Genomic DNA, 141,548 nt, shown 5'->3' with positions numbered 1-141,548 from the left:
TTACATGGTCAAGGCCTCATTCCTACCTAACCCATGTAACACTCCTCTTTCACTGGTGAGAAAACCTAGGACTAGAAGTATATAGGTTTATCCAGGACCTCGCAGCAATAAACAACAGTGATCTCCTTCAACACTCTGTTGTTCATAACTCTCATACGCAACTAACATCCATTCCTACCAGAAGTAAATTCTTTACTATAATGATTTATTCAGTGCATTATTTATTATTCTAATTGGTGAAGCAAGCCAATATCTTTTTGCCTTTAGAGCCTACTCCTTTAAAAATTACCTATACTTTTTTTTTTTTTTCCAAAATGTTCATTGTAAAAGACAGCAAGTCTTCAGCATGTTATATTTACTATCACCTTATAGATTGACTGAAATAATTGACAATTACTGAATAATGACCAAGCACTAACTTTGCTAGGCACTGGGAATACAGTGGTAAACACAATGCTTAATGAGAAATAAATATATTTTAGAGTAGAAAAATAATGTGCGATCAAAAAGTATAATAGAATCAATAACACAGTGTTCATCTCTTTCTCTGTCTTACATAGGGTGGTACCTTTGGCACAATGTTGTAACTTTTCTTTATCATCCTCCTTACTTTCCTTATGAAATCCTCAAAGACAGATAACACAACGTTTCACAATACCTGTAAATATATTTGATAAATAAAAGTTTATGAATCCCCAGAGTAATTCTGCATTAAGAGTTTTTATGGGGATTGCTGCTGAAGATTAAGCACAAAAGAACAACAAAAAGTCACTAATCAGAGAATAGGTCTCCTAGAAACTCCCACTAAATCCCTGCTCAACAAAATGCCATTTAAAAGCAAAGGGATCGTTATTCCAGTTATGTTAGGAAAGTTGAGATTTGATGGTGTGCATGATGTTGTTGGGTAAATCCTCAGGGCTGCTGAGGCTCTTAGAGGCAACTGTAAAGCAAAGGGAACACAACAGTGTTGGGAGCTGAGTCATGTTAGCTTTCCACTGCAATCGGTCCTTAACTGACTGATTCTCCACTAAGACATAACCCTAGAGATTGCTCCATTTTGTGAGTGATAATGAAACTCAGTTGAAACTTTTAAATAACTGCATGCAGCATGGGGAGAGCATGTTAATCAGCTCTCCTGTTCAAAGAGCTAAATCCCTGTGGACATAGAGAAAACAAGATCATGGTTTTCAGTAGTTCAATTCTGTCATTATAATGAGATCTCTAGGGTCTTGTTTTCCTTCCAACTTGTGTAAAGAGCAGCAGAAGTTGAAAATCACTCTTCCTCTTGCTCTACTTTTAAACAGTACTCATTGACCTTATCATGACCTTAAGAATCCCTTCAGATTCTCTGTAATCATCCAGAGGGAAACACATGAGTGAATGTAGCCATGTTTGAATATTACAGGAAAATAGAAATGGCCTAAGAGAAACTACTTTTCTCAATAGATCCAAACATTTCACATTCTTCAGTTTTTTCAATCTATAATTTCATCTCTTCTTTCTGATCTCCTTTAGAACATAACTGTTAAGACAAATAAGTCACTTATTCAGTGAAATAATTGGCAGGTTATATTTTCTTTTCACCTAGAAGACAAGAAGAAAGTAAATGACTCAAACAAAAGCCTGCATTTCTTCTTGGTTTGGATTTATCAATTTTATGTTCATATAAACAACTGCAAAATATTTAAACATAGAAAACAATGTACTATTACATCTAACCTTTTCCCAAACTTATTCACACTGTTACCTTGAAAAATATCAAGAAGGAAATCAAGCTAATGTGTTTTCTTTTTTAAAAAACCTAGCTATCTATGTAAAAATATTTTTTGTTTACAAGTTCCATTTGAGCTTACAGAATCAAAGTGAAGTTTAATTTACAGGGAAATGAAAGTTTTTAGTGTAATAGATTTTTGGTCTCAGTTCTACAAATCATTTTTCTGCTTTGATTTTGAATATCATATGTTTGCTCTATCTAAATGTCAAACTGAAAGAGCCAAAATTATTTATTTCCTACCAAATTCCTGGGTATTTTGAGGAAATAATGAGGTGATAAATTTAATTATGTGGTTACATTAATGTGGGTCAGAAAACTGGGCAGCGGTAGAGCTCTGGATCAATGTGATTCTGTTTTATAAAGCAAAATCATGGGCTCTATACCACATGTCTGCAACTGCTTGTAATAATTTTTATACTTTAGGGATGTGATGCAAACATTTGTATTCTTTGGGAGGTTACAATTGTTCTAGAGACTAACCTAAATATTAAACTTCAGTCAAATTACTTTTATTCACTTCCAAAATTTTATTTACCCCTTTTAAATGTTAAGGTAACATATATTCATGGTTATATGTTACATTTTTATATGGTTATATTAAGTTTTTTAATTTAGAAGGTTGAAAATCCACTTTCTTCAAACTCTCTAATTATCTTTGCATATTTATGCAAACCATAGAAATGGGAATGCACTATATCTGAAATTTTGAAACTTTGAAAAGTTTATTTTATACTAAAATAATTATAGTTTAATACTTTTATTAATTTAAATATATTGTTTTAAATATAATTTAAATTTAATATAATTTTAGCATGTTCAATATAGTTAATACATATGTTTAAAATATTTAATACAGAATATGCTTAAAATATACTTAAATATTGTCTTCCATATCAATAAAACACATCAGGATTTTTTTTCATGTGTGCTTTTTCTGTTACTTTACAACTCTGCAAACATTTATTTAACCACTATACAGCCAAAAGTCTAGTGGTTTTCTCCACTTTCTTCAATTTCAGTCTGAATTTGGCAATAAGGAGTTCATGATCTGAGCCACAGTCAGCTCCCAGTCTTGTTTTTGATGAGTATAGAGTAGAGCTTCTCCATCTTTGGCTGCAAAGAATATAATCAATCTGATTCAGGTGTTGACCATCTGGTGATGTCCATGTGTAGAGTCTTCTCTTGTGTTGTTGGAAGAGGGTTTTCGTTATGACCAGTGCATTCTCTTGGCAGAACTCCATTAGCCTTTGCCCTGCTTTGTTTTGTACTCCAAGGCCAAATTTGCCTGTTACTCCAGGTGTTTCTTGACTTCCTACTTTTGCATTCCAGTCCCCCATAATGAAGAGGACATCTTTTTGGGGTATTAGTTCTAGAAGGTCTTGTAGGTCTTCATAGAATTGTTCAACTTCAGCTTCTTCAGCATTGCTGGTCGGGACATAGACTTGAATTACTGTGATATTGAATGGTTTGCCTTGGAAACAAACAGAGATCATTCTGTCGTTTTTGAGATTGCATCCAAGTACTGCATTTTGGACTCTTTTGTTGACCATGATGACTACTCCATTTCTTCTAAGGGATTCCTGTCCACAGTAGTAGATATAATGGTCATCTGAGTTAAATTCACCCATTCCAGTCCATCTTAGTTCACTGATTCCTAGAATGTCAGTGTTCACCCTTGTCATCTCCTGTTTGACCACTTCCAATTTGCTTTGATTTATGGACCTAACATTCCAGGTTCCTATGCAATATTGCTCTTTACAGTATCGAACCTTGCTTCTATTACCAGTCCCTTCCACAGCTGGGTATTTTTTTTTGCTTTGGCTCCATCCATCCCTTCACTCTTTCTGGAGTTATTTCTCCACTGATCTCCAATAGCATATTGGGCACCTACCAACCTGGGGAGTTTATCTTTCAGTGTCCTAACTTTTTCCTTTTCATACTGTCCATGGGGTTCTCAAGGTAAGACTACTGAAGTGGTTTGACTTATGACTATACAGTGGAAGTGAGAAATAGATTTAAGGGACTAGATCTGATAGACAGAGTGCCTGATGAACTATGGATGGAGGTTCGTGTGACATTGTACAGGAGACGGGAATCAAGACCATCCCCAAGAAAAAGAAATGTAAAAAAGCAAACTGGTTGTCTGAGGAGGCCTTACAAATAGCTGTGAAAAGAAGGGAAGTGAAAAACAAAGGAGAAAAGGAAAGATACCCATTTGAGTGCAGAGTTCCAAAGAATAGCAAGGAGAGATAAGAAAGCCTTCCTCAGCAATCAGTGCAAAGAAATAGAGGAAAACAATAGAATGGGAAAGACTAGAGATCTCTTCAAGAAAATCAGAGATACCAAGGGAACATTTCATGCAAAGATGGGCTCAATAAAGGACAGAAATGGTAGGGCCCTAACAGAAGCAGAAGATATTAAGAAGAGGTGGCAAGAATAAACAGAAGAACTGTACAAAAAAGATCTTCATGACCCAGATAATCACGATGGTGTGATCACTCACCTAGAGCCAGACATCCTGGAATGTGAAGTCAAGTGGGCCTTAGAAATCATCACTATGAACAAAGCTAGTGGAGGTGATGGAATTCCAACTGAGCTATTTCAAATCCTGAAAGATGGTGCTGTGAAAGTGCTGCACTCAATATGCAAATTTGGAAAACTCAGCAGTGGCCACAGGACTGGAAAAGGTCAATTTTCATTCCAATCCCAAAGAAAGGCAATGCCAAAGAATGCTCAAACTGCAATTGCACTCATCTAACATGCTAGTAAAGTGATGCTCAAAATTCTCCAAGCCAGGCTTCAGCAATATGTGAACCGTGAACTTCCAGATGTTAAGCAGGCTTTAGAAAGGGCAGAGGAAACAGAGATCAAATTGCCAACATCCACTGGATTATTGAAAAAGCAAGAGTTCCAGAAAACCATCTATTTCTGCTTTATTGACTATGCCAAAGTCTTTGACTGTGTGGATCACAATAAACTGTGGAAAATTTTGAAAGAGATGGGAATACCAGACCACCTGACCTGCCTCTTGAGAAACCTATGTGCAGGTCATGAAGCAACAGTTAGAACCGGACATGGAAAAACAGACTGGTTCTAAATAGGAAAATGAGTACATCAAGGCTGTATACTGTTACCCTGCTTTTTTAACTTATATGCAGAGTACATCATGAGAAACACTGGGCTGGAAGAAGCACAAGCTGGAATCAAGATTGCTGGGAGAAAATATCAATAACCTCAGATATGCAGATGACACCACCCTTATGGCAGAAAGTGAAGAAGAATGAAAGAGCCTCTTGATGAAAGTGAAAGCGAGAGTCAAAAAGTTGGCTTAAAGCTCAACATTCAGAAAACGAAGATCATGGCATCTGGTCCCATCACTTCGTGGGAAATAGATGGGGAAACAGTGGAAACAGTGACTGACTTTATTTTTCTGGGCTCCAAAATCACTGCAGATGGTGATTGCAGCCATGAAATTAAAAAACGCTTACTCCTTGGAAGGAAAGTTATGACCTACCTAGACAGCATATTGAAAAGCAGAGACATTACTTTGTCAACAAAGGTCCCTCTAGTCAAGGTTATGGTTTTTCCAGTGGTCATGTTTGGATGTGAAAGTTGGACTATAAAGACAGCTGAGCAAAGAATTGATGCTTTTGAACTGTGGTGTTGGAGAAGACTCTTGAGAGTCCTGTGGACTGCAAGGAGATGCAACCAGTCCATCCTAAAGGAGATCAGTCCTGGGTGTTCATTGGAAGGACTGATGTTGAAGCTGAAACTCCAATACTTTGGCCACCTGATGCAAAGTGCTGACTCATTTGAGAAGACTGATGCTGGGAAAGATTGAAGGCAGGAGGAGAAGGGGACGACAGAGGATGAGATGGTTGGATGGCATCACCGACTCAATGGACATGGGTTTGGGTGGATTCTGGGAGTTGGTGATGGACAGGGAGGCCTGGAGTGCTGAGGTTCATGGTGTTGCAAATAGTCGGACACCACTGAAGGACTGAACTGAACTGATTCAACCAATGGACATTTAGTCTGTTTCCTTTTTTAGCTACAATGTAACTGTGCTACATAGAACTTCATGTATACTTATAAAGGCAGTCCTAATGGTTAATCCCATGAACTGAAATTAATGAATCAAAGACCTGTAATTTGGCAAAATTATCCTCCAAAAATTTAAACCAAATGCAAGATATGAATGCCATTTTTGTTATATCTTCACAAACTCTGAATGTTACCAAGCTGAAAGGTATTTGCAATACAGAGAAAAGTAATATCTCATTGTTTTGATTGTAGTTATTTAAGTATAGAGGTTCCCCTTCATGTATCACTGTCTTGTCATGGCAAAGGGGCTTGCAGAACTCAATGAAGCTATGAGCCATGCTGTGACTAAACCACTGCCACCACCACCAATGAGTGTTAAATAACTTCAGGTTGGGAAAATATGTAAGCTCTAATGCGCCACATCAGTGACTATGATTAGTGCTTATTCTCAGGTTTTGCACCATCCTTAGGGGAATTGTTTAGGTTTTCATTTCACTGATTGTGGAAATGGTGTTATCATTTTGGGGGTTTGGAGTGGGGGGGAGCCACAGTTTTATCTTCTCCAAAAGATAATCAATGTGGTTTCCATGTTTCCTTTGAATACATTTTAAAGAACACCGATTCAACCAAATCTCATATATTTACTCTATATTTACTATATTTCAGTAACTTTACCAATCTAAGTAAAAATAAAAGTTGTAAGTCAAGTGACAAAAAGAAACATAACATGCTTTTTTGTATTATCTTTTTAAAAACTGATTAAAATAGAAAAAAATTAAACTTTCAAATTTTTTCCTTAGACAAAAGACTAAGTCTCATTTCAATTTAAGAATAAAAAGGTTTCCAAAAGCTGTTCATATTTGCACTATGTTGCCAAGCTTGATTTTTTTGCCCCACCGAATACCAGGAATACTTTTCCACAGAAATAAAGGTTAAAATTGTGAGGATATGGACAATTGTGGTCCCAGTCAGAAAGCAAGAAAAAAACCTAATAGTTTTGATTCTCAATCATCTGCTATTATTGCAAGATTATTCCTAAGAATACACTCTATTCCCTTTGACAGCCCAGCTAATTACCCAAAGGAGTGTTCAGTCCCCATGATCTCAATAAGAAAGTATGTTATGCCTGCTTTCAGGCACCATTTTTGATGCTAAGAAATTAGTCCTCTGGTTTTTTTTTTTTTTTTTTTTTTCAATCTCGGTCTACAAGAGTGTCCTCAGCTGCACTGCTTATCTTCTGGGGGCTTTAGCTGACAGCTCCTGAAGGCCTCCTGCAGGCTGGGTATTTGGCCCAAATGGCAGGCAGACAGAAGGAATACTAATGCTATTTTCTGTTTCAATTGCCTCTTTTCTCCATAATTTAACTACCATATGGCACTTATTCCACTTTGCCTTTTCTATGAGGTAGTGATATACCATTACTTCATCACTTTACTCAAATTATAAGAAAAGGAATTCACACAGCCTTTACAGCTCTTACCTTCAGGAAGAAATAAGACTCCAATGCATGGGAGACAATTCGGAGCTCAATTGTCATCCCCTTTCTTGACAAAGTTAAGATCTTTGTAACCACTTCTATATAATTTCTGGTGCATTAGTCTCATATCACCCTATTGTTACTTTCTACCTATATTAACTGTATAATCTCCATAAAATCCCAGATAACAAATCCCAACCAAGGGGAAACAATATTAATATGTGGTTTCCCTAGATCACTTGGGAAAGCTGAAAACAGGTAAGCCTAAATAACTAGGAAAAATTAAAAAAAAAAAAAATTCTTTCTTTCCCTTTGGTATACGGTATTTGGCTGTGGAAAATAAATTTTCTATAATAACTTTGAAGTTGAGAAGATTTCACCAAAAATAAGCTTTTTATTGGAAAATAAAAATATGTGGCTATGATATGTGCTACTCTGCTTTATTTTATCCAAGCCTACTAGTTGTATATATTATTATTAATTGTCTTGATCCCCTAAATCACACAGCAATCTAGATATTTTATAATATTAATTTAATAACTTTACTCTTGTTATTTGTGCCTAAGTTATCAAAGAATCAATAGGACTAAGAGTTCGAGATGTATTTTCTTCTGTGCCCACTGTTCTGCTTTTTTTCACACTTGTCTCCTTTTCATGGAAATCCCTCAGAAATCACCCAACTAAAAATATAAAAAAAAAAAATTCAACATTTCTATTTTCTTAGGTAAGCATATGTTTGATGCCACAGAATAATTAAATTTCTCATTTTATTCTTCTGTGGATACAGTCTTTACAGGAGGAACTCTTTAGATAATATTTTTTAAAAATTTTACCATACTTCCATAACAGAGGGTATATAGTTTTTATGACAATAACACTAGTTAATGGCATTATAAATTGTGGTAGAAAAAAAATTATGGTAGACATAGATTTTGAGTTTTCAGATAGCTGAATTTTAGGAACTCTTAAAATTTTACTTTTAAAAACTAATACAATTATGTAAAGTTTAAAAATAAAATAAAATTAAAAAAAAAGAAATGCATATGATAAAAAAATTTACTTTTAACATTTTTTCTTTTAAACAAAACAAAATTTTATTTTTCTTCATAATCATCAAGGAGAAAATGTGGGCATTTTTAACAAGACATCAGAAGAAAGCAGTTACTTTCATACTTAAAGTAAATATACTCAATTTAAATTTTCTTTCAATTGTAATTGTTTAAGAAAATAATTGTGATATTTAGTTTCATTATTACCCTAATGCTCTTTATTCCAAATAAAAATCTGTCTTTTATGGACTCAATATTCTCTTTATTTTTCTTAGCCATATTAGGGTCAATCTTTTTTTTTTTTTTTTTTTCACTTTTTAAAGTTACTCTTTATGTACTGCACTATCTTTCCTTTTTTCTCCATTCATCCTGATCGCCATGCACTTCTCTTCTGCAAGATAATCATGTTGTTCTGATGTTTCTAAAAGCCTAAGAGATTATACCCAAAGTTGTCATTTTATTACTGGATAGAATGTCCTCTCTGACCCTAGAAATTTAGATTGCAGAATTCTATTTCTTTCAAAGAAATTAATGATAGAGATCTGAGCTGACAGCATTTCATGGGAAGAACTGGGATGTTTAGTAGATACAATAATAATGTAAGTGAAAATGATGACACTATGAAGCAAATACATACTTAAACAACATTAATAAGATTATAATAGTCCAGATCATGGTAGACAGTTTTTTTTGTGTGTGATTTTCAAATCATGTCTTGGATACTGAGATTACTCCTGGTTGTCAGATTTTCAGAAGGTCATTGTCAACATTTAGGATATTTGGAAGACATCTACTAAGGTGATAATATACCTGATAACCTTGTTATAAGACTGTTGAAGGAAACTGAATGCTTTGGTCTAAAGAAAATTTAGGTGTGGTAACTCTTTTAAAATATTTTAATGATGGTCATATTAAGAGATATTAAGATATGATATATGCTAATAAGATTAAAATACTTTGTCTTATGAATAAGGGGAAATTTACTACTTGATAAAAAGTTATTGATTCTCGTTCTGAATTTTCCAACAATGAAATAATCTGCCTATATGTTTGAACAAATGATAAACAAATTATGTGCCTGGGCAGAAGCTATTTAAATATTAAATGGGTTGTGAGACTTGATGTCTTACATGTTCCTTAAAAATCCTGATTTTCAATGGTTTTCAGAAAATAAAGATTAAGAATTCTTTATTTCATTCTTACCAGTTATACAGATGATATGAAAAGAAGGCAATGGAAAAATCCAATGACAGCTCAGAGTACGGTTTTATCTTAGTGGGCTTCTCTGATCGTCCCAAGTTGGAGATGGTGCTCTTCATAGTAAATTTTACTCTGTATTCAGTGGCTGTCCTGGGAAATTCATCCATAATCCTTGTGTGTATATTAGACTCCCGACTTCATACGCCAATGTACTTCTTTTTGGCAAATCTTTCCTTTTTAGATCTCTGCTTCAGTACTAGCTGTGTCCCCCAGATGCTGGTTAACCTCTGGGGCCCTGATAAGACCATCAGCTATGCGGGCTGTGTTGTCCAGCTTTTCTCTTTCCTTTCTGTTGGAGGAGTCGAGTGTCTTCTTCTGGCTGTCATGGCCTATGACCGCTATGCTGCAGTCTGCAGGCCCTTGTATTATACGCTCATTATGCACCCCCAGCTGTGCTTACAACTGGTGGCTGTGGCCTGGGGAAGTGGACTGGTCAATGCCATCGTCATGTCCCCACTGACAATGACTCTCTCCAGATGTGGTCAGCGACGAGTTAACCATTTCCTCTGTGAAATGCCGGCCCTGATCAAGATGGCCTGTGTGGACGCTCGTGCAGTGGAAATGCTGGGCTTCACCTTTGCCATTCTCATTGTTCTACTGCCCCTCACTCTTATTCTTGTCTCCTACGGCTACATCACAGCAGCTGTGCTGAGGATCAAGTCAGCTGCTGGGCGCCGGAAGGCCTTCAATACCTGTAGCTCCCACCTCACTGTGGTCTCCTTGTTCTATGGGAGCATCATCTATATGTATATGCAGCCAGGAAACAGCTCTTCCCAAGACCAAGGCAAGTTTCTCACCCTCTTCTACAACCTGGTGACTCCCATGTTGAATCCACTCATCTACACCTTAAGGAATAAGGAAGTGAAAGGGGCGCTGAAAAAGGTTTTGGGGAGGCAACAATGAAACATAGAGGTATGCTAAGTTATAATGTCCTAGGAAATTTTTTTTTCAAACATTACTGTTTATGTTGTGCTTAAAATAACTTTAGCCAATGTATCAAACATTCTTGGATTTGTTTTTTAAATGTGGATAAATACACCTAAGTATATCCAGAGTCAAGGTGAATCAACCCAAAACCTTAGGTACACACAATATGGATGTAACTTTACTGTGTGAGCCACCAGGGAAGCCCACTATATATCCTAAGTTGTAAAACAGAGTAGATACTTTCAAGCCTCTTAATAAAAACCTTGTAGCTATTTTCATCCTGATTTTTTAAATGGAAAAACTATTCCCTGGTGGCTCAGATGGTAAAGATTCTGCCTGCAATGTGGGAGACCCAGTTGGATCCCTGGGTCAGGAAGATCCCCTAGTGTAGGAAATGGCAACCCGCTCCAGTATTCTTGCTTGGGAAATCCCATGGACAGAAGAGCCTGGAGGACTACAGCCCTGGAGGTCACAAAGAGTTGGACACAACTGAGAGACTAACACTACTACTATGGTCTATAGCTCCCATGTAAATGAGCCTGAGTCACAGAGAAGATAACTGGAATTCAGAAGTGTGTATACATATCTGAACCTTTTCCATTATCCACTAACAATGCCTTTGTGAGAGTGGTGCGTGTGGGGGTGACCTAATAACCAGCCCCAGCCTGTATCCTTTATTTGTACATTCTTTCATCATGCTAATATGCCGTAGACTCCATATGAGCATTCTCACCATTCTCCCTAATGTTTCTTTATTATTAATATGATGACATCACCCCTTCCCACATTGTCCTGTGCAAATGCCCTGTCCAAATCCTTCCTGTGCTTCAGTGGTCAACTCTAATATGATGTGTGTGCTTCTCTAATATGATGTGTGTGCTTCGTGGCTCAATCATATCTGACTCTTTGTGACCCCATGGACTGTAGCCCACCAGCCTCCTCTGTCCATGGAATTCTTCAGGCAAGAACACTGGAATGGGGTTGTCATGCCTTCCTCCAGAGGCTCTTCCCAACCCAGGGATCAAACCCAGGTCTCCCGCATTTGCAGGCAGATTCTTTAATATTTGTAAAGTTATCTGAGACTCCTTGATTTTAAAATGCTCTGTCACTTCTTCTAAACTATTGTATTTTTACATAATGAAATGACCATTCTTCTAGTTAATTTTATTATATTTAAGTTTCTTATCTTTCCTATTAGACTGTAAGTTCCTCGATGATAGGGCTACTTATTTTTTATTCTTTCTTAGCACCATTCCAAGTACTGAGTTGCTAATAAAAATCTTATTTTTGGTGAAAACTTTGAAGTTCTTTCCAGTTTCTTTCCACTGGAGTATTTTATTGTATTAGGAGATCATTTTTTAAAAATTGTTATTCAAAGAAATGACTCTATAATATGACTCTATCCATTATCATTATAAGGCTTATTGAAAATAATATTTATCAACTTGAGGAGGGCACAAAATTCCACAGACATAGCTATTCATATCCATTCTGTGTGAAATTAAATACACAATTAAAATTGATAAGAAAATTTAAATTAAAAGTATGTTTACTTTTTAAACATGAAACGTAACTTGTTTTTTTCTTGTTTCTTGTTTAAAATGGTTTTTTTTCAAGAGGGAGGGAATATATGTACACTTATAGCTGATTGATGTCTTTGTACAGCAGAAACCAACACAACATTGTAAGCAATTATCCTCCAATTAAAAATAAAATTTAAGAAGATAAAATTTAAAAATGCTATTTTTTTCCTTGATGATTATGAAGAAAAATAAAAATTTTGTTTTGCTTTGTATAAGTAATAGTTTCTAAAATTCCAGAATTGATTATCTGAAAAACAAAAATCTGTATCTACCATACTTTTTCCCATCATAATTTGTAATGCTATTAACTGCTGTTATTACCATTCAAACTATTAGTGAAGTATGGCAGCCTTTAAAAATATTATCTCATGAGCTCTTGTAACAGACTGTAGTCACAGAAGAGTAAAATGAGGAATTTACTTATTCTAAGACATCAAACACATGCTTAGCTGAGGAAACAAAAATGTTGAATTCTTTTTAAAAGTTCTAGTCAGATGATTCTTAGGAACTTCACATGGGCATTTTCGTGAAAGTGCTGGATGGTCACCATTCACCAGAGAATGCACCCACTGAGGTCTGCCATTTCCAACAGCTGAAGGAAAGGAGAGTGTCTAATTTTTAAGTTTGAAGGTGCTATAAGGCAAAGTTCCTTCTTAGTCCCCCAGATTGATGCCTGTTATAACTTTTAGTGGTGAAAACAAATTGAACTTTTGTTTTGGGAACAGTTTTCTAACAAACATTGCAATATCAGTATCAATTAAACCAGGGTAATTAATAGGGCTGTTCAGAATATCTGTGGCTTTCCTAATATTTTTCATCTAGCTCTATAAGTTGCTGAGAAAGCAACTGATATACATGTTAAAATCTATTCAGCCATGACTGTGGACTTGTCCATATCTCTCTTTAATTTTGTCAAATTTTGCTAAAAAGAAAAAATGAAACCAGTGATATGTTTATTCTCGTGCATGTGAATAAAAACATTATGACGTATTTCAGCAAAATAAATTGTAAATTTATTAATTCACTTGCCGATGAATGTTGGTTGTAACTGCAAATCATATATGTTTGAAATGTATTATGTATTGGTAGGATCCTGAATCTTTTTTTTTTAATTTAATTTTATTTTTTAACTTTACAATATTGTATTGGTTTTGCCATATATCAAAATGAATCCGCCACAGGTATACATGTGTTCCCCATCCTGAACCCTCCTCCCTCCTCCCTCCCCATACTGTCCCTCTGGGTCATCCCAGTGCACCAGCCCCAAGCATCCAGTATCATGCATCGAATCTGGACTGGCGACTCGTTTCATATATGATATTATACATGTTTCAGTGCCATGAATCTTATGTAAAAAATTACCTCTAACCCTAATTCTTTTCAGATTGACCAAACTTGTTGCATCAAAGGAGTGATTAGCTGTCTATTTGGACACACATATGAAAATTCCTGGTCATGGTGGGCAGAACCCCCTTACGACTATGAATAAACAATATAAAGATTTCATGTTTAGAACATTTTCTGACTTAGAAGTCACATTATGCCCAAAACTTACTTTCAAATCACTGCAAACGATCAGTCCAGATAGTATTAACATTATATTTGATTCAAACATATTAAGATTAAACTATCTAATCCTTAAAAAACATCTCACTTCAATTCTTCATTTGTATGCTGTGACATCCTTTTCATAGGGTGGATGCAGGTTTTCATAAAATTATAAGATACCTCAGATATTATGAAAACTTTTCTGTTTATGGATAGATTTTTCTCATTCATTTCTTATGGTGTATATAATAACTGTTAGCATCCAGATTTAGCCCAGATAATACCCCAGGAGTGGGAAGGGATGGAAGATGAAAGAATGCACTTCAAGGACTTCTGGTTTTCCTTGTTAAATGCAAAAATACCACTGCACTAATTGGTGTAAGAATCTGAAATGATAAAGATAGGTAATTATAAGTAATATTTCAAATCTTACATGAACACATTGCCATATTATTGAATGTCAAGATGATTTAAAAATTTTCCAAGTTTCAATCAATTATCTTGTATTCAATCTATGACTATTTCTGTTTATCCTTTAAGTGCTCCTGGTCACGTAGCTCAAGAGCTGCTGGGTTTTAAAGAAGGGTTACTTACTGTGTTTCTATACAGCATCTGTTTTTTTTAATATCTAGTCATCTGTTTCATCTAGGCAGTATACTGGAACTAGAGCAGTGAAGTCTACTGCGTTATTCAATTGGAGTTAGTGAGTTAGGGATCTTATAATGTTAGAAGTAGAGAAATGAAGAACATGTCTATTTCAAAGTCCCATTTGCCTGATCATACCTGCACTCCTGTAGTTTTATTTTTTTCTTTCTTTATTACTATTTGCCCCACTGCAAAAAAAGTACTACTGCTTGTCTTCCTAATTTTTAAATTTATTTTTCATCAATAATCTTCTCTTTATTTATAATTCATTTACAATTTCCAGTCTCTATTCAAAAACCTTTGGCAGTTTTGTCAACTGTAAGTGTCCTATTTGTACAGAATGAAAACTTGAGGTATATTTAAGAAAAGATAAAATATAAATGTCTACCATATACCTGACACTATGCAAAGTTCTCAGGATTATATGACAAACAATATGTAGATGATCCTTGCCCTCACAGAGCTTATAGTTTAGAGTGGAATGCAAAGAATAATATGGCAACTATAATAATGATATATGGATTTAGATGAGGTACTTACCTAAAACCCAAGGGATGAGGGATGTTTCTTGGAAGAAGTCGAGCTTCCCTGGTGGCACTAGTGGTAAAGAACCTACCTGCCAGTGCAGAAGACCTGTGTTTGATCTCTGGGTGGGGAAGATCCCCTGGAGGAGTAAAGGACAACCCACTCCAGTATTCTTGCCTGGAGAATCCCATGGACAGAGAAACCTGGTAGGCTACAGTCCATGGGGTTGCAAAGAGTCAGACATGACTGACATAGCACAAACGTAGATGAGGTATTTACCTAAAACCCAAGAGACAAGGGACATTTCTTGGAAGAAGTAGTACCCCACACAAGAGCTTTAACATGAGAGGACTAGAGTCAAGTAAAAGAGTGGCACATGGGAGAAGCTGAAATGGCTTGGTATTGTGGAATGTGATGAGGGAATGAAATTCATTCAAACTGGAGAAGTAATAAAGGCTAGTGTATGCATGGTCTTGTAGTTCATGTTAACAAATTCTGTCTTTATGTTAAAAAAGAGAGGAGTGTTAAGTAATTTAAAGTAGTTACATGACTGAATTTGGATTTTAGAACTTATTCTGGCTGCAATGAATTAGAAAAGAGCAATATTGGAAAGTAGGAGACAATCTTGGGATGGCTACAATTATCTAGGTGAAAAATGCTGGTGATCTGTTATTCTGTGAAAGCTGCAAGAAAAAGAAGTGTACACACCACTATCTACAAAATAGATAACTAATAAGGACCTAAGTATAGCACAGGGAACTTTACTCAATGCTCAAAAGTAATGACCTTTATGGGAAAAGAATCTAAAAACAAGAGGATATATGTATATGTATAACTGATTCACTTTGCTGTACACCTGAAACTGATACAACATTGTAAATCAGCTATACTGCCCCCAACTCTGAGAAAAGAAGTGTACAGCTGGACAAGTGATGGAGAGAAAATCCGTAGCACTGGGGGATTTATTAGATGACAGATGACACAGTGGTGAAGCAAGGTCTTCAAGTTTGTCTTGTGGGCTGCACAGATGCTTAATAAAGTAGGAATACAGAATAAAAGGAGTACTTTGAATTAGTGGAAATAACCAATTTAATTTGGGGGCCAAGTAAGTGTAAAGTTTCTACAGAACCTTGTAGTGAAAAGGCCCAAAGGCAGATGGACATCTGCATCCTTCCCAACATATGAAATCACTGTTCACTATATATTTTATGTATATACACATATATATGTATTTATTTATCTGGAAAACAAAAATAATTTTTAGAGACTTAAATCTTTTTAAAAAATTAAGAGACATCCATTCAGGCACAAATTAAGGCAATATGATCCACAGAATATTTTAAAGATTTGGGAAAGTATTTTACTACATGGTTTATTTTTATTTTGCATTTGCTTATGGTTAGAGTCACTGATCTGGAGAAGGCAATGGCACCCCACTCCAGTACTCTTGCCTGGAAAATCCCATGGATGGAGGGGCCTGGTGGGCTGCAGTCCATGGGGTCGCTAAGAGTCAGACACGACTGAGTGACTTCACTTTCACGTTTCACTTTCATGCATTGGAGAAGGAAATGGCAACCCACTCCAGTGTTCTTGCCTGGAGAATCCCAGGGATGGGGGAGCCTGGTGGGCTGCCGTCTATGGGGTCACACAGGGTTGGACACGACTGAAGCGACTTAGCAGCAGCAGCAGCAGAGTCACTGATCACAAAGGTACATGAATTATCAATCTGCTTAAGAAGTTTAGGATTGTTGATTTGTTCTCAAAAGTGAATCTGATGTGAAAAAACAAGTCAGCAGTCCATGCTTAGAGATAAGAATGGTAACATACAATCAAATTAATAGACTACCAGTATCAAAATAAGAACCTCATTCCACTTTAGCTTGAATTAGTGAAATCTTAAACTGATAGAAATTTTATCCAGTGGGATGAATCAGTTATCACTGATAGTTTTTCAAAAGTCTGAAAGATTTTGTCTGTTTATATCAAGTTTCCTTAAAGTATTCTAAACTAAAAACACTTTGAAATATATTTTACCTATATGCTATATCAGTACACGTGGATCTTTGGCAAATAAACTACTAATGTTATCTAAACAATAAAAAACACTGATGATTTTTAGGTTAACTATACATTTCTGATATCATTAACAATAGCTTATAATTGTTATTTGTGAATGTATAGAATTCTTAAAGTTGGGTAAAAGTTCTGTGTTGGAATCCAGGATTCTGAAATTTATCTGGAATTTCATAAGCCTGGATTTTTTTAGTACTTCATTTGTTTACATGAATTCTACTTCTATGATTATATATTATTAGTTACATTAAAAGTTATGTTCCAGTCTAGTAGTTGCTTCCTAATGCAATTCTTCCTATTGCCTCTTTTTTCCTAGATATGTCAAAGAAAAATATAGTCATTATATACCATTAATACCATTAAATATGACTGCCAATTATGTTTTTATGGCTAGGAAACAAGTAGACTAGCATAAGAAAAAAAGTCGTTGTCAAAAATAATTAAATTATTAAAATAGAATTTGCCTTCTCTTAAAGTATCCATGAGGAAATATTGTCAGGATTTACTTCTGTTGTAATTCTTCTTCTCTCACTATTTTTTCCTTTCTTCTGAAAATCGGTGTTAATCCTTGGAAGCTGATTTGTGGTCTCTGTTCTTGAGGATATTTGCCCTTCTGTCACTTTACCTTGAAACTGGCTTCTGAACTTGCACAGATAATTCCTACAAGGAGGCCAGTGTGAGAGAGCAAACACTCACCAAACAAATGTATGGTTTATACCTACAACCTCGGCCTCAGTCCCTTTGACCCTCAACTTGTGCTGGGCACCAGGATCACTTTCCATTTGTGAAGCCCATGGTAGGCTTCAGCATATTGCACACCAGGAATCTGAGATCAGACCTTCAGACTCCTAAAGGACTAGTCTAAAGTAATAAAGACCATTTCTGAGCGACTGAACTGAACTGAACTGAATACTTTAAAATGTTTCTGAACTTCTCAGATTGGAGATCTAAAAATATTTTACTGTCTTCACTGAAGCCTTTGGGAATACATATTCCAGTGAATCAGTTAGACAATTTTGCTCTTCTGTCTAGAAAGGAAAACCAGTGGGACATATGGAAGGTAACTAAAATCTGCACTTCCTTTAGACTTTGAGTATCATAGTGGAAGAAAAGGGGGCACTTGTTTTTATAATGGATAAGAAGTCTATCTCCTTGAAATCATCTTTAAGGCTGAGAAGACTTAGTCAAGCCTGAGACCATTCTAAAAAGAGTGTTCTAAAAGACTTTTTTCTTTTAAGTATTTTTAAAAGTATTTTTTAGCTGTTTGCAATTGCCCCAAGGCATGTGGGATTGTAGTTCCCCGATCAGGGGTCAAACCCTTGTATCCTACACAGCAAGGTGGATCCTTAACCACTGGACCACCAGGGAAATCCCCAGAAGTTTTTTAAAAAAACATTTTGGTTTTGTCATGATTTCAAACTTACAGAAGAGTTGTAATAGTATCTGTTGATGTTTAGTCTCGAATTCATGTCCAATTCCTTTGCAACCCCATGGACTACAGCCCACCAGTTTCCTCTGTTCATGGGATTCTCCAGGCAAGAATAGTGGAGTGGGTTCCTATGCCCTCCTCCCAGGGATCTTCCTGACCCAGAGATCAAACCCAGGCCTCCTGGATTGGCAGGTGGATTCTTTACCACTAAGCCATCTGGGAAGCCCATACTTACAGAAGAGTCATAGTGAAGAGAGTTACTGTGAACCCTTTACCTAGCTTCCCATCATATGAACATTTTATACAACCACATTTCTCTGTCCTTTTGATATGTCCCTGTCATTCTTTGAACACTTCCTTACTTTTTAGCACAAAATATCCAGGTTAATTTTATTAAACTTTTCAACTACATTTCTGGATTCAGCCATTTTTCCAAGGGGCCCTAACACACAGGGATAAGTAGCAATTCGCCTCCACTTTTTAAAGTCAGAATTCTTTGTCCAGTTTCCAGATATGTGCTGGTACTGAGAATCCGAAGAGATCACAGAGCTAAAAAGAGACAGTGTCCACTGAAGAAGGACAGCCAATGTCATGACACTCATAAACTGAGGCTTTGTATTGATCTTTAGTAAAAATTTCCCCAGTTTTTTTCTAAATGGCACCCTAATATTTGCCAGAATAACTGTGTACTGGGAAATGGAAATTCTCAGAGTTTTCAAGGATTATTGGGTAGAAGGGGCCAAGATAACACTGATACCAGAAGACACAAAATACCATCATGGACCCTCTGTTGGAATAGAGCCACACACGAGCCAACTGATGAATGGAGTCCTGGCCTAAGTTCATCTTAAAATTTAGTCCCTATGTAGCTCATATTTTTGACACTATTGCAAATTGTATTTTTATTTCAATTTGAGGATTTAATGTTATTATGTAGAGATATACTTTTTATATTGATTGTTTAACTTCCAACCTTACTAAATCCACCAATTAGTTTTAATAACTTTTTTGGGGGTAGATTCTATAGATGATCATGGATCATCTTATCTATGGATAAGGACAGTTTTACTTCTTCCTTTCCATAGAAGTGCTTTTTATTTTTTTCCCTTATTGCACTAGCTAGAACCCCCAAGACAGTATTGAACTGTAGTGGCCAGAGTTAGAATTTTGCCTTTTTCTTGACAGAGAAAAATAGAGCTGGAGTTTAATGTTTTGGAAGCTGTTTTTCAGTTTGTGATAGTGCCTTTTATTCTTAGTTTACTGAAAGTTTTAATCATAAATGAATGTTGAATTTTTCTGCTTCTATTGAGATGACCATATAGTTTATTGTTTTTTTAGGCAGTTAGTATGTGAAAGTGCTGCACTCAATATGCCAGCAAATTTGGAAAACTCAGCAGTGGCCACAGGACTGGAAAAGGTCAGTGTTCATTCCAATCCCAAAGAAAGGCAATGCCAAAGAATGCTCAAACTACCACACAATTGCACTCATCTCACACGCTAGTAAAGTAATGCTCAAAATTCTCCAAGCCAGGCTTCAGCAATATGTGAACCGCGAACTTCCAGATGTTCAAGCTGGTTTTAGAAAAGGCAGAGGAACCAGAGATCAAATTGCCAACATCTGCTGGATCATGGAAAAAGCAAGAGAGTTCCAGAAAAACATCTATTTCTGCTTTATTGACTATGCCAAAGCCTTTGACTGTGTGGATCACAATCAACTGTGGAAAATTCTGAAAGAGATGGGAGTACCAGACCACCTGATCTGCCTCTTGAGAAATTTGTACTCAGGTCAGGAAGCAACAGTTATAACTGGACATGGAACAACAGACTGATTCCAAATAGGAAAAGGAATTCGTCAAGGCTGTATATTGTCACCCTGTTTATTTAACTTATATGCAGAGTGCATCATGAGAAACGCTGGGCTGGAAGAAGCACAAGCTGGAATCAAGATTGCTGGGAGAAATATCAATAACCTTAGATATGTAGATGACACCACCCTTATGGCAGAAAGTGAAGAGGAACTCAAAAGCTTCTTGATGAAAATGAAAGTGGAGAGTGAAAAAGTTGGCTTAAAGCTCAACATTCAGAAAACTAAGATCATGGCATCCAGTTCCATCACTTCCTGGGAAATAGATGGGGAAACAGTGGAAACAGTGTCAGACTTTATTTTTCTGGGCTGCAAAATCACTACAGATGGTGACTGCAGCCATGAAATTAAAAGACGCTTACTCCTTGGAAGGAAAGTTATGACCAACCTAGATAGCATATTCAAAAGCAGAGACATTACTTTGCCAACAAAGGTCCGTCTATTCAAGGCTATGGTTTTTCCTGTGGTCATATATGGATGTGAGAGTTGGACTGTGAAGAAGGCTGAGTGCCGAAGAATTGATGCTTTTGAACTGTGATGTTGGAGAAGACTCTTGAGAGTCCCTTGGACTGCAAGGAGATCTAACCAGTCCATTCTGAAGGAGATCAGCCCTGGGATTTCTTTGGAAGGAATGATGCTAAAGCTGAAACTCCAGTACTTTGGCCACCTTATGCGAAGAGTTGACTCATTGGAAAAGACTCTGATGCTGGGAGGGATTGTGGGCAGGAGGAGAAGGGGACGACAGAGAATGAGATGGCTGGATGGCATCACTGACTCGATGGACGTGAGTCTGAGTGAACTCTGGGAGTTGGTGATGGACAGGGAGGCCTGGCGTGCTGCGATTCATGGGGTCACAAAGAGTTGGACACGACTGAGCGACTGATTTGATTTGATCTGGAAGTGAAAGTTGGACTGTGAGGAAAGCTGAGCCCTGATGAATTGATGCTTTTGAACTGTGGTGTTGGAGAAGACTCTTGAGAGTCCCTTGGACTGCAAGGAGATCCAACCAGTCCGTCCTAAAGGAGATCAGTCCTGGGTGTTTATTGGAAGGATTGATGCTGAAGCTGAAACTCCAATACTTTGGCCACCTCATGGGAAGAGTTGACTCATTGGAAAAGACCCTGATGCTGGGAGGGATTGGGAGCAGGAGGAGAAGGGGACAACAGAGGATGAGATGGCTGGATTGCATCACCATCTTGATGCACATGAGTTTGGGTGAGCTCCAGGAGTTGGTGATGGACAGGGAGGCCTGGTGTGCTGTGATTCATGGGTCGAGAACAGTCAGACTCGACTGAGTGACTGAACTGAACTGAACTGAATATGGCTCAGAAGAATAAAGAGAGCCCTGGATTCATAAAAGACAGATTTTCATTTGGAATAAAGAGCATTAGAGTATAAATGAAACTAAATATCACAATTATTTTTTAAACCACTACAATTGAAAGAAAATTTAAATAAAGTGTATATTTACTGTAAGTGTGAAAGTAACTTCTTTCTTCTGATTTCTTGTTAAACTTGCCTACATTTTCTTCTTGATGATTCTGAAGAAAAATAAAATTTTGTTTTGTTTAAAAAAAGAATAAACTGTTAAAAGCAAAATTTTAAGAGTTCCTAAAATTCCAGAATTGATCAGCTAACTGAAAACTCAAAATCTACATCTGCCATAATTTTCTTTCTACCACAATTTATAATTCCATTAACTAGTGTTATTGTCATAAAAACTATATACTCTGTCTTGGGGAAGTATGGTAACCTTTTTAAAAAAGATTATATAAAGAGTTCCTCCTGTAAAGACTGTATCCATAGAAGAATAAAATGAGGAATTTAATTATTCTGTGACATTAAACACTTGCTCACCTAAGAAAATAGAAATGTTGAATTTTTTTTTTTAAATCTTTAGTTGGGTGATTTCTTAGGGATTTCCATGAAAAGGAGACAAGCGTGAAAAAAAGCATAACAGTGGGCACAGAAGAAAACACACCTCGAACTCTTAGTACTGTTGATTTTTTGATAACTTAGGCATAAATAACAAGAGTAAAATTATTAAATGAATATTATAAAATATCTAGATTGCTGTGTGATTTAGGGGATCAAGAATTGTTTCAATTAATATATTATTATTAATATATTAATAAGTAAGTTTGGAAAAAGATAAAACAGAGTAGCGCATATCATAGCCACATATTTTGGTTTTCTAATAAAAAGCTTATTTTTGGTGAAAACTTCTCAACTTCAAAGTTTTTATAGCAAATTTATTTTCCACAGCCAAATACAGTATACCAAAGGGAAAGAAAGAAAATTTTCTTGATTTTTCCTAGTTATTTAGGCTTACCTGTTTTCATCTTTCCCAAGCGATCTAGGGAAACCACGTATTAATATTTTTTTCCCCTGGTTGGGATTTGTTATCTGGGATTTTATGGAGATTATGCAGTTAATATAGGTAGAAAGTAACAACAGGGTGATATGAGACTAATGCACCAGAAATTATACAGAAGTGGTTACAAAGATCTTAACTTTGTCAAGAAAGGGGATGCCAAACTGTCTCCCATGCATTAGAGTCTAGTTTCTTCCTGAAGATAAGAATTGTAAAGGCTGTGTGAACTCCTTTTGTTATAATTTGAGTAAAGTGATGGAGTAATGGTATATCACTACCTCATAGAAAAGGCAAAGTGGAATAAGTGCCATATGGTAGTTAAATTATGGAGAAAAGAGGCAATTGAAACAGAAAATAGCATTAGTATTCCTTCTGTCTGCCTGCCATTTGGGCCAAATACCCAGCCTGCAGGAGGCCTTCAGGAGCTGTCAGCTAAAGCCCCCAGAAGATAAGCAGTGCAGCTGAGGACACTCTTGTAGATCCAGATTGGAGAAAACCAAAAACAAACCAACCAGAGAACTAATCTTTCAGCATCAAAAATGGTGCCTGAAAGCAGGCATAACATACTTTCTTACTGAGATCATGGGGACTGAACACTCTTTTGGGTAATTAGCTGGGCCGCCAAAGGGAATAGAATATATTCTTAGGGGAAATCTTGCAATAACATCAAATGATTGAGAATCAAAACTCTTAGGTTCTTTTCTTGCTTTCTGACTGGGGCCACAATTGTCCGTATCCTCACAATTTGAACTTTTATTTCTGTGGGAAAGTATTCCTGGTATTTGGTGGGGCAAAAAAATCAAGCTTGGCAACATAGTGCAAATATGAACAGGTTTTGAAAACCTTTTATTCTTAAATTGAAATGAGAGTCTTTTGTCTAAGGAAAAAGTTTGAAAGTCTAATTTTTTCTATTTTAATCAGTTTTTCAAAAGAATAATACAAAAAAGCATGTTATGTTTCTTTTTCTCACTTGATTTATAATTTTTATTTTTACTTAGATTGGTAAAGTTACTGGAATATAGTAAATATAGAATAAATATATGGGATTTGGTTGATTGGTGTTCTTTTTTTTTTTTTTTTGATTGGTGTTCTTTAAATTGCATTCAAATGAAACATGGAAACCACATTGATTATCTTTTGGAGAAGATAAAATTGAAGCTTCCCCCACCCCAAACCTTCAAAATGATAACATCATTTCCACAACCAGTGAAATCAAAGTCTAAACAGTTGCTCTAAGGGTGGTGCAAAACCTGAGAATAAGCACTAATCATAGTCACTGATGTGACCCATTAGAGCTTACATATTTTCCCAACCTGAAGCTATTTAAAACTCATTGGTGGTGGCGGCGGTGGTTTCATCACTAAGTCGTGTCCAACTCTTGTGACCCCCATGGACTGGGGCCTGCCAGGCTCCCTATCTGTGGGATTTTCCTGGCAAGAATACTGGAGCAGGTTGCCATTTCCTGTTCCAGGGTATCTTCCCAACTCAGGGATCCAACCTGCATCTCTCGCACCTCCTGCATTGGCAGGCAGATTCTTTATCTCGTGGAAAAGCACCACCTGGAAAGCTCAGATGAACAAGTTGCAATGGCTCTTTTAGTTCTCAGATAAGGTCTGCTAATAGTTTATGTAAAACAGAGAAAAATATTTACAACATATAAATGAAAAAAAGAGCCAAAATTTTTAACTATCAAAGGATTTTTCCAAAAGATAAACTTTTTGAAATAAATAAAATTTATACTTGTCTGGACAAGACAAATAGGCAAAGAATAATGAGGCAAATTTTACTAAAATAGTAATACAGATAATTCCCAAATAAATAAAATTGCTTTAGTCTCTGTAATTGTTGTTATTGTTCAGTCACCCAGTTGTGTCCGACTCTTTGTGACCCCAAGGACTGCAGCATGCCAGGCCTCCTTGTCCCTCACCATCTCCCAAAGTTTGCCCAAGTTCATGTCCATTACATTGGTGATGCCATCCAGCCATCTCATCCTCTAATGTCCTCTTCTCTTTCTGCCCTCAGTCTTTCCAGCATCAGGGACTTTTCCAATGAGTTTGCTGTTGGTATCAAATGACCAAAATACTGGATCTTCAACTTCAGCATCAGTCCTTCCAACAAGTATTCAGGGTTGATTTCCCTTAAGATTGACTGGTTTTATCTTCTTGCTGTCCAAAGGACTTTCAGGAGTCTTCTCCAGCACCACAGATAAAAGGTATCTATTCTTTGGTGTTCTGCCTTCTTTATGGTCCAGCTCTCACAACCATACATGACTACTGGGAAGACCATAGCCTTGATTACACAGACCTTTGTTGGCAGAGTGATGGCTCTGCTTTTCAACACACTGCCTAGGGTCTGCATAGATTTCCTGCCAAGAAGCAATTGTCTTTTGATTTCATGGCTGCAGTCTCCATCCGCAGTGATTTTAGAGCCCAAGAAGAGGAAATCTGTCACTACCACATTTCCCCCTTCTATTTGCCATAAAGTAATGGGGTCAGATTAAAAAGCAGAGACATTACTTTGTCCACAAAGGTCCATCTAGTCAAGGCTATGGTTTTTCCAGTAGTCATGTATGGATGTGAGAGTTGGACTGTGAAGAAAGCTGAGCACTGAAGAATTGATGCTTTTGAACTGTGGTGTTGGAGAAGACTCTTGAGAGTCCCTTGGACGGCAAGGAGATCCAACCAGTCCATCCTAAATGAGATCAGTCCTGGGTGTTCATTGGAAGGACTGATGCTGAAGCTGAAACTCCAATACTTTGGCCACCTGATGCGAAGAGCTGACTCATTTGTAAAGACCCTGATGCTGGAAAAGTTTGAGGGCAGGAGGAGAAGGGGCCAACAGAGGATGAGATGGTTGGATGGCATCACTGACTCAATGGACATGAGTTTTGGTAGACTCCGGCAGTTGGTGATGGAAAAGGAGGCCTGGCATGCTGCAGTTCATGGGGTCGCGAAGAGTCGGATATGACTGAGCGACTGAACTGAACTGAATGGGGTCAGATGCCATGATCTTAGTTTTTTTAATATTCAGTTTTAAGCTGGCTCTTTCACTCTCCTCCTTCACCCTCATCGAGAAGCTCTTTAGTTCCTCTTTGTTTTCTGCCATTAGAGTGGTATCATCCACATATCTGAGGTTGTTGATGTTTCTCCTGCCTGTCTTGATTCCAGCTTATAACTCATCCCAGCCTGTCATTTCTCATGATGTGCTCAGTGTATAGGTTAAGCAAACAGGGTGACAGCAGACAGCACTGTTGTACTCCTTTCTCAATATTGAACCAATCAATTGTTCCATACAGAGTTCTAACTGTTGCTTCTTGACCCACATACAGGTTTCTCAGGAGACAGATAAGATGGCCTGGTATTCCCATCTTTTTAAGAGCTTTCCACAGTTTATTATGCTCAGCACAGTCAAACACTTTAGTGTAGTCAATGAAGCAGAGGTAGATGTTTTTTTGGAATTCTCTAGCTTTCTCTATGATCCAGCGAATGTTGGCGATTTGATCTGGTTCCTCTTCCTTTTCTAAACGTAGCTTGGACTTCTGGGAGTTCTTGGTTCACATATGCGTAAGCCTAGCATGCAAGATTTTAGGCATGACCTTACTATCACGGGAGATGAGTGCAGTTGTCCTGCGGTTAGCACATTCTTTAGTACTAACCTTCTTGGGAATTGGGATGAGGATTGACCTTTTCCAGCCCTGTGGCCACTAATGGGTCTTCCAGATTTGCTGATGTATTTAATACAACACCTTGATGGTATTATCCTTTAGGGTTTTGAATCGTTCTACTGGAATTCCATCATAACCACTAGCTTTATTAGTGCTTCCTAAGGCCCACTTCACTTCACTGTCCAGAATGTCTGGCTCTGGATGAGTGAGCATACCATCATTGTAATCTGGTTCATTAAAATGTTTTTTTCTACAGTTCTTCCATGTATTCTTTCCATCTCTTCTTGATCTTTTCAGCATCTACTAGGTCTTTATTGTTTCTGTCTTTTATTGTGCCCATCTGTGGGTGAAACATTCCCTTGATATCTTCAACGAGGAGATCTCTATTCTTTCTCTTTCTTTTGTTTCCTTCTAGTTTTATGCACGGTTCATTGAAGAAGTCCTTCTTGTCTTTCCATGCTGTTCTTTGGAACTCTGCATTTAGTTGGATATACCTTTCCCTTTCTCCTTTGCTTTTTGCTTCTCTTCCTTCTTTAGCTATTTATAAGGCTTCCTCAGATAACCACTTTGCATTCTTGCTTTTCTCTTTCTTTGAGATGGTTTTGTTCACAGCCTCCTGTACAATATTATGGCCCTCCAACCATAGTTCTTCAGGCAACTGTTTACTATATCTAATCCCTTGAAACTATTTGTTACCTCCACTGCATATTCACAGGGATTTGATTTAAGTCATACCTGGCTGACCTAGTGGTTTTCTCTTCTTTATTTAGTTTAAGCCTGAATTTATCTATGAGAAGCTGATGATCTGAGCCACAGTCAGTCCAGATCTCGTTTTTGCTGACTGTATACAGCTTCTCCATCTTAAGCTACAAAGAATGTAATCAGTTTGATTTCGATATTGACCATTTGATGATGTCCATGTGTAAAGTCGTCTCCTGTGTTGTTGAAAAAGGGTATTTGCTATGACCAGTGCATTCTCTTGGCAGAATTCAGTTAGCCTTTGCCCTGCTTCATTTTGTTCTCCAAGATCAAACTTGCCTATTACTCCAGATATCTCTTGACTTCGAACTTTTGCAATCCAGTCCCCTGTGATGAATAGAACATCTTTTTTTTTGGTGTTAGTTCTAGCAGGTCTTCTAGATCTTCATAGGATTGATCAACTTCAGCTTCTTTCAGCATCAGTGGTTGGGGCAAAGTCTTGAATTTCTGTGATGTTGAATGGCTTGCCTTGGAAATGAACAGAGATCATTCTGTCATTTTTGAGGTTGCACCCAAGTACTGCATTTAGGACTCTTCTGTTGATTATGAGGGCTACTCCATTTCTTCTATGGGACTCTTGCCCACAGTAGTAGATATAATGGTCATCTGAATAAACTTCACCCATTCCCATCCATTTTAGTTCACTGATTCCTGAGGTGTCGATGTTTTTTCTTGCCATCTCCTGCTTGACCATGTCCAATTTACCTTGATTCATTTCATGCAATACTTTTTGCAGCATCAGATTTTTCTTTCATCACCAGACACATCCACAACTGAACGTCATTTCTGCTTTGGCCCAGCCACTTCATTCTTTCTGGGGCTATTAGTAGCTCCCCTCTGCTCTTCCCCAGTAGCATATTGGAACCCTTCAGACCTGGGGGACTCTTCTTTCAGTGTCATAACTTTTTATCCTTTTATGTGGTTCACAAGGCTCTCATGGCAAGTATACTGGGATGGTTTGCCATTCCCTCCTCCAGTGGATCTCATTTTGTCAGACCTCTGTGCTATGACCAGTCCATTTTGGGTGGCCCTAAACAGCATGGCTCAAAGCTTTATTGAGTTCTGCAAGCCCCTTTGCCACAACAAGGCAGTGATCCATGAAGGGGAATCTCTACACTTAAATAACTACAATCAAAACAATGAGATTATTTTTCTCCGATTATATTGCAAATACCTTTCAGCTTGGTAACATTCAAAGTTTGTAAAGATATTAGAAAATGGCACTCATACCTTGTATGTGGTTTAAAGTTTTGGAGGATGATTGTGCCAAATAACAGGTCTTTGACTCATTAATTTCACCTCATGGGATTAACTATTAGGATTACTTTTATAAGTATACATAAAGTTCTATGTAGCACAGTTACATTGTAGCTAAAAAAGGAAACAGACTAAAGGTTCATTGGCTGCATAGTGGTTAAATAAATGTTTGCAGAGTTGTAAAGTAACAGAAAAAAATCACAAAAAAACCCCTGTTGTGGTTTATTGATATGGAAGACAAAATAAAATATTTAAGTATATTTTAAGTATATTCTATATTAAATATTTAAGCATATGTATTAACTATATTGAACATACTAAAATTATATTAATTTTAAATTATATTTAAAACAATATATTTACATTAATAAATGTATTAAAATATAATTATGTTAAGTATATAAAATAAACATTTCAAAATTTCAGATATAGTGCATTCCAATTTCTATGGTTTACATAAATATGCAAAGATAATTAGAGAGTTTGAAGGAAGAGGATTTTCAAGTTTTGGTCTTCTAAATTAAAAAAAAGGTTAACATAGCCATATAAAAATGTAACATATAACCATGAGTATATGTTACCTTAACATTTGAAAGAGTTAAATAAAATTTTGGAAGCGAATAAAGTAGTTTGGCTAAAGTTTAATATTTAGGTTAGTCTCTAGAACAGTTGTAACCTCCCAAAGAATACAAATGTTTGCATCACATCCATAAAACATAAAAATTATTACAAGTAGTTACACACATGTGGTATAGAGCCCATGATTTTGCCTTTTAAAACAAGATCACATTGATCCAGAGCTCTACAGCTACCCAGATGTCTGACCCACATTAATGTAACCACATAATTAAATTCATCACCTCATTATTTCCTCAAAATACCCGGGAATTTGGTAGGAAATAAATAATTTTGGCTCTTTCACAGTTTGATATTTAAATAGAGAAAACATATGATGTTCAAAATCAAAGCAGAAAAATGATTTGTAGAACTGAGACCAAAAATCTATTACACTAAAAACTTTCATTTCCCTGTAAATTAAACTTCACTTTGATTCCATATGCTCAAATGGAACTTGTAAACAAAAAATATTTTTACATAGATAGCTAGGTTTTTTAAAAAAGAAAACACATTAGCTTGATTTCCTTCTTGGTATTTTTCAAGGTAAGAATGTGAACAAGTTTGGGAAAAGGTTAGATGTAATAGTACATTGTTTTCTATGATTAAATATTTTGCAGTTGTTTATATGAACATAAAATTGATAAATCCAAACTAAGAAGAAATGCAGGCTTTTGTTTGAGTCATTTGCTTTCTTCTTGTCTTCTAAGTGAAAAGAAAATATAACCTGCCAATTATTTCACTGAATAAGTGACTTATTTGTCTTAACAGTTATGTTCTACAGGAGATCAGAAAGAAGAGATGAAATTATAGATTGAAAAAACTGAAGAATGTGAAATGTTTGGATCTATTGAGAAAAGTAGTTTCTCTTAGGCCATTTCTATTTTCCTGTAATATTCAAACATGGCTACATTCACTCATGTGTTTCCCTCTGGATGATTACAGAGAATCTGAAGGGATTCTTAAGGTCATGATGAGGTCAATGAGTACTGTTTAAAACTAGAGCAAGAGGGAGAGTGATTTTCAACTTCTGCTGCTCTTTACACAAGTTGGAAGGAAAACAAGACCCTAGAGATCTCATTATAATGACAGAATTGAACTACTGAAAACCATGATCTTGTTTTCTCTATGTCCACAGGGATTTAGCTCTTTGAACAGGAGAGCTGATTAACATGCTTTCCCCATGCTGCATGCAGTTATTAAAAAGTTTCAACTGAGTTTCATTATCACTCACAAAATGGAGCAATCTCTAGGGTTACGTCTTAGTGGAGAATCAGTCAGTTAAGGACCGATAGCAGTGGAAAGCTAACATGACTCAGCTCCCATCACTGTTGTGTTCCCTTTGCTTTACAGTTGCCTCTAAGAGCTACTCAGCAGCCCTGAGGATTTACCCAACAACATCATGCACACCATCAAATCTCAACTTTCCCAGCATAATGGGAATAACGATCCCTTTGCTTTTAAATGGCATTTTGTTAAGAAAGGATTTAGTTGGAGTTTCTAGGAGACCTATTCCCTGATTAGTGACTTTTTGTTGTTCTTTTGTGCTTAATCTTCAGCAGCAATCTCTATAAAAACTCCTAATGCAGAATTACTCTGGGGATTCATAAACTTTTATTTATCAAAATATATTTACAGGCATTGTGAAACGTAGTGTTATCTGTCTTTGAGGATTTCATAAGGAAAGTAAGGAGGATGATAAAGAAAAGTTACAACATTGTGCCAAAAGTACCACCCTATGTAAGACAGAGAAAGAGATGAACATTGTGTTATTGACTCTATTGTATTTTTTAATTGCACATTATTTCAAAACTCCACCCCTAGTCCTAGGTTTTCTCACCAGTAAAATAGGAGTGTTACCTGGGTTAGTGTAGGAATGAGGCTTGACCTTGTAATCTTCTGTTATGGGCTTTATGACTTGAAGGACCTTTTAACTTATAGGATATTGACTAATTCTAGGAAGAGGTATGAAGGTATGAATCTTGATGGGAGGTGTGCTATGAATTCTGCCAACATCAGTTGGAGATTTTTCCCATAAAGAAGGTAGTAGCTGATTTCATTCGGGACAAATGAACAGTGCTTCCAAAATCAGTTCCAATCCTGTCAGAGACCAACAAATAAAAGATGTCTAACAAGCATTTAATTCACCTGATTGATTACTTTGATGACAAGTATCCATTTCTAGAACTGTTTTCCCCTTTTGAGAAAAAGAAATGTGGGCATGATACTTCTCTTAGAAATCTCAGCCTAATAAATGGATAGGGTGGAGGTAAGAGTCTGTATCTCTTTATAGGCCTAAGCTAAAGGAAATAAGTTCAGAGATAGGAATCTCTTGGGGTTCATTGGAGATCCCTACTGTGTGAAATTTTTCAGTTCTCTCAGTCAGGGGCTGTTTTATTGTAGTGAGGCTGAGCACCCAGAGTGTGACTCCAGAACAATTAGGACTAGAAGAGATTCATCCTCAATCAGGAATAATGTTTCTCTAAGATAATGTTTAAGGGGACTTCCCTGGTGGCTCAATCGGTAAAGATTCTGCCTGCAATGCAGGAGACACGAGTTCGATACCTGAATTAAGACGGTCCCATGGAGAAGGAAATGGCAACCCACTCCAGTATTCTTGCTTGGGAAATCCCATGGACAGATGAGCCTGGTGGGCTACATCCATGGGGTCACAAGAGTTGGACATGACTTCGTGACTAAAGGATTGGGAAGAGCATCTCAAGTTCCTCAGAACACTGTCTTTGAGAACTGGGAGGACTTTGGAAAGGTGGGTAGAGGTCTAAAGTTTGCAACAGTATTGAATAGCAGAAAGTAGGAGGGTTTAGTTTCACTTAGGAGGCGTAGTTTACTGTAATTAAGAATTTTGCTCATCTTCCTTATAGTTGACTCATCTAGAGTGTGAAAAAGCTGCTTTGCCAGATTAACTAAATCTGGATTGGACACAGTTTCTTACTCTATCCTGGTCCCCTTTTTCACAAGACGGAAAAGTCCCAGTTCAGCCTATTAATAAACACAGAGTTAAGAGCTTCCTGAGCAGAATGAACATCTGAAGGAATATCAGAATTTTCAATAAAAATGATTTGAAGACCATTATAATATTCATGACCACGTTCATGAGATTTTTGTGTGCAAACCTGCTTCCATCAACAATATTGAAAAAGCCAATCATTTGATGAAGCTGCCTAGCATTTGCCCAAGCCTGAGTATATAAATTAGTGGACTGGTCTCCCAGTTGTAATTCTAGAAACCTTTTGGAATTTTCCCAATTAGTGAGTTTTCATTCAGTGCTAGGCCTGGCCTTCACTGCATAAAAACTAACTGATACTAAGTCAGAGAACTCAGATTGAAATGACTTTATTAAATTCCTCAGCAAATCTGTGAGAATATTTGGTTTCTTTGGGAAAATCCTTGACTTCAGCTCAAATTTGAGGTCTAGTCCTTGGAATATAGGAAACTGTTTAGCTTCTGGATCCTCAGAAGGCTTACGTTTAAAGGGACAGGTTCTGATAATTCAGAGGAAAGGGGAGTGGGGAGAGTTTCCAAGAGAAGGGGAAGTTTTGGTGAGAGAATTATTGTGGGGAACTTGAGGATATAGTAAAGGAACAGGTATCATAAAAGGAAAAGAAGAAAATGATGTCAAAAGTGGAGCTTGAGACAAAGAAGCCAAGCAAGAACAGCCTGAGCCTTCAGGAGCCATTTTATCTTTCCTTAATCATTTCTTTGCCTTGGTTAATTTTAAAATCTTATTTTGCAAAGGGGCAATTTTAGACTGCAGATTTGAGGGAAGCGTCAAAATATCAATTAAAATAACTATTTCATTCAGTTCTGGAAATTTACTGTGCTATCATAGCCCAATTCAGTTTTGAGGAAACTAAGTTTAGGGATTTCAAAAGTCCCCCATAATGACCATTGATATTCCAAATTGCCTTTGTTCATGTCTGTCCATTTAGCTACAAATGTGAAGAAGGAAAGGCCATAGTTGGGCCAGAGTTCCTGCTCAGTTGAATTCAGTCACTCAGTCGTGTCTGACTCTGTGATCCCCATGGACTATACCACACCAGGCTTTCCTGTCCATCACCAACTCCCAGAGCTTGCTCAAACTCATGTACATTTTCAGTGATGCCATCCAACGATCTCATCCTCTGTTTCTCTCTTCTCCTCCCACCTTCAATCTTTCCCAGTATCAGGGTCTTTTCAAATGAGTCTGTTCTTCACATCAGGTGACCAAAGTACTGGAGTTTCAGCTTCAGCATCAGTCCTTCCAATGAATATTCAGGACTGATTTTCTTTAGGATGGATTGGTTGATCTCCTTGCAGTTCAAGGGACTCTCAAGAGTCTTCTCCAACACCATAGTTCAAAAGCATCAATTCTTTGCCACTCAGCCTTCCTTATAGTCCAGCTCTCACATCAATAATGACTACTGGAAAAACTGTAGCTTTGACTAGATGAGCATTTGTCAGCAAAGTAATGTCTCTGCTTTTTAATACGCTGCCTAGGTTTGTCATAGCTTTTCTTCCAAGGAGCAGGCATCTTTTAATTTCATGGATGCAGTCATCATCTGCAGTGATTTTGGAGCTCAAGAAAATAGTCTCTACTGTTTCCATTGTTTCCCCATCTACTTGCCATGAAGTGATAGGAGTGGATGCCATGATCTTAGTTTTTCACATGTAGAGTTTTAAGCCAGCTTTTCATTTTCCTCTTTCACTTTCATCAAGGGGCTTGTTAGTTCTTCTTCACTTACTGCCATAAGGGTGGTGTCATCTGCCTATTGGAGATTACTGATATTTCTCAAGGCAATCTTGATTCCAGCTTGTGCTTCATCCAGCCCAGCATTTTGCATAATATACTCTGCATATAAGTTAAATACGCTGGGTGACAATATGCTGCCTTGACATACTCCTTTCCCAATTTGGAACCAGTCCATTGTTCCATGTCCAGTTCTAACTGTTGCTTCTTGACCTGCATACAGATTTCTCAGGAGGCACGTCAGGTGGTCTGGTATTCCCATATTTTTCAGAATTTTCCACAGTTTGTTGTCATCCACACAATCAAAGGCTTTGGCATGGTCAATAAAGCAGAAGTAAATGGTTTTCTGGAACTCTCTTACTTTTTCCATGATCCAACAGATGTTGGCAATTTGATCTCTGGTTCCTCTGCCTTTTCTAAATCCAGCTTGAACATCTGGAAGTTCACGGTTCACATACTGTTGAAGCCTGGCTTGGAGAATTTTGAGGATTATTTTACTAGTGTGTGAGATAAGTGCAATTGTGCAGTAGTTTGAGCATTCTTTGGCATTGCCTTTCTTTGGGATTGGAATGAAAACTGACCTTTTCCAGTCCTGTGGCCACTGCTGAGTTTTCCAAATTTGCTGGTGTATTGAGTGCAGCACTTTCACAGCATCATCTTTTAGGATTTGAAATAACTCAACTGGAATTCCATCACCTCCACTAACTTTGTTCATAGCGATGCTTCCTAAGGCCCACTTGACTTGGCATTCCAGGATGTCTGGCTCCAGGTGAGTGAGTGATCATATCATCATGATTATCTGGGTTGTGAAGATCTTTTTTGTATAGTTCTTCTGTGTATTCTTGCCACCTCTTCTTAATATCTTCTGCTTCTGTTAGGTCCATATGATTTCTGTCCTTTATTGTGCCCATCTTTGCATGAAATGTTTTCTTAGTGTCTCTAGTTTTCTTGAAGAGATCTCTAGTCTTTCCAATTATATTGTTTTCCTCTATTTCTTTGCACTGATCACTGAGGAAGGCTTTCTTATCTCTCCTTGCTCTTCTTTGGAACTCTGCATTCAAATGGGTATATCTTTCCTTTTCTCCTATGCCTTTCACTATCTTCTTTTCTCAGCTATTTGTAAGGCTTCCTCAGACAGCCATTTTGCTTTGTTGCATTTCTTTTTCTTGGGGATGCTCTTGATCCCTGTTTCCTGTACAATGTCATGAACCTCCATCCATAGTTCTTCAGGCACTCTATCAGATCTAATCCCTTGAATCTATCTGTCACTTCCACTGTATAATCATGCTGCTGCTGCTAAGTTGCTTCAGTCGTGTCCGACTCTGTGCAACCCCATAGACAGCAGCCCACCAGGCTCCCCCGTTCCTGGGATTCTCCAGGCAAGAATATTGGAGTGGGTTGCGATTTCCTTCTCCAATGAATGAAAGTGAAAAGTGAAAGTGAAGTCTCGCAGTCATGTACGACTCTTAGCGACCCCATGGACTGCAGCCTACCAGGCTCCTCTGTCCATGGGATTTTCCAGGCAAAAGTACTGGAGTGGGGTGCCATTGCCTTCTCTGTATAATCATGAGGGATTTGATTTAGGTCATACATGAATGGTCTAGTGGTTTCCCCTACTTTCTTCAATTTAAGTCTGAATTTGGCAATAAGGAGTTCATGATCTGAGACACAGTCAATTCCTGGTCTTGTTTTTCTGACTGTATAGAGCTTCTCCATTTTTTGGCTGCAAAGAATATAATCAATCTGATTTCAGTATTGACCATCTGGTGACGTCCATGTGTAGAGTCTTCTCTTGTGTTGTTGGAAGAGGGTGTTTGCTATGACCAGTGCATTCTCTTGGCAAAACTCTATTAGCCTTTGCCCTGTTTCATTCTGTAGTCCAAGGCCAAACTTGTCTGTTACTCCAGGTGTTTCTTGACTTCCTACTTTTGCATTTCAGTCCCCTATTATGAAAAGGACATCTTTTGGGGGTGTTAGTTTGGATGTTAGTAAATCATCTCTAGGCTACTGGCACCCCACTCCAGTACTCTTGCCTGGAAAATCCCATGGACCAAGGAGCCTGGTGGGCTGCAGTCCATGGGGTCGCTAAGAGTTGGACACGACTGAGCGACTTCACTTTCACTTTTTACTTTCCTGCATTGGAGAAGGAAATGGCAGCCCACTCCAGTGTTCTTGCCTGGAGAATCCCAGGGACGGGGAGCCTGGTGGGCTGCCGTCTCTGGGGTCGCACAGAGTCGGACACAACTGAAGCAACTTAGCAGTAGCAGCAGGCTACTTCTATTTTCCCAGGTGGTGCTAGTAAACAACATGCCTGCCAATGCAGGAGACATAAGAGATGCACTTTCAATCCCTGGGTCAGGAAAATCCCCTGGAAAAGGACATGGCAACCCACTCCAATATTCTTGCCTGGAGAATCCCATGGACCCAGGGAAGTCTGGTGTGCTGCAGCCCACAGGGTCACAGAGTCAGACACGACTGAACTGACTTAGCTCACATGCATTAGGTTATTTATAAGACCTAATATAATGCACATACTATATGAATAGTTGGGCAGCAAATTTAAGTTTACTTCTTGGAATTTTATATAATTTTTTTCCAAATATTTTCCATCCTCAGATGCAGAACCAACAGATAAGAAGGAGCAATTGTATAAGCCAAAGTTACCAGTACAAATTTTATTCATCCCAAAATTGTCTACCTTGTTAACACTACCTTAAATTATTTTACTACTATTTTGTTGATATAATGATGTGAATTTAATGATAGGAATGTAAGTTTTGAATTATTATTCAATATGTATTTTAACTTTGCTCCCTTATTCTACAGCTCTCAGGACATGTTAATGAAAGCTTTTGCTATGCCCGTTGCTATACAAATGTCAATAAAATGAGGTCTGAGATACAGATATAAATATCAATGTGAAAAAAATGCTCAAATCTTCAAGAGAAAAGACAAGTTTCTTAACATCTATTTAGCATGCTTCCATGTGTTTACATAATCCAATATAATAGTCCATTGTCAGTATTCATGTGTACAAAAATTACCTAGAAGAATACAGAGGCATTAAAGTTGTAACTCTGCAGAATAGGAAAGGGGAGAGTGTAAATCAGACTTTAATATTTAACTTTACTCCTGCTCATTGTATTTTTAATAAAGTATTATAATACCTATCTTAATAAAAATTTTTATGTATTATATAGTAACTTTAAATGTCTTACTTGTACTCTGCTTTTTTACTCTGTTTTTTACTATAAGGATCAGTATTTCTTTAGACTTTAATACCATAAGAAAACAAACCTGATATAAATATAGTCTTTATCTCTTAGTAGATCCTTGGTTAACGATCTGGATTACGGTTCTACACGGAGATTTTCTAAAGTCTGGAGTATGGGAGTGTTGGGCACCTGTTGGTAAAGTTTTAAAAAGTTGCCTGATTATAAGAATTTTGAAAATCAAGACCAATGTGTACCTAAGGATATTTCAATTTATGCTGCTGCTGCTGCTGCTAAGTCGCATCAGTCGTGTCCGACTCTGTGCGACCCCATAGATGGCAGCCCACCAGGCTCCTCTGTCCCTGAGATTCTCCAGGCAAGAATACTGGAGTGGGTTGCCATTTCCTTCTCCAGTGCATGAAAGTGAAAAGTGAAAGTGAAGTCGCTCAGTTGTGTCTGACTCTTCACCACCCCATGGACTGTAGCCTACCAGGCTTTTCCGTCCATGGGATTTCTCAGGCAAGAGTACTGGAGTGGGGTGCCATTGCCTTCTCCATTTCAATTTATACTGCCTAGTTAAATATAAACCATTATCACCTGCTTTCCTGTACACCAGTGACATTGCAACTACTTCATGACTGAGATTCAAGAATTCATAATGGGGAGGTTCAACAAAGTCTTAAAAATTTTTAAAGCTTTTGCTATGGAAAGAGTTTCCAGATAAGAAAGACAAAGGTTGTAATCCCCATCTTGCCACTAAGTCACAACTGGGCAAGATAACAGCTTTGGAAAGCAATTTAATCTTCTGAAACATTGGAATTTACATTCCAAAACTGCTTTCCATTTATATTTCATTTCATTTACATTTATGTTTCTCAAGAAATTACCATGCCTCTGTGAATGTATAAAGTTCTAAATACTTCTTGCTGGAGCGTAAGAATACATAATAATTTATTATTCAGTTATTAAATAATTTTTTCATACAACATTGTAAGTTAGCTTAGACCAGAGAGAGAAGTTTTGTTTGCATTTCACGAGAGATTAATTTGGGCAGAAATTTGAATTAGAAAGCTCAGAGAGGTCATTTTCTCAAGTTAGTACATACATAAAATCACTACAGATGGTGATTGCAACCATGAAATTAAAAGACTCTTACTCCTTGGAAGGAAAGTTATGACCAACCTAGACAGCATATACAAAAGCAGAGACATTACTTTACCAGCAAAGGTCCATCTAGTCAAGACTATGGTTTTTCCAGTGGTCATGTATGCAAGTGAGAGTTGGACTGTGAAGAAAGCTGAGCACAGAAGAATTGATGCTTTTGAACTGTGGTGTTGCAGAAGACTCTTGAGAGTCCCTTGGACTGCAAGGAGATCTAATCAGTCCATCCTAAAGGCGATCAGTCCTGGGTGTTCATTGGAAGGACTGATGCTAAAGCTGAAACTCCAATACTTTGGCCACCTCATGCAAAGAGTTGACTTATTGGAAAGGACCCTCATGCTGGAAGGGATTGGGGCCAGGAAGAGAAGGGGATGACAGAGGATGAGATGGCTGGATGGCGTCACTGACTCGATGGACTTGAGTTTGGGTAAACTCCGGGAGTGGGTGATGGACAGGGAGGCCTGGCGTGCTGAAGTTCATGGGGTCACTAAGAGTCGGACACGACTGAGAGACTGAATTGAACTGAACTGAACAGACTGAAGATTAGAATGCAAGACTGTTCTACTCTAAAATTTTAATTTTCAGTAGAGTTAACAAATATATGCAAAGTAGTGTTATAAACAAATAATGAAATTAAGAGGTTGAGTCAAATTTTTCTAAAATATAATGCTAAAACACTTCATAAGCTGAGCACTCAGACTATCCAAATTTCAATGTGTTTTACAGAATCATTTTTAGAAAAGTGTTCTACATACCTTCATTTTAAGCACTGGCAATAGGATGATTTGTGTGTCTATATGTGTCCAAGAACCTTTGAATTCTAATAGCACTAATTAGAAGCATGTGGGGTTAACAGCCTCTTCACAAGCTATTCAGTTATAAAATGGTTATGATTAAGTTTGTTCAATCCTTTGTTGCAGTCTTTAAGTGGCAAATTATGAGCTCTCCATTCTGGATTAACTCAGAAAATAGAAGAATAGGAATAAAATCTTGCAGTCAATCAGAATAGATTTTTCCAGCATTTCATTCCAAAGTATTATGGTAGTAACTGCTATTTTCAGAATTTTCCTCACCAGATTTGCAAAATAAATGAGGATAGGAAACTTTCTCTGTTAATGTTGGTGTGTGCTCTGGCTTAAGGGAAAGCAGCAATTCTCCTGTGTTTAGTGGTAATTGACCATGATATCCAATGGGAGGAGACAGGGAGGAGCTAGCTCTCCATGAAGCGGCATTTCGTTTTTAGCTTAGATTTACTCCACAATACCCTTTCTCTAGAGACTGTCTCAACTTTTTCCAAGACAAAAAAGAATGATGATAAAGATTAAAATGCTTTATCAAATGTTTGGATTTTGTGCTATCAAATTGGGAGTTAGTTTTGTTTTTTTTTTTTGTAAGCTAAGTTAGTGAAGTCACATAGAAAAGAAAACTGAAATTCTATCTGAGGTCAATTTCTATATAGTAAACCATAGAAATATTTTTATTACCTAGATTTACATAAAGAAGTTTTATTTATTATATCCAAATGTTTCTATCATTTTTTTTCATAGATTCTTATTTAGTATCTGGCATTTCTAGGCTTAGTTAAGAAGCTCTCTTTGGTTTAATCTAGTTTCCTAGATTTGGGGTCAGGGCAACATTTTAAAAATGATTCATATTTTTCTAAAGTCTCTTCTATCCAGGATTTATTCTTATATATTGTGCTATGAGGTTCCAAAAGAATTTTTCGTATGAGTAGACACATGAAAAACATATCTGTAATTATAAGAAAAGCTAGTATCTACAATACAAAAAGTTTTTACAATGTCTAAGAAAAAATACAAATAACACAGTCGAAAAATGTCAAATAATATGAATATACAACTCAGAATAGCAAATCTGTATGAGATTTTATATTTCCAAATAATCAGAGAAATATATTAAAGTAATTATGATGATCACTTACTAGATTGAAAAAAAAATGTAACCAGCAGTAACTCCCAGTCTTAACTTTGCTGAAGGAAAACGGCTACTCTCAGAAATTCTGGGTAGAAATTCAAAGTGTCACTAGATTTTTAGAAATAAATAGGACAGTTAATATCCATCAACATATCTATCGCATTCACGAAAATTTATCCTATGGATTAAATTATCAGTATATAAAGACAGAGGATGAGATGGCTGGATGGCATCGCTGACTCGATGGACGTGAGTCTGAGTGAACTCCGGGAGGTGGTAATGGACAGGGAGGCCTGGCGTGCTGCGATTCATGGGGTCGCAAAGAGTCGGACACGACTGAGTGACTGAACTGAACTGAACTGAAAGACACAGAAACAAGGAGTTTTATTGTAACAATGTTTGAAACAGCCAAAGACAGAGAAAAACTTACTCCCTAGAAGAAGAATTGACCGAATAATAATCGACACCAGTGATTTGCCAGCAATATTACTGAGTAAGAAAATAAACATGCAAGAAAGATTAGATGACATAATCTTTCAAAAAGAAAAGTTATTTTGGCTGTGCCGGTCTTTGTTGCTGCCACAAGCTTTTCTCTAGTTGGGGAGAACAGGGGCTACTCTTTTGCGGTGCACGGGCTTCTAACTACGGTGACTTCTCTTGTTGTAGAGCACGGGTTCTAGAGCACAGACTTCACTAGTTGTGGTAGGGTGGACTCAGGAGTTGCAGCTCCGGGGCTCTAGAGTAGAGGCTCGATAGTTGTGGTGCATGGGCTTAGTGGCTCTGCAGCATGTGGGATCCTCCTGGATCAGGGATCCAACCCATGTCTCCTGAATTGGCAGGAGATTTCTTTACCACTGAGCCTCCAGGCAAGTCCTCAGCATAATCTTAAGTATATAAAAAATGACTGAAATGCTCTAAATACGATTTTAGATATTATATGCCTATATAGGATTATATGCGGAGAAGGCAATGGCACCCCACTCCAGTACTCTTGCCTGGAAAATCCCATGGATTTAGGAGCCTGGTAGGCTGCAGTCCATGGGGTTACAAAGAGTCAGACACGACTGAGCAACTTCACTTTCACTTTTCACTTTCATGCCTTGGAGAAGGAAATGGCAACCCACTCCAGTGTTCTTGCCTGGAGAATCCCAGGGATGGGGGAGCCTGGTGGGCTTCTGTCTATGGGGTCACACAGAGTTGGACACGACTGAAGCAACTTAGCAGCAGCTGCAGCAGCAGCAGCATAGGATTATATGAGAATGAAGAAAATAAGGAGGGACACTTATTAGATGCTTAACATGGACAATCCATAGGGAATAGAGGCTGATATCTGTGGAAGAAGGAAAGCTCATCAAGTAAAACAAGAAAAGGAAAATAATTAAGATTTAATCCCCCCCAAAATGAATAATAACTCAGGACTTCACAAACCAGTAACAGAGCTCACATCTGAGTGGGCATGAAGGTGAGATTAGTCAGGGGAAAAATGCTCCTTTTAGTGTAGAAATTCCTTTTTTGTTTTCACAAGTTCTTATAATGAGTAATTTAAAGGAAATAGTAGTTTAAAAAGAAAATAGAAGACCAAACAAATTAGAAAATATGAATATAGACAAGTCTTTAGTTTGCTGAACAGATGAAGATAAACCAAAAAATGTCAGTAGTCTTTAAAGTAAAAAAATTAAAAATAATGCCCAGCTAACAAGGACCTGGAAATGGGAAAGAATCTGCAGAGTTTAATAATAATAGCAATAACATCTCATTGGTGCTCACTAACCTCAACAACACCCTTTAAAATAGCCACACTTTTATCTTCATTTTGTTGATGTGGAAACTGAGACATAGAGAAGTTAAAACTTTTTAAAATTCACAGAGTATTATAGAAAACTGGAGATATACTATGAAATGGGTATTGAATTTTATCAAATGATTTGACTGAATGTATAGGTTTTCTTTCCAATTTTAAAAAAATTGACATATATCACTGATTTTCAAATGTTATATCACTCTATTCCTGTGATAAACCCTACATGTTGACAATATTTCATACTTTCTATGTAACACTAGATTAAATTTGCTAATGACTGTTTAGGATTTTTGTATGTGTTTTCATGAGCCATCTATCTGTAATTTTCCTTTCTTGTAATGTCTTTGTCAGATTTGTTACCCAAATTATGGTGACCTTATAAAATGAGTCATAAAATTGTATCAGTTATCTATTTTCAGAATTACTGTGTAAGAAATAACCACAAAATCCCAGGGCATACAAAAATAACAAGATGAAAAGTGATCTGATAATCTGATTAATAAGCATTTATTGAGTTGTCTTCTCATGGCTTTTAATTTAAAATCACAGTGAGCATAAACATGTATATATATATACACACACATACACAAGCATATGTATAATATTTATTTCTCTTGGAGAAAGTTTAAGCACCATAGCTAAGAGAAAAACAATTGTGCACAGTGAGTGAATCTTGATGTTCATTCCTACTTGCTCTATGTAAAAGATCAGTCTATGGAGAAGACTCTTGAGAGTCCCTTGGACTGCAAGGAGATCCAACCAGTCCATTCTGAAGGAGATCAGCCCTGGGATTTCTTTGGAAGGAATGATGCTAAAGCTGAAACTCCAGTACTTTGGCCACCTCATGCGAAGAGTTGACTCATTGGAGAAGACTCTGATGCTGGCAGGGATTGGGGGCAGGGGGAGAAGGGGACGACAGAGGATGAGATGGCTGGATGGCATCGCTGACTCGATGGACGTGAGTCTGAGTGAACTCCGGGAGTTGATGATGGACAGGGAGGCCTGGCATGCTGCGATTCATGGGGTCGCAAAGAGTCGGACATGACTGAGCGACTGATCTGATCTGATGAAGATGAAGCACATTTTAGTGAAAGGAAGAATCTATAGAGGATGAAAATGAAACATTTCTATTTTTATTACAGAGAATATTCTGTTATTCCTAGGAGATAGCAGAACAATTAGAATACAGTTGATTATTCCTACTTCATATGTAAATAAGTAAACTAAGTAAACTTTTATTTATTTTTTTAATTTTATTTTATTTGTAAACTTTACATAATTGTATTAGTTTTGCCAAATATCAAAATGAATCTGCCACAGGTATACATGTGTTCCCCATCCTGAACCCTCCTCCCTCCTCCCTCCCCATACCATCCCTCTGGGTCGTCCCAGTGCACCAGCCCCAAGCATCCAGTATCGTGCATCGAACCTGGACTGGCAACTCATTTCATACATGATATTTTACATGTTTCAATGCCATTCTCCCAAATCATCCCACCCTCTCCCTCTCCCACAGAGTCCATAAGACTGTTCTATACATCAGTGTCTCTTTTGCTGTCTCGTACACAGGGTTATTGTTACCATCTTTCTAAATTCCATATATATGCGTTAGTATACTGTATTGGTATTTTTCTTTCTGGCTTACTTCACTCTGTATAATAGGCTCCAGTTTCATCCACCTCATTAGAACGGATTCAAATGCATTCTTTTTAATGGCTGAGTAATACTCCATTGTGTATATGTACCACTGCTTTCTTATCCATTCATCTGCTGATGGACATCTAGGTTGCTTCCATGTCCTGGCTATTATAAACAGTGCTGCGATGAACATTGGGGTACATGTGTCTCTTTCCCTTCTGGTTTCCTCAGTGTGTATGCCCAGCAGTGGGATTGCTGGATCATAAGGCAGTTCTATTTCCAGTTTTTTAAGGAATCTCCACACTGTTCTCCATAGTGGCTGTACTAGTTTGCATTCCCACCAACAGTGTAAGAGGGTTCCCTTTTCTCCACACCCTCTCCAGCATTTATTACTTGTAGACTTTTGGATCGCAGCCATTCTGACTGGTGTGAAATGGTACCTCATAGTGGTTTTGATTTGCATTTCTCTGATAATGAGTGATGTTGAGCATCTTTTCATGTGTTTGTTAGCCATCTGTATGTCTTCTTTGGAGAAATGTCTATTTAGTTCTTTGGCCCATTTTTTGATTGGGTCATTTATTTTTCTGGAGTTGAGCTGTAGGAGTTGCTTGTATATTCTCGAGATTAGTTGTTTGTCAGTTGCTTCATTTGCTATTATCTTCTCCCATTCTGAAGGCTGTCTTTTCACCCTGCTAATAGTTTCCTTTGATGTGCAGAAGCTTTTAAGGTTAATTAAGTCCCATTTGTTTATTTTTGCTTTTATTTCCAATATTCTGGGAGGTGGGTCATAGAGGATCCTGCTGTGATATATGTCAGAGAGTGTTTTGCCTATGTTCTTCTCTAAGAGTTTTATAGTTTCTGGTCTTACGTTTAGATCTTTAATCCATTTTGAGTTTATTTTTGTGTATGGTGTTAGAAAGTGTTCTAGTTTCATTCTTTTACAAGTGGTTGACCAGATTTCCCAGCACCACTTGTTTAAGAGATTGTCTTTAATCCATTGTATATTCTTGCCTCCTTTGTCAAAGATAAGGTGTCCATATGTGCGTGGATTTATCTCTGGGCTTTCAATTTTGTTCCATTGATCTATATTTCTGTCTTTGTGCCAGTACCATACTGTCTTGATAACTGTGGCTTTGTAGTAGAGCCTGAAGTCAGGTAGGTTGATTCCTCCAGTTCCATTCTTCTTTCTCAAGATTGCTTTGGCTATTCGAGGTTTTTTTGTATTTCCATACAAACTGTGAAATTATTTGTTCTAGCTCTGTGAAGAATACTGTTGGTAGCTTGATAGGGATTGCATTGAATCTATAAATTGCTTTGGGTAGTATACTCATTTTCACTATATTGCTTCTTCCAATCCATGAACATGGTATATTTCTCCATCTGTTAGTGTCCTCTTTGATTTCTTTCACCAGTGTTTTATAGTTTTCTATATATAGGTCTTTAGATTCTTTAGGTAGATATATTCCTAAGTATTTTATTCTTTCCGTTGCAATGGTGAATGGAATTGTTTCCTTAATTTCTCTTTCTGTTTTCTCATTATTAGTGTATAGGAATGCAAGGGATTTCTGTGTGTTGATTTTATATCCTGCAACTTTACTATAGTCATTGATTAGTTCTAGTTATTTTCTGGTGGAGTCTTTAGGGTTTTCTATGTAGAGGATCATGTCATCTGCAAATAGTGAGAGTTTTACTTCTTCTTTTCCAATTTGGATTCCTTTTATTTCTTTTTCTGCTCTGATTGCTGTGGCCAAAACTTCCAAAACTATGTTGAATAGTAATGGTGAAAGTGGGCACCCTTGTCTTGTTCCTGACTTTAGAGGAAATGCTTTCAATTTTTCACCATTGAGGATACTGTTTGCTGTGGGTTTGTCATATATAGCTTTTATTATGTTGAGGTATGTTCCTTCTATTCCTGCTTTCTGGAGAGTTTTGATCATAAATGGATGTTGAATTTTGTCAAAGGCTTTCTCTGCATCTATTGAGATAATCATATGGTTTTTATTTTTCAATTTGTTAATGTGGTGTATTACATTGATTGATTTGCAGATATTGAAGAATCCTTGCATCCCTGGGATAAAGCGCACTTGGTCATGGTGTATGATCTTTTTATTGTGTTGTTGGATTCTGATTACTAGAATTTTGTTAAGGATTTTTGCATCTATGTTCATCAGTGATATTGGCCTGTAGTTTTCTTTTTTTGTGGGATCTTTGTCAGGTTTTGGTATTAGGGTGATGGTGGCCTCATAGAATGAGTTTGGAAGTTTACCATCCTCTGCAATTTTCTGGAAGAGTTTGAGCAGGATAGGTGTTAGCTCTTCTCTAAATTTTTGGTAGAATTCAGCTGTGAAGCCGTCTGGACCTGGGCTTTTGTTTGCTGGAAGATTTCTGATTACAGTTTCAATTTCCGTGCTTGTGATGGGTCCTAAGTAAACTTTTAAAACTACATTATAAATTAAGTAAAAGGTGACTCTGGACCATCATAATGTAATTAAGGACACAGTGAAGTTTTCCCTTTGAGATATGACACTCAATATTCCTTATAATCTATAATAGTGATTCTAAATTTTCTTGAGAAGAGTGCTGTGAAAATTGTTCCTTGTGGGGGAAAAAAGGGAAAATTTGAAAAGTGTTAGGTGAGAATTCCATAGGGAGCTTCCAAAATTGATATATTCATAGAGATTTGTACTCTGTATCTTGATTTCTTGCCTCCACTTCAAGATATTATTGACTCTAGAGTAATGCATATCTAAATAGTGTAGAGATGAGATAAAAAATTAATTTTTATCATTGTTCAATAGGGAATGATTCTAAAAGGACATTTCATCTATATCCCTGAGTCATGAAGATCTCCTGGAGAAGGGTATGGCAACCCACTCCTGTATTCTTGCCTGGAGAATCCCATGGACAGAGGAGCCTGGCAGGCTGCAGTACATTGGGTTGCACAGAGATGGACATGACTGAAGTGACATAGCATGCACATAACATATTGTAGATTTTCATGGCAATAGGACACATACTATAAGTTGTTTTCAGTGAAAGACATGAGAAATGCTAAACCAGGAATATTTATATTCAGTACATGGGCAGCATTAATAATGTCCTTAGTAAACATCATCATGGCTTAGTTTCACCTTTCACTTAGTTTATAAATTAGGAAGAATCAATTATATTCTAATTTTTCTACCCTCTTATGGGAATAATAAAAATGAAACCTAAAACTCATTTTTATAGGCCATAATTAATCTAAAATAAAAACTAATCTATTTGGACAAAGTGTAAGAGTTAGTGCTCAAAATAGGAAAATATTCACTTTATGTATAAAAATGATATGCTTTGAGAAAAATTTATTAGCTATTTGATATTTTTCTAGGGCCTCTAGGTTAATCTAAGTTTTCTTAAATATTTTTGGGTGGGTTTAAATGTGAACTTGTTAAACCCATGCTTTATCCAGTTCCCAGTTATAACACTGACCATGCTCCCAAATTTTGGAACCCTATTCACTTGTCATGAAATTCTAACATCATATATGTTTTCCTAGGTTATGAGATGGGATTTATCTGATTGACAACATTTCAAGTCTGAAGAAACATGCTTGCCTTTAAGGGTCAAATATATTTTCCTTACAACTGGTGAGATACTGCAATTATTAATGTAAATGTGAAACATTCAGCATCCAGAAAACACCCAATCATAAATATCCCAGCAGTTCCCCAGAGTTCATCTTATTGTGGCATTTGGCACTATAAAAGCACATTTGAATTTTTCTTCACTAACTCTAAGTTCATTCTTTTCACATATATTGAGGACCTGAAAGTGAAAATGAAGTCACTCTGTTGTCCAACTCTTTGCTACCCTATGGTCTGTAGCCCGCCAGGCTCCTCCGCCCTTGGAAGCAGGAATACTGGAGTTGGTTGCTATTTTTTTCTCCAGAGGATCTTCCCAACCCAGGGATTGAACCCAGGTCTCCTGCACTGCAGGCAGACTCTTTACCATCTGAGCCACAAGGAAATCCCATACTGAAGACTTATTCAGTACAGATCATTGTGTTGGAAGCTGGAATAGGTACAAAAATGCCTGGTGTCTACATTCATGGATAGTATTTTGTAAGCATAGGTCACTGTCTGATCCTGTATTGGAGACCTCCTTTTGATGAATTCTTGACTTAGAAGGACTTGAGAGGAATACAAGTGATGGTCAGCTCAGGAATTTGCACTTTCTCAACCGAGCTAAACCATTGAATTCCCGCATCTCATTAAGTCCTTTCTCAGTCTGTAATGTCAGAACACTCCTTTATTTGCTAGGTCTAACAGTATATATAGAAGGTGGATCAAAAGACAGTCCCCAGATTTGATGACTTTTTACTCTACTTCTGCCTCCCCTTTCCCTAGTACCTTCTTCATGGCCTCTTTAACATCTTTGTTTCTCAGTGTGTAGATTAGAGGGTTAACACTGGAAGTGACTATTGTGTAGAAAAGAGTAAGGAACTTGCCCTGGTCCTGGGAATAAGTGTTTGCTGGCTGGAGGTACATGTATATAATCGTACCATAGAAGAGAGGGACAACAATGAGGTGGGAGCTACAGGTGTTGAAGGCTTTCTTTCACCTGGCAGCTGACTTGATCCTTAGCACGGCTCATGCACTATAACCATAAGAGAGGAAGATGAGGCTGAGTGGTGCCAGGATGATAAAGATTGCCAAGGCAAATGCCAGTGCCTCAAGGGTCATGGTATCTTCACAGGCCATGCCAATTAGTGCTGGCATCTCACAGAGAAAGTGGTCCACCCGCCGGTGCCCACAGCGAGGTAGCATCAACGTCTGGGGTGCCATTATGAGAGAATTGCCAAAGACACTCAAGTATGCCACTGAAGCCAGCTGCCCACAGAGACGTGGGTGCATGATAACAGTGTAGTGCAGGGGTTTGCAGACTGCAGCGTAGCGGTCATATGCCATGACAGCCAGGAGAACACACTCCACCCCTCCCAGAGCCAAGACGAAGTAGAGCTGGATGGCACAGCCCAGATAGCTGATGGTCTTATCTGCACCCCGAAGGTTGTAGAGCATCTGAGGGATGGAACCTGTGGTGAAGCACATGTCTAGGAATGAGAGGTTGGCCAGAAAGAAATACATGGGTGTGTGCAGCTGGGAATCCACAACTGAAAGCAAGATGATGGTCATGTTTCCAAGAAGAGTCAGCAGATAAAAAGTGAGGACAACCACAAAGAGGATCAGCTCTAGGTGGGGGATGATCCGAGGAGCCCACCAGGATAAAGCCTTCAAAAGTACTTGTGTTGTACTTGTATTGTCCAAAATGGAAGTGAGAGTCAATTCCTAGGTAGGTTGATAAGAAAAGTCCGGCATCCCGGAGGAGGAGAGAGGGATCTAGAATTCTCAAGGAGGAGGAAAGGACAGAGCTGATGATTGCACAACAAAACAACTCATCTTTCTCAAAGATATGCTTTTCCTTAAACTCAGTACCAATGATTATATAACAACAATGTATCCTGTTTGAGGACATGTTTCTCCTTCTTGAGAACCTTCTAACTAATCTTGTCATTTAAAAATGTATGTTGTGGGAGTGGGTCTGGTGAGACCTTTCTACTGTTAGTTCTAATCTTGTTAATTTTAAGATTTATGTTGTGGGAATGGGTCTGGTAAAAATATATAAGGCCTTGATAAGACTAGCGAGTGGGGCACTCTCCGTCCACCTTTTGATGTCTATGTCAGAAGCTTTCTCTGTCTGTTTTTCACTTTAATAAAACTCTGCTACACAAAAGTTCTTGAGTGATCAAGCCTGGTCCCTGGTCCTGAAGCTAAATCTTCAGAGATCGCAAATCTGACATCGTTCACTGTAAGCTATCAGAAGTATAGCCAAATATAACAACGAGTAATAAGAGAGTTTTCCAGGAAGAATATTTTAACTAAGCCTTTATTATTTTAGTACTATTTTTGTTGTTGTTCAGTCAGTAAGTCATGTCTGACTGTTTGCAACTCCATGAACAGGCTTCTCTGCATGCCAGGCTTCTCTGTCCTTCACTATCTCAAGGAATTTGTTCAAACTCATGTCCATTGAGTCAGTGATGCCATCCAATCATCTCATCTTCTGTCGCCTCCTTCTCCTCTTGCCCTCAAACTTTCCCAGCATCAGGGTTTTTCCAATGGGTCAGCTCTTTGCATCAGGTGGCCAAAGTATTGGAGCTTCAGCTTCAGCACCAGTCCTTCCAATGAATATTCAGGGTTGATTTCCTTTAAGATTGACTGGTTAGATCTTCTTGCTGTCCAAGGAACTCTCAAGAGTCTTCTCCAGCACCACAGTTCAAAAGCATTAATTCTTCTGTGCTCAGCCTTCTTCATAGTCCAACTCTCACATCTATACATGACTACTGAAGAAACCACAGCTTTGACTATATGGACCTTTATCAGTGAAGTGATGTCTCTACTTTTTAATACAATATCTAGGTTTGTCATAGCTACTCTTCCAAGGAGCAAACATCTTTTAATTTCATGGCTGCGGTCACTGTCTGCAGTGATTTTGGAGCCCAACAAAATGAAATCTGACACTGTTTCCACATATTCCCCTTCTATTTGTCATGAAGTGATAGAACCAGATGCCAAGAATTTAGTTTTTTGAATGTTGAGTTTTAAGCCAGCTTGTTCATTCTCCTCTTTCACCTTCATCAAGAGGCTCTTTAATTCATCTTTCCTTTTTGCCATTAAAGTGATACCATCTGCATATCTGAGGTTGTTGATGTTTCTCCCAGCAATCTTGATTCCATCTTGTGATTCATCAAGCCCAGCATTTTTCATGATGTATCCTGCATATAAGTTAAATAAGCAAGCTGAAAATATACAGCCTTGACGTAATCCTTTCCCAATTTTGAGGAATATTGGGAATTTGTATTAGTTACCCTTTGAAGCACTAACTTAAGGTTTTCTACTTTCTATTTTCCTCAGTTGTTCATTCCTTTCCAAAGATGGTACAGGGAGGGCTATGCATGGCTTGGGGAGGGGGAGGGAGAGGGGTTGAGTAAAGATGGCAGGTAAGGCTGAGTTCTAAGCTGTTCTAAGCTGCTCCAGAGATTGCACTGTACTGGTTGTGCACCACATGACTCATTTTATTTGAACACTGCAAAACAGTCTTTCAAGTTTCACATGAGCAATACCAACTTTTTGAAAAAGTTGTTTGTATTCATTTGTGTTCTGGATTCTCTTTTAATTGCCTGAAAAGATATTCCTTCATTAGTCAGAATCCTTACAATGATTATGTATTCATTTTAAGACTTGAACAGCTGTGTAATAACTATCCACAGTCCACATACTTCAGATGATTGGCATCATCAGACATCTCTACATCCTGGCCCTGTACCTTATATCATGGTCCTGCTAAGTTAGCAGAGTCAGAAATCAGATCATTCCTAAAAGCGATTAGAATCAGAGCATTCCTATACCAGAAGGGCTAACAACTACTAACCTACACATAGAAAATGACTGTGAACTTCGTAACTGTATCTCTAAAACAACTTTCTCTTAGTCAGTTGACAAAAATTCTTACAGCTACTTTATTACCAGTTGACATAAGAATTATGATGGTGGAATTGGAGTTAGTGGTTTTAACTAATTATGGATATTTTTTTTGTCTTGGTTTGTTTTTTGTTTTTACAAATTTTTCAAACACAGGTATTTATGTGAACATTGCTAGGATCCTTCCTTCCCAGAGTCTTAGAAGAGGCCCACAGAAATGATGGTCTGAAGATTAAGCTCAATCAGTTGCATGGTAAATCCACCTCTGACATTGCCCATGAAGCCACCCACATCAGGAAAATCTGTGCTGTTAATTACAAACTTAGCTCATATCTGCATCAAGAATTCTGTTTATGGAATTTAGAAAGATGGTAACAATAACCCTGTGTACGAGACAGCAAAAGAGACACTGATGTATAGAACAGTCTTATGGACTCTGAGAGAGAGGGAGAGGGTGGGAAGATTTGGGAGAATGGCATTGAAACATGTAAAATATCATGTATGAAACGAGTTGCCAGTCCAGGTTCAACGCACAATACTGGATGCTTGGGGCTGGTGCACTGGGATGACCCAGAGGGATGGTGTGGGGAGGGAGGAGGGTTCAGGATGGGGAACACATGTATACCTGTGGCAGATTCATTTTGATATTTGGCAAAACTAATACAATTATGTAAAGTTTAAAAAATAAAATTAAATTAAAAAAAAAAAAGAATTCTGTTTCCAGGCAAGATAGAATTGCTTTCAGAAGTCTTCAAAAACTAGAAAAGGCATAATAAAAAAGAAAATCATTTCTGTTAAAATACCAGGGAGCCACAGGAACAACAAAGATAAAAAATATTGGTTCAATTAATGTTCAATAGTGAAGAACTTGTGAAAAAGTGAGCTGAAGTTGCTTTTTCCCTGAAGTTACTGATTCTGTATGCAAATAAGATGATACCTTTAGCTGGTAAAGGACTATTAGAAGAGAATAGAGGGAGAAAAACTCAGAAATTTGTTGTTCGTGTACAACAAAGTGACAAAAATGAATTGACAGCCTGAACTACAAGGCAATGTTCCCCTATAGGTATTTGAAAAACCTTTATGTAGGGAGGGAAATTTAAAAACTATGTCAAAATCTCTCAAAAGAGTGAGAGATCAATTGAATTGGTACTGAGGAGTTAAAGTTTAGGATTAATTTATAAGCATAATATAGGTCTGTTGACATTGTTGTGATAGCAGAATTTCATTCTTTTTTATGCTGAATTTTATTCATATATATATATACATATATATATGTATGTTAATATCTGAAGGAAATCAAAACACTAACTGGAAAAAATACATGAACTCCAGTGTTTATAGCAGCATTATTTACAATAGCCAAGATATGGAAGCAATCTAAGTGTTCATCAACAAATGAATGGATAAAGAAGATGTGTACTAATATGTGTTTTTTTTTGAGAAGGAAATGGCAACCCACTCCAGTATTCTTGTCTGGAAAATCCCATAGACGGAGGAGCCTGGTAGGCTACAGTCCATGGGGTCGCAAAGAGTCAGACACGATTGAGCGATTTCACTTTCACTTTTGGCCAAATGCATTTAGGCAAGGAAATCGCTGTGATGACTGTCTTTATTTGGAGCAAGCTTCAGCATTCCCTTTTATTTCTTGGAATACTACCACTCTCTTGGGACTCTACTGCTAAAATTTCATTTTATTTATTCATCTTTTAGCTGTGTCAGGTAGCATGCAGGATCTTAGTTCCCTGACCAGGGATCAGACATTTCCCCTCTGCCTTGGAAACACAGAGTTTTAACCACTGGACCACCAGAGAAGACGCTAAAGGCTTATTTTAAACTTTAGTAGAGTTTGAATATATCTCTACCCTCATTGCCTCCTAGGCATGCCATTATCTCCAGCCTTTTGCAACATTTCTCTTACAGAAAACACAGCAATGCTTACCTTTCTACTGCAGACTTTCGTTCCCTGCCTACCTTAACATTGCAGGCTTTTGTTCCAATATGCAATACATTTCCCATTTTTTAAAAAGTCAGATAGTCAAAGAGTAACATACCAAATAAGCTTCTTCTAGAGCTTCTTTCCAAGCAAAAGAAGAGAGCTACACTAATTAAATTGATCTCTTAAAAATGAGTCTTGGTGGTAATGAAACAGAGCAGGACTCTATGCTCTTTGTCTACTGTGTCCTCTGCCTGCCTTTTGTCTGTGGAAAAACTTCAGCCAAAGAATAAATTTATTCAGAGAAGTGAGAACACACAGAAAGGAAGGAAAACAAAGGAGACCAAGTAATGGTTTAGTCATTAAGCATAGTCAAAGACCTTTAGCTCCTTCTTAAGGGCTATAGACAATATTCTGAACCATATCCTGGGAGCTATCTTATAGATACTGAAACTCCCACCAGGTAGAGAGTTCACTGCATGTTGTAGCCATGACAGAAGCTGCCACAATTCCTCAAGAAGTGGAAACAAACATACCCTGGAATTGAAGATTAATGGTATTTTAAAAAGTCAAGATGATGCTGGTCAGACCACTGATGACCCATTACAAGATGGCTGTGCAGTTTCTGCATGTAGGCCCTTCCTTAGCCTATAGAAGTTCTTGCCCACTGATTGTCAGTGAGGTTGACCTTTGGACAGGAGTCTGCCCACTCTTTGCCCTGCACTGGTTGCCAATATCTAAAATAAAACAGACTTCCCTTTCCACCACCTGGCCTCCTTATTGGCTTTTTGAGTATTGGAGCAGCCAGATCCTGCTTTTACTTACAGTAAGAAGGGAAGCATATAACTCTTTGGTAGCAGTGCCAGAGGTTAAAAAAAGTAAAAGAATAGAAGTTGGACTTCCACTTATGTAACCAATTTCCTAACACATTTTATTTTAACCAGTCTAAGCCTCTATTTCTATATCTATGTATCTTTGGAAATAATGGATGACTGTCTCACAGGGCACTTATGAGGACCTAGTGAAATAATCCTTTCAAAGCACTCAGCACTGGTGTCTGGATAATAATAATAACCTCAGTAGAGCCTTCCCTATTTCCAAGATCTTGGATAAGTGTGCATTACTTGATACTTTCTAAATTGAAAGAATTCTGAAACAATTTCAGTTTGTATATACTTGGTCCGTTCTGCAGAATAGGTATTTACCTTTATTCATATTTTATTTAGTCCTTTCTTTACTGTATTCTTAAACTGTGATTTTTGTTCACTGAAATGCAATCTGTTAAAACACACACACACACACACAAAACTATAAATACAATTCATACCCTAGTTCAATTTGTCCCCTAACTATCCTCAACCTTACTCCTACTCTTGTGTAGAGAAGTAACCAGTGTTATTAATTTTAAAAACTTTTAAATATACACAAAGTCTCAATTTGTTTCTTTTCTAGCTTTACTTCATGCCCCATCTTCCTCTAGATATTACCTTCTGCCCCTTTCCAGATTATTCAAGCTACTGTTAATTACATAATAATATTAATTAAGAATTAGTCATTCTTATGCCAAAGCCTTTGACTGTGTGGATCACAATAAACTGTGGAAAATTCTGAAAGAGATGGGAATACCAGACCACCTGATCTGCCTCTTGAGAAACCTGTATGCAGGTCAGGAAGCAACAGTTAGAACTGGACATGGAAAAACAGACTGGTTCCAAATAGGAAAAGGAGTACATCAAGGCTGTATATTGTCACCCTGCTTATTTAACTTCTATGCAGAGTACATCATGAGAAACGCTGGGCTGGAAGAAGCACAAGCTGGAATCAAGATTGCCGGGAGAAATATCAATAACCTCAGATATGCAGATGACACCACCCTTATGGCAGATAGTGAAGAGGAACTCAAAAGCCTCTTGATGAAAGTGAAAGTGGAGAGTGAAAAAGTTGGCTTAAAGCTCAACATTCAGAAAACTAAGATTATGGCATCCGGTCCCATCACTTCATGGGAAATAGATGGGGAAACAGGGGAAACAGTGGCTGACTTTATTTTTGGGGGCTCCAAAATCACTGCAGATGGTGACTGCAGCCATGAAATTAAAAGACACTTACTCCTTGGAAGGAAGGTTATGACCAATCTAGATAGCATATTCAAAAGCAGAGACATTACTTTGCCAACAAAGGTCCGTCTAGTCAAGGCTATGGTTTTTCCTGTGGTCATGTATGGATGTGAGAGTTGGACTGTGAAGAAGGCTGAGTGCCAAAGAATTGATGCTTTTGAACTGTGGTGTTGGAGAAGACTTGAGAGTCCCTTGGACTGCAAGGAGATCCAACCAGTCCATTCTGAAGGAGATCAGCCCTGGGATTTCTTTGGAAGGAATGATGCTAAAGCTGAAACTCCAGTACTTTGGCCACCTCATGTGAAGAGTTGACTCATTGGAAAAGACTCTGATGGTGGGAGGGATTGAGGGCAGGAGGAGAAGGGGACGACAGAGGATGAGATGGCTGGATGGCATCACTGACTCGATGGACATGAGTTTGGGTAAACTCCAGGAGTTGGTGATGGACAGGGAGGCCTGGCGTGCTGTGATTCATGGGGTCGCAAAGAGTCGGACACGACTGAGCGACTGAACTGAACTGAACTGAACTGAGTAATTCTTATTATCCTTAAAAAACTAGATATTTTCTCATCTAATCTCATACAGACACACAAACATAATAAAATCATATTTCATTGTCTTAATTTATTGTTTTATAAAAGTAGGACCATGTTATGTATTTATTTCAGCATTTTTTATTTCCTCATTTAGCAAAACCCAAGAAAACATCTCCAAGACATGTGTTAGTGCTATAATTCCTTGTTTCAGATGAATGAATGCTTTCCATTCTGTGAATATATTAATTATCTAGTAAATTTCTTATCAAAGGACCCTATATTTTTCTTCATCATTGGTCATTAAAACAATTCTGCATTAAACATTATTGTTCATTTGTCCTTTTTAGGGGAATGATTCCTGGAAATAACAGCACTAGATTGAGAGTTTATATAGTTGTTAGAAACCATTGCCATATTTTCCCCAGGAAAACTTGTGACACTTTGAATTTCCACCAGTAATCTGTGAGTAGCACTTTTCCTTCATTCTCATTGGCAATAAAATTCAATTCTTCTTTTGCTTCCAGTCTGGTGAATATGAAGAGCTTTATCACCATCATTTTAATATCTCTTTCTCTATTTGAGAATTTGGGCACACTTTCTTACATGTCTTGTTTATTTGGATTTGCTATACTAAATGGCAAAGAGTCGGATACGACTTGGTGACTGAACAACAACAACAAATTATCTATTCATAAAATTGCTTTCCTATTGGGATTTTTATGGGTTTTCCCCATGTTTGTTAAAATCATAATCCTTTTTTCTGAATTATAAATATATGTCTTCTAAATCTACTCATCTGGAAAAGAAATTGAAAATAACTTGAATAATTAAAATAAAAATATAATATTTTAGCCAGAATAAATACTATAATATAAAACATTTAAATCTTACAAGACAATCTATATAATCATGAGTTGAAGAAGAACTTGGTTACTAAACCTGGAAATTTTAAAACTCTATAAAAAATATAGAATATATTGGTTCTACATAAATTCTTTAAAACTGCTTTATGTAAAATGTGTTATAAACCAAGTTAAGCAATTTTCTTAAGATAAAATAAATTGAGGTCTATTTTCTGATACACAAATCAAAGGTTTGGTAGCATAACCTCAGATGGGTTCTCAGCAAATTTACATACAGAATAAAAATTTCTTTCTGAGAGAAATAAGTAAGTCACTTTAGACTGGAAAATGAATTCCAATTCAATAGCAGAAAGTCCAAACTGTCTTTGAAAGATATTTTAGTCCCCACTGTCATTTTGTTAGACAAAGTTGAGGATTAAGTCCCTGGAGAAAAGGTTTGCTGAGCAAATCAAAGATGAAAGAGGAATGTCTCTCCGTAAAGCTCTCCTCCTTCTCTCTTCCCACTGGGTATGTGGTTAATTGCTATAAACTATGGGGGATGACTTTTGCAATTCAGTGTTTGAGATTTCTGCCAGAGACCAAAACAAATACCAATATTGATCATCCATTTTGAAAAACTAGTTGGAAAACAAAATCTGAAAATAGCAGTTCGTGCACTAATTACAAGTGATGCCAGAACACCATTCAGATCATCTGTAATACTTCATTATTATCTTCCAGTTAACTCTGAATGGGGACATCATGACTTGCTACATTTTGAGTGTAACTAAAAGAAGCTGAATGAAATTCATCAAATCAGTTATACAACTAAATAGCATATGAAGATGACAGTTTATCTGTGCACTTTAAACTAGCCCTATTTCAAACTCAAGTCTTTGTGGACATAAAATTGATCTATCGCCAATGTTTAAGATGGAGGTAAGTAGAATATATTTCAAAAAATTACTAAATAAAATGACATGAAAATTTGAGTATTCTAAGCATGCATTTCATGGACTGTTTATATTTCAGATCTCAGCAAAGACCAACAACTTATCTGTTAGGAAAAATCTGATTTTATCCAGCTTCAGCTTCTAAAAACTTTTTTATATATTACGTGTAAGTATATATTTTATATGTGATATAGTTTATATTTTATATCATTATATATTTTAAGTATAAATTACATATGTACATACAAATTATATTATATATTATGTACAAATATGTTCAAATGTTTTTTATACAAATATATTTTGAACATATCCATAAAATCTATGGGAAATAAGAACTTTAGAGCAGGTCGGCTTTAGGTTCTAATCTTTAGTCTGTTATTTACTAGCTCCAGGACCTGAGGAAAGAATTTCTCTAAAAATATAAATTCAGTTTCTGCCTTAAAGTTTAATCTTTAATAAAATGGAAAAATTTTTTGGCAAACTTCCTCGTATTGATGAGCCAATTTACAGTGTATTTGCCGTGTGAAAAATTACTCCTATCATTCATCCTTTTGGGCTTCTCTGGTGGCTCAGACAGTAAAGAATCCACCTATAGTGTGGGAGACCTGGGTTTGAGCCCTGAGTTGGGAAGATCCCCTGGAGGAGGGCATGGCAACCCACTCCAGTATACTTGCCTGGAGAATCCTCATGGACAAAGGAGCCTGGTGGGCTACAGTCCATGGGTGGCAGAGTTGGACAGGACTGAAGTGACTGGGCAAAGTGCTTCGAGTTCCCACATGTCTATCATACTTTGACTAACATAAGCACAGTCATCTTTTTACTCCTGGAAGAATATGGTATCTATGTGGTATTTGGAAGCCTACCTCATAGGGATATGAAATAATTTGAGAAAATGTAATAGTAAACAGTTTTTGTGCTAAAAGGAAAATATCATGCCCATAGTCTTACTGAAGGTAAAACTGATATCCAAAGCTATTTAATAACTTGCTCAGTTATACAATGATTTACTGGCTATTTGGGGACTAAAATTCTTGTTACTTCTATCGTCTCAAGGCTCCTTCCATAGTGTAGCTTAAAATGATGCTTCCAAGACTCTGTTGAACTTTACCTTTTTGAATGTTCAAAGTCAGATATGGGATAAGAGAATTCAGTAGAGAGATGATAGATATAAGATTAATACATCACAAGATAAAATTTATTAATATCTCATCAGCAGCTTTCTAAACTTCTCTCCTTCTATCAACTTCCAATAACATCTCTATTAACCCAGTTATACTCCCTTTCTAATCTCCTTGATATCTCTCATAATTCAAATGTTTTCTTCTGCTGCCCTCTTGAATGCTACTCAAAATGAGATAAACAGTATCCATTCTGGCAATGTATGTTTACTCAAAAGCGGAGGAATCTTCTCAGTGGCCTTTCAGGAATTAGCCACAATTGCAAGCAATTAGTACTCTTGCCTGGAAAATCCCATGGAAGGAGGAGCCTGGTAGGCTGCAGTCCAGGGGTTGCGAAAAGTCAGACACGACTGAGCGACTTCACTTTCACTTTTCACTTTCATGCATTGGAGAAGGAAATGGCAACCCACTCCAGTGTTCTTGCCTGGAGAATCCCAGGGACGGGGGAGCCTGTTGGGCTGCCGTCTTTGGGGTCGCACAGAGTTGGACACGACTGAAGCGACTTAGCAGCAGCAGCAGCAGAGAGGTGTCCACAGGTAATACTCAGGAGCCTGTCTGATATAATTTCAGAGAAGCAGATAAGGACTTCCTAGGTTTTTGTTCTTTTGTTTTGTTAATAAACACTTCAGTCCTAACACTGGGGATATGAATCAGAATTCAAATTACTTAAAACTTCTAAAATGCAAAAATGATAGCCCAACTACTTAGTCTAAAGATATACTTTCAAGAATGGATAAATATTTGAGGTTACTGTGTGCTTGAAAGACAGGTGAATGTACAAAAAAAAAAAAAGAGTAAAGCAGAATATAAGAATTCAGTGCTCTGAAACCTCCTGTTTTCTCTCCTCATTACTTTCTGGCTCCATCATCTTTATATCTTATTCTGCTCCAGTGCTTTCTGCTGGAGTGATAAATATTTTCCCCCTTATCGTGCCCTCATTACAGAACATGAGAGGATATTACATATGACAAGATATGTGAACTAATATATCATATTGATGCAGAAACAGTTTATCATGTTTGTACGTAGCGAATCTCAGAGGGAGAGGGGTCAGTTGATTAAAATAAAATTAACTGATTCCCTCTACCGTAATCTTCCATAGAGAGGACTTCCTTGACTGAGTTTCAGGAAGTAACATCCTATCTAGGATCAGTCAGGAAAGGACATTGTTCATGTGAGAGGAGAAAATACATGCAATGTCTTCCATGATGAGATACCTTCTGAGCAATAATATAAGAATTGTGTCACTCTTCAGTATTACATTTAGAGAGATACTATACCTTATCCAAACAGGAATACTGAGAATGAAAGTGGTTCTATTACCAAACTGTAAGCACAGTAGGAGACAACTCAACAGTCCTGGGTAGACTGGGGAGTGTCATTCACCCGTTACATGGACTAGAGGGGATCTGTTCAACACTTGTGCAATTCAAGGAAATTATGGATTGTGTGAAATCTCTCTACTGATGCCATTTATCCTGTTTTACCTGATTCCTCCATTCCTTGGCAACATTTTTTTTTTTTTTTTTGCCAAGAAAATACAAAATGCCCCCACACAATCCATCCCTTAGAAAAAAATCCTTGCAGATTCGGACATAATTTTTGAAAAACATGAAGAGTTTAAAAAATTAATTTTCTTGCAAAGATCTGCACCCTGATGGGGATCAAAGTATTAAACCAAAGCAATGCTGCTGAGAGTTAAATACAGCGAGTAAATTAGTGTGTGTGTGTGTGTGTGTGCCCTCAGTGCCTCACTTGTGTCCAACTTTTTGTGGCCCCATGGACTGTAGACCACCAGATTCTCCTGCCTGTGGAATTTTAAGTGAGGATTTTTTTTTAATGTTAAAAGAATAATATCTGCTTTTTAAAAATTAGAACAAAAAACAGGTAAATTTATAAATAATTCTGCTTACTCTCCACCATCCCCCTTTCTTAGGAGTGACACTTTCTTCTGTATTTTTCAAGGTAATTTTTAATTTATGTATTAGTATTTTTATGTATGTATGTATAAAATACGATTTTTAAAATGGATAGTATCATCATTTTTAAAATGTTCAGTCACTACTTTTTTTCATTTAGAGATATATTTGAACATCATTTTGTGTCTATATCTATAACTATGTTTCTCAAAGTTTTTGTCAAATGAGAGCAAGGCAATTTTTAGGGGACTAGTAGTCCAAGAATAAGAACAAAATTAAAACACACATTGCTAACATTCAAATGAACCTGAATAATCATGAAAAATTTATATTCTGATATTGATAAAATAATAAAATAATTTAGAGTGTCCTGTTAAGATTTCTTCAGGATGAATACATGTTTAGCAGGTGGAACTGACATATCAGCAGTTTTAGGAAATTCAGGGCCCTGAATAGCTTTTGCTTAAAGCATCTCAGGAGGGCTTCCTGTGTGGCTCAGAGGTAAAGAATCCGCCTGCAATTCAGGAGACACAGGAGATGCAGATTTGTTCCCTGGGTTGGGAAGATCCCCTGGAGGAGGGCATGGCAACCCACTCTGGTATTGTTGCCTGGAGAATTCTATGGACAGAGGAGCCTGGCAGGCTTACAGCCCATGGGATCGCAGAGTCAGACATGACTGAAGTGACTGGGCAAAGTGTCTCAGAGTTCCCACATCACTATCATACTTTGACTAACATAACCATGTTTCTATGTGCCAGGCACTATGCCAGCCAATTTTTACTGAAAAATCACATTTATACTTCACAGCAGGTGGTTACTAGGATCCTTACTTTGAGGGTTGATAGTTTGGGGGCTAAGGAGGAAAAAGGAAGGTGAGTTTTCAACTGGCATGGCCATCTTTCATTGGTAACCTTAGAAAATTTATAGTTTTATAAACCATAAGTAACTCCTCTCTGAGCAACCTCAGAGACTTTGAAACACTCTAACTTCTTTCATCCACACTGCTCTGTTTCTAAGGGCCAGGTCTAGACTAAACAATGTGTGTATATGTTTCATATCAAGACAAGGTAAAAAAGCAGGATTACCTTCACAAGTGAGAACTTGAAGATCAGAGGATAAGAAACATTCCCAGTGTAATGTAACTAATTAGGCAAGGTGGCCTATGAGCCTCAGAGAAGGCAATGGCAAGCTACTCCAGTACTCTTGCCTAGAAAATACCATGGATGGAGGAGCCTGGTAGGCTGCAGTCCATGGGGTCTCCAAGAGTCAGACACGACTGAGCGACTTCATTTTCACTTTTCACTTTCACACATTGGAGAAGGAAATGGCAACCCACTCCAGTGTTCTTGCCTGGAGAATCCCAGGGACGGGGAAGCCTGGTGGGCTGCCGTCTATGGGGTCGCACAGAGTCGGACATGACTGAAGCAACTTAGCAGCAGCAGCCTATGAGCCTAAGTCCAGTTCTGTATCATTAAATAATCTTATATGAATTCTGAGCTTCTAAAATAAAAAAAATATATGTCCTCACTTGTATCCATTATTAGATACTTTCTACATGTTCTTTTTTTTTTTTTTTTGGAGGGGGTGAGATTTACACAATTTTAATTTATTGTAATTTACACAGTTTTTACACAGGGAATCTCATTGGCATTAGGAGAAAATAGATGGCATTAGGAGTAAAGAGTTCACCTGCCAAAGGAGATGCAGCAGATGTGGGTTCAAGCCCTGGATTGGGAAGATCCCCTGGAGGAGGGCATGGGAACCCACTCCAGTATTCTTGCCTGGACAATCCCAAGGACAGAGGAGCCTGGCAGGCTACAATCCATAGGGTCGCAAAGAGCTGGACACGACTGAAGTGACTTAGCACACTCTCACAGAATGATTTCAAATGGCAGGAACTGTGTCTATATATATCTAATAGAAGGTACCCAGGGTAGAAAGAAGTGAGAACAATGAATTTACAGAATAACAAAAGATCAAATTTTGATATTTTATATAAAATAAATTCTATGAATATGGAAACATGTTACTTTAAATTTTTTGAAATTTATTTTACTAATATATTTAAATAAGAATAGAAACTCTTGAAATACTTGGAAAGATAAATATGTATATTTTTGTCAATATATTTTCACATTATTAATAGCATCAGTCTGTAAGTTTATACAAATTGTTAGCAAAATGCTTAAAACTGACAGTAAGTAAATGTGCTTGTTAACCTACTTTTTATATTCCAGAGAACCAAGAGCTGACCATTTAACATGAATAGGATCAATGAGAGTGTCCCCCAAGAGTTCATCCTCTTAGGTTTCTCAGATCGACCATGGCTGGAGCTTCCACTCTTTGTGGTGTTCCTGATTTCCTACATCTTGACCATCCTGGGCAATCTAGCAATAATTATTGTGTCCCGTCTGGATTCCAAGCTCCATACCCCCATGTATTTTTTTCTTACCAATCTCTCACTCTTGGACCTTTGCTACACCACAAGTATAGTTCCACAAATGCTGGTAAACATATGCAGCATCAGGAAGGTGATTAGTTATGGTGGCTGTGTGGCACAACTTTTCATTTCCCTGGCTTTGGGTTCCACTGAATGTCTCCTCCTGGCTGTCATGTCCTTTGATAGGTTTGCAGCTATTTGTCGGCCTCTCCACTACTCCGTCATCATGCACCAAAGGCTCTGCCTCCAGCTGGCAGCTGCATCCTGGATTAGTGGCTTCAGCAACTCAGTACTGCAGTCCACCTTGACCCTGCAGATGCCACTCTGTGGCCACAACGAAGTGGATCACTTCTTCTGTGAAGTCCCTGCTCTGCTCAGGTTGTCATGTGTAGACACAACAGCAAATGAAGCTGAACTATTCTTTATCAGTGTGCTATTCCTTCTAATACCTGTGACACTCATTCTGATATCATATGCTTTTATTGTCCAAGCAGTGTTGAGAATACAATCAGTGGAAGGTCGGCGAAAGGCATTTGGAACATGTGGCTCCCATTTGATAGTGGTGTCTCTTTTTTATGGCACTGCTATCTATATGTACCTGCAACCACCATCCCCTGCCTCCAAGGACAGGGGAAAGATGGTATCCCTTTTCTATGGAATCATCACACCCATGTTGAACCCCCTTATATACACACTTAGGAACAAAGATGTAAAGGGTGCATTTAAGAGGCTGATTGCAAAGATTTTCTTAATCAAGAAATAGGAATACCCAAATAATAGGCCTTGTTAAAACCTGAAGTTTACTTATTTTAATAATTTAATAAATTAAATTATTTAACTTAATAATTAATTAATATTATTATTAATTATATTAATAATTTTAATTTAATTTAATTTAATCCACCCAAGTTGCTTTAGTCTACTCTTAGAACTGTTATGCCGACCTTCTTCAAATAAAATGTCACTGACAAAAAACTGCACTTATTTCCTACTGTCTACCTATAGTCATTGCACAAGTCCTGAGAACTGGTGCATTATGATCCTCTAAAATACTGTAAGCTTGAAATATTTAAAGTCTCAGGCTTTATAGCACTAGTTTGTATACTTGGTAAAGAGTCTTAAACTTCTGTGAGTCTAAAATAAAAGCTTAGGAAACATAACATTTTTATACACATTCAAATGTGCTTACACATCACAAATATTTTCTTAATTACAGGAGATACAACAGAAGTCCATAAAGCCATACAAAGCCCCCCTCCCTTATACATATAAAGTTAATGATAATAGCTTAAATTTTAACACTATTCCCACATTAAAACAATATTTGGGTTGCACAATGATCTTTCCCCCACAATTTTACCTGGATCTCCTCTCATGTCTATACTTTCCATTTATCCTAAATTGAAGTATCTTATCCTATTTCATCTACCAAATAAATTTGTATTTATTTATTTATCTGAATCACACACTCTTTATTGGAATTTTTTTCATGACTCAATTACCATCTATGTTATCTGTCTCCTTTTAAGCCCTAAAGCGATTAGAATCTAAATCATAAAACTAGCACAGTATATAACAATATTCATTGCTCGTTTAATGCACTTCCTTTGTTCAAGAAGAAAAGCTTATTATGTTAGCTCCCTTAGGTAGCATAGATTATAATGTATACTTCTTCCACATGGCCTTCAGAGCTCATCAAAGTGCTGAGAAAAATATTTGCACACTGTGAGTCAGTTTTTGGCTGATTTAATGAATAGCTGGCATACTGCAGTCCATGGGGTCACAGGTGGACACGACTGAGAGACTGAACTGAACTGATGAATAGTTGCACTGTAGTAATTTTAACTGCTTCTTTTTCTAATTACTTCTTCTACTAAATACAAAAACAGAAAGTTCAATAACTAAGAAATACAATTAGCATGTTTCCTTTGAATACCGGTATTCAAAATGTACCAACAAGGTACATTTCTGCCTCAGTCTAATTTTCTGACACATCATGGTGGATCTTAAAACTTCAACCTGCATCAAGACCACCTGGAGGGCTTTTAAAATCCAAGATCCCTGGGAGTCAACCCATCTACACTCCCAGAGTTTCTAAAGTAGGAAGTCTGGAGAGAGGGCCAAGAATTGCATTTCTAATTAATTCTCAGGTTGTGCAGATCAGGGACCGCACTTTAAGGACTGCTGTGCTAATGGTTAAAATGAATAAAGAGATCTTGCTAGTACTGGGGCTCGGGGTGGGCCACCTCCTAAAATATCACAATGGCATTATTTTGAGTTGAAGTTGCTTGAGAAGCAGCAGATACAAGAAGGAAACTCTGACCATCCTCTATGCCCTGGAAAACAGAGAACAAATCTCTCATGTGAAAAGTACACTCCCCACATTTGGAGGTAGGAGCACATCCTGATCACCACAGATAGGGAATTCGAGCTAAGAAGCCAGTATAAACCAACTGTTTTTAATTAAACATACAAATCACTGACCAGTTCTAGGATTCACATTTCAGTTCAGTTCAGTTCAGTTGCTCAGTTGTGTCCGACTCTTTGGGACCCCATGAACTGCAGCATGCCAGGCCTCCCTGTTCATCACCAACTCCCAGAGTTTACACAGACTCATGCCAATTGAGTCGATGCCATCCAACCATCTCATCCTCTGTTTTCCCCTTCTCCTCTTGCCCTCAACCTTTCCCTGCCTCAGGGTCTTTTCCAGTGAGTTGCCTGCTTGCATCATGTGGCTAAAGTATTGGAGCTTCAGCTTCAGCATCAGTGCTTCCAGTAAAAATTCAGGGTTGATTTCCCTTAGGATAGACTGATTTGATCTCCTTGCAGTCCAAGGGACTCTCAAAAGTCTTCTCCAGCACCACAGTTCTTAGTAGTCTGGCTTGTTGAAAGAGGAAAAGTAAACTCAACCTCACTGTTGGAGGTCTTTTCTGGGACCTTTTCTGCAGTCTTGATCCAGGTGAATGGAAATTCAGGGTTTTTTTTTGTCCAGAGGGCTCAACAGGCAGCCGAGAAGTACTCTGCCGAATGTGTTGTGAGGAATTCTACCGAGGTGCGCTGCTACTGCTGGCTGTGGGCAGGCTCCTGCAGGATCACGGCTCTGCCCTGCTTCTGAGCAAGTCATCTTCTCTCCTCCTTTCTGAGTGATTCATCCAGGAGCCAGGGTCCAAAGCCTCAAAGTCTGACAATGAATTGTCAGTTGGAGATTATATTTGTAATCTAAATTTAAATTTTAAGGAGAAAAAAAATTATCTTTTGAAAAGTCAAAAGACATTGTCAAATGTCAAAAGCAAACACAAAAAAAGACAAGCTCAAACCAAATCGATACCCAGGAAGTAGTTATGGCACAGTATCAATTCCAAACACTGAGCAGGTGACTTGATCACCTGGGAGGTGAATTTCCAGTCATTTGGAGTGGAGTACTTTTATCTTTTTTAAAAGACATTTTTCTGCATCCAATATGTTACATAAAAAAATTAACACATCTCCCCCCCCCACAGAAAAAAGAAAGGAAAGGTACAAAAGAGCAAAGAAAGTATATGATCCATGTTCTCAAACTATGTTTTCTAAGAAACAAGTACATTTAACTGCATGAGAAAGAAAATGCAAGCAATAAAAAATTCTTCTTCTAAAAGTTTTAAATTTACCAATATATGAAATGTAAAACCCTGTGCAGAAAAAGCTGCACTGATATAATCACCAAAGAGGATGCTGTTGGGGGCTCTCTGATTCAAAACAGAATACACACTCAGATTCTATTGACTTCAAAGACAAACAAAATCCTTACAAACACACTTTCATATACGAAAGTTCTTCAGTGTCCCTCAGATTGATCTCACCTCCTCTGTGAAGAATCTACCCTTGCTCACATGAGGGTATCCCACAGTCCTTTAGAACTATCATAAATTACTGCATTGCATTCTTAAGCAGAACTTCCCAGGTGTCTCTTTGTCCTAACACTTAAAGTTACTTGAAATTTGGGACTTTTTTTTCCTTCATCATTCATTTTGTCACTCCTCGGTACCTGGTATCAGGCTTCAGACACTCTGGGTTTCCATAAAGTTGAATGGTAATTATATATTTTATATTTATAAGGTATAGATATTCCTATATTCAATTCCTGATTTCATTCATTATCATCTGAGTGATGAGGAGCTAACCCTAATCTCTCCGCTCCCTCAACTAAACACTGGGACAAGAATCCTGGCCTTGGAGGTTCTTTTACAGGTACTCAGGGAAGGAAGTAGTGGCATGTAACAGAAATGATCTCAACAGATGGTCTGATTTTGTGAATTTTCATAATGCTTTCAAAACCCTTCAATATACATTACCTGCTAAAAAGAAATACCCATTGCCACTGGATCAATTCCCTTCTCCAGGTCTCAATATCTCCTCCTGTAAATGAAGGACATTAGGCTAGATTTAATTCAACCCTTAGTGAGCCTTCTTTCTGAGAAATTTGTTCTCAGGTGCCACTGAGGAATAGTCCAAAGTGGCATTACTCTTTTCTCTGACCGGCTTGTAGCTAGAGGACTAGCATAGTCACCTAGCATAGGGACCCAAAACTGCAGGTGAGATACAAAGGCCACCCTCATGCTCACCCCACAGAATTCCCATACTCGAAAGCAAAATGGCTGTCTGAGGAGGACTTACAAATAGCTGTGAAAAGAAGAGAAGCGAAAAGCAAAGGAGAAAAGGAAAGGTATAAGCATCTGAAAGCAGAGTTCCAAAGAATACCAAGAAGAGATAAGCCTTCCTCAGTGATCAATGCAAAGAAATAGAGGAAAACAACAGAATGGGAAAGACTAGAGATCTCTTCAAGAAAATTAGAGTTGATACCAAGGGAACATTTCATGCAAAGATGGGCTCAATAAAGGACAGAAATGGTATGGACCTAACAGAAGCAGAAGATATTAAGAAGAGGTGGCAAGAATACACAGAAGAACTATACAAAAAAGATCTTCATGACCAAGATAATCACAATAGTGTGATCACTGACCTAGAGCCAGACATCCTGGAATGTGAAGTCAAGTGGACCTTAGAAAGCAGCACTACGACCAAAGCTAGTGGAGGTGATGGAATTCCAGTTGAGCTATTTCAAATCCTGAAAGATAATGCTGTGAAAGTGCTGTACTCAATATGCCAGCAAATTTGGAAAACTCAGCAGTGGCCACAGGACTGGAAAAGGGCAGTTTTCATTCCAATCCCAAAGAAAAGCAATGCCAAAGAATGCTCAAACTACTGCACAATTGTACTCATCTCACACGCTAGTAAAGTAATGCTCAAAATTCTCCAAGCCAGGCTTCAGCAATATGTGAACCATGAACTTCGAGATGTTCAAGCTGGTTTTAGAAAAGGCAGAGGAACCAGAGATCAAATTGCCAACATCCGCTGGATCATGGAAAAAGCAAGAGAGTTCCAGAAAAACATCTATTTCTGCTTTATTGACTATGCCAAAGCCTTTGACTGTGTGGCTCACAATAAACTGTGGAAAATTCTTCAAGAGATGGGAATACCAGACCACCTGATCTGCCTCTTGAGAAACCTATATGCAGGTCAGGAAGCAACAGTTAGAACTGGACATGGAATAACAGACTGGTTCCAAATAGGATAAGGAGTACATCAAGGCTGTATAGTGTCACCCTGCTTATTTAACTTATATGCAGAGTACATCATAAGAAACGCTGGGCTGGAGGAAGCACAAGCTCGAATCAAGACTGCCAGGAGAAATATCAATAACCTCAGATATGCAGATGACACCACCCTTATGGCAGAAAGTGAAGAGGAACTCAAAAGCCTCTTGATGAAAGTGAAAGAGGAGAGTGAAAAAGTTGGCTTAAAGCTCAACATTCAGAAAACGAAGATCATAGCATCCTGTAGCATCACTTCATGGGAAATAGATGGGGGAACAGTGCAAACAGTGTCAGACTTTATTTTGGGGGGCTCCAAAATCACTGCAGGTGGTGATTGCAGCCATGAAATTAAAAGACGCTTACTCCTTGGAAGGAAAGCTATGACCAACCTAGATAGCATATTCAAAAGCAGAGACATTACTTTGCAAACAAAGGTCCGTCTAGTCAAGGCTATGGTTTTTCCTGTGGTCATGTATGGATGTGAGAGTTGGACTGTGAAGAAAGCTGAGCGCCAAAGAATTGATGCTTTTGAGCTGTGGTGTTGGAGAAGACTCTTGAGAGTCCCTTGGACTGCAAGGAGATCCAACCAGTCCATTCTGAAGGAGATCAGCCCTGGGATTTCCTTGGAAGGAATGATGCTAAAGCTGAAACTCCAGTACTTTGGCCACCTCATGCGAAGAGTTGACTCATTGGAAAAGACTTTGATGCTGGGAGGGACTGTGGGCAGGAGGAGAAGGGGACGACAGAGGATGAGATGGCTGGATGGCACCACTGACTCGATGGATGTAAGTCTCAGTGAACTCCGGGAGTTGGTGATGGACAGGGAGGCCTGGCGTGCTGCGATTCATGGCCTCACGAAGAGTCGTACACGACTGAGCGACTGAACTGAACTGAACTTTCCTGATGTGGCTCTGTCCCTCCTGCCTCTTCAAATCCACCTTCAGAAGAACGTTGCTTTGACGAGCCAACAGTCATTCTAAAGAACTTAAAAGCCCAGAGAATCGTTGCTGCAACGGTCAGAGCAGGAGAATTTACTTTGACGAGTCAGGGCGTGCTGGGAGCAGGTTGGGGGCGAAAGGGTCCCTTCCATCCTCGCTGTGAGACAAGACTTTGTCCACCACGCTGGCTCTGGTTCAGCCTCAGTTTTGTTCCTATTTGTTCTCCGACCCATGTGACACTGGTAGGTCTCTCCTGGTGCTTCTGATTGGCTGCCCGCCTGACTCAGTTCCTCGATCCTCTCACGTCCATCCTTGGACGAATCATCCTTCCTTGTTTCCCTACCCACGCTCTACTTGGTAACATCCTGCTGGTGGAGCCTGGTACTGACATCCACTTCTTTCACCTGCATTCAGACATCAACTTCTTATTGATAGATATGTGTTAACTTGTCCGTGCTCTTTATGTTTAATTCCTCTATTGGTTAAATTACTACAGATTTATAAGAAACCTTACTATCAATCAAGACCAACTTTTTCTTTCTTATCAAAATTATATGGTTCTTTTCTTGGCTCTTGACATTTCCCTAGGAAGTGGTTCAGAGAATGCTTTCCCCAAAATACACCATGCTGGCATAAGGATTATTTTGAGCTGAAAGCAATGGAGAAGAAGCAGACAGAAAAATTCTCTCCTCTCCCATGCAAACAGGAAGGGCAGGAGGATTCCTACTGGCCAGAGACAAACCTAGACTTCTCAGCCCAGAGAAGGCTTAGAGTTTGATCCCACCACCATATAAAGGTTTTGTCACCCTAAAAATTTCCCCATGTCATCCCTTGCAATAACCCTTGAGTCATGGCCTCTTACAAGATTTAAACAGACTGTTATCTTTTAAAGAGTCTGTGGTGACCCAAGGATGGAAGAGCAGATAAAACCAAAGAGGGTCTTGGAATGCAGGAACAGAAAAACCAGACCTTTATCATCCTTCCCTTCCCCATGTTGTAACTATTAACAGATTTCAGGTCCTGCTAAGCAGTATAACTTGTCTCCCCTCCTACCCTATGGGGAGAAGGTTTTTACCTTACTCCACCTCCACCCAGTATACGTGCCTCATCCAATCAGCAAGTGACCCACAGAATCTGTATCCTACTCCTTGTACCCTGGGTATAAAAGTGGACAAAGATCCCTCCCTGTTCAACGTCAGTTCTCCCTTGAGCTTCCCCGGTGTTCTGACAGTGTCTCCTACTCTAATAAACTTTATTCTCCTCTCATTCTGCCTCATATCTGGAAATTCTTTTCCAACCCACACACGGACCAGGACTGAGTTGTCTTGGTGCTGGGAGAATGTTGCTTTTTATGGTTGAGCAGGCTTGGTGATGTTTAACTCAGGTACACAATGCACAATGGAGGGAAGAGGGGAGGCCAAAGGGTGGAGAAATTTTTTTATGATTAATTTTTTCTTCTCTTGTCATAAAATATGAATTTTGTTGCACATTACTACGTTTAGATTTTTTGGTTTTTGATAGCCTAACACTTGAGACATTTGCAGAGCTTACGGTCAGAGCGCTAGCCCTACTTTTGTCCTTGTACTATTATCCCTACAGGCTCAAAATAGTGCCACTCATGCCAAAGTCCATGATACTAAACCTAGACTGTAATTTCTGAATTAACTGCTGCTTCAACTTTCCCCAGGAATCTTATTCAACCAGCTTGGAATTTTCTGGTCCGCACTAAGGAGATGATCTTGTCTCTTGGGTCCTCTCTGTTCCTCCCCTTCTCTAGAGAAAATCTGCATGATAAAGACCCCCTGCTGTTCTCTTCCCCTCCCCTACCCCCCAATAGGGTGTGTCCTGGTCCAAGATAACACTTTCTTTTCTTTTGCTAATGACTGTGCCTCTCCTCAATTCTAGAGGAAATCAGTCCCAAATATTCTTTGGAAGGACTAATGCTGAAGCTGAAGCTTCAATACTTTGCCCACCTGATGTGAAGAACTGACTCATAGGAGAAGACCCTGATGCTGGGAAAGACTGAAGGCAGAAGGACAAGGGGACAACAGAGGATGAGATGGTTGGATGGCATCACCGACTCAATGGACCTGAGTTTGAGCAAACTCCAGGAGATGGTGATGGACAGAGAGGCCTGGTGTGCAGCAGTCCATGGGGTTGCAAAGAGTCAGACATGACTGAGCAACTGAACTGAACTGTGTTTGCTGGAAAACCTCCCCTAACTAGCCTCCCTCCCACAACACCTTTCGTCTTCAGCTGGTGAAGGTATTTGAAGTGGTAGCTTTGAGTCATTTCAGAGTTACTTGGTTTTCCTGAGTATTTCCCATGTACATAGGAGGTATACATTTTGTCAAACTACTCTTTGTTTTTCTCCTGTTAATCTGTTCTTTTTATTACAGGGGTGTCTAAGCCAAGAATTTAGAAAGGTAGAGGAAATATTACATATCTGAAGTAGGGTCCTGGAGCAACACCCCATGGTGTGTGGCAGACAGAGGGCAGGACATGAAAGTATCCTTCATTCTCAGGGGACAAGGGAGATTACCAGTTTACCCAGATATAGGAGGAAATGACGTCAGGTTGGCTTATCTGTTGCCAGGGAAAACAGCTGAGGAGCACCGCCCTCACCATCCTTTTGATAAACAACAGAGTAGATGGAGCTAGGGCAAGTACATAGGCACTTACTGATTAGGATCTATGATTACGAGGGAAAGTCAGTTCTGTGAGTAAGGTGTAGGTGAAGCAGGCACTGGTGGAGCAGGGGATGTAGGTACAAAGAGGAAAGGAACAGCCATCTTGGGCGGCCTAATCATACAATATGTGGATACGAGTGTAAGGCAGGCATGTGTGGCCTTTGGCATGATTTTAAGGAATATAGGTTGATCTACACCTAGTTATACATTAGCTCCCAGCCACCCCCACCCCTAATCTAAGCTGAACCCCCAGAGTGAGGCCTTTTTAAAGGAGAGGCTGCAGCTTCTGAAGAAGGTAGGGGCAGGAATGAAAAAATGAGAAGTATGGTGAGATGGCACTTAAGACCACTTTCCAGGTTAAAAGACACTTGGAAACTATGAGAGGATACACTGACTGAAACTGACCACTCTGCAGGCACCATAGCAACTGTTTGCAGGAATTATTTTACAACAGGAGGTCAGGACCTCCTTATACAGAATTAACAAGCCACCACCAACCAGAGGTATTCAGAAAGGTCAAAGGAGATGCCATGTGTCCCACCACCTCCCAGAATCTTTCTTGCTGGCATCCATCTTGGCTGAGCAATGTGTGAGCCACAAGGAAGTACCCTGAGTCAGAATGATTGTGTTGGGGCCAGTGTGAGGAAAGCAGGAGAGACTCCATCTTGAAGCCTGTCACCCATCTTAAAGACAGGATGTGAACTGGGCTTGAACCCTGCCCAAGAGTGAGGAAACTGTTGCTAGTGAAAACCAGGTCTCCTGGAGACTTCCTTCCCTACAGATGACAAATGGAGATTGTAGTTGAGGTCAGGATGCCCCTGATAGATTAACCATGGAGACATCCCCCCTTGATGTATAATCATTGTCCCCCCTCCCTTTAACCTTAATTCTTCGTTCTCCTAGCACCAAAATCATATACAAGAAAGAGGTTGCTAACATATAACCAGTCACAAACGTAATGGGGGGCATAAAACTGGGCCTCTCAGAAACAGGGTCCTTGTTGGTAACTGATTCCCCCTGGACCTGCTGGCATAATATACTGTACTCCACTGTCTTGCGTGTCCTTCGAGGTGTGTCTCCAGATTCCACAATTGGACAGAGACAACCCAGAAACTAATCCCATCACCATAAACCAGAGATTGGCAGAACAGCTCTCCTGGGTTCCCTTACCCTCCTGCTCTCCACCGCAAGACCCCTTCCCAATAGTCTCTTGCTTTGTCAGCACCTGTGCCTCCTCCGATAATTCATTTCAGAGCGTCATACAAGAGTTCCCTTTCAGGCCCTGGAAGGGGTTCTTCCAGGAACAGACGGACAAATCAGGGACTGTCATCCTAAGCCCCAAACTGAATTCCAGTGTGTGTATGTGCACAGGCTTTTAAGGAGTTTATACAAATCTTACAGGAATGTGTGTACCCACATGGTAAGAATCTCCCACCCTAGACTTTTAGGAAAGATAGGAGAAGGCAATGGCACCCCACTCCAGTACTCTTGCCTGGAAAATCCCATGGACGGAGGAACCTGGTAGGCTACAGTCCATGAGGTTGCTAAGAGTCGGACACGACTGAGCGACTTCACTTTCACTTTTCACTTTCATGCATTGGAGAAGGAAATGGCAACCCACTCCAGTATTCTTGCCTGGAGAATCCCAGGGATGGCGGAGCTTGGTGGGCTGCGGTCTCTGGCGTCGCAGAGTCAGACACGACTGAAGTGACTTAGCAGCAGCAGCAGTCAGAAACAGCAGACCAGCACCCATGGCTTTGAGCAATGGAGAGCTTCTTAAAGAGTTTAACTTGTGAATTTAGTCCTTTTGTTTGTGCTGAGTTCACAGAATTTTCCTAAAACGGGAAGGAACTGTCAGGGAAATGTATGCCTCAAAGGAAAATTATAGCACACCGTTTAGTATCATCTGATTCTGATTCAATGAGAGGTATTTTACAATTCTGTAAATTTTTGATAACTGGCAGCAATAGAAAATAATTCCTGTCTTGTTCAGTGGCTAAGTAGTGTCTGTATGCAATCCCATGGACTGCTGCACTCCAGGCTCTTCTGTCTTCCACTGTTTCCCTGGAGTTAGCTCAGTTTCATGTCCATTGAGCCCGTCATGCTATCTGTCTCTTCCTCTGCTGCCCCCTTCTCCTTTTGCCTTTACTCTTTCCCAGCATCAGGGTCTTCTTCAATGAGTTGGCTCTTTGCATCAGGTAGCCAAAGTTCTGGAGCATCAGCTTTAGCATCGGTCCTTCTACTGAGTATTCAGGGTTGATTTCCTTTAGGATTGACTGTTTTTATATACTTCCAGTCCAACGGACTCTCAAGAGTCTTCTCCAGCATCACAATTTGAAAGCATCAATTCTTCCTGGCTTAGCCTTTTTTATGGTCCAATTGCTGTCCATAGACATGCAAATTAATTCTATCTTCTGAGGGCACAATTTTTCCCTCCCCAGTCCACCTTCCTCACCAATCCTCAGCAGTATAAAAGCCAGTTTGGACTTTATTTAGACTTTACTTTTAATATTCCTGATCTATAAATGGCGTCCACTCTTTGAATTCTCCTTTTAACTGGGAGAAGGCAATGGCACCCCACTCCAGTACTCTTGCCTGGCAAATCCCATGGACGGAGGAGCCTGGTAGGCTGCAGTCCATGGGGTCGCTAAGAGTCGGACACGACTGAGCGACTTCACTTTCACTTTTCACTTTTATGCATTGGAGAAGGAAATGGCAACCCACTCCAGTATTCTTGCCTGGAGAATCCCAGGGACTGGGGAGCCTGGTGGGCTGCTGTCTATGGGGTCGCACAGAGTCGGACACGACTGAAGCGACTTAGCAGCAGCAGCAGCAACACCTCACCAGTTATCCCATTAAAGAGGTAAAATCTTTTCAAAGGGGTTCACTTTTACACTTGTATGAGAGTCACGATTGTATATTTTGGGGGAAAATTAAACTTTAAGTAGGCTTCCCAGGTGGGTGGTAAAGAACCAGTCTGCCAATGCCGGAGACGCAAGAGATGCAAGTTAGATCCCAGAGTTGGGAAGATCCCCTGGAGAAGGAAATGGCAACCCACTCCAGTATTCTTGCCTGGAAAATCAGAGGAGCCTGGTGGGCTACAGTTCATGGGGTGGCAAAGAGTCAGACATGACTGAGCTGCACACACAATCACTCTTTAATTAGACTTTTATTCTATTTGACTGGAAGGAGTTTCTAGTGCCATTTTCATTACCATAGCAACCGGAACCTAAGGTAAATCCACAGAATTCCTAAAACCCCCACTGCCTCTCCTTTGGGGTGACCAGAAGGGAACAGCACTAGGCTCCTTTCTCTCCCCTTTCCCTCTCATTCCTCTCCATCTTCCTCCTTTTGCTCTGACATGCTTCCCTTCCTCTTCTCAGATTCGCTTCCTCCTGGATCTCCCCTTCGTCCCCATTTTCTCCTTCCTTCCTGCCTTCGTCCCCCTTTTCTCCTCTTTCCCTATCTTCCAGAACCCGCCCGGACATGGAGCTCCTCCATACACACACACAGTTTCCCCCACCTCTCAAGGTGGGAAGGGGGCTACCCTCCGCTGGGGCACGCCCAGGACTGGGTCATTCACACCCAGACCAGCCTCCGGTGTTGCAGAGGGACGCTCTTAACTTGCAGTGGAAAGGAGGGTTTCCTAAAAAGAAGGGAAGAGGGAACATTACAAGGTTCTATTCAGTAAAACCAAAAAATTAAACCTAATATATAGTTTCGATGTAGCGAGTTTTTAAAATAAATAAATAAATAAAAGCCATTTAGAAAATGAGCAAAGGCCGATAGCACAAGCATTGGTGGTTCAGTGGTAGAATTCTCGCCTGCCACGCGGGAGGCCCGGGTTCGATTCCCGGCCAATGCAAGAGTGTTTGTTTTTTTCCTTAACTTTCTAATTTTGAAAATGCTCTGGCTTTGAGTTCGGAAATGTTCTATTTTCGAATTTTGACTTACTCATATATTTTGTAACTGTAAGATCCGCAATCACTTCTGCTAGGTGAAAGGGGCAGACTGGTTGGCGACCGGTTGTTTTCCTAACAGAAACATCCAATTTTCTGCTCTCAGAATATATAAAATCAATCTGTTTTGGATTCATTCTTTTGTTTGTAGCATGAGTAACATCAATGAATGGGCTTTGAAAGAAAAGTTTCCCCAGTTTCTAAAAACAGCCCTTTACGTAAGATGTAATAAAGGAATAACTTTGAACACTTTGCATCGCGTTGAGCAGAGTGGCGCAGCGGAAGCGTGCTGGGCCCATAACCCAGAGGTCGATGGATCGAAACCATCCTCTGCTAGCTGTTTTGTATTTTTCCTAAGGGAGCTGTTTTGTATTTTTCCTGAGGGGGGCGCGAAGGGGGCGCGAGGGGGCGCGGTGGTTAGAGGAAATGAAGGACTGTAGTCTTAGCAACCCTGTTGCCCGTCTTTCTATACCTAATGAAAACGTGGGTAATCCAGGAGTAAATTTTTATTCCAAGAAAATTTTGAGACGAAAATAAGTCACAAATCAGAAAGGCTTTAATGTCAGGTGCCGTATCTCAGACAGCAGAGAATTAGTGTTAACCCATCTTTTCCTACTATCGTATTGTAAACAAGAATTTAGAATTAAATAAAACCATATATAGCTAATTTCAGTTTCAGAAATTTGGTTAAAGGGAGTTGGAATTTATTTAAAATAACAATTCTCAAAAATCTCTCCCCGCTGCTCTGTTTTCCTTAACACATCACTATGTAGTATAAAAGTATATTTTATTTTTATTCCTTAAGTATTTTGTCCCCCTGTGACTGCTGTAGTATCTAGACCATGGCCTGTCACATCTTAGGCACTGCTTGTTTGTTAAGTACATGAAAAGCTACAATTTCAAATACACCAAACAACACTATTAATTGTTTTTTTCACCTTTAAAAAAATTACAAGGGTACAAAAATGACCACACAAAATCCATCTACTGTTTAACATTATGATATATATTCACTACAAATTTCTTTTATATTTATGGAAAACAACAACACATAAAATTGAAGTACCCTTCAGCTGCACCCCCAGCCCTAACATCCCTTTTCTTAGGGTAACTCTATCGTGAATTTGATATGCATATGTCCCGTTCCCCTAACCTCCCTTTTTTTCTTTGGATGAATAATTTTTATTTACCTAGAGCCTGAGAACAAGTCATATTATGACGTTTTTATTTAAATAACACAATGCTTATTCAAAAGGGTTGACAAAGTATCTACATGAAAGGCTTTTCTTTATAATACCATTGATTAAGTCTATTTCTATGCAACAATATATAACCAAACATGAGACTACCTAATATCTATCTACATAAATGTCTGGAATGGAAGGCCAAAGGGTCATATCTGATTTTCACTTGGTTCTAAAGTGAATTCCTTGGTGGTCCAGTGGCTAAGTCAACATGCTCCCAAAACAGAGCGCCAGGCTTCCATCCCTGATTAAGGGGCTAGATCCCACACGCTGCAACAAAGATCGAAGATACTGGGGGCCTCAGCTAAGACCTGGTACAGCCAAATAAATTAATTAACTAATAATAAAATATAAAGGCAACTTCTTTGTCAACCTGGCAATGGAGTCTTTAGAAATCCTTTCATTAAAACCCTTTTATCAACTGTATTTTTTTCCACATTAAAGTCCTATAACTGTATAGAATCACTATATGCAGTTCAGGTGCCAGGTGAAATCTCACTTCATTTTCAATCTGCTTACACTGATGCCCATGGCAAATACAATTTCCATCGAGGTGGTTCTTAAAGTACTATCCTCAGTAGCAAGTTTTCTAATCTCACAGATCACCAGAGGCACATGTGATTAATCCAAAGGAAAACATTTGTCAAGAAAGATGAAACAATTCACTATTTTCTTCTGGGTTCTATTTAAGAATAAATTTTAAGACTGTTCTTGGATATTGTAACCATAGATTGAGCATCTTCTCAAAGTGTAAAATTCATGCTCCCTCCCAGCAAAAATAAGGATTTTGTCAGGTGTTTAGATTTACAGAAAATATTCAAATATTTATCGTTTGAGGACCAGAACTAGTGTGTCCATGACCCTCTTGTTTTATTTATTTTAGGGTGCAGAATGTTTGATTTTTGACTTTTTATTTGGACAGCTCTGACCAGACCACAAAACAATAGCTCTCTCCCTCTCTCTCATGCCCACAAGTGATTTCTAGGGACGCTAACTTAAATCCAGTGATTAAACAGAGACAGAAATTATCACTTTACTTATTCCAATTTACTGTCAGTAAAAAGTTGAAGCATTTCAATTGGATCTGGAAAACCTAAGGCCTTTGACCTGTCCTTCTGTTTCCTTGACACAAGGTGGCAGAAGAGGGCAATACTTATATCACCCACTGACGGTAATTATTCCTCAGATCTCTTAACAGTGGAAGGAAAAAAATCTCAGAAAGAGCAAATAATAGAGGTGATGAATAAGAAGTCGGTGTGTTCAGGATGAAATTAGGGGACTGCTCTTGCCAGCTTCCAAGACCTAATGACAGGGGCGCAGGTACCGGAAAAAGAGGAGTGAATGACAAACCCTGTATATTTTGCAGGACTCATTGACATGTTGGCATAACTTCCAGGAAGCTTGTTGCCTGTGACAGGGACAAAACTGTGCATCTGAGATAGGTCCATATCCCCAACTTTAAGGGAAGTAACAAAGAGAAAGACACTAAATGTTGCAGTCTTAAGTGGGGATATGAGCGTAGGGGCTTATTTTACTGTTAATGGGGAGAAAAAAAAGAACTGCAAAAGCAATCATTTGTTGGTGAAAGGGGATGCCAGGGTAGCGAAAGATGTTAATGATTCCAACTGAAAATTTAGGCACTACTGAAAAATGCAGAGGAATGGGGAATTGAAGGACTTTCGATCATGCCTTGAGAAATTCCATTTCCTAATAATCCTAACTAGCCCATGCGTTAAATAAATATGCTCTTCTCTTTAACACCGAGTTCTCCGATTTCTTTCGCGGGATTTTTAATTGTGGACTCAAGACACTACCAGAAAACTGTTTCCCCGGCCAAATGAGTCCTGGATGTCTCCCTTCCGTTGCATCCTGATTAAACACTGGAAGAACGCGGCTTTCCCAAGCTGCTGGGTTTCTTGTTCAACATTTTCTCTTTAAGTACCGTCCCGGACCTTTAATATTCCCATAGCACTATGGCATAAATCATTCCAACTCACCCTAAGGTCTTCGTAGACAGGGCTAATGTTGCAGTACCTATTCTGTAGAGGATGGGAAATAGAAACAGGCAGTTTCGCCCAGGATCCGACTGCAGAACACAGAACCGTTAATTTTCAGTATTTATGGCTCTAGGCTTCTGAGCCTTGTGCATTCCCAAAGACAAAGGTAGTAATTTACTTTCGAGAAAATCTCTACAAAATGCGCAAAACTGTTGGTAGAGTAGCAGGCCAATTGCAACCCACGGCGGGCTTTTCAAATAGTACTGCTGCCCAATCAGAGGCGGGGGGCGTTACTCGCTTTGAAAAAAAGAAATTTCGGTTGCTGTGCTGCTGCTGCTGCTGCTAAGTCACTTCAGTCGTGTCCGACTCTGTGCGACCCCACGGACGGCAGCTCACCAGGCTCCCCCGTCCCTGGGATTCTCCAGGCAAGAACACTGGTGTGGGTTGCCATTTCCTTCTCCAATGCATGAAAGTGAAAAGTGAAAGTGAAGTCGCTCAGTCGTGTCCGACCCTCAGCGACCCCATGAACTGCAGCCTTCCAGGCTCCTCCGTCCATGGGATTTTCCAGGCAAGAGTACTGGAGTGGGGTGCCGTAGCTGAGGGCAAAACTGAAAATCCATTTCAGTGGGCGCCAAATAACCCATACTAAATTTGTATGGCAAGTTTTGCGCTCAGTTGCAGAGCCATGATCGACTGAGGCCCCATAGCCTGCCAGGCTCCTCTGTCCATGGAATTTTCCAGGCAAAAATACACTGCCTAAATGCTTATCCAAGACTGCTTGCGGAGAGCTTTAAAAAAACTTACCTTTTCCGCCGTCAAACCAGCCGCGTGATCTGAGTGAAATTAGACTACAAGCAAGTGCACCAGCTATTTCTCTGAAAGTGTAGGTGGCTCTGAAAAGAGCCTTTGGGTTTTGTAGGGCTGCGAGCCGGCTCACTTGGAGCTGGTGTACTTGGTGACGGCCTTGGTGCCCTCAGACACGGCGTGCTTGGCCAGCTCCCCTGGCAGCAGCAGGCGCACAGCCGTCTGTATCTCCCTGGATGTGATGGTCGAGCGCTTGTTGTAATGCGCCAGGCGCGACGCCTCGCCCGCGATGCGCTCGAAGATGTCGTTGACGAAGGAGTTCATGATGCCCATGGCCTTGGACGAGATGCCGGTGTCCGGGTGGACCTGCTTCAGCACCTTGTACACGTACACGGAGTAGCTCTCCTTGCGGCCGCGCTTGCGCTTCTTGCCGTCCTTCTTCTGCGCCTTGGTCACTGCCTTCTTGGAGCCCTTCTTCGGGGCCGGAGCGGACTTAGCTGGCTCAGGCATGCTGACAGAATTTACAAACTCTCCGAGAAACAAAGGGAGGACAGAGTCCCTTTTATAGTCACAACTCCATATGCAAATGAGTCTTAGTAAACTTCTCTATCTGATTGGTGAATACTAGTGATGACGTTTATGCCAACATTGTCCAATAAGAGCACGCATTGTAAGAAATTGTGTTTGTCTCGTTTAAAATAGTAAGGCAACTTTGGCCAATGGAACCGCTGCTTTTTCGCGCGCACTGTGGCTATAAATTGTGAGCTACTTTGCTTTAGTTATTTCTGGTGTAGCTTCTGAGTACTGCACTATGTCTGGACGTGGCAAACAAGGCGGCAAAGCTCGCGCCAAGGCCAAGACTCGCTCTTCGCGGGCCGGGCTCCAGTTCCCCGTGGGCCGAGTGCACCGCCTGCTCCGCAAGGGTAACTACGCTGAGCGGGTCGGGGCCGGGGCCCCGGTGTACCTGGCGGCGGTACTGGAATACCTGACAGCCGAGATCCTGGAGCTGGCGGGCAACGCGGCCCGGGACAACAAGAAGACGCGCATCATCCCGCGTCACCTGCAGCTGGCTATCCGCAACGACGAGGAGCTCAACAAGCTGCTGGGCAAAGTCACCATCGCTCAGGGTGGTGTCCTGCCCAACATCCAGGCGGTGCTGCTGCCCAAGAAGACTGAGAGCCATCACAAAGCTAAAGGCAAATAAGGTCTGAATTCATACTCCAACCTCTAAGAACAAAGGCTCTTTTCAGAGCCACCCATAACTTCTGTGGAAGAACTGAGCACTCTTGAAACCTGTCATGCCTGGCTAAAGTTACAGTACTGTGCATGAAATATGTAGCCCCCTATTGACTGAACATGCATTCAGTTCAGTTCAGTCACTCAGTCGTGTCCGATTCTTTGCGACCCCATGAATTGCAGCACGCCAGGCCTCCCTGTCCATCACCAACTCCCGGAGTTCGCTCAGACTCACGTCCATCGAGTCGGTGATGCCATCCAGCCATCTCATTGTCTGTCGTCCCCATCTCCTGCCCCCAATCCCACCCAGCATCAGTCTTTTCCAATGAGTCAACTCTTCACATGAGGTGTCCAAAGTACTGGAGTTTCAGCTTCAGCATCATTCCTTCCAAAGAACACCCAGGGCTGATCTCTAGAATGGACTGGTTGGGTCTTGCAGTCCAAGGGACTCCCAAGAGTCCCTCCAACACCACAGTTCAAAAGCATCAATTCATCTAACATCTGGTAAAGAAAGACAAATTCTCAGTTTACTCCACTGTAAAACCATGACACTGCGAACCAAGAAACATTTCTGACGATTGTTTTGTTCCAGCATTAAACCAATTTTGATTCTGGGTCTTTATCATTAGAACCCAATGGTCCAATAGTTAAAACTTCTCAAATGTTTTTTTCAGGGCTACCTCTGTTTACAAAACAACACCTAATCACTTGATCAGTGTAAACCTAGCATCACTGCAGGCCTTCTAGTCAGTACGCAGTTCACATTTTGAAGTCCAACCATTTGAATCAAAATTAAGTTAGATGACCACTTACTAGTATTCAAGCACACAGCAATCCCCCGCCCCACCTTCCCTACACCACGCTGGGCAAATCTAAAGTTCTGTCTTCATAGGACCAGTGTGCCAGTCTATTTTGAAACTTCATTTTAGATCTTGACACAAACATTAAATGCAGATCTTGATTCAGTTATGAAGTGTAACTAATTTTTTAGAGATAGCAAATACATTACTTTGCTGTAATTTCCCCCCATATTATCTGAAAAGGGAAAAAGACCCCAGTGAAAATGAATTTCTTTTAGAACAACTTAGTCCCTGACTTACAAAAATTCTGGACCAAATTCCTTTTTTATTGGTGAAATCAATATTTCAGTCGAAAACCAAAAACTCAGACAAGATACAGTGCGGCCATAATTCTTCCCTACAAAAATACAAAACACAAGTTTTGCTTTTTTTTTTTTTTTTTAAACACAAGTTTAAGAAGGACAGAAAACAAAACCTTTTCAGGGTTGGTAAGATTCAAATGAAAATCGGTTTTTAACCAATCAGGTTACTCCAGCAAAGTCTGGCCAATCAGGATCGGATCATCTGTATAAAGTCTCGTCCTGGACCCAGTCGTTCAGTTGCTTCTTCCGCGACACAACTCTTCACGCTATGGCTCGTACAAAGCAGACAGCTCGCAAGTCCACCGGCGGCAAGGCCCCGCGCAAACAGCTCGCCACCAAGGCGGCTCGCAAGAGTGCGCCGGCCACCGGCGGCGTGAAGAAGCCGCACCGCTACCGGCCCGGCACGGTAGCTCTGCGCGAGATTCGCCGTTACCAGAAGTCCACGGAGCTGCTGATCCGCAAGCTGCCGTTCCAGCGGCTGGTGCGCGAGATCGCACAGGACTTCAAGACCGACCTGCGTTTCCAGAGCTCGGCCGTGATGGCGCTGCAGGAGGCGTGCGAGGCCTATCTGGTGGGGCTCTTCGAAGACACCAACCTGTGTGCCATCCACGCCAAGCGCGTTACCATCATGCCCAAGGATATCCAGCTTGCTCGCCGCATCCGCGGGGAGAGGGCATAAACTGTCGTTTACTGGCTTGGGGGCATTAGCTTCCTCCCAAAGGCTCTTTTAAGAGCCACTTCCGTTTTCACTGAGAACAGCTGTTACACAAGGATAGGTCTTCCTAAAGCTGAGAAATTTTATCCAGGGACTACATAATCTTAGTCACAATACAGATATGAAGCGTACTTGTCAAGGCTGAACACGCCGTGATAATTTTGTAAGCTGTTAAAAGCTTACTGATGACTGCTATAATAGGGGTAAGAGTGTCTCCACACCACCTGGGCCCTGTCTGAGTTGTCCAGTGTAAAGTCTGTAGGGAGGAATCAGTTAACACAGAACTCTACCTACCTAAGTTAAAGAACAGAGTAAGTTCCTAGCCCAGTTAGAGTAGCCTCAGGATGCAGAACTCTAGTTGACTGTCCTGCTGTGTATGTGCAGTGCTTGGAAGGGCAAGTATCTTATAAGTTCTAGTCAGTTACTGATTAAATTGTCCAGGGTCCAAGGAGGGGCAGAGTATATCTAGGTTAAGTCAAGCAATGTGGCCCAGGATCTAGCAATACTGGGCAGACCTCTAACGTAACTGACAATCAGTTTGTTTTATACAACTCCAAAAAATAATGAATCCGGTTGAAGCTGGCTACAGGGTGTTGAACGAAGCCCTTTTGCGAACTGTATTTCTGTTTAGCGGTAGCCCTGGTAACCCTGCAGGATCAAGTTCTGAGCTGTTTATTCTTCACCCCCATTCTAAGATTTGATATTGGGAAATTAACAAATCAGTCCTCTGGCTTTTATTTGCCAGCTTTCAGCAACCTCCGAACACAGACAAGCACAAGGAGCAATCCACAGGCATCAGTGTTCAGTCGCTCAGTCTTGTCCGACTCTACGACCCCCGTGAACTGCAGCACACCAGGCTTCCCTGTCCTTCATCTCCCCAAGCTTGCTCAAACTTACGTCCATTGATTCGGTGATGCCATCCAACCATTTTGTCCTCTGTGGTCCCCTTCCCCTCCTGCCTTCAATCTTTCCCAGCATCGGGGTCTTTTCTAATGAGTTGGCAAGAGCATCATGTGGCGAAAGTTTTGGAGCTTCAGCTTCAACATCAGTCCTTGCAATGAATACTCATGACAGGCGTCATGCATGCCATCAACATCTGGTGACTTTCTAGAGGTAGAAGCCACAGTGAGCCTGTTTGAGGCAGTAATGCCTTCCACACCACTTGTGGGCTTATCCCATACCTGACATCACACTCACACCTATGAAATTCTAGGACCAGGAGAGTATTCTCCTAAGTCTGTGTGAACCTGTTTTATTTTTGTAACTTTTAATTTTATACTGAAGTATAGCTGATTATATAGCCAAATGTTGCGATAGTTTCAGGTAGATAGCAAAGGGACTCAACCATTCATATACACATATCCATTCTCCCCCAAATTCCCCTATCATCCAAGCTGCCACAAAAATATTGAGCAGAATTTCCTGTACTATAAAGTAGGTAGGTCCTAGTTGGTTATCTATTAATATCTTAATAGATATTAGCATTAATATCTTAATTAGATAATAGCAGCGTGTACATGTCGATTCCAAACTCCCTTTCTATCCTTTCCCCCTGGTTCATTCTCTAAGCTTGTGAGTCTGTTTCTCTTTCGTAAATAAGTTCACTTTTATCATTTCTTTTTTAGATTCTGCATATAAGGGATGTCATACAATATTTCTCCTACTCTGTGTGAAACTTTTAAATGTAAAATTTTGCCCCTTTTCTCTCACCATATACATATCATAAGGCCAAAAAAAAAAAAATCACGCTATTCACTGATGGTTCTCCAGAATAGAAAAAGCCTGACACAGGCAGGTGCTCATCAAACTCTATTTGAATGAATGTAATGCTGATTTGTAACACTAAAGTGAAGAGGAACTGAAAAGCCTCTTGATGAAAGTGAAAGAGGAGAATGAAAAAGTTGGCTTAAAGCTCAACATTCAGAAAACTAAGATCATGGCATCCGGGCTCATCACTTCATGACAAATAGATGGGGAAACAGTGGAAACAGTGTCAGGCTTTATTTTGGGGGGCTCCAAAATCACTGCAGATGGTGACTGCAGCCATGAAATTAAAAGACGCTTACTCCTTGGAAGGAAAGTTACGACCAACCTGGATAGCATATTGAAAAGCAGAGTCATTACTTTGCCAACAAAGGTCCGTCTAGTCAAGGCTATGGTTTTTCCTGTGGTCATGTAAGGATGTGAGAGTTGGACTGTGAAGAAAGCTGAGCACAGAAGAATTGATGCTTTTGAACTGTGGTGTTGGAGAAGACTCTTGAGAGTCCCTTGGACTGCAAGGAGATCCAACCAGTCCATCCTAAAGGCGATCAGTCCTGGGTGTTCTTTGGAAGGAATGATGCTAAAGCTGAAACTCCAGTACTTTGGTCACCTCATGAGAAGAGTTGACTCATTGGAAAAGACCCTGATGCTGGGAGGGATTGTGGGCAGGAGAAGAAGGGGACAACAGAGGATGAGATGGCTGGATGGCATCACCGACTCGATGGACGTGAGTCTGAGTGAACTCAGGAGTTGGTGATGGACAGGGAGGCCTGGTGTGCTGCAATTCATGGGGTCTCAAAGAGTCGGACATGACTGAGCAACTGAACTGAACTGAACTGAGACACAAGATAGCCTCAGGTAATTACTGAGTGCTTCCCACCTCCTGCTTTTCGCACTTCATCCAAGATACTTCTTGAATTCTATGGGGAGTAGGTATAATACTGATGACAAGGATTATATAAAACTTTATAGTTTCCAAAGTATTTTCACATGTGTTTTCATTTGTGAGCTTGGTGATAGTTCCCCGGATTTAGAGAATATACATATTAATCCTTTACTAGCTCTAGAAAAGTCTGTCTTTTCTGAAGGTAGCCAAGTGCTGGGAAGACAAAGCCAATAGATCTCAGTTTGGGATTCTTTGAACAAACCCTCAAAGGAAATGAGGAGATCTGTATAAGCCTCCCAAGGCTGTAGGAAAATAAAGTAAGAGTAACTGTTTAAGAAAAAGAAAAAATAGAACCGGGTAGAAAAGCCTGTTTTCCTTTAAGTGGAAAGGCAGAAGTTAGGCTGTTTTAACATTTTGCAGTTTCTCAGTAAGGACATCTGGGATTTGGATGCTGATTGAGATCTGAAGTTAAGAAGTGTACTATGGCTCAGTGAGGACATGCTCTATTAGAAGCCTAAGGTTGGCTGTAGAAAAGGTGGTTTTAGGAAATATCCAAAAATTCTTAAAAAGAAAGAAAGAAAGAAATTAGAATAACCACTAAAATCAAAGGCACCAACCCTGAGTACTTTTTAAAAACATGACTTGCAGAAAACGAGTGTCTTGGCCTGCTCAGGCTGCTGTATCAGAATACTACAGACTAGGTGGCTTATAAATTATAGAAATGTATTTCTCACAGCTCTGCAGGCTGGGGAGTCCAAGATCAAGGCGCTGTCAGATTTAGTGTCTGGTAAGAGCCCTCTTCCTAACTCATAGATGGCTATTTTCTCCATGCGTGGAAGAGTCAATGGGGTCTCTTTTATAGAGGCATGAATACTACTGATGAGGGCCCTGTACTTAAAACCTAAGCCCTTCCCCAAAACCCTACCTTCCAAATACCCTCACGTTAGAGATTAGATTTCAACATATGAATTTTGGGGAAATAGAAACAGTCTATAGAAACCAGTCTGCTTTTAAAGATTAGAAGCTTAGGAACTGTGTCTGTAGCCTCTGACCCTATTGAAACCCAAGGGAGCAAGACAGCAGGGGGCTCCTGCTCCACGGACCCCAATCTTTATCTTGATTTTTATTTTCTCAATATCCATCCAACCCTGGTGGTGCTAGTAAGGTGAAGTGAATGAAAGGGAATCAGAGTTTCTGGCAGCTATTATCTGATATATTTAGGCATGAAAACTGACTAAATTAGGAGATAGAAGGGACTATGAAGACTATCATTGGTCACATTGTATTACAGAATTTTGGAAACAAGGTTAGGCAAAACAAGGAGATAGTGTTAGGCATGAACAGTTGTGTATATTAGAGAATACATTTAGGTCTTGAGAAAGCCTCAGGAGAAGGTAAGGGGTTTCTTAAAGGGTTTTGCAATTCTGGCTTCAAGTCATGAGCAGACAAGAGTAAGGCAGAGTGGGGACTTCACTGGTAGCCCTGTGGTTAGGATTCCGTGCTTTCACTGCTGTGGCTCAGGTTTGATCCCTGCTCAGGCAAATATGATCCCAAAAGATGCAGGGCAAAAAATAAATAATAGAAGGCATAATAAGATGAAGGGACCAGTAAATTCTACATCCTCAAATTTCTTTAAGTGAAATAGTACATGGAGGCATAGACGGTTGAGGAACCTTTGAGAATGAAAGCAAGGATAGTGATTGCTCTGGGGTAGGACCAAGGAAGAAGGAAAATTTTGTGCTTGCCTGTCTCATATTTAAGATTCTGACTTGGTAAAAGGCCAATCTGTGTTGAGAAGTAAGATTCTATGGAATGGAAGAAAAGATTTGAGAAGTTAAGCTCATGGAGTGGAAAACACTCCAAAGGGCTAGTTTTGGATTAGTGTATGTCTGTGTGTGTCTTTGTGTGTTTATGTGTAAATATATATGTGTTTGGAGGACAGGAGAAATGAGAATTAGGAAAGGCACTAATTACTAGTAAATAAACTAACTTTGAATGAAGAACAATGCAAGAACAATAACGATAGCTTATGGTGAACAATCTTGGATTTGTGATCTCTGAAGAATTAGCTTCAGGACCAGGGACCAGGCTTGATCACTCACAGCTTTTGTGTAGCAGAAGCTTTATTACAGTGAAAAAGGACAGAGAAAGATTCTGACATAGACATCAGAAGGGGGACAGAGAGTGCCCCACTTGCTAGTCTTATCAAGGCCTTATATACTTTTACCAGACCCACTCCCACAACATACATCTTAAATCAACAAGATTAATCAGAAGGTTCTTGTTAAGAAGGAGAAACATGTCCTTGAGCAACATACATTGTTGTTATATAATCATATGGCAGAAGTCCTCTAGGAGGAGGTCACCATTAACCCCGCCATAGAGCCAGAAGTTACACAAGACTGGGGAAACAGACTCTTGGAGGGCACAAACAAAATGCTGTGCGCACCAGGACTCAGGAGAAAGGAGCAGTGACCCCAAAAGAGATTGACCCAAACTTACCTGTGAGTGTCCAAGAGTCTGGCAGAGGCATGGGTTGATGGTGGCCTGCTGCAGGGTTGGGGGCACTGAGTGCAGCAGTGTGTGCATGGGACCTTTTGAAGGAGGTCTCCATTATCTTCATTACCTGTACCATAGTTTGGCCTCAGGTCAAACAACAGGGAGTGAACACAGCCCTGCTATCAACAGAAAATTGGATTAAAGATTTACTGAGCATGGCCCCACCCATCAGAACAAAATCCAGTTTCCCCCTCAGTCAGTCTCTCCCATCAGGAAGCTTCCATAAGCCTCTTATCCTTATCTATCAGAGGGCTAGTTCAGTTCAGTTTAGTCGCTCAGTTGTGTCTAACTTTTTGCGACCCCATGAATCACAGCACGCCAGGCCTCCCTGTCCATCACCAACTCCCGGAGTTCACTCAGACTCACATCCATCGAGTCAGTGATGCCATCCAGCCATCTCATCCTCTCTTGTCCCCTTTTCCTCCTGCCCCCAATCCCTCCCAGCATCAGAGTCTTTTCCAATGAGTCAACTCTTCGCATGAGATGGCCAAAGTACTGGAGTTTCAGCTTTAGCATCATTCCTTCCAAAGAAATCCCAGGGCTGATCTCCTTCAGAATGGACTAGTTGGATCTCCTTGCAGTCCAAGGGACTCTCAAGAGTCTTCTCCAACACCACAGTTCAAAAGCATCAATTCTTCGGCACTCAGCCTTCTTCACAGTCCAACTCTCACATCCATACATGACCTCAGGAAAAACCATAGCCTTGACTAGACGGACCTTTGTTGGCAAAGTAATGTCTCTGCTTTTGAATATGCTATCCAGGTTGGTTGTAACTTTCCTTCCAAGGAGTAAGCGCCTTTTAATTTCACGGCTGCAATCACCATCTGCAGTGATTTTGGAGCCCAGAAAAATAAAGTCTCACACTGTTTCCCCATCTATTTGTCATGAAATGATGAGCCCAGATGCCATGATCTTAGTTTTCTGAAGGTTGAGCTTTAAGCCAACTTTTTTACTCTCCTCTTTCACTTTCATCAGGAGGCTTTTTAGTTCCTCTTCACTTTCTGCCATAAGGGTGGTGTCATCTGCATATCAGAGGAATGACAGAATGAAAAAACCACAATCACAGAAGACTGACCAATCTGATCACAAGGACCACAGCCTTGTCTAACTGCATGAAACTATGAGCCATGCCATGTAGAGCCACCCAAGATGGACAAGTCATGTTGGAGAGTTCTGAAGGGAAAGGCAAGCTGCTTCAGTATTCTTGCCTTGAGAACCTCATGAACAGTATGAAAAGGCAAAAAAATAGGACACTGAAAGATGAATTCCCCAGATCGGTAGGTGTCCAATATGCTACTGGAGATCAGTGGAGAAATACTCCAGGAAGAATGAAGAGACGGAGCCAATGCAAAAACAACACCCGGTTGTGGATGTGACTGGTGATGGAAGTAACGTCCGATGTTGTAAAGAGCAATATTGCATAGGAATCTGGAATGTTAAGTCCATGAATCAAGGCAAATTGGAAGTGGTCAAACAGGAAATGGCAAGAGTGAATGTAGACATTTTAGGAATCAGTGAACTAAAATGGACTGGAATGGGTGAATTTAACTCAGATGACCATTATGTCTACTATTGTGGGCAAGAATCCCTTAGAAGAAATGGAGTAGCCATCAGAGTCAACAAAAGAGTCCAAAATGCAGTACTTGGATGCAATCTGAAAAATGACAGAATGATATCTGTCCATTTCCAAGGAAAACCATTCAATATCACAATAATTCAAGTCTATGCCCCTACCAGTAATGCTGAAGAAGCTGAAGTTGAACAGTTCTATGAAGACCTACAAGACCTTCTAGAACTTACACCCAAAAAAGATGTCCTTTTCATTACAGGGGACTGGAATGTGAAAGTAGGAAGTCAAGAGATACCTGGAGTAACAGGCAAATTTGGCCTTGGAGTACAAAACAAAGCAGGTCAGAGGCTAACAGAATTTTGCCAAGATAATGCTCTGGTCATAGCAAACACCCTTTTCAACAATTGCTAGGTAACAAGGCAGAAAGCTGTCTGGTTTTTCTATAGTTGCAAGGGAAGAGGATTGTTGAGATTACCCGCCCAATAACATCTTTAAGGTTAAGCACTCCGATTCCATTACTAAACAGGAGAAGGAAGAAGAAAGCCAGACAAGTAACTCAATAAGAAATGGATTAACTAATAGAAGATGGGCATGCAGTCATTTGCACATATAGTATTTACAGACATTATAAAGTAAACTTGGAGAATACTATTAGGTATTTGTTCAAGTAGTAAATAATCAACCACACACATTTGAAAGAGAAAGGGTAAACATTTCTGAAGCTCGGAAAAAGAGAAAAAGTAAATGTGTTATTCGTTAGAGAAGGCATTTTCTCGGAGAAATAAAATCTGCTACCTAGCAGACACGCCAGGGCCCGAAAGGTCATTTCAAATAGCCAGAAGTCAAGGAAACATTTGAAAGTTTTTTATTTTTTAAATTCCTGGAATAAAATTGTTCCTGGTCTTTACATTCAGCATTTTATTAAAGACACTATTAAAGGCACAGATCTTTGGGGTGCACTTGATTTCTCAATTCAAGAAAGGAGAGAAAAGGAACGTGGTGATGGTGGGGGCGGGGAGGGGATAGGGGGAGAAGGGCAGGAAAGGAGTCGAGAGCATTTTCACTTGTTCATGGACTCGCCAGAGGAAACGGCGGTAAAAGCTGAGCTTCCTCAATTTCCTGAAGTGTTTCTAAGTGAAACGAAGAACATTTGAAAAAACCAGTTCTACCAGCAAAAATGTGGCAGCGAGTGAGGGAAGAGAAAGGAAGATGATAGGATGAGTACAAGATAAGGAAAAGGGGAGACCACTGCTGAGAACGATGAGGAAGCCCACCCTGAAGCTATCTATAAGCAGGCTCTCAGCCACGAGGTTTCACAAAAACCCCCAAAAGACTAAAATCACGGCTCTCGAGATGGGCCATTCATTCCGGAAGCCACAACTCGCTAGTACGATCAATGCCTAGGAGAGAGCAAAAAAAGAGAAAAGGACAGCAAGGTCTAACCCAAACAAAGGAACGGTTTTCCAGTTGTGGGCAAGGGCAACACAGTGTATTGCAGAAGCTGAACGGAGGGATTTTATTAGGCCCTTTTTTTGACTCTGTATTTTAAGCACCTCTCCATTTTGCTTAAAATGTGGGCGGGGCTTCGGGTCCGGAAACTCCCAGAGGCGTCACGGCTGGCCTGAGCGGTTCCCAATCAGGTCCGAAACATCACTATATAAAACACTGCCTTGGCAAGCTACGGCGCTGTAACGAGTGTGGTTGCAGGTATGTCTGGTCGTGGCAAGGGCGGTAAGGGCCTTGGGAAAGGGGGTGCTAAGCGCCACCGCAAGGTTCTTCGTGACAACATCCAGGGCATCACCAAACCCGCCATTCGTCGTCTGGCTCGTCGTGGTGGCGTGAAGCGGATCTCCGGTCTCATCTATGAGGAGACTCGTGGGGTGCTGAAGGTGTTCCTGGAAAATGTGATTCGGGACGCGGTTACATACACCGAGCACGCCAAGCGCAAAACTGTTACCGCCATGGATGTGGTGTACGCGCTGAAGCGCCAGGGACGTACCCTTTACGGCTTCGGCGGTTAAAGGTGCATTTAATTACCCTACCTTAAAGGCCCTTCTCAGGGCCACCCACTGACTCAGGTAAAGAGCTGTAGGCGCTAAAGTCGTTAGGTTGTGTGGGGAAGATTAAGGTCTGAAAAATAATTTGAGTATGGTCAAAGCTCCAGTCCTCCGTCAGTATTTCCGTCAACAACTGGCAGATTTTCGTTTGACGTCGTTTCTTATAACCCAGGCAAAATAACCTTGTGTTGACTGCTCGCACTTAAAGGGCAAATAGCTCACGAAGCAGTATGGCTAGCAATAACACATGAAGTTCAAGGAAAAAGGTAACCAAGCTCCGTTTTACTAAGCTATAAGAGTTGTGCAACAGAACGTAGTGGCTGGGTTGACTCAACTTCATGGCCTCCACTTAACTCCTTTCAAGTTATTCAAGCTTGTCAAATCATGACATCTTACATCTAAAATGCAAGACACTTTCAGGTTCTCTAGGCCAGCTGTCCGCAACCTTTTAGGCGGCAGCGACCGATTTTGAAGACAGTTTTCCCACGCGCCTGGGTGGGAGGATGGTTTCGGGATGATTTAAGCACATTAGAAGCTCCGATAGTTTGGCTGCGTCATGCGAAGAGCCCACTCATCGGAAAAGATCCTGATGCTGAGAAAGATGGAGGGCAGGAGGTGAAGGGGGGCGACAGAAGATGAGATGGTTGGATGATATCACTGATTCGGACATGAATTTGAGCAGACTCCAAGGGATAGTGAAGAACAGTGAAGCCTGGCATGCTGTAGTCCATGGGGTCACAAAGAGCAGGGACACGGCTGAGCAACTGACCAGCGACTATTTATTGTGCACTTTATTTCTCTGGAGTAGGAAACGGCAAACCACTTGAGTATTCTTGCCTGGAAAATCCCATGGACAGAGGAGGCTGGTAGCCTACAGTCCATGGCATCACAGATTCGGACACTCCGGGGAGACTAGCACACTTTATTCTTACTTTTATTTCATCAGTTCCACCTCAGATCACCAGACATTTAGATCCCGGAGGTTGGGGACCCCTGCTCTAGACGACAAATTTAAGAATTTGGATACATCCTGCAGGGTTTTTTTTTTTTGAAAGCCAACAAGATATTTCCTCCCTCACCACGTAATCCTAGTGTCCGAAGTAGAGGCGAGACAATGCTTCCTAAACACAGAAAGAATGGGCGTGGAAGGGCGGGGTAGGCGAGAGAGCAGCAGCCTATTGTCCAATCAAGACGCGAGGTTCGCTATATATTTTGGGACGGCCGAGCGCTCACATCAGTGTTAGGCAGTTGGCACTACTTACCAAATGGCTCGCACTAAGCAGACGGCTCGGAAGTCCACCGGCGGCAAGGCGCCGCGCAAACAGCTCGCCACCAAGGCGGCTCGCAAGAGTGCGCCGGCCACCGGCGGCGTGAAGAAGCCGCACCGCTACCGGCCCGGCACGGTAGCTCTGCGCGAGATTCGCCGCTACCAGAAGTCCACGGAGCTGCTGATCCGCAAGCTGCCGTTCCAGCGGCTGGTGCGCGAGATCGCGCAGGATTTCAAGACCGACCTGCGCTTCCAGAGCTCGGCCGTGATGGCGCTGCAGGAGGCGTGCGAGGCCTATCTGGTGGGGCTCTTCGAAGACACCAACCTGTGTGCCATCCACGCCAAGCGCGTCACCATCATGCCCAAGGACATCCAGCTTGCCCGCCGCATCCGCGGGGAGAGAGCATAAGCTTTGTGGCTCCTCCAGCTAACACATACCTACCCCCAAAGGCTCTTTTAAGAGCCCCTCAATTGTCACCAAAAAGGAGCTGTTCATTGTCGAGTATACATATTACCAGCAAATGAAAAACGCCATGGATTTTAAATGAAACGTTTCGTGGACCCAAATATTATTGTACCACGTCAATACTATGTAGAAGTGGCTGTATCCTGGGCTCCTAGTCAAACTGTTACTAGGAGAAGCATTTTATTAGGACGATAATTTTTAATCCCTGGCTAAAGGAAGTGACTGAAGAAGTGGCCCATTCCTTGTTAACTAGTGCTTTGTGCGGACAGTTCTGTAATGACAAATGAGGCGCTTTCCCCCCACCTTTTGCCAAGTAGTACCATATAACTTCAGATAATGTCTCCTGTCTCCCTGTTGCAGGAAGAAATAGTGGTCGAGGTTCGAGCTTCACAGCAGTCAATTGCCCAATTACTCAGCTTCTTTCGGACCCACCTACAACAGTTGTAAAATGTGGCAAGTGAATTAGTTTGTAGGCCATACTAAGACTATAAATGCTCAATGAATGTTAGCTACATTGTGCCCCCTTCCTTTTGTAAAGCAGATACCCCCCCACCGCCAGCGTTCCTAAGTTTTCTGAAAGTTTCGTGATTGAAACAGTGGGAAATGCTTGATTGAATCATTTTCTTAAGATCTTTTCTTTAGATCTGGGTTTTCATAATTCTGAAAAAGGCAGACCTGTAAGAATAACATGAATTATCTGAGGAGGAATTCAAGACCGTGAAAGCCACAAAGTAAATATTTTAGGTTTTGCAGGTAACATATGGTCTCTGTTACATCTTTAAAATATTCTTCAAATATAGAGAAACTCTTAGCTTGGCCATACAAAAATAAGCCACTGTCTAGATTTGGCTATAGTAGGCTATAGTTTCAACTCCAGGAACCCCTGAAGACATGAAGCATGTCAGCCTACAGGTTTTCACAAGAACTGACTGTTGAATGCATGAGAGACCCTAATCATCATTGCATCCAGGGACAAAATCCTCTCCAAGCTTCCCCCTCCCAATAAATAACAAACATCACCCTCCATTTCACCTCACAGTCACTGCCTCAGGTCCCTTGGATGTTAATGTTTTCCTGAATTCTCTTAAACTTCTATAACCTCCACTCACTCCCTTACTATCCAATCCACACTTGTAGTCAGGAGGCCAATTATTTCACTGAAAGATACAGGTCTATCTTCATTAAATATGCAGAAATATCCACACTGAGGTCCTACAAAAGAAGGTGTTCCTGACCATTCAATTTGTTAAATGTTGGTGGAGATGGAGTTTGAGGGAGAGCAGTGGAAAGTGCTGAAGCTCCAAAGGAGGAAAACAGCTTCTGAAAGACGGAGAGAGACCCATGTCATCTAAACAGCCTTTCCGGTGTTGCTGGAAGCCCTTGAATAATTTTTAGCAGATTTCAGTTTTTTCCTAAAATACATCTCTGGGTTAAGACATTTTCTTTCTTCTTATTTTAATGGATTTGCTTACAAATTAAAGGGAGAAAGCTTCTCAATCAAAAACATACTAAATTTGTTTGAATTTGAAGACAGGTCATTGGATTCTGAAGCCAAAGCAATTTCTATTCCTCATGGAAGAAGTCACTTTGACCACAGAACTAGACCGAGCTGCGAAATCCCATTCTCTAAAGATACTGGCACCTGTAAACTCCTTGGAAGGCAAAACCGGTTTTTAAAGTAAAATCTATGTGCTTAATTTGTGGCTGTAGGCAACTGGCCGTCCTGCACCTGTGTTACTTGCTGCCGTTCGAAGCAAAGTTAAAGCAAAATCAAGGAACCTAGTATCTTTCCTCTTGCAAAAATCGAAGGCTGAGCTTGGCGACAAAGCCTTTTAAAAAACATTCACTTGATACTTACTAAAACTTTATTGCAATATGCAACTACGTAGCTCGATGCCTTAGGTCCGGTGAATCTATAGGAAAAGCTGAAGGGATTTTTAAAAATATCTTTCATTAACTGCGCGTAAGTCATAAAAACACAAACAAGTATGTGAAATTGGAGGCTGTTTTCCTCCTTTGAACCTTCAAAGAGTCAAATTATGTACCACTGTTTTTAACATTTAATCAAATTTTGGGGACTAACAAACACAGTTTGGGAGTCCAACCACGACAAGCGGCTGCCTGAGGGCGGTGGATCGGACGCTCCACCAATCACAGGGCAGCACCGACTTATATAAGCCCGGGCCGGAGCAAGACGGCATTGCAAAACTTGCTCTTTGGAATTTGAGTCTCTCTCCTTCTAGCAGGTTCTCCCTTCGCCATGTCGGAAACCGCTCCTGCTGAGACGGCAGCCCCGGCGCCGGTGGAGAAGTCTCCTGCCAAGAAGAAAGCAACCAAGAAGACCGCGAGCGGTGGAGCGGCGAAGCGCAAGGCTACCGGGCCCCCAGTTTCTGAGCTGATCACTAAGGCTGTCGCCGCCTCCAAAGAGCGCAATGGCCTTTCTTTGGCTGCGCTCAAGAAGGCGCTAGCAGCCGGCGGCTACGATGTGGAGAAGAACAATAGCCGCATCAAGCTGGGTCTCAAGAGCCTGGTGAGCAAGGGCACCCTGGTGCAGACCAAGGGCACCGGGGCTTCCGGCTCTTTCAAGCTCAACAAGAAGGCGGCTGCCGGGGAAGCCAAGCCCAAAGCCAAGAAGGCGGGGGCTGCTAAAGCGAAGAAACCCGCAGGGGCCACCCCTAAGAAACCCAAGAAGGCTGCGGGAGCAAAGAAAGCCGTTAAGAAGACGCCTAAGAAGGCGAAAAAGCCCGCGGCCTCTGGTGTCAAAAAAGTGGCCAAGAGCCCCAAGAAGGCCAAAACTGCGGCAAAGCCAAAGAAGGCTGCTAAGAGCCCCGCGAAGCCCAAGGCAGTGAAGCCAAAAGCGGCGAAACCCAAAACCTCCAAGCCTAAAGCAGCAAAACCCAAAGCTGCAAAGGCGAAGAAGGCGGCTCCTAAGAAGAAGTAGAAAGTTGGCGCTTGAGAAGCAAACCCCAAAGGCTCTTTTCAGAGCCACCCAGAGATCTCTGGAAACAGCTGTGCACTTAGATCTATTCCCACTCTCCAAGAAAATATTTCTTCTGTAAAAATTCCCATTTTCTTGCTACCAAGTGGTAGACCCTGTGTATATATGAGGTAATCTGTACTTGCATAAGCGAGCGAGAAAACTAGCACTGACAGCACGAAAACTAGCGTCTTGCCTGGACGGAAGAACCTGATGCACTGCAGTACATGGCAACCGAGAGAATCCCAGGGACAGGACAGCCTGGTAAGGATGCTGTTTATGGGGTCGCAGAGTCAGACACTACTTAGACTTAAGGTTAATACTACTGTCTCAGCTCCTCAACAGAAAACGTAGGTGGCTCTGAAAAGAGCCTTTGGTTTGGAATGCGTGGCTCTTGACGCCTTACTTGCCCTTGGCCTTGTGGTGGCTCTCGGTCTTCTTGGGCAGCAGCACCGCCTGGATGTTGGGCAGGACACCACCCTGAGCGATGGTGACTTTGCCCAGCAGCTTGTTGAGCTCCTCGTCGTTGCGGATGGCCAGCTGCAGGTGACGCGGGATGATGCGCGTCTTCTTGTTGTCCCGGGCCGCGTTGCCCGCCAGCTCCAGGATCTCGGCTGTCAGGTATTCCAGTACCGCCGCCAGGTACACCGGGGCCCCGGCCCCGACCCGCTCGGCGTAGTTGCCTTTGCGGAGCAACCGGTGCACTCGGCCCACGGGGAATTGGAGCCCGGCCCGCGAAGAGCGGGTCTTGGCCTTGGCGCGAGCTTTGCCGCCCTGCTTACCACGTCCAGACATACTACAACTCTTCAAGACTACAGCCGAAGAGACTAAAGTGAAAGAAAACTGCACATTTTATAGCTGCAGTTGGGCGCGAAAAATAAGCTATTCCATTGGGTAAAGTTGCAGTTAAAGTTGCAGAGTAATGTGTAGGTCCTTAAAGTGAGCGTTTTCATTGGACAAAATTGAATGTGATGTCACAACGAGTATTCGCCAATCAGACATAGAACGTTACAAAATCTAATTTGCATATTGCATTATAAAATGGACGTACTGGGAGATCCTTCTTTTTCCTGACATCTTGTGATTATTGTCAGTCATGCCTGAGCCAGCCAAGTCGGCTCCGGCCCCGAAGAAGGGCTCCAAGAAGGCGGTGACCAAGGCGCAGAAGAAGGACGGCAAGAAGCGCAAGCGCAGCCGCAAGGAGAGCTACTCCGTGTACGTGTACAAGGTGCTGAAGCAGGTCCACCCGGACACCGGTATCTCGTCCAAGGCCATGGGCATCATGAATTCGTTCGTGAACGATATTTTCGAGCGCATCGCGGGCGAGGCGTCGCGCCTGGCTCACTACAACAAGCGCTCGACCATCACATCCAGGGAGATCCAGACGGCCGTGCGCCTGCTGCTGCCCGGAGAACTGGCCAAGCACGCCGTGTCTGAGGGCACCAAGGCCGTCACCAAGTATACCAGCTCCAAGTGAGCCACTGGCTGCTTGATCAGACTCCAGCACTTCCAAAGGCTCTTTTCAGAGCCATCCACGGTTTCCAAAGAGAACTGGCACTTAGTTTATGTAACTTTAGAAGTAGATAAAAGCAGTATTGGGCTTCCCCGGTGGCTTAGAGGCGAAGAATCTACCTGTAATGCAGGAGCCGCAGGGAGATGCCTTGGTCGGAAAGATCCGCTGGAGAAGGGCATGGCACCCCACTCCAGTATTGTTTCCTGGAGAATCCTATGGATAGAGGAGTCTGGCGGCCTACAGTCCATGGGGGTCGCAAAGAGTTGGACACGACTTATTGACTGAGCACGCATAGAAGCAGGTTGTCCTACCTTTAGATTTTTCATGTAGTTTGGTGCTGCTGCACGTTCTTAAGTTTAAATGTTTCACCCCTTTTGGTAATGGCACTACTGTTCACTTTTTTACATGGTCAGATTCTATAAGGGGAAAATCTAGGACATGTCAGTTTCTTCTTTGAGTCAGCTCCACAGTTCATTTCACTCATTTCTTTACCTTTTCTCCCCTTTGTAATAAGTGAGAAATTCTAAATGAAAAGGCAGTCTTTGAGACCTGGCAGGATGGCATTTTTTCTCCCAGTTCAGTTCAGTTCAGTCGCTCAGTCTTGTCTGACTCTTTGAGACCCCATGAACCACAGCACGCCAGGCCTCCCTGTCCATCACCAACTGCCGGAGTCTACCCAAACCCATGTCCATTGAATTGGTGATGCCATCCAACCATCTCATCCTCTGTCCTCCCCTTCTCCTCCTGCCCTCAATCTTTCCCAGCATCAGGGTCTTTTCAAATGAGTCAGCTCTTTGCATCAGGTGGCCAAAGTATTGGAATTTCAGCTTCAACATCTGTCCTTCCAATGACCATCCAGGACTGATATCCTTGCAGTCCAAGGAACTCTCAAGAGTCTTATCTAACACCACACTTCAAAAGCATCAATTCTTTGGCACTCAGCTTCCTTTATAGGCCAGGTCTCACATCCATACACAACTACTGGAAAAACCATAGCCTTGACTAGACCGGACCCTTGTGGACAAAGTAATGTCTGCTTTTTAATATGCTGTCTAAGTTGGTCATAACTTTCCTTCCAAGGAGTAAGTGTTTTTTAATTTCATGACTGCAATCACCATCTGCAGTGATTTTGGAGCCCCCCAAAATGAAGTCAGCTACTGTTTCCACTCTTTCTCCCAGAGGGAGGTTCAATCTCCCAGTGGTTGCCTGTTAGTCGCTAAGTTGTTTCCCACTCTTTTGTGACCAAACAGACTGTAGGCCGCCAGGATTCTCTGTCCATAGGATTTTCCAGGCAAGAACACAAGTGGGTTGCCATTTCCTTCTTAGGGAAATCTTCCTGACCCAGGATTCAGACCAGCATTTCCTGCAATGCAGGCCAATTCCACTTAGCCACCAGGGAAGCCCATATATGTTATTCAACTTCAGTTATATGCTATTTACTGCCTGCTAGTTTGGCTTCCCAGGTAGTGCAGTGGTAAGAATTCAGATTCAAGGTTGGATCCCTGGTTCAGGAATATCTCCTGGAGGAGGAAATGGCAACTCACTCCATTATTCTTGCCTGGAAAATTGCATGGACAGAGGAGCCTGGTGGCCTACAATTTATAGCGTTGCAAAGAGTCAGCTGTGATTGAACAAGAGCATGCACTTTGAGCCTGAAAATTGTTCTTTGTTATGACATTGAAAAATCAGGGAAGGGAGCAAGGATTAATATGTGTTAGGCCTTCAAGACCTACCAGCACCAAATTAACACGTCCCCAGTTACTTAATCAGTAAGACTTAAAGAGTAGAAAACAGAATGATATTTTCACTCTCTGTTTCAACATTTTAAATACCAAAGTCCGCATACTACTTACAATAAATTTCCATGCTCCCAATGGTACTTAGTACAGCTGTGAAAAAAAATACTAGTTAACTAATGTACTATTCAATTAAGACACTATATGTCTAACAACAGAATGGGAAAGACTAGGGATCTCTTCAAGAAAATCAGAGATACCAAAGGAACATTTCATGCAAAGATGAGCTAATAAAGGACAGAAATGGTATGGACTTAACAGAAGCAGAAGATATTAAGAAGAGATGGCAAGAATACACAGAAGAACTGTACAAAAAAGATCTTCACGACCAAGATAATCACGATGGTGTGATCACTGACCTAGAGCTAGACATCCTGGAATGTGAAGTCAAGTGGGCCTTAGAAAGCATCACTACGAACAAAGCTAGAGGAGGTGATGGAATTCCAGTTGAGCTATTGCAAATCCTGAAAGATGATGCTGTGAAAGTGCTGCACTCACTATGCCAGCAAATTTGGAAAACTCAGCAGTGGCCACAGGACTGGAAAAGGTCAGTTTTCATTCCAATCCCAAAGAAAGGCAATGCCAAAGAATGCTCAAACTACCACACAACTGCTCTCATCTCACACGCCAGTAAAGTAATGCTCAAAATTCTCCAAGCCAGGCTTCAGCAATATGTGAACCGTGAACTTCCTGATGTTCAAGCTGGCTTTAGAAAAGGCAGAGGAACCAGAGATCAAATTGCCAACATCCACTGGATCATAGAAAAAGCAAGAGATTTCCAGAAAAACATCTATTTCTGCTTTATTGACTATGCCAAAGCCCTTGACTGTGTGGATCACAATAAACTGGAAAATTCTGAAAGAGATGGGAATACCAGACCACCTGATCTGCCTCTTGAGAAATTTGTATGCCGGTCAGGAAGCAACAGTTAGAACTGGACATGGAACAACAGACTGGTTCTAAATAGGAAAAGGAGTTCGTCAAGGCTCTGTATTGTCACGCTGTTTATTTAACTTATATGCAGAGTACATCATGAGAAACGCTGGACTGGAAGAAACATAAGCTGGAATCAAGATTGCCGGGAGAAATATCAATAACCTCAGATATGCAGATGACACCACCCTTATGGCAGAAAGTGAAGAGGAACTCAAAAGCCTCCTGATGAAAGAGGAGAGTGAAAAAGTTGGCTTAAAGCTCAACATTCAGAAAACAAAGATCATGGCACCCGGTCCCACCACTTCACGGGAAATAGATGGGGAAACAGTGGAAACAGTGTCAGACTTTATTTTTCTGGGCTCCAAAATCACTGCAGATGGTGACTGCAGCCATGAAATTAAAAGACGCTTACTCCTTGGAAGGAAAGTTATGGCCAACCTAGACAGCATATTGAAAAGCAGAGACATGACTTTGCCAACAAAGGTTCGTCTAGTCAAGGCTATGGTTTTTCCTGTGGTCATGTATGGATGTGAGAGTTGGACTGTGAAGAAGGCTGAGTGCCGAAGAATTGATGCTTTTGAACTGTGGTGTTGGAGAAGACTCTTGAGAGTCCCTTGGACTGCAAGGAGATCCAACCAGTCCATTCTGAAGGAGATCAGCCCTGGGATTTCTTTGGAAGGAATGATGCTAAAGCTGAAACTCCAGTACTTTGGCCATCTCATGCGAAGAGTTGACTCATTGGAAAAGACTCTGATGCTGGGAGGGATTGGGGGCAGGAGGAGAAGGGGACGACAGAGGATGAGATGGCTGGATGGCATCACCGACTCGATGGACGTGAGTCTGAGTGAACTCTGGGAGTTGGTGATGGACAGGGAGGCCTGGCGTACTGCAATTCATGGGGTCACAAAGAGTCAGACACGACTGAGCGACTGATCTGATCTGATGTCTAACTCAGAAAATATAAATCTGTATGACCTAGAGAAGATCACTCTGTGGTGAAACATTTATTATACTTTTAATTCTTAAATTAAATAATTACTTATTTTGTTGAAAGGAAAAAAAATCTATGTAATGTCTCTTTCATAGTAACATTTGTGGACGTCATCCGGCTTCCAAGAACACACTTGGAAGCAGTGAATATCATCTCATAAAGTCCTAAGAAAACTGGGGCTGCATTATTATCTCCATTTTACAGGAGAATCATGGTGTTAGGCTATACTCTGTAGCCCTGCAAGTCCTATAATCCCCCAACCTTGAGACCAAAGAAAATATCTGGAGACAGCAACAGAGACATCAACAGTTTATTGGCTAGAGTATCTTACAGGTCTGAAGCAGAGTTCTAGAGTGACTCCCCACTGTACCAACAGCAGACAGGACAAGGCAGCAGTCTTCATGGGGGTAGGGTGGCAAGGTGTACCAATTACAGTGGGAATGGATGTCATGTGAGCTCATCAACTACCAGGGAAAATAACAGATGATCTCCTTCACAGTTCCTTTGGTTAACAACCATCAAGGGTTCTCTTTATTAACCCAGCATGCTAAAGCTATTCTGTTCTAAGAATACAACAATTACTTGTTGGAACAGGGGGCAAGCACTTAAGAAGTTTAATTTCTATGATTAGGAAAAAAGGTCAGTCCTATGAGTGGGATGATGGAAAGCAGGGGCTGTTCAAGCAAGGAATGTACAGAGAGCAAGAGAACAGCCATCTTGTGTGGCCTGATCATACACATGGGTTCACTAAAGTAAAATCCAACATATCCAGCTAGCAAGTATTGGCATAACTTTAGTCTCAAATGGTTTTCTGGGGCCTATGCTACTTCTACCTGTTTAGGTTGCTTTCAGGTATACTCTTATTAGTTCAGAATATCAAAATGACCTGCTTTGGTAATCTATTCAGTTTTTCCATCTTTAGCATTTTATTCTCATATATTTCATTTATCTCCTTATACATCTGGATGTTTTTTATTTAACTTGCTCTAATAGTTTGTCATTTACGGGATGACTGAATGTCAGCGTTTATATTATGGCTCTTTACTCAAAGATCTGCCCTCAAGGAGTAAATTATATGGCATTTACATCTTGCTTTTGGCATATAGGGGGGAAAAAGTCACATTAGTTATTGGCTGCCATGTGTTAAGTGTATATTATCTTTAGATACTGTGCATTATTTAATTTTTCTTCTTTATTTTTTTTTTTATTTTTTCAATCTAAGGAGGTAAATGCTAATAGTATCTTTGGTCTACAGGTAAAGAGACAGAGGATTAGGATTGTAGCATTATATTTATGTTACTGGCTGCTATGTTACTGTTACTGACAGATTTCCTGGTGGCTGAGACGTTGAAGCGTCTGCCTACATTGCGGAAGACACGGGTTCAATCCCTGGGTAGGGAAGATCTCCTGGAGAAGGAAATTGCAACCCACTCCCATTTGCTTGCCTAGAAAATCCCTTGGACGGAGGAGCCTGGTAGGCTACAGTCCAACGGGTCCAAAGAATTGGACACGACTGAGCAACTTCACTTTTGCCTTCACCACTGGCATTAACAAGGTATTCCTGTCTGGGTGTCTGGGTGGTTGAAAAAACAGAAAATTGTTTTCTCACTCTTCTGGAATCTAGAAGTCTGAGATCAAAGTGCCAGAAGGGTTACTTCCTTCTGAGGGCCATGAGGGAAGGATGGGTTCTAGGCCCTCTCCTTAGCATAGATGGCCATGTTTCCCCCTCTGTCTTCACATATGTTCCCTCTATGCCTGTCTGTGTCCAAATTTCCTTTTTTAAGAGAAGACTGGTCATACTGGATCAGGACCCAATCACTCTCCAGTGACCTCATTTTAATTTCATTACCTATTTAAAGACTCTATCCCTAAATATGGTTACATTTTGATAGGGGGGAAGATTTTTCCCCATTAAAGCTGCCTTCCTTTAAGTAGAACAGGCCATAGAAATCAGGACCTCATGATTCCCTTCCCTGGACTAGGCCTAGTTTTGGTCCTTTGGAATGAGGACAAAAGAAACTAAGAAAAAGAATAGGTTAATGTTTAGCATCCATTGCAAATAAACAGCATTCAGGTTTCATCCAGAGTGAAAGTTTAAGCCTTTCACTTGGGGAAATCTGAATTGCTGACCCTCTAGGAAAATGAAAATAAAGGGTCTTCCCAGCTGGGCTGCTGCTTCAGGGAGGGACCTCTTGTCAATTGCATTACCGCTTTCAAGGCAGAAATGATGGTCAGATAAGAGATATAATTCCATGTCTCACACAGCAGTTTCAGTGGGCAGGTTTCTCTCTGCTCCTTGGTAGCATGATTTAACAGCAAATTGGCACACATTTCCAACAGATGAAATACAGTCTGTGTACAAGCACTATGTGAATTTAAGTTGTAATTTTCAAACACTGTCTTTTGGAAAAGTTAGAAACAGGTGTCAGTTTTGTTTTTTTAATTTCAGTATTATAATCAACAGGCAGACTTTGCTATACATGCTTGTTTCCCACAGGAAAGGCAAAAGTTATTAATTGAATGATGATAGGAGTAGGGCTACAGGACCCTCTAAAGAGAGCTGGACCAGTGTTTGCCAAGAAAAAAATAATAAACTGCCCTTTTTTTTCTTTTCTGTTCTTGGGGACAAGAAGGACAAACTTTTTTTTTCCCCCCCAAATAAAGAATGGCAACTTTTTCCACTATTAAAACAAATACAAATGGCCCATCTCCATTTATTTATTTGTTTTGAAAGAAGACCACAAAATACATCATTTTTATAGTGATGGCCACTACCATGAGGCTTAAAATCTGACTCTGTCATTGATCCTCTAGCTATTTAGACAAAATACTCCCTGTCTCTGTGCATCTAGAAAATAGATATGGAATGAGAGTGGCCTTAAAGGACTATTGCAAGCTTTCACCTTCCTACATAGGATAGACTGAAGTCTGAAACATCAGAGCAGCAGCACATGGTACGGATAAATGGCATATATTCTTCAATTATATTTCTTAACTCCATCAAATTACAACTGAAAAACTATTCAAAGTCATGGTTTGTGGCTTTTAGAAGTCTATGTCCCACAGTATGGCCACTGCCAAAATTTAACACTAGGTTTGAAGGAAGCAACAGCTACAGTCTCATGTAGCCTAAAGAGATAAGCATTCCACCTTAAGAAGTCAGGATAGTGTTCAGGGATTTTCCTCCACCAAGATTTTGGATCCAATGAAAATGTATCGGAGGACTGTCAGGATGACAGACGTGAAGAATCCATAGTGGACGTTGTTCTGAGTACTCTGATGAGTTTAATTGCACTGATGGCTTCAGCAGGATCACGAAGTGATGGATGTAGTTCTGGAAAACAAGGCATAAGTCAAAGTTTCAGGGAAAAATATGTGATTACAGAGGTGATAGCTTTGATAAAAATGTCCTTGATAGTGAGGTGAAGGTGTTTGATGTTAAGTGTTAAGCTCTTTGGTGTGAACTCTGCAAAAATATAGAGCCAGATGAAATGCCTAACGTTCAAAAGATTTGACTCAAATACAGCACACACTTCTTTGAGATATATCCAATTTCCATGACTGAAGTGACTGAGCACGCATGCACAGTGTTGGGGATGGCTATGGTAGAAGCTGATACACAGGCTAATTTAAGACTGCCTTGGGAATTAAGAGTTTGGATGGATTTCCAAGAATGGAAATCATTAAAATGCAATTTGCTCTCCTGAAATGAAATTTTAGTGAACAAAGCATCAGTGAGATTCTCAGGAAGATCTTTTTTGAGACTTGATCCTATAGCATCACAGGAGGTTAAGTTTCCCCTAATGTAAGTACAATAAAACCTTAAGAATGCAAGGCCAGGCACCTTCAGGTGAAGAAGACAACTCATCTCCATGACATAGGGCACAAAGACTTGGGAAAATATGAATAGTGTGACACATCATGTAAACTTCTTATTCAGCTCATTATATAGTATTTGCTCCAATTGCTTATTATCATGGATTCATGGCTTTTTATATACCAAACTATTCCAGTGGATGACTATAAAACTGTTCTGTTTAAATCTCAAGTTAGCACTACTTTCAGGTTTTCTTGCCTCTCTTAACTCTATTGTTACTCCAGACATGGGAGACCATCCTTGTGTTGAATCAGCATACATGTTTTACACCCGTCAGGATTTCCTTTGTCTCAAACTTGTAATTAGTTCCTCTTCAAGGACTTTAGATTCCTGAGTAGAGGTGGAAATCTCCAGACCAACGTTTATGTTAGACTGCTTTGTGTGATGCCCGGCTGCCTTAGAGAACTTAGAACACTGCGATAACAAACTTAAAAAAATGTATTTTCAAAGGCTAAGGGCCTGTTACTCTTTTCACTGAAAGTTCTTAATCTTTCCCCAAAATAAAATTTTTTCAAATCAGACTCTCTTTTTCTTGAGCTGATAACTTCACTCTTCTCTGCCATGTAACATGTCACCTCACATTCTCAAAACACTGTTCCACAAGAACTAACTAGTAAAAGACACTGATATATTTGACCTATATTTTAGATGAAACTCCAGATTCACATCACATATACATATTCCTAGTATTAAGGTGTAACTTTATAGTGAACATTGTCATTTTATGCATGAACAGGCCATGCCTATACTCTCAATTTTGTATTCTGCATTATTTTCACAATTAAAGCAGACAGGATATAAAGTCATTTTTAAAGAATTAAAACATATTAAAAAAGATCTTTAATTAATGGATATTTTTCTTCATTCTAAGCACATGAGGAAACCCTCTGGGAAATATTTTGTCTGTGTTTTAATAAAACACACATTAAAATTATTATTAAATTATTAAATTAAAATTAAAATTATTCTTTTTAATATGCCTAATATAAAAAGTCAGAAAGTTGAAATTATAAGTCACCTAGTGGGAAAAAAAATAATAGTTTCCAAAGATGTAGGTTATACCTATTAATTCTGAATGTGAGGTCTTAAGCAAAGATTTAGAGTAGTTTTCCACATAGTAAGACTTTAGTCTTAAGAAACTTTTCATGGCTACTCATTTATGTCTTGGCATATTGCAAATTAAATGTTAGGTCACCTATACGTTTTCATATGCAGTATGAACAAATGGTCATTTTTGTATCAAGTGGTCACTTGATAGAATAACATGCTGTTAGGGGGAAGCATTGCCACCTTGATTCCGGGTAAATACCAAAATAGTTTTAAATATGCCATCCCTAAGGGCCTAAAATGAAGAGATGGAATTTTATCTTCTTTTGAGGATGGGAGAACAGTCCTCTATTTTTAAAAAATTTATTCCAATTAATACAGCAAAAGTAAATCCCAGAGACATGCTGGAAAGAGAAAGAAACCAGGGTTTGGAGAAAATGGCAGAGTTTTTCCCATAAAGCCGCTTGGCTTAGAACTCTCCCGTTAGGATGGAGTCACAAGCGACATTGTTAGTAAATTTCAAACTGCGCGCGCAGCGTCTGGATTGGCTATCGACGAAATGTGGCGCCCGCCTGATCTGTAATTAGATTCTCACTTCCATTTGTTTTGCTTCTGCCTTTTTAACTTAATACTTGACAAATTTAAACTCAGGGAAAGGGGAAGAAAGCCAGCAGCGCTCCACAAGGAAAACATAAGTGAATAATGCGATTTGTAACTTTCCTACTGTGTTCCAAGGAACTCATTACTCAGGCACACACACGTTAAAATTAAGGATGCAGGGGACAAGCCATGGTCAACGAAATCTTTTGTCAACTTCAGACGTAAAGGAGAGCTGATTTTGCTTTGGGACAAACGGTATTTTGTTTTCTTTACTACATTTGTCTGATAATGAACTTGACCTTTCTCGACATAAACACAAAAAAACACCTCCAGTGTTGCTGCAGCACCATCTACATTACAGAGAAAGCAATTTCTAACAAGATCAAAGGAAATGTGAACAGAAAGAATACCTAGTGAAGACAGAAAAGATGGCCACCTGGAAGCCCGAGAAGCCTATGAAGAAACTACCTCTATTAACAGCAGTCTCGGGCTTCTGCCTTCCAGAACTGTGACAAATAAATTTCTCTTGTTTAAGGGAAAACAAAAAACCGGAACTTATTACTTAATAGCATATAAGAAACACCTACTGAATAAAGTTAGTGCCAGTTCTCTTTAGAAGATTGAGTGGCTCTAAAAAGAGCCTTTGGGGTGTAGGCCAAGCCTTACCGATCACTCCGTGGCGGGCCGGCTCACTTAGAGCTGGTGTACTTGGTGACGGCCTTGGTGCCCTCAGACACGGCGTGCTTGGCCAGCTCCCCGGGCAGCAGCAGGCGCACGGCCGTCTGGATCTCCCTGGATGTGATGGTCGAGCGCTTGTTGTAATGCGCCAGGCGCGACGCCTCGCCCGCGATGCGCTCGAAAATATCGTTCACGAACGAATTCATGATGCCCATGGCCTTGGACGAGATACCGGTGTCCGGGTGGACCTGCTTCAGCACCTTGTACACGTACACGGAGTAGCTCTCCTTGCGGCTGCGCTTGCGCTTCTTGCCGTCCTTCTTCTGCGCCTTGGTCACCGCCTTCTTGGAGCCCTTCTTCGGGGCCGGAGCGGATTTGGAGGGTTCAGGCATGGCCGGGAGTTTACTGCCAAACAGCCCAAAAGCAACAGGAAGAAAAGAGAAGCGGTAAGAACGCGCTTCCTTCCCAGCTTCTTAAAGGAGGCAGTGAGTAATGCCAGGCGTCTGATTGGTGGTGAATGCTGGAAACGTCACATAATAGTTTTGTCCAATTAAAATAAGCGTATTTCAAACTCACGGTTTCATTGGGTTAGGTGAAACTGCAGCTTTAGCCAATGGTCCACCGTTATTTTCGCGCCCAGTAAAGACTATAAATAAGATAGGTCTGGTTGTATACACTCATATTTTATATTGGTGAGTTTATACGTTAATCATGTCTGGTCGTGGCAAGCAAGGAGGCAAAGCTCGTGCAAAGGCCAAGACCCGTTCCTCGCGGGCCGGGCTCCAGTTCCCCGTGGGCCGAGTGCACCGCCTGCTCCGCAAGGGTAACTACTCCGAGCGGGTTGGGGCCGGGGCCCCGGTGTACTTGGCGGCGGTGCTGGAGTACCTGACGGCCGAGATCTTAGAGCTGGCGGGCAACGCGGCCCGGGACAACAAGAAGACGCGCATCATCCCGCGTCACCTGCAGCTGGCCATCCGCAACGACGAGGAGCTCAACAAGCTGCTGGGCAAAGTCACCATCGCTCAGGGTGGTGTCCTGCCCAACATCCAGGCGGTGCTGCTGCCCAAGAAGACCGAGAGCCACCACAAGGCCAAGGGCAAGTAGAAGCCTGGCATTGCTTGCAACACAAACCTGTTCAAACCAAAAGGCTCTTTTCAGAGCCACCCACTTTATCAGCAAAACGAGCTGTACTTTCAAATTCACATTGTTTCGGATAGCAAGGTGTGAGGGCAGAATTAACGTCCTTTTGTGATTCCTTTACAGGGTAAAATGGCTATCTGAAACAAAACCTTAGGACCATATGACGGGCCTAGCTCCCTTCCTAATTCAGTTGAATCTTAGGGCGCACCACTCACCCTCCTAAATGAGAATAAACCCAACAAGGTAAAATACTTGCTTCAAGTAGTTTCAGGCAAAGAATACACCTTATAGTGGGCTGTTTACATCAATGCTGGTCAAGTAAAAGACATGAACTATTCATCCATTAGGAAGATGTGCCTTAACAAATAGACAAGGTAGACATTGTAAATCACATTTATAAGATAAATAAATCAGCAAACCAGGTTCTTACAGTCCTAATGCTGTCTTTGATTCTTGTTCCCCTTTTTCCCCACTATCATCACTCACCCTGCTCTCAGATCAAGTCATACTAACTATACTATAGTAACTATACTAACTAAAGAGGGCCTCAATTCTCCACACCAGGTAATCTAGTTTTCATAATGAATACATTTTAATGAAAGGAATTACTATCTCATTCCTAGTCCTCTGGAATAAGTTTTCTGAGTCTCTTGAAATATTTTTATTTCCTATATTTAAATTTCAACTGCAATCACATGTAAATAATATTCTTTGAAATAACAGTGACCACAACAAACAATCGGGAGGTTTCCTTTTTCTTTTTAATTTAAATTTATTTGATGTTGGAAGACTCGAATCCTGATTTCAGTGAATCTAATTATTCAGTTTTTTCCTCTTAAAAACTCATGTGCATTATTTGAGTCTGTAATTTTAAACAGCTATATCTCAGAACTAGAACTCTCAAGAATAAATGCTACAGCTCCAAGGAAGGCCTATGAGATCTTCATGTTTTAATAATAAAATATGCTATGGTTATAGTTATTGATGTTGATCATGCAAGAAGTAACCCTTCCTTGCATCATTTCTATTCCCCACAACAAGGACCATCACACTGTTAAAATATTGCCTTTATTATTAATGTTAATTAATGAACCTGTAATCAAATAGTTGATAAATGAATATAAATTGTGTTTTAAATAAAATATTCAAGTGTGATATGTCATTACTTATAATTCCACATATTAACTGAACTTTTAAAATTGGGCTTCCCTTGTGGCTCAGCCGGTAAAGAATCCACCTGCTTTATGGGAGAACCTGGCTTCCATCCCTGTGTTAGGAAGAGTCTGATCCGTGGGTTGGGAAGATCCTCTGGAGAAGGGAACAGCTACCCACTCCAGTATTTTGGTCTGGAGAATTCTATGGACTGTAATGGACTATTAATCCAATTTCATTGGATGAAGCACTTACTGTTCTTTACTATCTACACAATCAGAAAGAAAATAAAACTTGTATTTGAAAATGGAGATAACACAACTTTCCAAAAATCTTGCCAAAATAATTTAGATATTTCTTTCAATTAGATCCTGAAGAATTCCATAATTTATGCTGCAAAGCCTTCATAAGAGGTACAATTCAGTTTGAGTGGCAGAAGATTTATGAAAGTATTAGTTAAACTTTGTTCTTGAAATTGGTCTTCACGTTAATTTCCCTCTCTGCAGACTGGACTACTATGCAAGCATTGGGCAGTATCTTCCCATATTAGATTTTTTTGTGTATTATTGGGGAGAAAGAATTTTCCTCTACCCTTCCGAGGTTCTTTTACAGGTCTAATAATCAAATTGACATGATGAGATAGATTAACAGAAGCAAGATCAAATTGAATTTCATACATATGGAAACCCCACACACGCGGGAAGTTCAAAAAAAGAATGTAAAATGAAGTTTATATGCCATTCTGAGCTCAGGAATTAGATAACAGCTTCCAAGTACAACAGGGTAATTCACAGAACAATAAGAGAAAAAGCAAATACTGGATAATTAGTTTGCCCTACCATGTAATTGAGTGACTCAAAATTTTTCTCTGGTAATAATTCTGGGAAAGTAAAAGTTTCAATTGCTCAGTCATGTCTGATTCTTTGTGACCCCATGGACTGCATCCCACAAGGTTCCTCTTGTCTATGGGATTTTCCATCCCATAGAGTTCTTTGAGCAAGAATACTGGAGTGGGTAGCCATTTCCTTTTCCAGGAGACATTTCTGACCCAGGGATGGAACCCAGGTCTCCTGCATTGAAGGCAGATTCTTTACCATCTGAACCACCAGGGATGCCTGGAAAGACTTCCATTTTGAATTCTTCTAGATAGTTAAGAGAGGAGAAGAGTTTGTCTTGAGATTACAGGGTCTCAATTTACATTTACATTTAAAGTCACTCAGTCGTGTCCAAATCTTTGCGACCCCATTGACTATACATGGACATGAAATTAAAAGATGCTTGCTCCTCGGAAGAAAAGCTATGGCCAGCCTAGACAGCATATGAAGAAGCAGATATTACTTTGCCGACAAAGGTCCATCTAGACACAGCTATGGTTTTACCAGTATGATATGAGAGTTTTACCAGTATGATATGAGAGTTGGACTATAAAGAAAGCTGAGTGCCGAAATGAGAGTTGGACTATAAAGAAAGCTGAGTGCCGAAGGATTGATGCTTTTGAACTGTGGTGTTGGAGAAGACTCTTGAGAGTCCCTTGAAATGCAAGGAGATCCAAACAGTCCATCCTAAACAAAATCAGTCCTGAATATTCATTGGAAGGACTGATGCTGAAGCTGAAACTCCAATACTTTAGCCACCTGATGTGAAGAACTGACTCATTGGAAAAGACCCTGATGCTGGGAAAGATTGAAGGTGGGAGGAGAAGGGGACAACAGAGGATGAGATGATTGTATGGCATCACTGACTCAATGGACATGAGGTTATGGGGTCACAAAGAGCCTGACACAACTGAGCAACTGAACTGATTGACTTATTGAACTGGACCATACAGTCCATGGAATTCACCAGGCCGAATACTGGAGTGGGTAGCCTTTCCCTTCTCCAGGGGATCATACAAACCCAGGTCTCCTGTATTGCGGGCAAATTCTTTACCAGCTGAGCCATAAGGGAAGCCCAAGAATACTGGGATAGGTCTCCTATCCCTTCTTTATGAGATCTTCCTGACCCAGGAATCGAACCAGGGTCTCTGGCATTGCAGGGGGATTCTTCACGAACTGACCTATCAGGGAAACCAAAAATCTGACACTTGTAGTTTGTTTCCTCCTGTCTCTCAGTCAGTCATTTCAGTTGAAATGACTCCTCCCACCTTCAATCTTTCCCAGCATCAGAGTCTTTTTCAATAAGTCACTTATTCACATCATGTGGCCAAAGTGTTGGAGCTTCAACTTCAGCAGCCCTCCTTCCAATGAATATTCAGGATTGATGAATATTAATTACATGGTGGAATAATAAAGAGATTGAGAGATTTGGGGGATTAGTAATTTGGTCTTCGCTGGTGGCTCAGTGTTAAAGAATCAGCTTGCCAATGTAGGAAACATAGGTTCGATCCCTGGGTCAGAAAGATCTCCTACAGAAGGAAATGGCAACGAACTCCAGTATTCTTGTCTGGGAAATCTCAGAGACAGAGAAGCCTGGCTGGCTATAGTCCATGGAGTCACAATAATGTTCGGCACAATTGAGCGACTAAATAGCAACAATTTGGAAGAAGGCAGGGACTCTGGACAGGGGCCAGCATTAAGGACAGAGAATTATGGAGCCCTCAATGATACAAACGGAGAAGGCAATGGCACCCCACTCCAGTACTCTTGCCTGGGAAATCCCATGGATGGAGGAGCCTGGTAGGCTATAGTCCATGGGGCCGCTAAGAGTCGGACACAACAGAGCGACTTCACTTTCACTTTTCACTTTCCACTTTCACACATTGGAGAAGGAAATGGCAACCCACTCCAGTGTTCTTGCCTGGATAATCCCAGGGACAGAGGAGCCTGATGGGCTTCCATCTATGGGGCCGCACAGAGTCGGACACGACTGATACGACTTAGCAGCAGCAGTAGCAATGATACAAATTTCTGAGGTTCTCAGAAAATGTCTTTCCCCAAAGTTGTTTTTCTGGTTTTTAAAAACATCTCCACTCCCAGACCTTTATCTATGCTATTTCAATTGTTTATATGAATATATTAGTTTCACTCATTCTGTGACTGAGAGCTTCCTGTAATAAGAAACAGATTTACATGAGAAAAACAAGTTTAATACCATGTATGTCTGATGTATACATAGAATACACAGAGGGGAACTGAGTAAAACTCCCAGAAGTGGCTTGAACCACTACTTTAAATATCATCTTCATCTAAATACAAAATATGTTGGAGATAGTGGCATTTATAGGGATTGAGCAGGAAACACAGAGTAAACCAGGTGTGGCAGATTTAAGTCCTGCACCTTCCTCAGGTAAGTTTATTGTGAGTTATTAATATCTTTCTCTTTCTGGCTCAAAGAAGGAGATACTCTTACAAATGGAGATTTCTCATATAAATGTAAATTTCCCTTATGGTATGTGTTAGCTGCTCAGTTGTGTCCGACTCTTAGTGATCCCATGGACTGTAACCTGCCAGGCTCCTCTATCCATGGAAGTCTCTAGTCAAGAATACTGGAGTGGGTAGCCATTCCCTTTTTCAGGGGATCTTTTTAACCCATGGATCCAACCCAGGTCTCCTGTATTGCAGAAAGATTCTTAACCATCTGAGCGACCAGGGAAGGCCTCGGTATTAAATTCTGATTTTATAGCTTCTCCTGTGTCTGCTTTTTCTCAAAACCATCAGCTCATTATAATTCTTATGCTTAAGAAGGATATTTGGGAGTGACATATTCTGGTACACTTTGTTAGAAATGGCAGTATAGTATACCCAACCCAAGTACAGTGAAGAAGTAAATTTTTACTAAATGGAAAAAAATATATTTTTCAAAAACACTGATTACTAGGGAGTTTGTTAAAACTATTAAAGAGAATTCATAAACTTAACAAGCAGGCGTTAAAAATACATTTTCTCTTTAAATAAGGGAAATTGACGAAAATGTAAACAATGCAAGGAATTTCCAAAATGCCATTTATGGCATTGCATACATTTTCTTTGAAAGAGTATGTGCTTTTATCTGTTCACCAAAATACCAAATAGCTACTAGCAGTGATCTGTGAATTATTATTTTATTACCTGCCTTTTCTGTATATTTTACACAACATTCGTGTTTTGTGCTCGCATTCAAAAGCAATTGCTAAAGTTTTAAAACAAGGTAACAGAGTCACCACAGAACAAAGGAACAGAGAAGGCCTCTTTTTTTTTTTTTTTTTTTGGTCCAATTCCCCTCCCCCACTTAAGGCGTGATTTCCCGCCTCCTTCTTTCTTCAGGTTCTCAGTTCGGTCCGCCAACAGACGTATAAAGTTGCATCGCGAGGCTTGCAAGTCGGGCTTTTTCGAGTTTCTGGGATTTCGCCATGTCTGGTCGCGGCAAAGGCGGAAAGGGTCTGGGCAAAGGAGGCGCCAAGCGCCACCGCAAAGTCCTTCGTGATAACATCCAGGGCATTACCAAGCCTGCTATTCGGCGCCTGGCTCGTCGTGGTGGTGTGAAGCGCATCTCTGGGCTCATCTACGAGGAGACCCGCGGGGTGCTGAAGGTGTTCCTGGAGAACGTGATCCGCGACGCGGTCACCTATACCGAGCACGCCAAGCGCAAGACTGTCACCGCCATGGACGTGGTCTACGCGCTCAAGCGACAGGGCCGCACCCTCTACGGCTTCGGCGGCTGAGTGTCCGCGTTCTCCGGTATTCAACAAAAGGTCCTTTTAAGGGCCCCCACTTTTTCACTTGAGGAGCCGTGATGCTTCTTTGCTTTTGGGTTTTATTCTTCCTGTTCTGTACATTCCTTTAAACTGCTTAGGAGTACTATTTCCACCCTTTGAGTGTTCAGTTACATTTTACACTTCCAGGAAATGTTTTGAACATAGTTTTGTATTTTACTTTGTAACCTACTCAGTGGAATGTTTGGTCTAATAGCCTGCTGCTAAGTCGCTTCAGTGGTGTCCGACTGTGCGACCCACAGACAGCAGCCCACCAGGCTCCCCCGTCCCAGAGATTCTCCAGGCAAGAACACTAGAGTGGGTTGCCATTTCCTTCTCCAATGCATGAAAGTGAAAAGCGAAAGTGAAGTCGCTCAGTCGTGTCCGATCCTCAGCGACCCCATGGACTGCAGCCTTCCAGGCTTCTCTGTCCATGGGATTTTCCAGGCAAGAGTACTGGAGTGGGGTGCCATTACCTTCTCCGGGTCTAATAGCCTAGACATAAATGAAAGCAAATATGTCACCCAAATACATGTGGCTTAAGATTCAACCAGATTGGTATTTCTCTTGGAACACAAGCTAATACCTACCAAAGGAGAGAGAAAGGCACTTTCGTAGCGAGTTTAGACATGAAGTCTTACGGTTCGATCACAGTGATAGCTCCATGAGTCCTCATGAAATAAACCTATGACTGTTCAATAGGCGTTAACACTAGTGTGGAAGGATGATAAAGTACAGGCTCACTGTAATATCCGGCAGAACAGTTGGTGAGGGTGGGATGCAATTAAAAAGGATTTCAACAAAAACAAAGTCATATTACAGAAATATTCTCTACAATGAAAAAATACATGGCAGCTTTATAAACCAGAACAATGAATTTAAAATTTAAAAGATCCTTGGTACAAAATTGGAAAGGAATAAGGAATAAGATTGGGATTGGAATTGGAATAAATTGAAAAGGAATAAGATTAGGAAATCCAGACCTAAACTCTGAAGGAGGTCTTAGCATTTTCCTAGAATCTTAGAAGCTATAGAAAGAAACCCAAGGTCAAGGGGGAAACCTTGACTAATGTAGACACATTCCAAAGAGCGATTGCCACAGTTCAGTTCAGTCGCTCAGTCGTGTCTGACTACTTGCGACCCTATGGACTGCAGTACACCAGGCCTCCCTGTCCATCACCAACTCACAGAGCCTACTCAAACTCACGTCCATTGTTTGGTGATCCCATCCAACCAACTCATCCTCTGTCGTCTTCTTCTGCCCTCAATCTTTCCCAGCATCAGGGTCTTTTCCAATGAGTCAGTTCTTCGCATCAGGTGGCCAAAGTATTGGAGTTTCAGCTTCAGCATCAGTCCTTTCAATGAATATTCAGGACTGATTTCCTTTAGGATGGACTGGTTGGATCTCCTTGCAGTCCAAGGGACTCTCAAGTCTTCTCCAACAACACAGTTCAAAAGCATCAAGTCTTCGGTGCTCAGCTTTCTTTATAGTCCAACTCTTACATCCATACATGACTACTGGAAAAAGCATAGCCTTGACTAGATGGATCTTTGTTGGTAAAGTAATATCTCTGTGTTTTAATATGCTGTGTAGGTTGGCCATAGCTTTTCTTCCAAGGAGTAAGCATCTTTTAATTTCATGGCTGTAGTCATCATCAGCAGTGATTTTGGAGCGCTCAGAAATAAAGTCTGTCAATGTTTCCATTGTTTCCCCATCTATTTGCCATGAAGTGATGGGACCAGATGCCATGATCTTAGTTTTCTGAATGTTGAGTCTTAAGCCAACTTTTTCACTCTTCTCTTCCACTTTCATCAGGAGGCTCTTTAGTTCTTTGCTTTCTGCCATAGGATGGTGTCATCTGCATATCTGAGGTTATTGATATTTCTCCCAGCAGTCTTGATTCCAGCTTGTGCTTCATCCAGTCCAGCATTTCTCATGATGTACACTGCATATAAGTTAAATAAGCAGGGTGACCATATACAGCATTGATGTACTTCTTTCCCGATTTGGAACTAGTCTGTTGTTATATATCCAGTTCTGACTATTGCTTCTTGTCCTGTATACAGATTTCTCAGAGGGCAGGTCAGGTAGTCTGGTATTCCCATTTCTTTAAGAATTTTCCACAGTTTGCTATGATCCACACAGTCAAAGGCTTTGGAATGATCAATAAAGCAGAAGTAGATATTTTTCTGGAACTCTCGCTTTTTAGATGCTCCAGTGGATATTGGCAATTTGATCTCTGGTTCCTCTGCCTTTTCTAAACCAGCCTGAATATCTGGAAGTTCATGGTTCATATACTGTTGAAGCCTGGCTCAGAGAATTTTTAGCATTACATTGCTAGCCTGAGAGATGAGTGCAATTGTGCAGTAGTTTGAGCATTCTTTGGCATTGACTTTCTTTGGGATTGGAATGAAAACTGACTTTTCCAGTCCTGTGACCACTGATGAGTTTTCCACATTTGCTGACATATTGAGTGCAGCACTTTCTTAGCATCCTCTTTTAGGATTTGAAATAGCTCAACTGGAATTCCATCACCTCCACTAATGTTGTTCATAGTGATGCTTCCTCAGGTTCACTTGACTTTGCATTCCAAGATGTCTGGCTCTAGGTGAGTGATCACACCATCATGTTTATCTGGGTCGTGAAGATCTTTTCTGTATAGTTCTTTGTATTCTTGCCATCTCTTCTTAATATCTTCTGCTTCTGTTAGGTCCATACCATTTATGTCCTTTATTGTGCTCATCTTTGCATGAAATGTTCTCTTGATATCTCTAATTTTCTTGAAGAGATCTCTAGTCTTTCCATTCTATTGTTTTCCTCTATTTCTTTGCATTGATCACTAAGGAAGGGTAGCAATTGCCTACATGTAAAAAAAAATGACAAAATGACTAGGTTTACGTATTTTTGTATCTGAAGCTAAAAATTCCCTTGTCTTATCAATATTTAATTTTTGTAAAATCAAATGCTAAATATTCATCTAGCCAGTCTCCCAACTCAGGAATATTTTTTCAACAACCCTAGCCCCATCTCTGAAACACTGTCAAAGACTTTAACAGGATCTCTGTTTCCCAGAAAGAGAGGGGCCTAACTTCCATTATTACAAGATTACAAATTGCCATGTCTACTAATTTTTGAGTGAATTGTATCCATCTAGCTGTATAAAAGAGAGCCATTTCTCTCCTTGCTTTGCAATCCCTTTAGCAAAAGTGCCTGTGATGTGCTTCATATTCTGGTTTAATGCTTATCCAGTAATAAAGCTTTTCTGTTTTTACTCCCTTTGTGCAGAGGTTTTTCTGAATTGGGAGCTATTACTTTTAGCTATATTCCCACATTTTCTGAGGATCTATTACTATTCTGTGGCTTTCCATTGACATCTTGAATAATTCTGACAGAAGCCTCTCGGTTCTTAAAAACAAACAAAAAACCCCACAGAAAAAAAAATCCTTCAATATTCAGTACATAATTTAATGCTGTCTTATATGTAGTGTTTGAGTATTTGTCTTTAGAAATCTATTGTTATATTTATAGCCTGATTTCTTTTTGCTATTACCTTCTCTAAACCTAGACCACCAAATTTTGAATAATGAAGCCATTAAGGTATTACCTATTTAATACTTAAGGTTTGTTCTCTCGTTTACATTTGTAATTAGGCTTATATAATTGTGACAATTGTTCTGTTGTATATATTGTGCAATATTTGAAAAAAGAGGACAAATCAAAAACAGAAACTATACATCCCTAAATTAACCAGGTCAAATGTTATCATGTAAATGTTTAACAGTTATACTTTTTAAGTTGGGTGGACCATACTTGCATGCATATAAAGGACATATTGCCAACAGATTTGGTTCCTAAGCATAAATACCTTCTCACTGGGAAGCAACAGTAGCAAATACTTACAGTATATATCAAAGGGGAAATGTCAATATCCTCATTATTTATAATACCATAACTGTGTTGGGGATTCTATCCCACTCCATACTGATAATATTCATTACTATTATACATTGACCTGACTGATGATTGCTGTTTTTCTTTACAGTTGTCTCTCAGGCCCCTGCTACAAAATATTGGGCTTCCCTTGTGACTCAGCTGAGAAAGAATCTGCCTGCTATGTGGGAGACCTGGGTTCAATCACTGGGTTGGGAAGATCCCCTGGGGAAGGGAAAGGCTACCCACTTCATTATCCTGACCTGGAGAATTCCATGGACTATAGTCTGTGGGGTCGCAAAGAGTTGGACACAACCGAGTGACTTTCACAAAATATAGATCTGAAATTGAGGTTTTCAGAAGAAGCATCAAAAGAACTTTAACAAATAACTGTACCTGATACTGTCAAGCTCTACTACAGGATTTCTTTAAGATTTTCCAAGCCATATCAGAAGCAGGGGGCTTAATCCAAAACCAACAAAGCAAGAATTAATCACACTGGGCTGAATGAACCAATTTGATTATGGCTAAAAGTCCTTTACTAAAACTTTCTTAAAAAAAAAAAAAAAAAAAAAAAACACCAAACATTTTTATACTTTTGCTACCTTTTTCTAACTGATTCCTCAAATTTTAGAAAAATATTTAAGTAACTGAACTTTTGATAAACTGTCAGGAATACTAACAATGCTTTTGAAAATATAAAATACACATTGCTAGGCCGTGTTTACAAAACAATACAGAAGAGTGATTGGATTTTGTTAAAACTCCTTTTTCATAGGAATGTGATTATTAACACAGGCTTAAAACTAAGCATGAAAGTGTTTATCGCTCAGTCGTGTCTGACTCTTTGCGACCCCATAGACAGTACCCTGCCAGGCTCCTCGGTCCATGGGATTTTCCAGGCAAGAATACTGGAGTGAGTAGCCATTCCCTTCTCCAGGGGATCTTCCTGACCCAGGAATTCAACCCAAATCTCTGTGTCTCCTCCATAAACAAGAAGGCCTTCATCCCTTTTCACAAACTGTGTCATATGAACAGACCAACTTGTTGGTTCAGTGGTTAAGAATCCACCTGTGCTCTAGAAATCCAAGAGCCACAACTACTGAGCCCATGTGCAGCAACTACTGAAGACCACGAGCCCTAGAACCCATGCTCCACAACAAGAGGAGGCCCAGCTCTCTGCAAGTGGAGAAAGTAGCCTGCATCCAGTAACAAAGACTCAGCACAGCCAGTAATAAATAAAAATAAATATTTTTTTAAAAGATACAAATTTAAATGTTCTATTATATACCTATCTAAGAGTCTGGTCATGTTTGATCAAATTCTTGATCTTGGCTTCCCAAACATTTTGAAATATGTACTTCTTATACTATTTGCAGAGTTGTAATTCTGCTGCAGAGAAGCAAGTGAAACTCAAAAGATGCATTAAGTATTTTACATGATTCAGCTGTCGTACATCTCCTTGAACCCTTATTTTCTTGAACCCCATGTCTTTCTCCTTGTCTCAAGCGGTATGTTTAAATTTATTTTTTAAAAATCAGGCATCTCTAGCATTTTAATTTGATTTGAGTCTTTTTATGCCCTGGGAGAACTTGCCTCACAGTTTTGTTGGAGGCTCCCAGGGCATCAAGTTAATTTCCCATAGGTTGGTGGGGGATCAAATATGGAAACAGGGAAAACACTAAGGATATTAAAGCAAGTAACCTAGGAGAGAGAAGATAGTCCTCCCACCAAGGTGGGAGCATGGTGGTACTGAGAATTGATGTTTCCATATATATTTTGAAGGCAAAACCAGGAAGATTTCTAGAAGAATTGAATGGAGAAGAATGAAGTCATTATCAATTAAATTAGGGAGTGATTTAATGAAAGATTAGGAGGAGGGAATACCAAAGATTCTAGTTTGGGCATGTTAATTTTAGGATGTCAAACATCCATGTGAAGAAAGCAATTAGGGGATAGGGGGAATTTCCTGGCAGTCCGGTAGTTACAATTCAGCACTTTCACTGCTGATGCCCTGGTCAGGGAACAAAGATAGCACAAGTCACTTGGCCAAAAAAAAAAAAGAGAGAGAGAGAGAAAAGAAAGAAAGTAATTGAGGTTATGTCTGTCTGGAGTTTAGGAGAGAAGCCTGAGTTGGCAATATAAAGTTAGAAGTCATTGATATACAGATGGTATTTAAAGTCTGAGCTTGGTCAGATCTTCAAGGGGGTCAGTATAGAGCAAGAAGCAGTAAAAACTTAGGCCTGTATCCCCCAACATTAAGGGTCTGTGGAGAAGAGATGAACTAACAAAAGATACAGAGCCTCTGATAAAATAGAACCAAATGAAAAAAGCATATCAAAGAGAAATTATAGGATCAATTATGTCAGTGTTTCCAATAGATTAAGTAAAATGAAGACTAACTATTGGCCATTGGATGTATCAATAGGAAAATGATTTTGATGATTTTATACTAGTTTACTTTCTGTCTTTTCCCTAATAGAAAAAAAGTGGGGACTTTTCCCCCTGGTGATATCACCAGTGCCAAGTACAATGTCTGAAATCTAGCAGTTATTCAATAATTAATAAATAAATGAATTAGTTAACTAACATTCCTGCTGCTATCGACGGAGAGCTCTTCTTACTGACTGTCCTACAGTGTACTCACTAGGGTAGAGTCCTGAGCAAGCAATGGAACTGTGTTAAGCAATACATGCTAATTCTCAAGGCATTTAGTCACAATATATTTTTCCTATTTAAAGTTTTAAAGACTATGGTTTCTTTTTAAGGGTAGTTTTCCTAGTATAGCTAGAAAGGAAAGCCAGGCTGTTTACCTAGGTTTCTGATGCCTCAATTCTATAACCACTGAACCTAGCAGATGTTTATAGCAAGATCTTTCTATGCAACAAACTTTAATTCATTGACCACAAATAAAATAAACCCTTGCATTTGAACTCAATCCTCTCTTGGGAGAAAGGTAAGAACTTGAATTCCTGGACAAGACCTCTCATTGCAACAAAGAAAGATTGGTGCTCTGTCTCTTAATTTGGGTCTGAACCTTGGGGCTGAGAGTTCCACAGCCTTTGATTATATTCTCTTAAAGTTGAAATTGATGAAAAAATGATATTAAAAACCAAAATTTGCCCTTAGATTTGAAAAGGCCTGTGGAACCAGGAGAAATGAGAGGCGCTAATGAGTTGTATTTGAGAAGACAAAATCCCACAGATTCTGATAACTGGTCTAGGGAAACATCAGTTATTAATATTTAAACAAACAACTTTCTCATAGTAATTCTTATGTGCCTCCACATAAGAGAGAGAGCTCATGCCCACATGATGCCTGGGTTCCTTTTTGGCAGTTAAATTCTATGCCATTCAAAAAAATGAAATGAGGTTGATAGAAAGGGAGAACATGGAGGAAGAGAAAGACAAAAATTACAGCAAACCTATCAGTTATGCTGTGATCATCCTCAGAAAGCTCAGGAAGGCTCCTCCTCCTCCCCTTTATTTACCACCCAGATTGTGAATACAAATGAACAGAAGGATACTGGAGAAATAATCAAAGTGATCCTTATCACTCAATTGTATAAATGGAGAAGCCAAGACCCAGAAAAATATATAACTTAACTCATTATCACAAGGGAATGGTGGTATAGGTTTAATCCCAAGTCATCTGCTCCTAATGATTATGCTTATTTTTCACCATCTTGCACCCCTTTAGTTGGTATCAATAGTAAAATCACAGTAAGTCGGAAAGAGAAAAACAAATATCGAGTATTAACTCATATATATGGAATCTAGAAAGATGGTACTGATGGACCTATTTGCAGGACAGCAAAAGAGATGCAGACCTAGAGAACAGATTTGTGGACACAGTGAGGGAAAGAAAGGGTGGGATGAATTGATTAGCGTTGAAACATACATTACCATATATAAAATAGAAAACCAGTGGAAATTTGCTGTATGATGCAGGGAGCTCAACTGTGACAACCTAGGAAGGGGCGGGGCGGGGGCGGAGGCGGAGGGGTGGTGGTGGTGGGCTGAGTTCAAGAGAGAGGGCAACATACGTACACCTATGGCTGATTCATGTTGATGTATGGCAGAAACCAATGCCATATTGTAAAGCAATTATTCTCCAATTAAAACCAAATAAAAAAGAGTAAAGTCATAAAAGAAGACATTTGCATCTCTCAAAATATTTATTTTTATGTTTTACATCCTGAATAGATTGTTTTTTATGTCCAAAATATATGTGGGTCTGCTTAGTGATGCCAAATCAGACTTTTCACAATATGAAAATAAGTACATTTTTCATGAACATGTTTACATTAGTGACCCAAAAAATTAAGAAAAAATGTCTAAATAAAACATTTGCACTGCATGTGGGCCAGAAATTTTATGCTTTTGCTTTATCTGCATCCATTACTATAACTGTCCCTTCTCAATTCTTACCACCAGTGGTATTCATTTCACCAAATACATAAACACCTAATGAGGACCAATTATGAACCTCGCCTTTAAAAAACCACCAAAAGTAATTTACAAATATTCTTTTTAAACTCTTAACTCACTTGATTTTATGAGTATACTAATTTCAAGTCTTCTCCCAGACTTCCCTTGTAGTCCAGTGGATAAGAATCCGCCTGTCAATGCAGGGAGCATGGGTTTGACCCCTGGTCCTGAAAGATTCCGCATGGCACGGGGCAACCAAGCCCATGTGCCCCAACTACTAAGCCTGTGCTCTAGAGCCCGCGAGCCACAACTATTGAGCCAAGACGCTGCAACTACGGACAAGAGCCGGTGCCAGACTCGATTGTACCTTACTTATTAGTGTACGGTATATTAATGGAAATCTTCAAAGTACCCTACTCTTAATAGGACGGCTTAACTACAAGAATTTCGTTTTTTAAAAAAAGCTACTTGCCATCAAAACCTTTTATCTTGACTAGCTACATCCGTTAACTAGTCATGCAACTTTAGGCCCTAACCAACCTAGCATAAATATGTTAAGATAAAAGCTTGACGGGGCACAGGACCCCGCTGTACAAGTGTGGGACTAGACGCGCACGCGCCCTGGAGCAGAAACAAGACGGCCTTTTAAACCAAAGTATTAAGTGTATCTTCTGTACTTAATGAAACGAGAATTACAGCTCCTTACCAGGGAAATTGGGAAGCCCTGAAAAGGGCCTTTTGTTAGGTGAATGGAAACAAAATGAACACTCAACCGCCGAAGCCGTAAAGGGTGCGGCCCTGTCGCTTGAGCGCGTAGACCACGTCCATGGCGGTGACAGTCTTGCGCTTAGCGTGCTCGGTGTAGGTGACCGCGTCGCGGATCACGTTCTCCAGGAACACCTTCAGCACCCCGCGGGTCTCCTCGTAGATGAGCCCGGAGATGCGCTTCACACCACCACGACGAGCCAGGCGCCGAATAGCAGGCTTGGTAATGCCCTGGATGTTATCACGAAGGACTTTACGGTGGCGCTTGGCGCCTCCTTTGCCCAGACCCTTTCCGCCTTTGCCGCGACCGGACATAACGAACACCTGAAGACCCGATAAAGCCTAACTTCCAAGCCTCGCGATGCACCTTTATACGTCTGTTGGCGGACCGAACTGAGAACCTGAAGAAAGGAGGAGGCGGGAAATCACGCCGTAAGTGGGGGAGGGGACTTGGGCCAAAAGGGAAAAAAAAAAGAGGCCTTCTCTGTTCCTTTGGACTGTGGTAACTCTTTTGTTACCTTAAGATTTAGAATTGCTTTTGAATGCTAGAGAAAACACGAATGTTGTGGAAAATACAGAAAAGGGGAAGTAATAAAGTAATAATTTGTTATCGCACCACACATAGATCTCCCCTAGTAGCCAATTTGGTATTTTGGTGAACAGGTAAAAGCGCAGACTCCAGGAAAATGTATGCTATTCTGTATAGGGCCTTCTAAAACCTCTTTATACTGGTATATTTAAATCAACTCCCCTTGAGTTTTTAATAACAAGTTATTAATGTCTGCTTATTACTGCTTATGAATTTTCCATAGCACAGTTTAAAACAGTTCTCTACCAATTCCTTAATCAGCAAGATTTTTTAATATAATTTTTTTGCTGCTCTTGAAATGCCACCTTTAACATACTTAGAACTATTACTAAAATTCTGTTCTATGTATTACAGTTTCCAAATAATCTATTTGTTACATTCAGAATTAATTTGGGGATAGATTATATTTTGTCTTTGATTAATTGTCCACCCAGCAAGATTTATGGATTTATTTCCTACTAAGAGTATCATCTTTAATGTAATTTCTGTAATATACTGAGAAAATTTGTCCTTCCTAGTGTGTTTCCATTAGAATGTTTTCAACATTGCAAAATGTTACAAGAAAAAAGAAAAGAAAAAGGCCTTTGGGCTTTTCAGAGGCACCAGGCTTTCCTGCCAACATAGAGAAGGTGCATTGTTTCAAAGAGAACTGAAGAGGTGAAGGAAATTTAAAGTTTTCCAATTCTGCACTCTTAAACTGGCACAAGAGAAAGGACTCAGGATTATTTTTCAAACTGCTCTTTAGCCATCTACTACCTTTAACAATGCTTATCATTTTACAGTATTTTTATGGAGGTGGTGGAGCAGAATGGGGTAAATTGCAAAGAGAGGGATCTAGAAGAGAACCTAGAAAACTATTAAAAACTATGCTGTCGCATGACAAGTCATCAATTCCTGTTAGTACTCTATCTTAAAATTACTGTACATCCCAACTATAAAAGGTTGAGATTTTAATAACACATGAGGTTCTGGGCCAGCTGCAGCTTGGAGAGCAAGTACTCAGACACACTGGTGGTGAAGTAGGCCTCCTTGTCATCTAATATCTAAAACTACTAGATCCGCCTCTTCAATTTCAAACGCAGTAAGTAGCTAAGTAGTGAAAAGTTGCAACCAAGAGAGCCGTGAGCTACACTGGGATTCATGACCTCTGGAGAAGAGGATTTCGATCAGGGGTCAGAGATGAGGCTTGATCACTTGAAGCTTACGTGAAATAAAACTTTATTAACGTATACAGGGACAAAAGAAGCTTCTGACATCAGAAAGGGGCATTAGAAAGGGACAGAGTGACCCCCTTGCTAGCTCTTAGCAAGCAGTTATATATCTGTTAAAGAATCACCTCAAAACTGAGAGTTGCTCATCAGGCCCCTCTTCCATAACAGGCATTTTGAGATAGCACTGGCATAAAGTGAGTCATCCCCTGCCATAAAACAATTGACATGAAATTTAAAGAAAGGCAGCTTTCCAGCAAATACATTGTTTCATTACCATAGCTTAAGAGAAAATTTCCTTGAGTAAGACAACAATGGTTTGTTGAGCAATGGTCTAAACAATGTAATTAAACAACGTGACCGCACCCCCAACCCTCCAACAAAATTGTACCTTCTGGAGGGGTAATTTTGAAAACGTGTGGGTGTTGTGGTTATCTCAAATGGCTTAGCGGCACAACTGGTTTTCAGGTCAGGGCCAGATGCTGGAAGTCCAGTGATGCTCAGGACATTCCTATACCAAGAATTATCCTTAGAACAGCATGACTTTTGTAAAACATTTTCATCTGGATTTTCAAGGATCTTTTCTAAGGGTGAAGTCCCTGCTTCCACCTTTGTACCCTCTCACTTAATCATCTTCTCATATACAACTGGCAGTGCTGTGCGGGACCTTGTTAGGATTATGACTTTTATTCTGAGATAGGATGTCACAACTTCTGGTTAGGTGTTCTGGGGCACTCCTCTTTGGAATGTATGAGACGTCTGACCATTCTGAAGCCACCGCACAGTTAGGGAGCCAGATCACATAAAAGTGCTTAGGCTGGGAATTCCCTGGTCATCCACTGGGACTCTGCACTTCCATCGATGTGCAACCAGATTGGATCCCTGGTCAGGGAAAAGGATCCTACAGGTCAGTGGCCAAAAAAAGAAAAGTGCTCTGAATGTTAGTCCTAGCCCACAGCCAGTGTCAATTGCCAGACAAACGAGTGAAGATGCTTTTAGATAATTCTAGCCCTCAGCAGTTGTCCTGTAAATGACAAGTCAATGATCTTCTGCCTAAAGCCCCAGACATTTTAGAGCTGATAGCCATTGCAGCTGTGCTCTGACCTAATTCCTGACCACAGACTCCATGAAGATTAATAAAATGCTTTGTGCCATCAAGTTTGGGCTGTTTAGCATGCAGGAACAGTAACCTGAACAGGTCTAGAAACAGGAATTTTCTTGACTTAATCTTAGTTTTGCCCAATGAGAGTGTTCCCAATATTTTGCCACCATAAGTAATGTGAACATCAGTGTCTTCCTATGGGCCAATTTGTTTGTCATATATTTTCAAAACTATTGTTTTTTCACAAAATTGGCAGGCTTGTGTGGGGTCTTGTGAGAGTGGGATGATTAAAGATAAGAAAACTCCCCTCTTTAGATAACCATCTAAGTGCTATGTCCTTTCATTATATTAAGCTGTAACAAGACATTGGTTGGCATGTCATTGACTCAGGGTACATTCTAGGCTCTGGGCTTGGTGCTGGGGTATGGCTGAGAACAAGACTCCTTTGGTAGAACCCACCTCTTCAGGAATGGTTTTATAACAATTTTATTGTTTGTTTTTCTGGATGTAGATCTTAACAGAGATGGAGTGATCTTCTCTTGCTTTGCAGGGCATTTTTTTCAGCAGGTATCTAGAAAACTTGCAGGTTGTTGAGGCTCCATGCAGAAATTAAGTTGAACAAAGAGAAAAAGATGAGAAGTCGAAACTTCTCATCCCATGGCTCCCTCTGCTCCAGCCACAACAGCCTTTGGCAGTTCCCAAAACACACTAAGCAGGGGCCTGGTTTGGGTACTTGTTCCTTTTGCCTGGAACAGATTCCCCCAGGTAGTGACTTGCCACTTTATGCCAACGACTCCTCTTTGAGACCTTGTCCAAGTGCCTTCCTTAAAATTACCCTTCCCAACGTCTTCTTTCCTTTCTTTATTTTTATCCACATCACCCATTAAGGAGCTGATATATTAAGAATTTTATTAATTTATTAATTATCTGGCTGTAAAAAGTGACCTAATGTGTTGTCAGATTCCCTTTCTCCTGTCCAATATGAAATTCTGTGCCAGTATTTGAAACTACTGTCTGTTCTCAGCTAATAAAAATGTGGGAGTGTCACTTGATTTGTAAGAGACAGGTCCATGAAGTCCAAAAATTAGACCTTATTGCAGTGTCTTTAAATATAGATCAATGCAGTTTGCAATTCTGATTCCCTGGTTGCAAAGGTAAGAATGTTGTATTTGACATCTCTTTTTAACTGGTTAAGAAAAGGACTACTAGTTCCCTAATGGATTAGTGGTACTTGCTCTGTCTCCATCATGCTCAGAAAAACAAAGAAACATCTATGACTGATAGATAATTTAACAAATAATGTGAGAGTCTGCTTCATTTAAATGACCATACAATGTTAAACTGGCATCTAGAATCATGACTATTTCAGAATCTTATTTGATAAACTCTTCATGGTTCATACCCAGAGGTTTTATACTGAAGTCCTATCATTGTTTTGCCAAGTGTACTCATGATACAGAATGAAGCCCTTGGTGTAACATTCAGACTGCTTGCTCAGCCCTTTGCACTGCTCCCTTTTGCCCACTCCTGTAGACCAACATTCCCAGTGCCTTGAATGTGACACCTATGTTCTTACTTCATCTGCCCAGAATGCTGTTTTGTACACCACTCCCCTCTGCTGGTAACTATTATTTATTTTTTGCTCCTTGGGTTTTCCACATACATCTCTACTGAAGCATTTATTATCTTATTATTTCATTTGTTTGTTTATGGACAATGTGCACATATGACTAAAAATTCAAAGTGCGTAAAAACATCACAATCGAAAAAGATTTTCTATCCATCCCTGCTCCTAGGCTATCCAGCATCCTTTCTGCAAAAATAACCAATACTAGCAATTTGTGTAGTAGTCTTCTGGAGATATTTTAGATTCATACAAGCCCATGTATACAAAAATCTACTGCACATTATCCTGTATGTTGCTTTTGGCCCTTGACAGTAAACCATGGAGATCGTCACCTACCAATACTTGAGGAAACCACATAGTGGTTACAAATACGGATTCTGAAGCTAGACTACTTCGGAATAGCAATAAGCGTACGTATCTGCCTCCTTAGCGCAGTAGGCAGCGCGTCAGTCTCATAATCTGAAGGTCCTGAGTTCGAACCTCAGAGGGGGCAGCTCCTTTTTAAGACTTCTCGGAAGACGCGAGGCTCACTCTCTGAGTTTGGAAGATCTCCTGGAGAAAGAAATGGCAACTCACTCCAGTATTCTTGCCTGGAAATTTTCATGTACAGGGAGCCTGGTGGACCACAGTTTACGGGGTCGCTAAGAGTGGGGCACGACTGTTACTAGCTGTACATTTACAGGTAAGTTTCTCATCATCTCTGGACCTGTATTTTATAATCTATAAAACAAGTATAAACTAATTTAACTCAAAATATTGTTATAAAGAATAAGTGATTTAATGTATACAAGGACATTTTGGGATTTCCTCTATGGCTCAGCAGGTAAAGAATCTGCCTGCAATGCAGGAGACACAGGAGACCGTGGGTTTGATCCCTGGGTGGGAAGATCCCCTGAAGAAGGAAATGGCAACCTGTTCCAGTATTCTTGCCTGAAAAGCCCCATGGACAGAGGAATTTGGTGGGCTACAGTTCAAAGGGTCGCAGAGTCGGTCACGCCAAAGCACACAAGGAAAGTTTTAGGACATTATCTCGCACACACTAAGCAGTAAATATTGCTACTAATATTATGCAAAAGAGCCTTCAGATTTGTTTTTACCTGCAGGTAGAATGATATACTGTAATGTTCTATTTTATTGTTCACCATTCAGATTATTTCTAGTCTTTGGTACTACAAACCGGGCTGCTTGGAAAACTCTGTAACATATCATTTTTCACATTTTCAAAAATGTTAAATTCCTAGAGATGAGGTTGCTGGGAGTATATGTGTGTTTTTAAATACGCTGGATACCGCCCACTTTTCCTGTATGAAAGTTCTCCCAGTTTTCAAGGCCACCAGCAGTGATTGAGAATTAAGTTCACGAAGAGCTTTACTCGGAATTTTCCATTCCTATCCCAGTGACTATCCTGTAGTGAATAGTAGATGCTGAATAACATTTATTAGTTAACTGGATGAAAGGATGGTTTAGGAAATACAGTTGGGTTTTGGTGGCAGCAAGAACACTTAAAATCCCTTTGGCATTAAATCCCATTTAAATGTTTAAAATTGTTAGCTGTTATTCATTGAAGATTATTAGAAGACAGAATAGAAATAGTTAACTTTTACTGATCACTTTGAGCAGTTTTACAGAGATTTCTTTTAGAATGTGGAAAGCGTGGTAAAAGAAAAAAGCATTATTGAAAGTTTGTTAATACCGTAAAGCAACAGGGTGTGTGTGTGTGTGGGGGGGGGGGGGGGGTTAATAATAGAAAATTGGCTCGAGTCCCACTGATTTACCGGCTTTCCAGTAGAAAAAAAATGCTTTATTAATTAAAGTCTTCTTATTTATTATCTCATGTCATTCTGATACATATGCAAAAATACCGGAGAGAAAAGGACAAAAGAACATTGAGTGACCAAGAGCTACTAAACTCCCTCTAAATTTATCATCGCAATTTTTGAGTTATTTCCATTTTACAGAGGAAAGGTCTGGTTATCCATACCTTACATAGCCTGTGGCAAGACACAGTCAAGAAGTGGCCTAGTTGGTCTAAGAATATAGCACAGCACTCAAAACATGGCTAATGCCCAATAACTTTGAATACATGAAGTCATGCTGTAGGAGTGACTGATAAAAACAAAGTCCTGCTTCAGAGCTTTACTGTCACTTTGCTTTCAGAGGTGGCGATTATGACCTAAGACAGGCAGTGGATCCTACTGCTAAGAGCATGGACTTTAAACTTGGCTGCCTAAATCCCATTCACCTAAAATTTTGTGGGGACCTTTGGTAAATTACTTGTGTTTTGCCTTGAGATGATGGAGATGATGACACTACCTACTCCGTAGAACTGGCCTCACAATCTAGCATACATTGTTAGCACACTGTAATATGCCACATTGCACATGGTGTGTTTGCGAACAGTGCCTTCCACAGAGGGGAATACTCAGAGTGGTTAAATTTCTCCATGGCCACAGAGCAAGTGGTGGAGCTGGGGCCAGAAGTTAGTCCTTCCGTTCCTAATCCAATTCAGGCCGCGAGCTTCACTACATCTTGTGTCTACATCTGCAGTTAGGCAAGTAGCAACTGGAGATCCACGTTCACTGGTCAATCTCCTTTTCGTGCCCAATACATCTCAATCCACAGGATCCTTTCTTCCGTCCACGGGTACCATACCGTCAGCCTCACCTTATCCAAGAGAACTCTGCTACTTCGGGAGCAGCCTCGGCTGGTATCTCCTCCTCCGCCTTTGTTTGAAACAAGGAAGCGAGCGGGAGAAACGAGAACTGCTAATCTGTCCCGCCGAATTTCTCCAGTTTTCAATTTGGTCCGAAAAATTCAGCTAAACACCTGGCTTCCCCCCTCCCCTTGAAAGTACATCTTCGCCACCCCTACCCTACTTTTGTCTTTAGAACTTCGGTTTATCTGTACCTTCAACATGTTAAGGCAGTGGCAAGGCGGGGAGGGACTATAAATTACGGTAAGCCACAGTAAGTTCCTGTGTGCCAACATTCAGGGCATCACCATGCCCGCCATCCGGCGCCTGGCCCGCAGGGGTGGTCAAGGCATCTTTGATCTCGGCTACAGAGAGACCCGCGGGGTGCTGAAATCTTATTAGAAAAAGTGAACATGACCCCAAAACCTATACCCAACATGCTAAGGGCAAGAGGGTCACCGCTGTGGACGTTATTCTCTCAAGCACCCTCTGGCTTCAGTGGCTAATTGCAACTTGTATTTCCATTCTCACTTGTAAAAGTTCGTCTCAGGGGTATCTATATTTTAAGGAGTTAGAAAGCAATTCAGATCACGTTGTGTAGCTGTAAGATATGTTCCTTAGATCCTGCATTCTGACCTGCAGTATGACATAAAGATCTGGACTTCCCGTGTATGCAAAAATGGCCCCCATTCAGTGCTCGCAAGCTCCCAGACACACTAATAGAACATAAGAAACTGCAAGTATTTGAATCTGGGGCTTCCTGAAAAGCTACTATTAAAAGAAAAAATGTGTTAGGAAATCAGTAAATCTGTTTCGTGGTTTCCTGGAGTTCTCCAGCGTTCGAACTGTTGCCCTCGAGGTTTTTAGGTATTGTGGCTATCCAGCATAAACTTAAAGGGAAGCATCAGATGAACCTGGTTTATCGTAACAGAAATTCTCGCAAAACTGCAACAACTTTCTTGACACCCAGATATTTTATTTCCGCTAAACTACGCTTTTAAAACTGCCACTCAAGGGATAGTACCCCACTCCCACTGAACTGACGGGAAAGGCGCACCGGCTCTTTTCTAGAGAATGTTGAGTGGCTCTGAAAAGAGCCTTTGGGTTTTGTAGGGCTGCGAGCCGGCTCACTTGGAGCTGGTGTACTTGGTGACGGCCTTGGTGCCCTCGGACACGGCGTGCTTGGCCAGCTCCCCGGGCAGCAGCAGGCGCACGGCCGTCTGGATCTCCCTGGAGGTGATGGTCGAACGCTTGTTGTAATGAGCCAGACGCGACGCCTCGCCCGCGATGCGCTCGAAGATGTCGTTGACGAAGGAGTTCATGATGCCCATGGCCTTGGACGAGATGCCGGTGTCCGGGTGGACCTGCTTCAGCACCTTGTACACGTACACGGAGTAGCTCTCCTTGCGGCTGCGCTTGCGCTTCTTGCCGTCCTTCTTCTGCGCCTTGGTCACCGCCTTCTTGGAGCCCTTCTTCGGGGCAGGAGCGGACTTCGCTGGCTCAGGCATGGTGAAGTACTGCAGTCACAGAACCACTGAAGAAGAGAAAGCCGAAAGGCACCTTTTTAAGGACAAGGGTTTATGCAAATGAAGTGCAGTAGAGATTTCTGGTGATTGGTGCGTCTTCTGTGTGACATCACAGCTCAGCTTCGCCCAATCAAGGTAGGCATCCTGCATAGTCGCATTTCCATTGGTCTAAACAAAAGTAAAACGGTAGCCAATCGTACCGCTTTCTTTTCGCGCCCAGCGGGGGTTATAAACTTTGCGTTTCTGTGTTCGCCTCTCATTCTCCACGGTGACCGTTGATCTTGAATCATGTCTGGACGTGGCAAACAAGGTGGTAAAGCTCGCGCCAAGGCCAAGACTCGCTCTTCGCGGGCAGGACTCCAGTTCCCCGTGGGTCGAGTGCACCGCCTTCTCCGCAAGGGTAACTACGCCGAGCGGGTCGGGGCCGGGGCCCCAGTGTACCTGGCGGCGGTGCTGGAGTACCTGACGGCCGAGATCTTGGAGCTGGCGGGCAACGCGGCCCGGGACAACAAGAAGACCCGCATCATCCCGCGTCACCTGCAGCTGGCCATCCGCAACGACGAGGAGCTCAACAAGCTGCTGGGCAAAGTCACCATCGCTCAGGGTGGTGTCCTGCCCAACATCCAGGCCGTGCTGCTGCCCAAGAAGACTGAGAGCCACCACAAGACTAAGTAAAGAACCAAGATTGGAAACAACCAAATAAACGGCTCTTTTCAGAGCCACTTCCATGATCAGGGAAAAGAGGAACACAATTTATGGCACCTGAAACTTAAATACTGTTTATTACAGTACTGATACTTGCAACTTAATGCTCTGGTCGTGTAGGGTATGTTCTAGTCTATATTTCAGAGTTAGTATTTAGGGGCAGTTGTGAACAAGAGAACATTTGTATTAGGCTAAGTTTCAAACTTATTGAATCTTTAATGTTAAATATTGGTTACCTATAACCAGAGGTCCCTATGAGGAAATTAAGCATATGGTGTGAAATTTAATTTACTAAGTCGCATGTTGGAGAGAGCCCTTCAATGGTTTTCTGTAAAAGATACACAGAAACTATTGGGGTGACTGTAGGAAGATAGCCTTGCAAAAGTATTCATATCGTTACCCGGACTGGAAAAATTACGTACAAACCGGACAATACAAACTGGGTTGTAACAAAAGTACAAGATTTTGGTAGTCAGGCCTGGCAAGGTCCTCTAATTCCAGAATGAGACATGTTTGGAACATTTATGCCATTTAACGTTTTGGCCTTTTCAAGGATTGCAGACACAAAGACTTCCTTTTATTAAATGTTAACGCACTTGTTTTCAACAAATGCCACACACTTAGGTACCATACGTTGATAGAACATTAATGAGACACTGCCTGTTCTAAAGGAAATCTAATGAAGAGAAACGAAATAAAGTACAACGTAGCAAGAGGAGTAAGCACAGAATACAAAAGGAGCATAGAGAAGACTGAGAAGTAACACTTGGTCTGAGGATTAAAGCAAATTGGGAAATAGAGAAAAGCATAGGGATTTCAGCAGAAAATTAGTGTCACCAGACTCGTGGCTTGTATGTGCAGGCAAATGACCAAAAGTTCGCTATTGGAAAATAAAGCAGAGAGGTCACAAGAGAGGAGTCAGAGGGATGGATCTCTAGGACGTTCCTTCGGTTCTAAATCTTCCATATACCTTGTATGTTAGTCAGTCGTGTCCGACTCTGCCACCCCATGAACTGTAGGCCGACTTCCAAATCTTTATGTCCATCCCAGACTTAATTCAAGTTCAGACATACATATTCATCTACTTTCTGATATATATATATACTTTTTTTTTTTTTTTACTTTCTTATACTCTTATAGTGGAGAAGGCAATGGCACCCCACTCCAGTACTCTTGCCTGGGAAATCCCATGGACGGAGAACCCTGGTAGGCTGCAGTCCATGGGGTCGCTAAGAGTCGGACACGACTGAGCGACTTCACTTGCACGTTCATGTATTGGAGAAAAAAATGGCAACCCACTCCAGTGTTCTTGCCTGGAGAATTCCAGGGACGGGGGAGCCTGGTGGGCTGCCGTCTGTGGGTCGCACAGAGTCGGACACCACTGAAGCGACTTAGCAGCAGCATACTCATAGATCTCTGGGAAATTAAAAATGTATATCCCAGACTTATCATCATCCTTACTCCCCCAGTGATTCTTAGAGGCATCACCATCTACCCATTAACATGAACGAAAATGGTCTGGTGTCTGAGTATTCGTTTTTTATCAGCCATTACGGGCTAGAGTCCATGGGGTCGCAAAGTCGGCAACGACTGAATACACATGCACGCACACACTATGGGATGATTGAACTTTAAATTCCGGAAAAGTTTAGGTGGAAGGAAAACAAATGGAGTTTCGAGACCTGGAATATTTGTGTCCACGTAACTAGAAATATCCACATAACTAAGGCTACTAACTTCCCCTGAAAAGAATCTTCAAATGAAAACTGATAAATTAGGAATAATAACTGCGTATATTGAAGTGAGGGTGCCCTACCCAGCCAGCAGAAAGGGCATCTGTCCTGGGCCCCTCTCGACTTGGTATCTGTTCCCGAACCCAGAAGGCCTGGCTTACACACTCAAAAATTTACACTGATTAAAGGTTGGCCTTACACGTGCCCGGGACTGGGAGAAGGAGGAAGCGTAAATACTTTGAATCAGACATCTCCCTTTCCATATAAAGACTGATTCCTGGGAAGGGAGACTTTCAGTACTTCTCTCTTAAGGTGCAGAATGTTAGCATGACACAAATTCCACGTGGTAATCATAGGCCCTACGTTTCACAACGCCACTCAGAAACACGACTAGCATAACATCGGTGAGCAAAATTATAAGTTTAGAAAAGCCTAACAGTTTCTGCCACAAGAGATACCAAAGGTAAACAGCAAGGTAACAGTCCTTTTTCATTGTCTATGTGGGCGGCTCTGAAAAGAGCCTTTGGGGTTGAGGAGAAACGTCCTGGCTCACGCCCTCTCCCCGCGGATGCGGCGAGCAAGCTGGATGTCCTTGGGCATGATGGTGACGCGCTTAGCGTGGATGGCGCAGAGATTGGTGTCCTCGAAGAGCCCGACCAGGTAGGCCTCGCACGCCTCCTGCAGCGCCATCACCGCCGAGCTCTGAAAGCGCAGGTCGGTTTTGAAGTCCTGAGCGATCTCCCGCACCAGCCGCTGGAACGGCAGCTTGCGAATCAGCAGCTCAGTGGATTTCTGGTAGCGGCGAATCTCGCGCAGAGCTACCGTGCCGGGCCGATAACGGTGCGGCTTCTTCACGCCGCCTGTGGCCGGCGCGCTCTTGCGAGCCGCCTTCGTGGCGAGCTGCTTGCGCGGCGCCTTGCCGCCGGTGGACTTCCGAGCGGTCTGCTTGGTACGAGCCATAGTGCCAGCAGGTTTAAAGAAAGCCGCTTAGACACATATTTATAGAGCGAGTCAGAAGCTGATTGGACAAAAGGCGACCGGGACTGTCCAATCGGTAATCGGACTGACTCAAGTCAGTTCAGCTCCTGAACAGTCGTGTCCGACTCTGCGACCCCATGGACTGCAGCACGCCAGGCTTCCCTATCCAGCACCAACTCCCGGAACTTGCTCAAACTCGTGTCCGTCGAGTCGGTAATGCCGACTCGAACTGTTCGATTGTTGCCCAAAGCCCCTGACTTCAATTTTTTTCTCAACTTTCCCTGTACAATTGTTTGCTATATAATAGAATTTTTCAGAAGAAATAAATACACACTACATGAGAAATATAGACTACAGTCCATGGGGTAGCAAAGGGTCAGACACGACTAAGCGACTTCACTTTCACTTTTCACTTTCATGCATTGGAGAAGGAAATGGCAACCCACTCCAGTGTTCTTGCCTGGAGAATCCCAGGGACGGGAGCCTGGTGGGCGGCCGTCTATGGGGTCACACAGAGTTGGACACAACTGATGTGACTTAGCAGGAGCAGCTGCAACAACTATATTAGAATAAAATAAAAAACAGGAGAAATTCTTTTAGATAGTATTTCAACCCAGTATATCTAAAATTTTCATTTCAACATGTAATCAATGTAATTGTTAGATATTTCACATTTTTTTAAATTTTGCACTAACCGTTCAAAATACAGTGTACACATATAACATGTCCACCACTTCCTTTTTCAGGTTAGCCACGTGTCTATTGCCCAGGGCCAGTGGTTTTTACCATATTGACAAGGAATGCAGCTGTATACCATCACCCCTCATCTTTCCTCTAAACACAGATTTTAAGAACTTTAACATTTTTTTTCAGGAAAAACAATTTGATTTGCACGTGAGGAATTCAAGTTATTACTTCATAAAGAAACACATCCTTGCATGAACTTCTTTTCGAACAATTCCCTTGCAACATAATTGATTTTTCTATTTTAGGAATGTAATTCCTTTGTTTTTAAAGAATCTAAATCCCCACCAATAATGTATATTTACCACACATCCCATGAGTTTGCATCTATAATAGTTCCTTGCATGCATGTGCGATACTCAGTCACTAAGTTGTGTCTGACTCTGCGACCCCAGGCACTGTAGTCTGCTAAGCACCTCTGTCCATGGAATTCTCCACGCATGCTGGAGCAGATTGCCATTTCCTTCTCCAGGGGATCTTCCCCAGCCAGGGATCGAATCCTCCGTCTCCTGCATTAGCAGGCGGATTCTTCCTCACTGAACCATCTGGGAAGCCACTGGCAGAAACTTGGGATAAGTTCCTTGCCTGACATCCGAATTTTTCTGATCATCTCCCTCCCCTCAGAGCCTAGAAGTTACCTGGCAAGTTTTTTTTCTTCTTGAAAGTAAGTGGAAAATTATCTAATTCCATTAGTACATCAAGATCTTTAACACAATAAAAAGACCAAGAAGGTGGTATTTTAACAGTAGAATTTAGCATTTTCATCCTGAAACGTATGGCCATTACCTCATATCGACACCTCAATTTGTGTGGATGGGTCCAAGGGAGCTAGGAAAATACTTGAGAACACAATAATAAACCAATGGTTATAATTAACAGGTACCTCAGCTAATTTTTCCCATAAAAGACCTGAAGATTTAAAATTTCCGTATTCAACGATGTAAAACAATGTACACTGACGTCAAATTAGCGATGCCGAAAGCTCAGCTTCTCTGTACATTAGTTTAGAACTGAATCTCGGAAACAGTTTTGGGTGAAGTAGAAAAGTTTTGTTCCTTTGCCAGGCAAAAGGAGACACAACGGCCTCTTGTCTCAAAGTGAAGTGAAGTCTCTCGATCGTGTCCCACTCTTTGCGACCCCCATGGACTGTAGCCTACCAGGCTCCTCCGTCCATGGGATTTTCCAGGCAATACCGGAGTGGGTGGCCATTTCCTTCTCCAGATCTTCCGGATCCAGGGGTTGAACCTGGGTCTCCCGCATTGTAGGCAGACGCTTTACCGTCTAAGCCACCAGGTAAACTTGTCTCAAAAAACCGTCCCAACCTGGGAAGATTTGAAAAGGAGTTTTATACTTCTCAAGGGCGTGGTTGCTGACAAGGTTAGGGTGTATGTAAGATATCAGTTGGTCAGGTCTCCTAATCTTGATGAGTTTCTCTGATCTCTTCAATCTTGCCTCATGTGGTTTCTAGTCTGCTCCTGAGAGTAGCAACTGTTCAAATCTGCTATTTGGAACTCAGGGAAGGTCAAGGCTAGTCTTGCCTCCAAGAAACAGGGAGAAAGGGCCCCCATGTTTGGGAGTCCCACAAGGCCCCACTGTTTAAGTAGGTCTTTTTCAGAAAACTAACGCCTCCAATAATGGTCTTTGGCCTAAGACACAGGTTTGATTTGATCCCTGGACACACGGAATCTTTAATTACTAAAACCCAGAAAACCAAAGGGCCTTAAAACTGCCACTGAAAGCACTAGACCTTTCATAACGTTTATGCTTCCCAACTCATAATTGGGCAAGGGTGGCAATATTTAACGAGTAAGTAAATCCTCGTATCTGTCGATGGGTAAGTTTATAGACTACATGACACTTTAAAAGTGACTGTCTTGTAAGTTTCAAGGTTGGCATAATACACATGATTACTTTAAACTATCATATAGTATTTAAGCTTTAATATTTAGTGCTCAGTTCTTCCAAGGGAACTTTTAAGTGGCTCTGAAAAGAGCCTTTGGTTTGATTGAGGCCTTTAAACTGCTGCGAAGTAATCCAGACTTCTATTTGCCTTTCGCCTTGTGGTGGCTCTCAGTCTTCTTGGGCAGCAGCACGGCCTGGATGTTGGGCAGGACACCACCCTGAGCGATGGTGACTTTGCCCAGCAGCTTGTTGAGCTCCTCGTCGTTGCGGATGGCCAGCTGCAGGTGACGCGGGATGATGCGGGTCTTCTTGTTGTCCCGGGCCGCGTTGCCCGCCAGCTCCAAGATCTCGGCCGTCAGGTACTCCAGCACCGCCGCCAGGTACACTGGGGCCCCGGCCCCGACCCGCTCGGCGTAGTTACCCTTGCGGAGAAGGCGGTGCACTCGACCCACGGGGAACTGGAGTCCTGCCCGCGAAGAGCGAGTCTTGGCCTTGGCGCGAGCTTTACCACCTTGTTTGCCACGTCCAGACATGATTCAAGATCAACGGTCACCGTGGAGAATGAGAGGCGAACACAGAAACGCAAAGTTTATAACCCCCGCTGGGCGCGAAAAGAAAGCGGTACGATTGGCTACCGTTTTACTTTTGTTTAGACCAATGGAAATGCGACTATGCAGGATGCCTACCTTGATTGGGCGAAGCTGAGCTGTGATGTCACACAGAAGACGCACCAATCACCAGAAATCTCTACTGCACTTCATTTGCATAAACCCTTGTCCTTAAAAAGGTGCCTTTCGGCTTTCTCTTCTTCAGTGGTTCTGTGACTGCAGTACTTCACCATGCCTGAGCCAGCGAAGTCCGCTCCTGCCCCGAAGAAGGGCTCCAAGAAGGCGGTGACCAAGGCGCAGAAGAAGGACGGCAAGAAGCGCAAGCGCAGCCGCAAGGAGAGCTACTCCGTGTACGTGTACAAGGTGCTGAAGCAGGTCCACCCGGACACCGGCATCTCGTCCAAGGCCATGGGCATCATGAACTCCTTCGTCAACGACATCTTCGAGCGCATCGCGGGCGAGGCGTCGCGTCTGGCTCATTACAACAAGCGTTCGACCATCACCTCCAGGGAGATCCAGACGGCCGTGCGCCTGCTGCTGCCCGGGGAGCTGGCCAAGCACGCCGTGTCCGAGGGCACCAAGGCCGTCACCAAGTACACCAGCTCCAAGTGAGCCGGCTCGCAGCCCTACAAAACCCAAAGGCTCTTTTCAGAGCCACTCAACATTCTCTAGAAAAGAGCCGGTGCGCCTTTCCCGTCAGTTCAGTGGGAGTGGGGTACTATCCCTTGAGTGGCAGTTTTAAAAGCGTAGTTTAGCGGAAATAAAATATCTGGGTGTCAAGAAAGTTGTTGCAGTTTTGCGAGAATTTCTGTTACGATAAACCAGGTTCATCTGATGCTTCCCTTTAAGTTTATGCTGGATAGCCACAATACCTAAAAACCTCGAGGGCAACAGTTCGAACGCTGGAGAACTCCAGGAAACCACGAAACAGATTTACTGATTTCCTAACACATTTTTTCTTTTAATAGTAGCTTTTCAGGAAGCCCCAGATTCAAATACTTGCAGTTTCTTATGTTCTATTAGTGTGTCTGGGAGCTTGCGAGCACTGAATGGGGGCCATTTTTGCATACACGGGAAGTCCAGATCTTTATGTCATACTGCAGGTCAGAATGCAGGATCTAAGGAACATATCTTACAGCTACACAACGTGATCTGAATTGCTTTCTAACTCCTTAAAATATAGATACCCCTGAGACGAACTTTTACAAGTGAGAATGGAAATACAAGTTGCAATTAGCCACTGAAGCCAGAGGGTGCTTGAGAGAATAACGTCCACAGCGGTGACCCTCTTGCCCTTAGCATGTTGGGTATAGGTTTTGGGGTCATGTTCACTTTTTCTAATAAGATTTCAGCACCCCGCGGGTCTCTCTGTAGCCGAGATCAAAGATGCCTTGACCACCCCTGCGGGCCAGGCGCCGGATGGCGGGCATGGTGATGCCCTGAATGTTGGCACACAGGAACTTACTGTGGCTTACCGTAATTTATAGTCCCTCCCCGCCTTGCCACTGCCTTAACATGTTGAAGGTACAGATAAACCGAAGTTCTAAAGACAAAAGTAGGGTAGGGGTGGCGAAGATGTACTTTCAAGGGGAGGGGGGAAGCCAGGTGTTTAGCTGAATTTTTCGGACCAAATTGAAAACTGGAGAAATTCGGCGGGACAGATTAGCAGTTCTCGTTTCTCCCGCTCGCTTCCTTGTTTCAAACAAAGGCGGAGGAGGAGATACCAGCCGAGGCTGCTCCCGAAGTAGCAGAGTTCTCTTGGATAAGGTGAGGCTGACGGTATGGTACCCGTGGACGGAAGAAAGGATCCTGTGGATTGAGATGTATTGGGCACGAAAAGGAGATTGACCAGTGAACGTGGATCTCCAGTTGCTACTTGCCTAACTGCAGAT

At 40.7% G+C, this 141,548-nt stretch overlaps 17 protein-coding genes, 3 non-coding genes and 1 pseudogene across 21 annotated transcripts; 13 read left to right on the top strand and 8 right to left on the bottom strand.

Moving 5' to 3' along the window:
- Window positions 1-9,577: 9,577 nt before the first annotated feature.
- LOC129647457 (putative olfactory receptor 2W6) lies at window positions 9,578-10,507 on the top strand. The gene has a single exon (XM_055574548.1). The coding sequence runs from the start codon at window positions 9,578-9,580 to the stop codon at window positions 10,505-10,507; it is 930 nt and encodes a 309-aa protein (XP_055430523.1).
- A 37,212-nt stretch (window positions 10,508-47,719) lies between these two features.
- On the bottom strand, window positions 47,720-61,253 carry LOC129647162 (putative olfactory receptor 2W6; annotated as a pseudogene).
- A 1,364-nt stretch (window positions 61,254-62,617) lies between these two features.
- LOC129647456 (olfactory receptor 2B2) lies at window positions 62,618-63,559 on the top strand. Its single transcript, XM_055574547.1, has one exon. The coding sequence runs from the start codon at window positions 62,618-62,620 to the stop codon at window positions 63,557-63,559; it is 942 nt and encodes a 313-aa protein (XP_055430522.1).
- Window positions 63,560-75,851: 12,292 nt separating this feature from the next.
- Window positions 75,852-75,922, top strand: TRNAG-GCC (transfer RNA glycine (anticodon GCC)). The gene has a single exon. It is a non-coding gene; the product is annotated as a tRNA-Gly (tRNA).
- A 358-nt stretch (window positions 75,923-76,280) lies between these two features.
- TRNAM-CAU (transfer RNA methionine (anticodon CAU)) lies at window positions 76,281-76,352 on the top strand. The gene has a single exon. It is a non-coding gene; the product is annotated as a tRNA-Met (tRNA).
- A 3,789-nt stretch (window positions 76,353-80,141) lies between these two features.
- On the bottom strand, window positions 80,142-80,593 carry LOC129647455 (histone H2B type 1-C/E/F/G/I-like). Its single transcript, XM_055574546.1, has one exon. The coding sequence runs from the start codon at window positions 80,569-80,571 to the stop codon at window positions 80,191-80,193; it is 381 nt and encodes a 126-aa protein (XP_055430521.1). The 5' UTR covers window positions 80,572-80,593; the 3' UTR covers window positions 80,142-80,190.
- A 222-nt stretch (window positions 80,594-80,815) lies between these two features.
- Window positions 80,816-81,557, top strand: LOC129647454 (histone H2A type 1). The gene has a single exon (XM_055574545.1). The coding sequence runs from the start codon at window positions 80,873-80,875 to the stop codon at window positions 81,263-81,265; it is 393 nt and encodes a 130-aa protein (XP_055430520.1). The 5' UTR covers window positions 80,816-80,872; the 3' UTR covers window positions 81,266-81,557.
- Window positions 81,558-82,452: 895 nt separating this feature from the next.
- On the top strand, window positions 82,453-92,015 carry LOC129647453 (histone H3.1-like). The gene is made up of 2 exons (XM_055574544.1): window positions 82,453-83,056; window positions 91,647-92,015. Exons 1-2 carry the CDS (start codon window positions 82,728-82,730, stop codon window positions 91,969-91,971), a joined length of 654 nt encoding a protein of 217 aa, XP_055430519.1. The 5' UTR covers window positions 82,453-82,727; the 3' UTR covers window positions 91,972-92,015.
- A 1,157-nt stretch (window positions 92,016-93,172) lies between these two features.
- LOC129645605 (histone H4) lies at window positions 93,173-119,337 on the top strand. 2 transcript variants are annotated; one of them, XM_055570908.1, is made up of 2 exons: window positions 93,173-93,601; window positions 114,759-115,117. In XM_055570908.1, exons 1-2 carry the CDS (start codon window positions 93,273-93,275, stop codon window positions 115,084-115,086), a joined length of 657 nt encoding a protein of 218 aa, XP_055426883.1. In that variant the 5' UTR covers window positions 93,173-93,272; the 3' UTR covers window positions 115,087-115,117. The 2 variants fall into 2 exon arrangements, with proteins under 2 accessions (XP_055426883.1, XP_055426882.1); XM_055570907.1 differs by lacking the exon at window positions 93,173-93,601 and adding an exon at window positions 119,160-119,337 and having other exon boundaries at window positions 114,515-115,102.
- Window positions 95,627-96,785, top strand: H1-5 (H1.5 linker histone, cluster member). Its single transcript, XM_055570857.1, has one exon. The coding sequence runs from the start codon at window positions 96,001-96,003 to the stop codon at window positions 96,679-96,681; it is 681 nt and encodes a 226-aa protein (XP_055426832.1). The 5' UTR covers window positions 95,627-96,000; the 3' UTR covers window positions 96,682-96,785.
- On the bottom strand, window positions 97,120-97,555 carry LOC129645580 (histone H2A type 1). Its single transcript, XM_055570880.1, has one exon. The coding sequence runs from the start codon at window positions 97,510-97,512 to the stop codon at window positions 97,120-97,122; it is 393 nt and encodes a 130-aa protein (XP_055426855.1). The 5' UTR covers window positions 97,513-97,555.
- Window positions 97,277-98,207, top strand: LOC129645602 (histone H2B type 1-C/E/F/G/I). The gene has a single exon (XM_055570904.1). The coding sequence runs from the start codon at window positions 97,814-97,816 to the stop codon at window positions 98,192-98,194; it is 381 nt and encodes a 126-aa protein (XP_055426879.1). The 5' UTR covers window positions 97,277-97,813; the 3' UTR covers window positions 98,195-98,207.
- On the bottom strand, window positions 104,656-108,644 carry LOC129645589 (histone H2B type 1-N). Its single transcript, XM_055570891.1, has 2 exons — window positions 108,144-108,644; window positions 104,656-105,287 (listed from the first exon to the last, which is right to left on the bottom strand). Exon 1 carries the CDS (start codon window positions 108,545-108,547, stop codon window positions 108,167-108,169), a length of 381 nt encoding a protein of 126 aa, XP_055426866.1. The 5' UTR covers window positions 108,548-108,644; the 3' UTR covers window positions 104,656-105,287; window positions 108,144-108,166.
- Window positions 108,782-109,288, top strand: LOC129645586 (histone H2A type 1-D). The gene has a single exon (XM_055570887.1). It carries the CDS (start codon window positions 108,867-108,869, stop codon window positions 109,257-109,259), a length of 393 nt encoding a protein of 130 aa, XP_055426862.1. The 5' UTR covers window positions 108,782-108,866; the 3' UTR covers window positions 109,260-109,288.
- Window positions 119,338-124,197: 4,860 nt separating the features above from the next.
- Window positions 124,198-124,783, bottom strand: LOC129645608 (histone H4). The gene has a single exon (XM_055570912.1). It carries the CDS (start codon window positions 124,555-124,557, stop codon window positions 124,246-124,248), a length of 312 nt encoding a protein of 103 aa, XP_055426887.1. The 5' UTR covers window positions 124,558-124,783; the 3' UTR covers window positions 124,198-124,245.
- A 4,405-nt stretch (window positions 124,784-129,188) lies between these two features.
- Window positions 129,189-129,261, top strand: TRNAM-CAU (transfer RNA methionine (anticodon CAU)). Its single transcript has one exon. It is a non-coding gene; the product is annotated as a tRNA-Met (tRNA).
- Window positions 129,262-132,415: 3,154 nt separating this feature from the next.
- LOC129645594 (histone H2B type 1-C/E/F/G/I) lies at window positions 132,416-133,019 on the bottom strand. Its single transcript, XM_055570896.1, has one exon. The coding sequence runs from the start codon at window positions 132,966-132,968 to the stop codon at window positions 132,588-132,590; it is 381 nt and encodes a 126-aa protein (XP_055426871.1). The 5' UTR covers window positions 132,969-133,019; the 3' UTR covers window positions 132,416-132,587.
- Window positions 133,020-133,212: 193 nt separating this feature from the next.
- On the top strand, window positions 133,213-133,711 carry LOC129645588 (histone H2A type 1-J). The gene has a single exon (XM_055570889.1). It carries the CDS (start codon window positions 133,275-133,277, stop codon window positions 133,659-133,661), a length of 387 nt encoding a protein of 128 aa, XP_055426864.1. The 5' UTR covers window positions 133,213-133,274; the 3' UTR covers window positions 133,662-133,711.
- Window positions 133,712-134,738: 1,027 nt separating this feature from the next.
- On the bottom strand, window positions 134,739-138,768 carry LOC129645576 (histone H3.1). The gene has a single exon (XM_055570876.1). It carries the CDS (start codon window positions 136,382-136,384, stop codon window positions 135,974-135,976), a length of 411 nt encoding a protein of 136 aa, XP_055426851.1. The 5' UTR covers window positions 136,385-138,768; the 3' UTR covers window positions 134,739-135,973.
- Window positions 138,769-139,068: 300 nt separating this feature from the next.
- On the bottom strand, window positions 139,069-139,647 carry LOC129645581 (histone H2A type 1). The gene has a single exon (XM_055570881.1). It carries the CDS (start codon window positions 139,579-139,581, stop codon window positions 139,189-139,191), a length of 393 nt encoding a protein of 130 aa, XP_055426856.1. The 5' UTR covers window positions 139,582-139,647; the 3' UTR covers window positions 139,069-139,188.
- A 190-nt stretch (window positions 139,648-139,837) lies between these two features.
- Window positions 139,838-140,440, top strand: LOC129645595 (histone H2B type 1-C/E/F/G/I). The gene has a single exon (XM_055570897.1). The coding sequence runs from the start codon at window positions 139,888-139,890 to the stop codon at window positions 140,266-140,268; it is 381 nt and encodes a 126-aa protein (XP_055426872.1). The 5' UTR covers window positions 139,838-139,887; the 3' UTR covers window positions 140,269-140,440.
- The last annotated feature ends 1,108 nt before the right edge of the window (window positions 140,441-141,548 follow it).

Source organism: Bubalus kerabau, chromosome 3 (assembly GCF_029407905.1).
Source record: "Bubalus kerabau isolate K-KA32 ecotype Philippines breed swamp buffalo chromosome 3, PCC_UOA_SB_1v2, whole genome shotgun sequence".
In the NCBI taxonomy this organism is placed as follows: domain Eukaryota; kingdom Metazoa; phylum Chordata; class Mammalia; order Artiodactyla; family Bovidae; genus Bubalus; species Bubalus kerabau.
This window is presented reverse-complemented; position numbering and strand designations above follow the sequence as displayed.

Bases quoted from the DNA above. Each gene is read 5' to 3' on its own strand.
- LOC129645595 (XM_055570897.1), top strand. From the start codon at position 139,888: ATGCCTGAGCCAGCGAAGTCCGCTCCTGCCCCGAAGAAGGGCTCCAAG.
- LOC129647457 (XM_055574548.1), top strand. From the start codon at position 9,578: ATGGAAAAATCCAATGACAGCTCAGAGTACGGTTTTATCTTAGTGGGC.
- LOC129645608 (XM_055570912.1), bottom strand. From the start codon at position 124,557: ATGTCCGGTCGCGGCAAAGGCGGAAAGGGTCTGGGCAAAGGAGGCGCC.
- LOC129645605 (XM_055570908.1), top strand. From the start codon at position 93,273: ATGGCTCGCACTAAGCAGACGGCTCGGAAGTCCACCGGCGGCAAGGCG. The intron at 93,602-114,758 runs GTGTGCCATCCA...GGCTTTTTCGAG, and splicing joins CTCTTCGAAGACACCAACCT to TTTCTGGGATTTCGCCATGT.
- LOC129647455 (XM_055574546.1), bottom strand. From the start codon at position 80,571: ATGCCTGAGCCAGCTAAGTCCGCTCCGGCCCCGAAGAAGGGCTCCAAG.
- LOC129645586 (XM_055570887.1), top strand. From the start codon at position 108,867: ATGTCTGGTCGTGGCAAGCAAGGAGGCAAAGCTCGTGCAAAGGCCAAG.
- LOC129645594 (XM_055570896.1), bottom strand. From the start codon at position 132,968: ATGCCTGAGCCAGCGAAGTCCGCTCCTGCCCCGAAGAAGGGCTCCAAG.
- LOC129645580 (XM_055570880.1), bottom strand. From the start codon at position 97,512: ATGTCTGGACGTGGTAAGCAGGGCGGCAAAGCTCGCGCCAAGGCCAAG.
- LOC129645602 (XM_055570904.1), top strand. From the start codon at position 97,814: ATGCCTGAGCCAGCCAAGTCGGCTCCGGCCCCGAAGAAGGGCTCCAAG.
- LOC129645581 (XM_055570881.1), bottom strand. From the start codon at position 139,581: ATGTCTGGACGTGGCAAACAAGGTGGTAAAGCTCGCGCCAAGGCCAAG.
- LOC129647456 (XM_055574547.1), top strand. From the start codon at position 62,618: ATGAATAGGATCAATGAGAGTGTCCCCCAAGAGTTCATCCTCTTAGGT.
- LOC129647454 (XM_055574545.1), top strand. From the start codon at position 80,873: ATGTCTGGACGTGGCAAACAAGGCGGCAAAGCTCGCGCCAAGGCCAAG.
- LOC129645576 (XM_055570876.1), bottom strand. From the start codon at position 136,384: ATGGCTCGTACCAAGCAGACCGCTCGGAAGTCCACCGGCGGCAAGGCG.
- LOC129647453 (XM_055574544.1), top strand. From the start codon at position 82,728: ATGGCTCGTACAAAGCAGACAGCTCGCAAGTCCACCGGCGGCAAGGCC. The intron at 83,057-91,646 runs GTGTGCCATCCA...CGCTGTAACGAG, and splicing joins CTCTTCGAAGACACCAACCT to TGTGGTTGCAGGTATGTCTG.
- H1-5 (XM_055570857.1), top strand. From the start codon at position 96,001: ATGTCGGAAACCGCTCCTGCTGAGACGGCAGCCCCGGCGCCGGTGGAG.
- LOC129645588 (XM_055570889.1), top strand. From the start codon at position 133,275: ATGTCTGGACGTGGCAAACAAGGTGGTAAAGCTCGCGCCAAGGCCAAG.
- LOC129645589 (XM_055570891.1), bottom strand. From the start codon at position 108,547: ATGCCTGAACCCTCCAAATCCGCTCCGGCCCCGAAGAAGGGCTCCAAG.